The sequence below is a fragment of the Heteronotia binoei genome, chromosome 21, assembly GCF_032191835.1.
Source record: "Heteronotia binoei isolate CCM8104 ecotype False Entrance Well chromosome 21, APGP_CSIRO_Hbin_v1, whole genome shotgun sequence".
Taxonomy (NCBI): domain Eukaryota; kingdom Metazoa; phylum Chordata; class Lepidosauria; order Squamata; family Gekkonidae; genus Heteronotia; species Heteronotia binoei.
In genome coordinates, this window is record NC_083243.1 from 114,572,996 (window position 1) to 114,717,174 (window position 144,179).

General features: G+C 45.3%; 2 protein-coding genes and 1 non-coding gene across 3 annotated transcripts; all 3 read left to right on the forward strand.

The window, feature by feature from the left end:
* Nucleotides 1–28,755: 28,755 nt before the first annotated feature.
* Nucleotides 28,756–60,550, forward strand: LOC132589635 (uncharacterized protein K02A2.6-like; the record flags this gene model as incomplete). Its single annotated transcript, XM_060262378.1, has 3 exons — nucleotides 28,756–28,973; nucleotides 30,064–30,289; nucleotides 59,960–60,550. Coding segments are annotated over exons 1-3 (1,035 nt in total), but the record flags the coding sequence as incomplete, so codon positions are not given.
* A 3,922-nt stretch (nucleotides 60,551–64,472) lies between these two features.
* ELF5 (E74 like ETS transcription factor 5) lies at nucleotides 64,473–112,200 on the forward strand. Its single transcript, XM_060261980.1, has 7 exons — nucleotides 64,473–64,623; nucleotides 75,164–75,291; nucleotides 103,887–104,120; nucleotides 106,576–106,626; nucleotides 108,872–108,940; nucleotides 110,923–111,118; nucleotides 111,584–112,200. Exons 2-7 carry the CDS (start codon nucleotides 75,165–75,167, stop codon nucleotides 111,678–111,680), a joined length of 774 nt encoding a protein of 257 aa, XP_060117963.1. The 5' UTR covers nucleotides 64,473–64,623; nucleotide 75,164; the 3' UTR covers nucleotides 111,681–112,200.
* Nucleotides 65,651–65,717, forward strand: TRNAP-AGG (transfer RNA proline (anticodon AGG)). Its single transcript has one exon. It is a non-coding gene; the product is annotated as a tRNA-Pro (tRNA).
* Nucleotides 112,201–144,179: the final 31,979 nt, after the last annotated feature.

A 144,179-nucleotide genomic window follows, 5' to 3' on the forward strand; every position in this document is an offset into this window, starting at 1 on the left:
AAATTCTGAGTTTGTGGTTGCTGGGGAACTGCTGTCTGTTTGGTTTGAGTGGGCTGAAGGTGAAGGTGATTGAAGGTGATTGTTGCTGATTGATTAGGAGTGGCTGTGTTCCCCACCCTCTTTGCATTATTAAGCTGAGCCTTGCCAGAGGCGCGAGTCTTTGGCACGAGCTAAAGGACTCTTGGCCTGTGGCTCTTCGCCTGGGGGCTGTGTAAGGACCAGGAACCCAGATCCCTAATTTCCTTGTGCTCCCAATAAGGTAAGTTGACCCTCCAGAAGGGGAGCCACATAAAAAAAACAGGATTTAAAGGGGACTGAAAATATTTTTTTAAAAGCTATCATGAAGGTAGAATGCCAGCAGGGGGGTGGGGGCTTTCCAGTGTTTTGCACTGAGTGTCACATGTATGACTATCTGCCTACAGGACAGAAGTCTTGGGTGTGTTCTCAATGCAAGGAGCTCCTGGTCCTCAGGAAACGAGTTCGTATCCTTGAGGCCAAGGTGACTGACCTGGAGAAGCAGAGACAGTCAGTTAGGCACTCGGGGAAGACTCTCAGGGATGTATTAGATGAGCCCCGCTCCGAACGTGGCAGCCCCGTTGCTGCCAGGGAGCATGAGGGTCGAGAGGGAACACGGCACCATGCTGAGGATAAGGGGAATGTGCCCTCAGAAGGGACCTCTTCATCAGTTGGTGAGTGGGAATCCTTTCGCGCCAAGGAACCATCCCTGGGCAGGGAGAGGGGGGGGGGTCTTGGTAGTTGGTGATTCGATCCTTAGGCAAGTAGACAGCTGGGTGGCAAAACCGTGTACTGATCGTATGGTGACTTGCCTGCCTGGTGCGAAGGTAGCGGACATTATGCGTGCAGTAGATAAGCTGCTAGACAGTGCTGGGGAGGAGCCAGTGGTTGTGGTGCATGTTGGCACTAACGATGTAGGGAAATGCAGTCGTGAGGTCCTGGAGGAAAAATTTAGGCTGCTAGGCAGGAGACTTAAGGCCAGGACCTCCAAGGTTGCCTTCTCAGAAGTGCTACCTGTTCCACGTGCAGGGCTGGAGAGACAGGCACAAATTAGAAGTCTCAATGTGCGGATGAGACGATGGTGTAAGGAGGAAGACTTTAAGTTTGTTAGGCACTGGGATGCTTTCTGAAACAAGCGGGAGCTGTACAAAAGAGATGGTCTCCACTTGTCCCCAGATGGAACCAGGCTGCTGGCGCTTAAAATCAAAAAGTGACAGAGTAGTTTTTAAACTAAATCTTGGGGGAAAGCCGACAGGAGATTAAATGTCTCTGGTTCGGGAGGACTCATCTCAAAGAGATGAAGGGTTAGCTGTTACTTTTCTACCGGGTAATGGATCAGAGTTGTCCACTGAGATGGTGACAAACAGTATGGACTGTCTGCCAAAGTCTTGAGGCGACAGGAGGCATGCCTGGGAAATTATAGATGTTTGTATACAAATGTTAGAAGTGTTCAAAGTAAAATTGGTGAGTTGGAATGTTTAGTGTTGGGGGAAAACATAGACATTGTGGGAATTTCATAAACTTGGTGGAATAAGGAGAATCAGTGGGACACAGTGATTCCTGGATATAAGCTATATCGGAAGGATAGGGACGGAAGGGTTGGAGGTGGGGTGGCTCTGTATGTCAGAGAGGGTATACAGTCCAGTAAGACTGAGGTCAAAGAATTAGATTCCCTTCTAGAAATGCTTTGGGTTGAAGTAGAGGATCCAAAAGAAAATTTAACTATGGGAATTTGTTATCGCCCACCAAGTCAAAAGATAGAGGATGATTATAATATAATATTGACAGGATCCTCCTATCTGCACAGCCAACAACTTGTAATTCGGACCCGTGCCCCTCCTGGCTTATTAAATCCTGCCAGAGGGAGCTTAGGTATCCTATACGGGATATCATAAATAGATCCCTAATGGAAGGGCAATTCCCAACACCTCTTAAGGAGGCAGTGGTCCGCCCCCTCTTAAAAAAACCAACATTGGACCCGGCCGAATTGGCACACTATTGGCCGGTCTCGAATTTACCCTTTTTGGGTAAACTCATTGAGAGGGCAGTGGCGTTGAAACTACAGAGCTTTCTGGAGGATGCTTCCATCCTTGACTCCCATCAGTCGGGCTTTCGCCCGGGTCATGGGACGGAGACAGTGCTGGTTGCCCTAGTGGATGATCTCCAGCGGCATCTGGATTGAGGCGGCTCAGCGGTACTGATGTTGTTAGACCTATTGGCAGCGTTCGATATGGTCGACCATCGGTTGCTGACTTGCCGTCTTGCCGACGTGGGGATTCAGGGGTTGGCTCTACAATGGCTTACCTCTTTCCTCAAGGGTCGGGGACAAAGAGTGGCGATTGGGGGTGAAGTGTCCCGGAGGTACCCGCTGGATTGCGGGGTCCCTCAGGGAGCAGTTCTCTCCCCGATGTTGTTTAACATCTACATGTGCCCTCTTGCCCAGATTGCCCGGAGATATGGGCTGGGTTGCCGCCAGTATGCTGATGACACCCAGCTCTATCTACTTATGGATGGCCGGCCTGCCTGTGTCCCAGAAAACCTGGACCTGGCATTGCAGGCCATATCTAGATGGCTCAGGCTGAGCGGGCTGAAGCTAAATCCGTCGAAGACAGAGGTCCTTTGCCTGGGTCGCCATGGTCCGGGGAGGGAGATTCCCTTACCGGCCCTCGATGGTGTGCCTCTGTCAGCGGCGCACAGGGTTAGGAGCCTGGGGGTGCTATTGGAGCCTACTTTAACTATGGAGGCCCAGATAGCAGCCACTGCCAAGTCCGCATTTTTTCATCTTAGGCGGGCAAGACAGTTGGCTCCTTTCCTGGAGGACGACGACCTGGCAACAGTGATCCATGCAATGGTCACCTCGAGGTTGGACTACTGCAATGCCCTCTACATGGGGCTGCCCCTGTGCCGAACCCGGAAGTTGCAGCTAGTGCAGAATGCCGCTGCCCGGCTGTTGTTAGGGCTCCCTAGACGGGAGCACATACAGCCGGGGCTTCGGGGACTGCACTGGCTGCCGATAACATACCGAGTTCAGTACAAGGTGCTGGTTATGACCTTTAAAGCCCTTTATGGCCTGGGACCTGCCTACCTTAGGGACCATCTCTCCCCACATGTTCCCCAGAGAGTGCTGAGATCGGGGTGTCAAAACCTTCTTACAATCCCTGGGCCAAAGGAGGCCCGTCTGAAAGTGACCAGAGACAGGGCCTTCTTGATTGCAGCTCCCTGTTGGTGGAATCAGCTCCCGGAGGAGGTGAGGGCCCTGCGGAACCTTAAACAGTTCTGCAGGGCCTGCAAAACAGCCCTCTTCCGGTTGGCATATAATTAATTGTTATCGGAATGCCTGAACATTCAAATCTCGAACATCAAATTATTCAATACTGGAATATTGAAGAATTGATTTAAGGAAGATAGCATAGTACATACTGAAGTGAGTTTTACGTGTTTTTATGTATTTTATAAGTATTTTATCTATTTTATTGTATAATTATAATTATTAATGTATTACTAATGTATTTTAAATTGATTTTGTTAGCTTATTGTGTTGTGAGCTGCCCTGAGCCTGCCTCGGTGGGGTAGGGCGGGATATAAATCGAATAAAATAAATAAAATAAATAAATAAATGATGGAAGGATTAAAGATAGTGGCTAAACATAAAAACTCTGTTGTAATAGGTGATTTTAACTACCCGCAGATTGATTGGGTCAATATGTGTTCAGGTCGAGAGAAAGAGATTGAGTTTCTAGATACTCTCAGTGACTGTGCTATGGAGCAGATGGTAACAGAACCTAGCAGGGGTGGGGCGATCCTGGATTTGGTCCTAAGTAATGCCCAAGATACACACACTGATATACACACTGTGGCTAATAGCCACTGATGGACCTCTGCTCCATATTTTTATCTAACCCCCTCTTGAAGCTGGCTATGCTTGTAGCTGCTACCACCTCCTGTGGCAGTGAATTCCACATGTTAATCACCCTTTGGGTGAAGAAGTAGCTCCTTTTATCCAAGTGATAGCAAATTCTTCTGCCGCATGCCATCCATCTTTCCTGGCGTCTGAACACAGTAGCACACAGTAGCATGCAGGCAAGTCAGATTGGCAGTGTGAACCTACCAATCCACTCTAGGCACTCACCAGTATTATTTTTTTAAAAAACTGCCCTAGGCGAATGGGCGCATGAGCACATGGCCACTAAATAAATGTATGGAACAAAAGAAACTCAAACTACACTAAAGGGTTGGTGTGCAACAACTGTCTAACTGTGCTGAAGTGCCCCTCATACATGATACAGGTGCCTTGCACAGGAACCTCTGTATACTTTTTGTCCGCTCCAGTATGGGGTGGCACAGTTTGGGGTGCCTCTGATGCACCCGAAGCTGCCCGTCTGTACCCAGCCATCAGCACCCTAAATTTGTTTGGGAGCCAGCATAGATAGGCCAAGACTATCTATGTGATAAAGTCCCAATGATCCATGGGCACCATATCACCTGCCAACACCTTTTCTGGCATCTGCCAAGTGTTTTAGAAAGTAGGTGAGGTTAGGTGGACCATCTGTTCAGCAAAGCATTTGATTGGCCATTGGAGATTTGATTGGTTGCACAGATACTTTAAAATGTTGCTTTGGCAGCAGCCATCACAGCACAAGGATCTTCACTGTGTGACTGAAATTAAGCTGTGGCAGCCATTCTGTGACTGGCTCTGCCTTTATCTGGCAGTAGTTTCATGGCTGTGCCCACCACACTGTAGCAAAATTCTACAGGTTCAGAAAGGTTTGGACACCTACTATGATCCATTCCAGGAAACATCCTGACTTCAGTGTTCTGTACCAACTGCAGTTTCCAAACACTTTTCAAAGGTAGCCCCACATAGAGTGCATTTCCACTTTGTCAGGATTAAGCTTCAGTTTATTAGCCCACATCTACTCCAAAATTGTTTGCAAGCACCAGCTTAGGGCTTTTACAGTTTTCCTGGGATCAGTTACAGCATTTTCTGTAGGAATTACAGCATTTTCTGTAGTATAAATATGAGCTCTATGTCTCGCATTTATTGCCTGGTTTGATACAGAGGTTATATTTCATTGTAACCACTTTTCTAATATAATTATTTAAAAACCTCAGCCATGCTTAAAAATTGAACTTAAAATTGATTTTTGTATGTTTTGTCAAATGTTGCCTTTCATAGTATTTCCAAACAAATGTTAAGCACCATAGGTTTGATCCAAAGGTGCCATTCCGCTAGCATAATGGCATTCAGTTGATCAAATAGCATTTGCTGATAGAGGATGAGAGGATGATTTTTGTCATTTTCCTTCTTCCTCTGCACATGATCCACCCTGTGATGTTGTGACACACAGGACAGATTTCTAGGGAGCTCAGTGGCTGCAGCAGGAGCGGGGTGGGGTGGTGGGGGGAGAAGTCCTGATCAGTCAACTTCTCTGTGCCAGCAGTGCTTTGGATCCAACCTCATGTTTTAAGGTGCAGATGGGGATTAGTATCAGACTATTATAGCCATGTCTGTTTCATTGTCAAAATATATGTTTAAGAAAACAACACAGAGGGCTTTTCAATACAAGGGTCCTTATTCAGTGTTTTCTTAGTCATCAATCCAATTGCAATCCAATAGCCTCCACCCAGCAGAACCAGCAAGGAAAAAGCCTTGGTGACGACTGTCCTGACCCAGACCGAGTCAGGATGGTCTGGCTCAGCCCATAGCAAACATGGCATGGTGCACCCAGGTTTGAGCTGCCATAATCTAACCACCCCTGCAACAGTGGTGAGCTGCCTCATGGGGCCCCATGGGGTCAGCCCTGATACCAAGATCCAAGCAGGCAGCTGGAAGCCCCAAGTGATGGGATCAATGGGAGAACCCAAGAACACAATCCCCAAAAACCTGGACCCTGGCCCTTGTTATGCATGTAGACAGTATGGCCATTTCAAAAGAGAATGCCCCCTCATGGAATGTGATGTGGGTTGGGAACCATCTCTCCAAGCTACAGATAAGACCCTGCAAGTCCCTCTCCTACTCTTGGGTGTAAGAATAGGAGGCCGAGAAGCACAAGCCTTACATCACAGCAGCAGTTCCATTTTGATGGTGTGATCTGATTACTTGCCAGAAGGGTTGCCCATCATTCGGAAGGTTGCCATCACCTGTTTCCATGGGCATATCAAGCATTGGCCTGTGGTGAGAGTTCAGATCTCATACCAAGAGACGAAGTATTCTCTGCCTATGGCCTGAGTGCGGGCCTTCCCCTTTCCTGTTTTACTTGGCCAAGATGCTGCCAAGTTCACAATAACACTATCCCAACAAGCAGCTGTCAACAATGACTGGGCAACACCCTCAGATGCCATGGCTGAGAAACTGGAGGAGGACTTACACCCATAGAGCAGGAAGCCAGGGCCAATGCTGAGTCCTGAGACTGGTGGATCACAGACCCAAACTTTGTTAGAGCTCAGATGGAGGATCCTTCCCTAGAAAAACTACATTCCCAAGCGGCTTTGAGTAAGCGAAGGGTAGTGGATGACAGGCACAGCCAATGAGAACACTGGGTGGTCAAGGCAGATGGAATCTGGTACTGGGATGTTCGCAATGGGGTGAGGTCCAGTAGCAGTTGCTAGTCCCACATAAGTACCAAGGTGAGATAGTGCATACAGCACATGAACACCCTTGGATGCAGTACCAAGGTGCCAAAAATACTCTCTGGAGGGTCCTGATGAGGTTCTTCTGGCCCTCTGTTGCCCAAGATATAACATAGTTCTGCTGCTTTTGCAGCATATGCCAATGGACTTCAAATTGCCATGCCTCTGGGGTCATAATTACCCCCATTTGACCATATTGTGATGGATTCCATAGTCCCCTTGCCTAGGACTTCCAGAGGTGCCTGGTAAACCTGAGCCTGCTTCGGCGGGGAGGGCGGGATATAAATGTGAGAAATAAATAAACTACTGGTTGATATGGACCATGCTACACAATACCCAGAAGCAATTCCACTTCCTAATATGAAAAGTCCAACAATTGCACACACTCTTATGCGATTTTTCACTCAAGTGGGACTACCCCAGGAGATCTTAACAGAATGGGGGACATCTACAGACTGATGGCCTAGCCCAGGGATTGGGAACCTCCATCCCGAGGGCCATATGCAGCCCTCAAGGTCACTTGATGTGGCCCTCAGAGATTGATGGGCCAAACCAAACTGTGTGGCAGCCTCTCTGGGGCCTGACTGGCCAGCAAGGATCATGGGGCCCAGTCACGCTGTGCAGCAGCCTCCCAGGGCCAGGCAGGAATCACAGGGCCCAGATGTACTGTGCGGCAGCCTCCCTGGGGCCTGACCAGCCAGCCAGAATTGCTGCAGGGCCTGGAAAAGTTATTGTTACGGTTCAATTTGCACTTGATTATCCTAGATGTTGTGGCCTATGAGTGTGTGACCTAATATGCTACTGAGTTTCTGCTGGGCTTTTTCTATAAAAGAAGCCCTGGACCTATGCATTTGCCAGATGTGGGTGGATGGGTGTGCATGCCCGATTAGGCTCTCCCCACATGACTTCAAATAGAAAAACAATTATTTGCATTAATTTTGCTGGCCTGAATCATTCTCCCTTGGCAGAGCACTGTTTTTTTAAGTTGATTTTTTTATGGCTCACGAATGATGTTATAAATATCCATATGGCCCTTGGTAGAAAAAGGTTCCCCACCCCTAGCCTAGCCAAACACATGAACCAGATTGTCAAGTTGATGGTATGACATCTGGTCTATAGTTACCTCTCTCCTTGGGATTTGTACATAGAACTCTTGTTTGCACTGCAAGAGACCCCTCAGGCATTGCCCCACTTGAGCAGGTCTGTGTACAAATACCCCATGGCATAGTAGGCCTCCTGGTGGAACAGTGGACCCAAGTACTGAAAGAAGTAGGGGGGGGTGAGAGAAGACAAGCTGGGAAGCCCAGCTTTTACCAACATGATTCTCTGATGTGGGAGCAGGATGGTGACAGGAGCACGCAATGCCAACCACTCCCCAGCTGCAGCTGAGCACCAAAGTGCACACAGGGAAAAGAGAGGGCAGGGCCTGGTTCATGAAATGGCCCTTTTCCTTGACCAATGGAAAGGTCAGGGAGAAGGAGAAACTGGGGAAGGAACCACTCTGGGAACAGGAGAGGGGAGGGGAGAGGAGACATGGGAGTATAAGAGGGGTTAAAGACATTGAAGCTGGGGAGGAAGAAAGGTTAGAGACTGCTTACGGTACAGAGAGAGAAAGACAGCTGTCAGTAAGAGTTGGCAGAGGTGAAGTAACCCTGCGGCACTCATTCTGAGGCTTCAGCAGCCCCTCTTTGATTCCTCAGCATGGCAGAAGGCAGGAGTTTAGGAGAGATGAATATCCAGCCCTACACTTCCACACACCTTCCCTCCCTCCACAGTAGGGTTGCCAAGTCCAATTCAAGAAATATCTGGGGGCTTTGGGGGCGGAGCCAGGAGACTTTGGGGGTGGAGCCAGGAGACTTTGGGGGTGGAGCCAGGAGACTTTGGGGGTAGAGCCAGGAACAAGGGTGTGACAAGCATAATTGAACTCCAAGGGAGTTCTGGCCATCATATTTAAAGGGACAGCACACCTTTTAAAATGCCTTTCTTCCATAGGAAATAATGAAGGATAGGGGCACCATCTTTTGGGGCTCATAGAATTGGACCCCCTGGTCCAATCGTTTTGAAACTTGGGGGGTATTTTGGGGAAAGGGGGATCCCCTGCCCCTACCTGGGGATTGGTAACCCTGCGGGAAAGGGTGTATCTTTTTTTCTTCCCACCTTTTCTCCTCCAGCGCTCGCCAAGGGAAGCCAAAGGGGGCGACCCAATGCTCTCCTCCCCTTGCTCTTTTGCAACCCACACACAGCCCCCATCGCCCACCCCCTTCCTCCTCTTCCAAGCCGAAAAGGGCAGCTTGTCCTTTAAATCTGAAACCCCGCCTCGGGCAGGCAGCCATGAGGAAGAGAGAGAGAGCAAAGCGAGAAAGATCATGTCGGGCAAGCAGCTGCTGTTTGCAAAAAAAAACCCCAGGACCGGGTGGAGGAGGAGGGGGGGCAGCCCCACAACAGGCCCAAGCGCGACGCCCCCTCGGGCATTGCACCCCACACACACTGCTGCAATGCCATCTCTGCCTCCCCCCCACCCGTTCCGTGCAAACAGACGAAAAAAACCCACGCCTTCCTTCCTGCTGCATTTGCAAAGCCCCGCCATTGCAAAGGCGTGACCCGCCGAGGAGGGCGCTTCTTCCCCCCCTGCCTCTTTTTTTGCAATGCTCTTTTTTTCTTTCTTGCTGTACCCACCTAGTTCCTCAGTCCCTGGGGAGGGTGGGAAAAGGGGGTTGCAAAGCTCGGCCCTGTTGCGAGGAGGAGGAGGCGCGTTTGGCTGCCTCTGCTTTGGGTGGGGGATGGGTTGCCCCAGGAGGCTGTCTCCCCCCACCCCCAGGTCAAGTCGAGGCGCTGGCAGCGTCGGCCATCTTCCCTCCCACCCCCACTCCCACCCCTGGCCTGGAGCCGGGGAAAGAGGCGGTGGCAACGGAAGTGCCACCTGAATGCCTCCACCCTTCCCTTCTCTAATTTTACCTCAGAGGGGAGGGGAGCGGAGCTGGCGACCCACTGCACTGCTGCCGCCTCTTCTCGCCTTCACCTTAGCTGCTGCTCCTCTGAGATGGGCTCAGCAGCCTCCGAAGGACCCGGACTCGGCTCGCCATGCTCCTTGCCGCCGTTCCCCCCTCCCCTCCCCCCGCTTCCGTTTTTTTGGAGAGTGGGGGAAGAGGCTGCAAATTCGGGGGTCCCCTGCCAGGGCGGGAGGTTTGGGAAGCCTACTCCACAGTATTCCTGCTGCCAGATTGATTTATTTTCTTACAGATATGCCTCAATTCAGTCTGTTTTTCTGAGGGCCCTGCCATCACCAGTGGAGGCACAGCACTCCCCCCCCCCATTTTCCTCTTTTTTTAAAAGCATGTGCACTGAATTGGTATATTAACCTACCACTAAAAGAGGAGCTAGGCCCTGCCTTCCTCCCCTGTGGGCATGTGAGAGAATCACCATATTGTCCCTGAGGAGAAATGCTTTCCAATCTGGACATTTGGGGCTGCAAACTGGTTATTCTTTTAAAAAAAGCTTTCCAGTCTGCAAATGGCAGGAGAAGAGTCAGTTGCTTTCAAGCAGCTGGTACTTAACATTAAGTCATGTAAACATCTCCGGTAGGCTTAGAACAATGAAACAAGTCAGCAGGGCTGCTCTGTAACAGTCTCCACTACAATCAAAAGTCATAACAAATACCTCCCAATAGCCGCCCCCCAGGAATATCAGATTCCCATAAAAGAAACATAGCAAAGCGATGGAGAGGGACAGGTGCATCTTATAGCAATATCAGGAAGTATTTTTTTTTTAAAAAAATGAAAACCGAAAGGCTTGCCTATGCAAGAGGGTAATTTGCAGGGGGGAGGGGTTGTGGGGGGGGGAGGAAAGGTAAGTGGGACATATCAGGCAAGCCAAGCACCAATGAATATAAGGCAAATAGACCTTGGTCAAAATTACTAAGAAATTATATAATTCTATTATTGAAACTTTCAATGTCATAATTCATATGAAAGGTAAGTCCAATCAATATATAATACTGTTAATTTCAAATGCTGTGATACGATAATCCAATAAAGTGCTTGTGCAAAGTCTCTGGTCTTCTTCAAAGAATTAAAGATAAATGCCAAAAAAGGAATCTTGTACTGGATGTCTCAAACTACCTCCAAACTGATAAGAACAAATACTGCAGCAAAATAACAATAATAAACTAAAAATTGGAGGATGGATAGAGAAAGAAAAAGAAACCAATTGCTGCAAGCAGGCAGGAAGACCCGTGATCACTTCTGTGCCTTCTCATTGGGATATATTGCTATTAAAGTGTTATTTAAAAAAAAAAGTATTATTATTATTAATATTATTATTATTATTATTATTATTATTATTATTATTATTATTATTATTATTATTATTATTATTATTATTATTATTGAAAAATTGCTGACTCAAGGGATAAAAGTTCCTTAGAACTGGAGATGAGAGAGCACAGATTCAGGTTGTGCTATAGTTACAGCATAGTCAACAGAAACTGGGTGGAAAGTGGGAGGAACCAACAAAAGCACAAGAAATAGACTCTATTAATAGAAGAAATAGACTCAAAAGAAAAGCACAGGAAATAGAAATAGACTCAAAAGAAATAGACTCAATAGAAATAGACTTAAAAGAAAAGCACAAGAAATAGACTCAAAAGCACAAGACTCTAGAACAAATGTGGTACAATATCAGTTGTTAGAACCAGGAAAAAATAAGAACCAGGAGAAAAAAACAGGAAAAAGTGAGATGAAAACTAATGACTGATGAAAATGTGCAGAAGTCAGAGGATACACTGAAGCATTAGGGAAGGGACGGTGGCTCAGTGGTAGAGCATCTGCTTGGTAAGCAGAAGGTCCCAGGTTCAATCCCTGGCATCTCCAAAAAAGGGTCCAGGCAAATAGGTATGAAAAACCTCAGCTTGAGACCCCGGAGAGCCACTGCCAGTCTGAGTAGACAATACTGACTTTGATGGACCAAGGGTCTGATTCAGTATAAGGCAGCTTCATATGTTCATATATTCATATGTTCATTTGAGGGGCCAGAACTGACATGAAAAGGCTGTGTAGAAATGCTCAGAATTCATGCTTTAGCTATCATACAAATTTGTGAATACTGCTTTTTAAAAAACGGTATTATGCTTTATTTTCTTTTATTTTTTAGCAACAGAGAGCCCAGAAATTGGTTGCTGAAGATTGGCCAGGTGGTCATTCCCAAGTTGGCCCTTGACCAGCAGACCAACAGTTTTTAGCTGTTCCGTTTATTTTAATTTGTGATTTTAATTAGTACCTATTTGATAAGGAACAGATAAGAAATGGTTTTCCTTCTGTCTTGATCTGCTGCTGGGTTTTGCTTATCTTTTTTCTGTTTGGATATCTGTTTGGATATCTTTTTTCTGTTTGAATATTTTTTTGTGTGGATATCTTTTTAGTAATTGTAATGCTAATCTACTTTGAACTAGTCAGGCGATAATATTGAGTGAGAGATACTCCCCCGCATTACTAACTGCTGTGTCAAGGCTTTTTCTTATTTATTTATTTGGTTTATACCCCACCCTCCCCACAGAGGCAGGCTCAGGGCAGCTTACATATTCATTAAATATCACATGAAAACCAGTTAACCAATATGCTCCTAGTACATTAAAACATATTAAAAACATAAAACAGTTTCAAGTGCTATGATAATCTTAAAATTATGGTATATTTGATGATGGCGGATAGCTGCCTATCCATTCTATAACTAATTTTGCCATCAAATTTTCTTGAATTTCTGCCTGTTCAAGAGCTCTAGAACAAGCAGAAGTCTTGAACTGCATCCAGCTTCTAGTCTGGACATGAATTTGTCATACAGATTAAGATTTCCTCATAATTTTATAGTGCCACTTCTTCATTATAGAATCTGTTCATTTTTTATTATACTATTTTATGGAATAGGAGTGGAATGGTATGGTATAGCATGATCTTGTCAGAACTTGGAAGCTAATCAGGGTTTGTTCTTGAATGGGGGACCACTAAGGAAGATTCTGAAGCAAAAGACAATGGCAAACCACCTCTGCTTCTCACTTGCTTTGTGGGATCACCATAAATCAGTTGCAACTTGATGGCACATACATACATAGGATGATTCAGATACTTCTGTTAATTTAAATTTTATTCATATAGTAATATCTCTCCTCAAAGTACATCCATACAGGGCTGTTTTTGAGCAGGAATGCTGTTCTGACTGACTTGGTGTCAGGGAGTGTGGCCCAATACGCAAATGAGTTCCTGCTGGACTTTTTCTACAAAAAGCCCTGTGCGAAACAATGGTGACATCAGGGGGTGTGGCCTAATGAGTTCCTGCTGGGCTCTTTCGACAACCCCCCCCACTCTAAAACATTGCATAACATATAAGAATGAAAAACACCCAAAGTTGCTGCGGAAGCAATCTATCACACATAGCCTGGGGGCCAATCTGATGTCAGTTAGGCATTCTCTATCATTTGGGTTACAAAATAGATTCATTGCCACTAACATATGAGAACTCTCTTTGGCATTCAGCCATACGCAAACTCTGGGGACAACTGCTCACAAGCATATGGCTTCAGAGTGACAGATCTCCCAAAGTTCCATGCTGTACAAGCATTATGGAGATGTTTTAACTATCCTTCAATCTTGCCACCCAATTAAATGCAGTGAGTTAAATGATATATTATTCATAGGTCGATGCTGATGTAACCAAGTGTCCTATGTTCACATCCAAATTAACTTATTCTAAAGAACATTCAATTTAAAAAGATTTAGCCCTTATGGCTGCAAAGATATCTTCCTGTTATTTATTTAGCCAAAATTGTTTTATTGTATAGGCTTTATTGTATTGATGATTCGGATAATGTAGAAAAGGGAACTAAAACTTGAAACTAACCAAAAAAGCAGAAAAACAAAAAAGAAGTATATTAGATCATTTGATGTTTTCCCCTTCAGCTTCTTTTATTTGTTTCTCTACACAGATCAGAATAAACAACTGGAATATAATCCAGAAAGAGAGGATGGGGGGTAGGGATGTGCAAAAAAAAAAAAATCGGAATTACACGGATTCGGAAGTATACGGGGGAAAAAAATTCGGATTCCCCATATACTACTGAATACCGTATTCGGAATAGCCGCATATACGGTAATGCGCGGCTATTTCCAAATATACGGCCCTATTATACCCTATGGGCCATTGAAATCAATGGCAACATAGGGCATAATTAGAGGCTACTGGGGGGCAGGGGGTTTGAGGGAGAGCCCCCAAATTTTCAGGGGAACTGCAGGGGACTCTCCCCTCCAACCCCCCCAAGTCCCAAAAATATTGGGCCAGGGGGTCCCTGTCTTTGAGCTCCCCAAAAGGCCCATTGCTAACAATGATGGGGAAAGCCCAATTAGCCACTTCCTCACTGTAATTGTCGTGGGAAAAGTGGCTTTGGGGAGCAGGGGGTTTTGAGGAGAGCCCCCCAAACTGCTGTGCAGCTTCAGGGCACTGTCCCACACAAAACCCACAAGGCCAAAAAAAATTGGACCAAGGGGTCCAATTCCTGGGGCACCCAAAGCCAAACCTAACCACATCAGAGAATCTCTATAGGACCCAAATGCACTACATCCCTCTATCTACTCTATGAACCCTGCAGGCCTGGAAGCAATATAAACCCAGTTGCCAATGTCACTGCCACACAAAACACAATCTGCTCAAGGTCTGCTCTGCAGACCTGGCTGCAGCAAACCCAGATGCCAGCTCTCCAGCCCTGCCCCAAACAACATGGGGAGAGCTGGCCAACCACAACAAACCTGCTGGTTCTGGGTCTCTCACCCAGGTACCAGCTTCCCTGCCACAGAACACACAATCTACAGATGCCAGCTCTCCAGCCCTGCCCCAAACAACACGGGGAGAGCTGGCCAACCACAACAAACCTGCTGGTTCTGGGTCTCTCAGCCAGGTGCCAGCTTCCCTGCCACAGAACACACAATGTACTCTATAAAAACAAGAAAGTGACCCAGCCCACACACACCCTCGCCAACCCCCACACCAACCAGAGGTAATTTAAAAAAACCAAAACAAAACCAGCAGAATCACAAAAGGCCAAGTGTTAAAAAAGTGGCCTTTTCACCAACAACAAAGCTCAGGCCAAATCAGTCAACAACACCCCCCCCCCCAATAACCTGAAGAGAAAAGTAACACAGCAGCAACACAACACAGCAGTGTTAACAATACAGGAACTTTTCCCGCCCCCCCCCCCAAAAAAAAAACCCTTCACCCTAACCCCAAGAAATCCAAGCCACCCAAATCAGGAGAAGTAAAAGGACACTGCACTTTTACAAGTCCTCTCACTAAATTAAGATATGGGCAAATTAGCAAAAAAAAACCCACCCCAGGCCCCCACCCCCAGCAGAACCTAACCCCAACCCCAAATAGGCTACCCTACCCACCCAGTACTCACCCACCCAAATCTGGACAAGTAAAGGGACTCTAGTCCTTTTACCAACAAAAACTAAAACAAGAACCCCCAAACTGTCTTACCTTGTCTTCTCTGAGTCCAGGGAAGTAAGGCTGAGTGAGAGAGCAGCAGGCAGCAGCAGGCTGAAGCCAAGGGCCAGCCACCAGCAGCAGCACAATCTCTCTCACACACACCAAGCCACACACCAACACAGCAATGGAGGAGTCCAGCAGGAAGACTCCTTAAGCAAGAGATCAAAATAACAACAATGTAGCTGATGGCTGGGCCATCAGCTACACAAAAGCCCTGCAAAGCATGCATTTGCAATGCATTTTGCAAATGCATGCTTTGGATTGGCTGCTGGGGCTCCTCTTCCCCCTCCCCCCCTCCCTAATGACAGGGAGGCTATGGAAGAGGCGGGAAGAGGCCACTAAAGGCGGGAAAGCAGCTCCTTTGAGGCTGCAGAAGCCATTCCCGCCTTTTGCTTTGACAGCTTTGACAGCCGTATACTTCCGAATAGCTATTCGGAAGCATACGGCGAGCCGTATTCGGCTGCCGCATAATAGGCGGCAATGGGAATCGGCTGCAGCATTGATTCGGCTGTATATTCGGCCGAACCGAATGCACATCCCTAATGGGGGGCAGCAAGAAGAACTGAGAACAACTATTGCCTAACTAGCCAAAGCAATGGCAGACCCCTGCTGAATGGGAACAGTCAACCTCAGGAGGCAGAACATGTCACAAGATGGGCATGTGAACCACAGAGCATGTGTGGACATGCTAGGTTATTTAAAGCCAAATAGTCAAAGATTTAATGGCATTTCTTATTGCTCTTTTTATGATCTTATTTATAAATTTCAAGAATGATTCCATTGCTGACCACTGTAGAACAAAACAAAATATGGTTGCTACATTGTGGCAGATTTATCCAAATAATTTCTTAACAGAAGACTGCTATGGGGGATGCAATTTAAAGGGGAGAAGAGCTATTTAACTCATTCCCCATGCACTAAAAATTGCCATCTTCAAGCTGTCTTTGCCTTTGCTGAAGGAAAACATACCAGTACCCAAAAACAGGGCCTTTTTTGAGCAGGAACACAGTTCCTGCTGGCTTGGTGTCAGGGAGTGTGGCCTAATATGCAAATAAATTCCCGCTGGGCTTTTTCTACAAAAATGCACTGTGTGGAACAATGATGATGTGTAAGCCAAAATGCCCTCAAAACGAGGTGGGGAATTGTCAGGTGGGCACCTGGCTTAATCAGGATCTTTTACCTGTGTATACAGGATGCCACATCCAGAAATTAATGCTTAAAAATATTAGGGACTCTAATTAAGTAAAACAATTAAAATTTATTCCAGAAAATATAGGCTTACATACAAGATAAAATACTCATAAAATCATACATACAGTCCTAAGAAAAATAGAGAAAGAGATAGAGACAACATATGGGTAGACAAACAGGGTGATGATTACCAATCGTGGTCTTCAAGAAGGCTCCAATGGCGATGATAGAGGACGGGGGAAACGGACCCAAAACTGATCAGAAATTGGGGATGGATCTAGACAGCGGAACTGGGGTACTGCTAGATGCACATCTGAGTGGAGTTGGGTCAGAGGTTAAATAGACTACCTTAGACCCTCAGGGGATGGGAGGTACGTGGGAGGAGAAGGGGGAGGCTCTGCAGTGACCATAAGGGCTGGACTTCTGCAGTAGCCAATAGCAAGTTAATTGGTGGCACCTAATTGGGTGCCCATGACTGACCAATGAACAAGCTTGGTCCAGGGGTACCTGGTTGAACTTTCAGGTTGCAATGGACCAGGGTGAGGCTCCAAAATGACAGTTGGGGAGAAGAATGGGAGAGATTACTGGGTGGGGAGATGCTTAAGACTATTAAACTTATCTAAAAGGGTGACAATAGAGAGCCAAATCATTGCCTAGGTAACACCCGGTTTACACAAAGGAACTTGGCTCTGGCTGAAGATGGTCTTCCTCTTCTTTAGTCTTCTTCTTGGCACCAGTCTTTGTTCTGGGTTTTGTTAGACAAAGGCTTGGGTGGTCTGGCAGGATCCATGCCTGGATAAGCTTGATGGTTCCATGGGTGGCTCACATCTGTTGCGTACGTGTGCCTCCCGCTGTCCTGAAATGGAGTTTTGGTACTGCTGGAAAATAGCTGATGTTAGCCTTCCAAAGTGGATTCTATGGTCAAGGCTGAAAACCACTTGGTCTGGATAGCTCCTAACAGCGCGCTTTTCTTCCGCTCCAAGATAGAGATAGCGTTGCTGGCACTCTTCCAGGAACATGGGGCGCTGCTTTGGTGTTGTGGCTGTTAGTAGTCATAAGTCCTTTCCATTTTGGTAGGCAAACCCACGTCCTTCTGTCAGATGTGTGAGAGCTCTGTCTCCAGGCACTCTGGCATTCAGACAGGTGACAACAATGTTCGTGTGTATGAAAAGTAGGGGGCTTTTTCCTTACAGATGTCAGGGTGTGTGACTTAATATGAAAATGAGTTTCTGCTGGGCTTTTCCTACAAAAAATGCCCTGTGTTAAACAATGGTGATGTCAGGGTGTGTGGACTAATATTCAAATGAGCTCCTGCTGGGTTTTTTCTACAAAGAAGGCCCTGCCCATAAACATCTCCAAGTGATATTACAATCAGTTTCTTTGGTAGGAAAACGGTGCCAGGGGAAAGAGTTAAATAACTTTATCTTCCTAACTTGTTTCCTCCTGTAAATTGCACCTGCTGCAATATCTTTTTTTAATTATATGAAAAACACTCATGGAACTACATATAAGAATGTTGGTAGTTGTGGCTATAAATTTCTGGTCACTAATAGCCTTTGGACATTTCTTATGTATCTTCTTTTTGAGACAAACTTCAGCCCTATTGGATTGCATAGTTCATTTGGAAACTCAAAATCAGCTCACACCGGAGAACCCTTAAACTGATTTTGTAATTAGTGGATTTTCCAGAGAAAATTTTTCCAAAGAATGGCCTTTTGGGATGACTGAAACCACAAAAGAAACCAGTTTTTGCATAAGATCTCTGCTGTTGGATCAGTCCACACCTGGTTGATTGTGACATAAATGTCCACTGGCAACAGATTACTTTTGATGCATGAAGTGGAAAAATATGAATATATATTGTAATGTGATGACAATTATAATTAAACACTGGGCTCTCAGTCCTACAGGTGTCTTAGAAACCCTGATGCCATTTTTGGTTTTACTATTGTTAAACCACTTCACTTAACAGCCCATAGAATATATATCTTTGGAGCCACTTAGATGACTTACAGAGATAAAAACTAACAGGGAGTCATAAAATGAGAAACTAACGCATGAGCCTAATTCTCAACACTTGGGAATGTCAGTTGAAATTTAAGGTGCATTGTAATCAGGATAGAAAACTGCAGAGTATTAATATTTTCCCTTGTTTATAACACACCACACCTTTTAAGTAATGTATAAGTGATAACGGGCATGATAGAGGCAGAGATTGTTTTTTTAAAAACAATTTTTAATTAAATAATTAGTCAAGATACAATGTACCATAGATTAAGTTCTTATATACCTTAATATACAATACTTATTACTGTAATAATATTACATTCCCCCTTACTATTTATATAATATGTAATAAAATATAATTGCTCTATATTAAGAATAAAATACAATACTCTAAAGTGGAGTTTAATTACTAAAAAGTTATCCATGTTACATTTCAGTGCTATAGTTATAACCTGTGTAAAACTATTCCAAATTGTCATTATCAACTTGGTCAATGAACATTTCTAGCTATACAGTCTAATTTAGATAATATGAATACCTAACAATGTAAGTAATCAGTGATATAGGTGTAAATCAAGTGGGTGAATTAAAGATACTTTGTTCACACTATTGTCTTGCTCTGTGAACATTTTTACCAATAACAACCATTTATCAGTAATACTTGTAGAGATGTTCCAAACCAGAGTTAAGCACCATCAAATCCCAATGATAAGAGAATAAAACCAAAGTTGGTACTTAAAAGTACTTAAATTCTGGCTGGATTATGTCTTATACTAGGAATAAAGCCTGTTGTGGAGAAAAAAATACAACAGGCTCTAGAAAGAGGCTCTGAGTGAGAGCCCCACCCCACCTTCTTACCCACCCAAATGAAAGAATTCACTCCTCCCCCACCTCAAAGGGAGCTGATCTCTGCCATTCGGAGAGCAGTTGTAATTCTGAGTGATCTCTAGTCCTTACCTGGAGATTGGAAACAGTGGTTCCTCAGGAAGAAATGGCATTGTACCTGTCTGAGGTCCCATTCCTCCTCAAGCCCCACCCTCTCGAGGCTCCACCCCTCAAATCCCAGGAATTTCCCAACCTGGAGTTGGCAGCCCTATCTCCTTCTCAGCCAATCATCCTAGGGCAAGGCTGAGGGGGAGGAGGGAGAGAGGGAATGACAGGAAAGGCGGGACAGACATTTCTTTTGAGGAAACGCTCCTGGCAGTGCCAGGCTCCCTGGCTGTTTTTGCGACCTTTGGAGTCTGTGCATTCTGGGAGGCTGTGTGGGCCATTGATAGGGTGGCCAGCACCAGCCCAAGGGCATGTGGCATCCTAGGCAGGCGCCCCCCCACAGCTGCCCCCCACTGTCAACTCCCTCACAGCACTGCAACGCAGTGCCACGCTCCATCGCACCCCCTGAGTGCGCTTATCCTTCCCTTCCCATCACCTCCCTCCCACACAATCAGAGCGCGCCATGCCTGGGCCATATCTTTCAAAAATGGGCTGGAGACTTCTCCCCCACCCTTTCCAGAATCGGAAGGGAGGGGAGCCAAGCTTCCAGCACATTCTTTGAAAAGATAAGATGTATGCTGCATCACGGCTGGCAGGGCCCAGGTGCAGCACACTCTGATCACATGGGGGTGGGGGAGGCAAAGGGACAGGAAGGGAAAAGAGGGGTGAGGGATGGCAGCAGCGGGCAGAGAAGGGAGGCAAACAAGATGCTTGCATGGGGCACCGGGGGGGGGAGAGCCCAATTCAGCACCCCTACCCTCCCGGCGCCCTAGGCAACCACCTAGCTTGCCTAGTGGGCGAGCCAAGTCGAAGGGTGGCAGAGGTCTGTTGCTAGTGGCAGCCATGATGCCTTTTGTAAGACCACAGTAGAGCGGCAAGCCTTTCTGAGGTCAGTCGATAGAAAAGACAGAGAGAAGAACTGGAGATGTGTCTGTCTCTGAGGTAAGTCTGTTCTGGTGGTTTGTTCAACATTCCTGGGCCCGCAGTAGGTGGGGGCAGGGGAGTCAGCCAATTGGAGGCCAGAGACAGTGACAAACACTTCATTAGCCAATAGATACACCACATCCAACCAATGAGGGAGCTGGGATTTGCCACCATGAAAGGGGAATTATATATAAAAGATACCTAAAGTCAACATATAAAGTCAGTAAATTGGTTTAAAAATATTTTTTTTAAAAAGAAATACTATGAAACTCACAAAATGTGCTGAGAGCCAGTTTGGTGTAGTGGTTAAGTGTGCAGACTCTTATCTGGGAGAACTGGGCTTGATTCCCCACTCCTCCACTTACAGCTGCTGGAATGGCCTTGGTCAACCACAGCTCTGGCAGTGGTTGTCCTTGAAAGGACAACTGCTGTGAGAGTCCTCTCAGCCCCACCCACCTCACAGGGTGTCTTGTGGGGGAGGAAGATAAAGGAGATCTTGTGAGCCACTCTGAGACTCTGAGATTCGAAGTGGAGGGCAGGATATAAATCCAATATCTTCTTCTTCTTCTAATACTGCAATTTTCCCCTACTCATAACCATTTTAAAAAATGACACACACACCATACTCTGAAAGTACTGATCTATTTGCAATTTAAAATAATACACATTTAAAGGTTATGAGTAGTTTTTGAATCTTTGCAGTAAGTGACATTTATTGTTCATCACTGTATGCCGTTATCCAATCATGCGCAGGGCATACTTGATTGCTTAGCCTGTTGTTGTATGGAAAAACATCCTGAGTGATTCCTCAGTCTTTATTTCTGTAAATGACTTGAGCTTTTGGTAAATATTAATGTAAGTTGCAGAACAATAGTATCCAATAGTCCTCATCAGAATTGGGTGTGTCTGTGATTTTTAGACATGAGTTGCCACAGGGGCTTGCAGCTGCTGTATAACTGTCAGTCCCTGTTGTGAACTCATGAAAAAAACTAAAATTTATTTTGGCTCTTAGTTGGGAGTGGATGGCAATGTAGCCTACCAGTACTGAGAACTTCCTCAAGCAATGGAATAGACTAGACAGAGCTACTATCTCAAAGATCATATCAAGTAGAAATTGACTAAGATTCAATAAACTATACCAAAACAATACTGAACAAGTGAGGTGCAGAAATAATGGCCAGTTGACTGAGATTAGAATAAATAGAGGTGTCCAACAGAGCTGCCTCTTAGCTCCCTAACTTTTCAACCTCTATATAAACTATAATAATCTTTCTCGTGAATACTTCCACTCACTTCGCCTGGCTCAAAGACCTATTTAAAACCTGTTTTATGCTGATGATGGCTGTTTTGTTATCTTGGTCTTGTATTGGGCTAGCAAGGGTTGGCCAAACTTGCTTAATGTAAGAGCCACACAGAATAAATGTCAGATGTTTGAGAGCAGCAAGACACGAACAAATGTTATGCATATGTCTTTATTAAAACTCTTAATACTTTCTTTGCACAGAAAGATAAAATACATATGCATGCACTTTACAACATGACCATGCTAGAAGGAGACTTATTTAAAAACAAAAGCTGGGAATAATAGTCCCTATAAAACCAGCATAGGAAAAGGTAGGAAATTATTTTTTGGCACCAGTGGAAGAAGGAAACACACATGTACCATATAAATCACTGACCACCATACACCATTTGCATCATTCTGTACCCTTGCCTTGACACCAAGGTTAGTAAATACAGCTCCTACACGAACTATGAAACTAAGGGAGGATCCTGCGCAGCCCTCTTTAATTCTATTCCTCCTTCCAGTGGCTCTCTCAGCTTTTGTGCTCTCTTTCCATGCTCTAGGAGTCTAGGTCTTCAGACAACCTCTGTGGTGGAGAAGAGCCTACAAGTCTGCCTATTTTCCCCTCCTTCCCCACTTCACACACAGTGGAAATAGTAGCCTACCTAGGGTCAGCACTTAGAAGCTGACTGAGGTCCCAATGCTAAGCATGCTTACTTCAGAGTAAGCCTGCATTGTTCCTTCTCAACCTCCAGGAACCACACAGTTTGGCCACCTCTGGACTAAGCTATCTATTGAATGCTTTCGCTTCTTATTGTCTCCAGGAGTTTTTGGATATAAACTATCAAAAGACAAAAGTGATTTTTTTTATGTGAAGATGTACCTTCATGCCATCTATTCTGGTCATCCCACTGTTCAGGTGAACACCTTTTGCTATTTAGGTATCTTGCTTTCTTATAATTTGTCCTGGACAAGCCAGATTAATACTGCTAAGAAGCTAGCATTAATACATTTGTCAACCATTCTAATATTTTTTTGGACTACAGGAGGAAATTACATACCAACTGCCATTCATGCCTTTAAGGTGAAGGTAGTACCTATATTATTATATGATGTGCCATTGGCCATAGCCAAGGTCAATGACAAGCAATGTTCCCTCTAAGCTGCAAAGTCTTGTGAGCAGAAATTCTACTTTGTGAAATACTGGTATTAAAGCTGTGAGCTACTGACATTAAAATTGTGAGCTACTGCATAAACTATTGTGCTCTAGGGTCATCCTTCCTGAGCTAAAACAAAAATGTGTGAGCTAAGCTAACTCAGCTTAGAGGGATCACTGGTGACAAGTATGACTTCCACTTGACTTCTTTCCTGCGGTCATTGTCAAATCTTTCTAGGTGTATCTCTGGTCCGGTTATCTGTTTAGAATTTGCTAAACCATCCTCGGAAACTAAAGCTTGGATAGTAACTTTCCTCTTTAGACTAAAGATTCTTCATTCCTCAGAGGAGTGCTACCTATACCACCTAGATAAAGATATTTCAAAATTCTTGGTTAAAATTGGTTGATGACAAGCTACAGAGAATTGTTTTTTCCCTTGAGCTGTTCAGAAAATCCCGCTATGGGCATGAGTGGAGTCCGGAAGCATGTTGGATTTTAAGCGGTTGTCCAAACGTCAGCATCTGCGAATGGTGGTTAGCTCGTTCGAGTCCCGCGTTGAGACAACTGGGGCGTGGACTAATTTGATGCTGCTTTAAATCTGGAACAAAATTCTTCTGACGGTTCCTGAGCGGAATTTCTCTGTTTGAACTCTCCATCATTGGCGACTAGTCGGAAGCGCACCACCGCTTCCCTCCCAAAGCCCCCTGCAAGTGATATCACTGCGCCAGTGAATGAGCGAGCGAATGTTGGCTTGATAAATCGTTTACCTGCCCCTATGTCCAGAAACAAAACTCACTTTTGAAACTAGATGTGAACTAGATGTGAACTGATTTGAATTCCTGTGGTTTTTTCTGCACGCATAGTGCTCGTGCTGGAAAAGTAGTGCCAATGAACTAGCAAAACTGTTAGTGATCTGACCCATCTAAAAGCGACGCGCATCCCCGCCCTCGAGAACGAGGTCATGGTGGGTGTGCGAGGTCTCTTGTGGAGAAAGGAGGAGATGCTGGATCTGCTCGATAGTGCAGATAGCGGGCATCACTGCGCCTGCGCTAATGCAGATTGACGTCTCATGAAACGAGGTCTGGTAGAGCACTCTGATCGACCAGCAATGAGACCCACATGAGATAGAATGGGAGCCTGGCTGTTGTCTGATCGGAAAATTGGTTGTGCAGATTATAATAGAGGCGCGTTGCAGATGGATTTAATGGTGAGTGTGACCGCACCCCAAGTGGACTATTCTTCTTCATGCAATTTTATCAGCTCTAATTGTATTTATTGTTCTTGCTCCTTTTCCTCTGATCCACCCTAAGCCCACTATGTGGGAAGGAATATAAATCCAAGGATAAATAAATAAATAAAATATAAATCTAGTATCTTACATTTTGATAAATGGAGTGCTGGCTGCAGAGCTTGAAGGGTATGCTCCCTATATTATATAGGTCTTTCAATCGCAAAGTGTCTGCCTGCTTATTGTAAATATTTAATTGTTCCTAATTATAAAACACTTTTTCCAAGGCTAGATTAAATGCCTTGCCATTAGGAGAATTAGCAGGCAGATTCCTAGGAATTCCTTTCTCTGAGTTGTCATGTGACTGTAAATCTGGTGACTTGGACACTATTTGGCACTTCTTTATAGATCGTAATAAGTATGATTTGGCTCACAATAAATGGATTACAATCAATATCCCAAAATGGAGTTCTGCTGCAAAACAAGAGGTTATACCAAAGATTATTAGCAGACATTGATCCAAGTGTGACTCTGGCAGTTGCAAAATTTTTGTCTATGGCACTTAATGGTATCAGTTCTTAAAGTAAAATTTTATGTCTATGTTTTCCATATTGCATATCTATGTTCTCTATATTGTCTGTATATTAATATAATCCTTTTGTATACTTACAACTGGCTGGTCTTCAAGCATTAATAAATGACAGACTGACAAAGATTCAATGTTATCTCTTTGTTCTGCACTTCTTTTTCATTTGGAGTCAATCATGCCAAGTCCATATGGAAATGACCTAAAATAAACATGCATAGAACTCTGTGAATGAGGCAGTTAGTAATGTGTATCTTGAATGAAAGGTAGTATTTCAGCCTGAAGCAATCATTTACATAATGTCTGAGGGCTGTTTTCTCTACCACTCCTCTCACAGCGTCCCTCCAATACAAGGAGCCTTCAGCTGGAGGAAGGGTCTCTTTCACTAGAAGAAAGCTTCTTGCCTGGAGGAATGCTTCACACATAACTGAATGAACTGGTAATATACAACTTACTGATTATAAGTGGAGAGTGTGAAAAAAGAACTGTTTGCCACAGTAGCATCTATAAGTGTGTCCAACAAACATATGGGTTATGATTATTATGACAATGTTATATTTAAAATCATCATCCATATGTCCAATAGCGAAGGAGAGCCCATCTGCAGATTCTTAAATCCATTGATCAGACCCATTCACACAGAAAAAAGATTCCCTCCCCCAAGAAACTTGAAGCAATACCTCTCCCCCCAGGTTTTCAGAAAAATCTGAGAATTTCAAACAAAAATGGAGGGGGGTTAAATTCACCAAAAAACACAGTAAGGCTGTCTGTATTTGTGCATGGAACATGATTCTGTCAGCGGACCTCATCCCCCTCCTTGCAGTGGAGGCAGTAATTGGAGAGGGAGTTGGAGTAGTGGCTGTTACCACTGCTTGAGTTAGGCAGGTGAAGGCTATTATGTGGAAAAAGAGAGAAAGGGAAGAAGAGTCATGGGGCTGAGGCAGCAGCTGTACTCCTGGTGAGCAGGCAGGTGGGTAAGGAAGGAGGAATGGAAACTGCTGCCCCCTTTCCCTCTTGTGCTGCAAAAGCAGAAACAGTGGGAGCCAGTGGATGGGGGGAGAAAAAGAGAAGGTAACAAGACAGTGAGCGTGTGTGAGATGGAAAGGACACAAAAAAAAACAAAGAGTGTGTGTGTGTGAGAGAGAGAGAGAGAGAGAGAGACTGGAGGGCCTGAGAAAGAAAGAGAAATTAACAAGGGACTAGATGACCCTGGAGGTTTTTTCCAACTCTATTATTCTAATTTGTGGCCCTGTTCAGACGCACAGTATAATCAGATGCCACTGCTGTTTCCTTCCAAATTTAAAGTGGCTGATCAGACAGCAACATTTGCCTCCCAGTATTAACTCGTGGTACCCCTCCCCCCCCAATCCTTCATGAAACCGGATTATTTTGTTACCTGCTCCTTTGTGGTGTTTTTTGAGTTCTCCGGTTTCACCTCCTAGTTTTCTCTGTCTGGATAGTTCTGCTGGGACATTAACCAACTTCCAAATGTCTGAAGGCTGCCCCAGAGCAAAAAAAAAAAAAGCCTCAGACATCCAGTTTACGATTGCCATTTTTTTTTTTACTACTTAGCGATATGCACATAACCACATAGTATTTTAACCAATGCGCATATGCGCATAATGTACACATGTGGATAATAGTGGAAGAAAAAAAGAACTGCATGGTGCCATTGTGTGGATGGCAGAAGACGGTTACACCGCAGAGTGATTCGAATTGCAGTATGGCAGTCTGATCGATAATATCCGGAACAAAGATATTCAGAACAGAACTGGGTCAGTTTAACACTGTGTGAATAGGGCCTGTATGTGTGTGCATTGGAGAAAGAAATTAAGGCTCTGTGTATGTGAGAGGGGGGCATTGGGGGACAAGACAGTAAGCATGTGTGTATTTCGGAAGGCATTAGGGACACAGAAAGAGAGAGAAAGAGACAGCAGGGGTTAGGGGGACAGTTAATAAAAGACAGATATTAGAGGAGAAGAATGAAAGACAGAGGAAGAGGAAGAGAGAGAAAAGACAAAAAATAAAAGAAGTAAAGAAGAGGAGCAGAAAATTGCATGCAATGGGCACTCCCACATTTTTCTTTGCAAGTTCTTGCTTGTACATTCTAATAGCAAACTTGGCCAGATCTGAGGATACTTAAATGTGAAGACTGGGCTCACATGAAGAGCCAAGATGGATCTTTAAAAAAAAAAAAGCACCCTGGAAAGGTCCCCAAGTTTGCAGGAAAAAAATCTGACATGATGATAGATAGATAGATAGATAGATAGATAGATAGATAGATAGATAGATAGATAGATAGATAGATAGATAGATAGATAGATAGATAGATAGATAGATAGATAGATAGATAGATAGATAGATAGATAGATGGATAGATGGATGGATGGATGGATGGATGGATGGATGGATGGATGGATGGATGGATGGATGGATGGATGGATGGATGGATGGATGGATGGATGGATGGATGGATGGATGGATGGATGGATGTAAGGTCCCCAAATAATAAAACGACTGCCTATAGCTTCTATAAAGAGTCAGTTTGGCATAGTGGTTAAGCACACAGATTCTTATCTGGGAGAACCGGGTTTGATTCCCCACTCCTCCACTTGCAGCTGCTGGAATGGCCTTGGGTCAGCCTAGTTTGCCTAGTGAGAAAGTCGACCCAGGGTATAAATCCAATATCATCTTCTTTAAAAATAGTATACCCTCCGTGGTGACCACAACAGGCTTCATTTCTGTCAATAAAAGGCAGGAGGAGGGGGACAGGGCTGTTTTGACCTTTGAGGAAGGACTCATTGAGTGACTTGATACCACATGATTTGGATGACTCACCAAGGTCTGGCTGCTTGCTAATGATCACAGCAGCCATCCCTCAAAAGCCAGCATGGTGCAGTGCTCAGAGTTTCAGACTAGAACCTAGAATCCCCATTTTGCCCAGAAAACTTGGTGGGTAACCTTGGCCCAGTTAGATATTCTCAGCCTAATTTACCATAAAGGCAGGGCCAATATTGATTAGTAAGAACACCTGGTGCTACTGCACTAATGGGCTCCTCCCACAACTGGAACAGCCATATTTCTGACAGAAGAGCTGAACTTGACCCACCTAAGCCCTGCACAAGGTGAGAAAGGTGGCATCCAGCCAGCAAGGGGAGACAGAGCCTGGCTCAACAGAGACAAAACAGGGCAGGTGATGGCCTAGCACTATGTGAAGAGAGGCAGCCAGAGGCACCTGGCTGGCTGAGCCCTGCAAATGGCATGTAGGCAGGGCACCTGATGCAGCAAAGTCCCGCATGAAGCAAGGTGAGGGAGATGGTGGCTGCCAGCCCAGCTGAGTTCTACACAAGGCAAGGCAGATGGTGGATCTCTCACCCAAGCTCCACATGAGGCAAGGTGAAGCAGAGAGTGGTGCCCATCTGAGCCCTGCACAAGGCAATGCAAGGCAGAAAACTGCACCCGGCTGAGCCCCATCCAAGCCAAGGCAGAGGGTAGTGAGGCAAGGCAATGGGCAGTGCCCAGCTGACTGTATGTGAAGCAGGTGGTAATTCTTGGCTCAACCCAGCTGAGCCCTGTCTGAGATGAATGAGCCTAGTCCAAGTGATGGAGGCAGTGCCTGATTTGCACAAGACACCTGGCCAAGACTTGCCTGAGGTGAGGAAAACAGCAAGCAACTGGCCAATTGGGTAAACAGACTCCTTCTTTTCCTCCTCTTCCCTTCAGTTCCCTTATTTGGGAGGAAGAGTCAGATCAGACAAATTTCTTCTTCCTCTCCATTCTCTCTTTTGGTGCAGAGCCAGGGAGTGCTAAAGGCGAGACCCTTTCTGTTGTGTCTTGCTATGCAATCCGGAAGAACTGCACAGCGAACGCTACAGAGGTGACCAGAGGAAGTCCCTGGTCACTGGATGTAGCGTGCGAAACTACTCCACCAATTAAGATCTGTGGCGGGAAGTTTAACTGGCCAGGATTGGACCTGGCCAATCCGAGGGTTGTTCTGGGCTTTGTATATAAAGTGGGACCCAGCCCACGTTTTGCCCTCTTGTGATATACCAGCTAATAAAGTATGTTGCCTTCAACACGTTTCGTCACTGAGTACATTACACTGGCAACGAGGATGGGATCTAGCTAGGTAACTCCCCAAGCGGGAAGTCGATGAACTGGCTGGAGACGAGGAAGGCACAGAGCCGCAAGAGACAGAAGCACCCGCTGCTGCCATGGCGAACCCGAGTGTAATGACGGGCCATCTTGCTGAGTTCAACCCTGCCAACCCCGAGAGGTCAGAGACCTACACGGAGTGGGTCGAATGCTACCTACGTGCAAACCTGATTACAGATGACAGCCGCATGAGAGACATACTCCTGAGCGTCTGTGGGGAGGCCACCTTCGAGATCACCAAAGGTCTCTCTGCCCCCACAAAACTCACCGAGAGAACGTATGGGGAGATCGTCAGACTCCTCACCGGGTATTTCTTGCCCCAGCCTTCCATCATCACCCGCTGATTTCTCTTCCACAAGAGAGATCAAGGGCCAGTAGAAATGGCTGCCGTATACCTGGCCGCTCTCCGCCAGATTGCAGGGAACTGTGGTTTCGACAAGCGGGAGGAAGCCTTGAGAGACCGATTCGTCTGGGGCCTCTGAGACGAAAGGCTGCAGCAAAAGCTCTTCGCAAAGGAGGAGCTCACCCTTCAACAAGCTTTCAATGAAGCAACCGTGTTCGAGAGAGCCACCAAAGTGTACAACAACCCGAGAGGAGAAGCAGTCCACCAGGAAGAGATGGCGCCTGGCGACCAAGAGGACGAAGAGGCATTCCAGCTTCGCCGCCAACAAGGAATCGGCCTGAGGGCCCCCACGCGGCATCGAGCAACAGAGAGACCAGCAAACAGTGCCAGCTGTGGCGACCCCCCACGAGAGACGGGACTGCCCCTATCGCAACATGGACTGCAGGAACTGTGGGAAGGGGGGCCACACAGCCCGGGCTTGCTGGGCTAAGGCCAATCACAGACAACAGATGACTCACCATGATTCAACCAATGCTCACACAACAGCATCGACCAGCCTGCAGGTAATGAACTTGCCCCTCGCCACCCCCGACAAGGTCAGACTGTCAGTCATAATTGAGGGCGCTCCATGCCAAATGGAGGTGGACTCGGGCTCCTCCATCTCCATAATTTCGGAGGACACCCTAAGAAAATTGTGCCCCCGTCGCCGGCTCCAATTGAGACCGGCTGATTTTATACTGCGGGACTTTCAGAAAAACCCCGTACACATTTTGGGTTGGGCCACAGTACTGGTAGAGAGACAGAGCTTCAGGGGACCACTGGACATTCTAGTGGTAAAGCGCCAGCTGACCACATTACTGGGACTGGCCTGGTTTCAACCGCTAGGTATTCAATTAGTGGGGGTGCAGCAGATACAAATGACCAACTTCGAGAACGTGTGCCGGGAATTCCCCGAAGTTTTTGATGGGTCCCTGGGGAGTTACAAGGGGGTGCCCATCACCTTACCCCTCGATCCCCTCGTTAGACGAATCAGACTGAAGGCCAGGCGAGTTCCATTCGCTCTAAAACCCAAAATAGAAGCAGAGCTGGACCGACTCACGGCCCAGGGAGTTCTAGAACCAGTGTCTTATGCGGCCTGGGAAACACCCATAGTCACGCCAGTGAAGCCAAACGGGGATGTGCAAATGTGCGCTGACTACAAGTGCACTATAAATAAGGCGCTCCAGGACAATCCCTACCCCGTTCCAGTGGTCAGCCATGTCCTGGCGGCCTTAGCAGGCTCTAAGATTTTTGGGAAACTGGACCTGGCCCAAGCGTACCAGCAACTTCCGGTAGACGCCAAGACAGCAGAAGCTCAGACCATTGTGACCCACAGGGGAGCTTTTAGGGTACGGCGGCTGCAATTTGGGGTTAGTGTAGCTCCGGGGATCTATCAGAGCATAATGGACTCTCTCCTCAAAGGGATCCCTGGAGTGCAACCGTTTTTCGATGACGTTCTGATCGCAGCCCCAGACGCGGAGGAGTTCAGCAGCCGCCTGAGAGAGGTACTCCGCTGCTTCCAGGTGGCGGGTCTAAAAGTAAAGAAGGAAAAATGTTCACTAGGGGTGCCGAGGGTGGAGTTCTTGGATTTTGCAGTAGATGCCGTGGGAATTCACCCAACGGAGGACAAGACCAGGGCGATAGTCCACGCCCCGCCCCCCACGTGCAAGGTGGAGCTACAAAGTTTCTTGGGGTTATTAAATTTTTATCATTCGTTCTTGCCCCACAAAGCGGCCATCATGAACCCCTCCACAGGCTGCTCGATAAACAAGCCCCGTGGGTTTGGGGAAAGCAGCAGACCGCTGCCTTTCAAGCAGTCAAAGACCTCCTTGTTTCCAATGCGGTGCTCCACCATTTCGACGAGGCTCTGCCACTGATTTTGGTTTGCGATGCTTCCCCATATGGAGTGGGAGCTGTTCTGGGGCACCAACTCCCGGATGAGAGGGTGGTTCCTGTGGCCTACTCTTCGAGAACCCTGACCCCCACAGAGCGCAACTACGCTCAGATGGACAAGGAGGCTTTGGCAATCGTGGTGGGCATTCACAAATTCAACGACTACCTGTATGGTAGGTGTTTCACGATTGCCACAGACCATAAGTCGCTCCTGGGCCTTCTCGCCCCAGACCGTCAGACCCCACAAATTTTGTCACAGTGTGTCCTGAGGTGGAACCAGTTTCTGTACACATACACCCTGGTGCACCGCCCGGGCAAAGCCATGGGGCACGCTGACGCCCTTAGCCGCCTGCCGCTTCCCTGCACAGGCCCAGATCTCGCCTCTGCCCACCACGTGATGCTTCTGGAGTCTTTGCCCGAGTGGCCCCTCCACGCCGCTGAGGTGGCTCGGGCCACAGGCAAGGACTGTATACTCGCACGAGTTTTGGACTGGGTGGGAAGGAAGTGGCCTACGGGCAAACTGGACACTGAATTCAGGGCATTCACATCGCGTGTCATGGGTGCTGGGGACCCTGCAGAGGAAGTTGAGTCTGACGAGGAAACTGTGCCCCTGCCACCTGCACCAGTGCCCCTGCCTCCTGCTGGAGAAGATCCCAGCCCCCCTGCCTCGCCCTCTCGGGTGGCTCGTGTGCGTGACCGCCTCCGGCAGGACCTCAGGGATCGGAGGAGGGCGGCACGCTCACAAGCAAGACGCTCCCTGAGCCCTGAGTTCTGAGAGGATTCTGGCCCTCCTAAGAGCAAGGATGCTTGAGTTATGACAGGATCCTGGCTGCCTCCCTGAGCCAGCAATTAGCCCAAACGGGCAACAGCCAGCAGAGGGCTATATAGCTGTGGGCTTTGGGAGGAGGCTTTGTGGAAGCAACTAGTCATCTCCCTGACATCCTAGCATCCACTCCGGCTTGACTTTGGTTCCTGACTCCCTGACTTTGGCTTTTGACTTCTGGACTCCCTGACCTCGGCTTCTGGACCTCGGACCTGCGATACTTGTACACTGATTTGGATTTGGCGCCTCAGACCCTCCTGCTTACTGGCTACAGACCTCGGACTGCCTCTGGACTTTGCCTGACCCGGCCCCAGCCGTGACAGATTGCTTCCACCAGACAAACACCCACTCCACAGGATGGATGCTGAAGCAAGTGAAACCACAGAACTACTGGCTGCGCTCCAAGCCCAGGTACAGCAGCTAACACAGGCAGTAGTGCACTTGCAGCAACAACCTGCGGCCAGTGCTCCAGCCAAGTGCCCAGTTTCCCCACCTGACAGATTTGGGGGTGCCGTGGAAGAATTTCCTGCCTTCCTAGCACAGTGTCGGCTGTACTTTGAACTGAGAGCACGGGACTTCCTCAATGACAAGACAAAGGTGTGTTTCATCATCAGTCTGTTAAAGGGGCAGGCGGCCAAATGGGCCACACCCTTGCTGGTCGCATCCTCTCCCCTACTAACTAATTACCAAGGGTTTGAGGCCCACCTGTCTGCTGCTTTCTCTAGCCCAGTCCAAGCAGCCACAGCCAACCGGAAGATCAGGGCACTGAAACAAGGCAAATCCTCGGTGGCTCAGTATGCCACCGAATTCAAGCTCCTGGCCCAAGACTTGGCGTGGAATGAGGCTGCCCAGATGGACCAGTTTACCGAGGGGTTGGCAGAGGAGGTCCTGGATGAACTGGCCAGGGTGGAGCCACCACCCACGCTTCAACAACTTATCACCCTCTGCCTCCGCATCGATGGCCGCCTGGAAAGTCGCCGCCAAGCCAAGACAAGAGGGCGCCAGCTCCCTGCGCCGTGCCACTTGGCTCCTCGCCCATCCTCAGCTCGTACCAGCACCGAGGACGAGCCTATGCGGCTTGGAGCTGCTCGACCCTGCCTGACCCCAGAGGAAAAGGCCAGACGCCGCACACAGAATCTGTGCCTCTACTGCGGCACGGCAGGCCACTATGCCTCTGGCTGCCCTGCTAAGCATCAGATACCCGGGCCTTCACCGCCACCGCCGCCAAAAGGGCAGCCCCAGGCGTAAGTGGACCCCCCAGCCTGGGGCGACTAGCTGGGTCCTCCGAACAGCGGGCTGATACCCCGGGCCCGTTCCTGCTACCAGTCAAACTCCGTCTGCCTGACGAACGCTGGCTGTTCGTGTATGCCATGCTGGACTCGGGAGCAGCCCACTGTTTTATAGATGCCGCCTTTGTAAAACAGCACCAGATCCCGGTGCAGACAAAAGAGACTCCGTCGCTGGTGGAGGCTATTGACGGGCGCCTCCTCCGTTCTGGGCCTGTCACCCAGGAGACCTGTCCCATCACCTTCCACGTCCAGCAGCACCAAGAACAGCTGCAGTTTAATGTCGCCCGCATGCCTCGCTTCCCACTGATTCTGGGCCTTTCCTGGCTGAAGCTGCACAACCCCATCGTGGACTGGGCCCAGCAGGAACTACGTTTCCAAGACCCATGCCCCCATCTGACTCCTCCCACCACTCTGGCAGCTGGCATCCCGAGTGGTGGTCCTCAGCTCCCTCAGAAGTATGCGGATTTCGCCGATGTCTTCGAAGAGACGGGAGCGGATCAGCTTCCTCCTCACCGGCCCTATGACTGTGCCATTGACTTGGTACCTGGGGCACCACTCCCGGTGGGGCGTCTGTACCCAATGTCGGAGCCTGAGTTGGCCGCTCTGCGAGACTTCCTAGATAAGAACCTGAAACGCGGCTTCATCCGACCCTCAACCTCTCCCCTGTCTGCTCCAGTCCTCTTCGTGAAGAAGAAAAGTGGGGAGCTCCGGCTGTGCAATGATTACCGGGCCCTGAACAAGATCACCATCCGCGACCGGTACCCTCTATCACTGATCCCTGAACTCTTGGATCGCTTAAAGGGGGCCCAAATCTATACCAAGCTGGACCTCCGTGGAGCGTACAATTTGGTGCGCATACGACCTGGAGACGAATGGAAGACCGCATTTGGGACCCGGTACGGGCAGTACGAGCACCTGGTGATGCCCTTCGGATTGACCAACGCCCCCGCTGTCTTCCAGAGGTTCATGAACGACATATTCCGGAACCTGCTCGACCGCTTCGCAATCATATATCTAGATGACATCCTAATTTACTCCCGCAATCCTGCCCAGCACGCCGAGCACGTCCGCCAGGTCCTGCAGCGCCTACGAACCCATGGCCTCTACGCCAAGCTGGAGAAGTGCGACTTCGACCTGCGCTCTGTCGAGTTCCTCAGTCACATTGTGTCCCCGCAAGGGATCCTCATGGACCCGAAAAAAGTAGAAGCGGTCCTGACCTGGCAGGCTCCTCAGAATTGCAAAGACCTGCAGCGATTCCTTGGTTTTGCCAACTACTATCGGCAATTCATCCCGGCCTATGCCTCCCTGACAACACCCCTGACTCAACTACTCCGCCCCAAAGAACCCTTCGGCTGGTCCCCAGAGGCCGATAACGCCTTCTCCACCCTGAAGACCCGTTTTGCCACCGGGCCACTCCTGAGATACCCTGACCCCCAGCTTCCCTTTACGGTGGAAGCTGATGCCTCCAACGTGGCCCTGGGAGCAGTGCTGTCCCAGCGCGAGGAGCCGTCTCAGCCACTCCAGCCCTGCGCCTATTACTCGCGCCAGCTCACGGCTGCGGAAAGGAACTATACCATCTGGGAGAGGGAGTTGCTCGCGATCAAGGCGGCTTTTGAGGTTTGGAGGCACTACCTCGAAGGGGCTCGCCACCCTGTTCAAGTGCTCACTGACCACCGGAACCTAGAGCACCTCCAGACCACCCGCCGTCTCAACCAGCGCCAGATCCGGTGGTCCCTATTCTTCTCTCGCTTTGACTTCCGGATCTCCTACATCCCCCATACCCAGAACCGGAAAGCAGACGTGCTGTCCCGGAAACCGGAATACGCCCCTGCTTCAACTGAGGCCGCGCCTGCTGCTCCCATCCTGCTGCCCTCAGTATTTGCAGCCACCTCCACTTCACCCACACTCGCGGAGGACATTCGTGCTAGCCAGGCCAACGATCCCTGGGTCCAGCAACACCTCCAGGCACTCCAAGACGACTCAGCAGGCGAGTTCACGACTCGAGGCGGTCTCTTGCTACACCGCGAACGCCTCTATGTGCCGCCCGGGCCCTTGCGGGCAGAAGTGCTACGCCTGACTCATGACTCGTTACCCGCCGGGCACTTTGGACAGCATAAGACCACCCACTTGCTGACGCGAGAATTCTGGTGGCCACGAGTGCGCTCCGATGTTGCCCGCTATGTCAGCTCCTGTGATGTCTGTCGGCGGGCCAAAGACGTCCCGGCCAAACCCTCGGGGTTGTTACAGCCCTTGCCCGCACCCTCAGGACCCTGGGACACCATCTCGATGGACTTCATTACAGAACTCCCACGATCCAAAGGTCAGACTTGCATCTTGGTGGTCGTCGACCTATTTACCAAGATGGCCCACTTCATTTCGTGTCCGAAACTTCCCACAGCTCAGGAGACAGCCCAGCTCTACCTGCAACACATCTTTCGTCTGCACGGACTCCCAGCCCACCTGATCTCAGACCGGGGCCCCCAGTTCTCCTCTCGGTTCTGGCAAGCCCTCCATTCCAGCCTGGGTACTCGAGTGCACCTGTCCTCAGCCTACCACCCACAGACTGATGGTCAGACAGAGCGCACCAATGCCACGCTAGAGCAATATCTCCGCTGTTACACCTGCTACCAGCAGGACGACTGGACCAGTCTGTTGCCTCTAGCGGAGTTTGCATACAACAACGCGGTCCACTCGTCCACCCAAATGACCCCGTTTGCTGCAACCTACGGGTACCACCCTCGGTTCTTCCCGGCGATCCTGCCACCCACGAATGTCCCCGCCGTCGAGGCCTACCTGCAAGAACTCCGTGCCAGCCAAGACTTGCTCCGGGAGCAGCTACAGCGGGCCAAGGAAGCCTATAAACTGGCTGCGGACCGGAAGAGGCAGGAAGGCCCCCCAATCCAGCCAGGGGATCAGGTGTGGCTCTCAACTCGCTACCTGCGCCGGCCTGGTCGGTCTCACAAGCTGGATGCGTGGTTCATTGGACCCTACCCCGTCACGGACCAAATAAACCCCGTCGCCTTCAGGCTCCAGTTGCCACCCCACCTCCGCATTCACCCTGTGTTCCATCGCTCCCTCCTTGTTCCAGCTGCACCCCCTGACCCAGCTCGGCCTCCTTGCCCACCGCCGCCACCACCGGCGTTGGTGGATGACGAGGAAGAATATGAGGTGCGCCAGATCCTGGACTCCCGGTACCATCGTGGAGGCCTCCAATACCTGGTGGACTGGGAGGGATATGGCCCAGAAGACCGGTCTTGGGAGCCCGAGGACAATCTTCATGCCCCGGACTTGGTGCACCGGTTCCACAACGACCACCCCGACCTTCCAGGTCCCTCGACGGAGGGGGGCCCTGGGGGGGGGATAGTGTCATGGGTGCTGGGGACCCTGCAGAGGAAGTTGAGTCTGACGAGGAAACTGTGCCCCTGCCACCTGCACCAGTGCCCCTGCCTCCTGCTGGAGAAGATCCCAGCCCCCCTGCCTCGCCCTCTCGGGTGGCTCGTGTGCGTGACCGCCTCCAGCAGGACCTCAGGGATCGGAGGAGGGCGGCACGCTCACAAGCAAGACGCTCCCTGAGCCCTGAGTTCTGAGAGGATTCTGGCCCTCCTAAGAGCAAGGATGCTTGAGTTATGACAGGATCCTGGCTGCCTCCCTGAGCCAGCAATTAGCCCAAACGGGCAACAGCCAGCAGAGGGCTATATAGCTGTGGGCTTTGGGAGGAGGCTTTGTGGAAGCAACTAGTCATCTCCCTGACATCCTAGCATCCACTCCGGCTTGACTTTGGTTCCTGACTCCCTGACTTTGGCTTTTGACTTCTGGACTCCCTGACCTCGGCTTCTGGACCTCGGACCTGCGATACTTGTACACTGATTTGGATTTGGCACCTCAGACCCTCCTGCTTACTGGCTACAGACCTCGGACTGCCTCTGGACTTTGCCTGACCCGGCCCCAGCCGTGACATCGCGCAGAGATGAGTTGTCCACATACAAGGGGTGCATACTCTGGGGTAGCAGGGTGGTGGTCCCCCCCCCCCAATGCGGAAGCAAGTGTTAGAAGCTTTACACGAAACACACCCGGGGATAGTGAGGATGAAAGCCCTGGCACGCAGTTACGTATGGTGGCTGGGTATGGACGACGAGATAGAGGGGTGGGTGAGAAGGTGCCAACCCTGCCAGGAACCCCGGCCCGATCCGCCGAGCTCCCCCGTCCACCGCTGGGAGTCCAACCGGAGGCTGTGGTCCCGGCTCCACTTAGATTTTGCAGGGCCATACCAGGGCCAAATATTCTTTATCCTGGTCGATGCATATACTAAGTGGTTAGAGGTGATCCACGTAGCTTCAACCTCCACAGCAGCAGCAGTCAGAGACTTGCGAAGGGCCTTTTGCACGCACGGAATCCCCGATACCCTGGTCACGGACAATGGGACCACTTTCACCTCCTGGGAATTCCGGGAGTTTGTTAATAGGTACCTCATCCAGCACATTCAGTCCGCCCCCTTCCATCCACCCACCAACGGCCAGGCAGAGCGCATGGTGCGCACCACCAAAGAGGCCCTGGGTTGCATTGTACAGGGGGACTGGGACCACCGCCTGGCAGCCTTCTTATTTCATAACAGAATTACCCCCAACCCCGTCACCAAGTCAAGCCCCGCCGAACTACTAATGGGGAGGAAATTGATCACGAGGTCTCGTCCGAGGGGGGTCAGATCCTAAGGAGGCACATAGACCAGCTGCGCCGCCGCACCTTGCCGGAAGAACCAACAGCGAGTGGGGAAGCATTGAGCGGGGGAGAGCTAGCAACAAACCCCCCCGGAAACGGCCCCGCAGGCGCCAATCCTACTGATGACGCGAGCGGAAGAGCAAACCAGCGGGAGGCACAACCCACCCAGACTGGCGGTTCCAGAACCGCGACTAGAGTCGGACAGCCATCCGCCAGTGTCAAGTCCCCGAGAAGAAACCCCCTACGGTGGCCGCTCCAACGCCCCAAATAACCCCGAGGAGGTCAACCTGGGAACGCAGGGCGCCGGCCTACTTGAAGGACTATGTGTCTTGAACTAGGGGGGCAGGAATGTTATGTCTTGCTATGCAATCTGGAAGTACTGCACAGCGAACGCTACAGAGGTGACCAGAGGAAGTCCCTGGTCACTGGATGTAGCGTGCAAAACTACCCCGCCAATTAAGATCTGTGGTGGGAAGTTTAACTGGCCAAGATTGGACCTGGCCAATCTAAGGGTTGTTCCGGGCTTTGTATATAAAGCGGGACCCAGCCCACATTTCGCCCTCTTGTGATGTACCAGCTAATAAACTATGTTGCCTTCAACACGTCTTGTCACTGAGTACATTACACTTTCCAAGGGTTTTCACTTCCAGTCCACCCATACTCATTGAGTTGTTTTGAGGATAAACTGAATGACAGGGGAATGAAGCAAACAGCTTTGAGTCTCCATTGTGGAGATAAGTGGGCTATAAATGAAATAAATAAACAATAAATATCATTGAAGAAGGGACAGCTAAAAATGTGTGGTTATGTGGGAAGGATAGAAGGAAGCAGAGAAGGGTGAGGATGTGGGAGTTGTCAGGTGGAGGGTGAGATAAAACAGTGTGGAGAAGTTGAGACAGGAGGAAATGGGTGCCCTATGCAAGTTTTTGCAGGTTCCCCACTGTGCAACTGGGTCCCCACCAGCAACCGGTACCACAAAACTGGGCCATAGTTTTCCTAAGTACAGGGTATCATGGTAGGGTAGGGTAGGGTAAAAAACTGAAGACAGGGAGAAGATAATGGTCAGTTAGCTCATGGTTGAGTAGGAGAGGAGGCAGGAAATGAGGAGAGGGTATGAGAGCTTTCAAGGTAGGGAAAGAAGAAAATAGAAGGGGAGAGGGAAATTCACCTCACATGTCCTTGCAGGTTCTCACTTGTATCCACTAAAAATGATTGGCTGGTGAAATGAGAAAAAAATACAGTAATGATTTTGTCTCTTTCCAGTACTCATGAGAACCCTCTGTATCAATTGGCTATAATTTGTTCTTTTGCCAAATAACTGTTTCTGAGTTTACAATCCCTCTCTCCATTAAAGACACCAAAACTGTAATCCTAAACAAAGTTACGCCATTCTAAGTCAATTGCACTCTAAGGCCCTCAGTTGTTGAAATGTGAATTTTGCCAAGGAGAGCACAGAGGGAAAGATCCACAGCAAGCAGGGTTCAGAAACAGAGTACAGCAAGCAAAATGTGACACCCCATCCATTTCTATGTGCCAATTCAGCGCTTGAATTTTTGGGAATACTCTTGGAGGTTTGCATGGCATGTCCAAACACAGGAAAGATCAGAAACTAGTAGGAAGTGGCAAGAGAAATTTGGGGAACTATATGTGTAACTGTCTTTGTCAATATCCTCAAGACAAAATTACCTAAGCATTTGTTCCAAAAATGACAGTAATGTTTTCCTCAGAAATGCTAATATATGTATCTATTATATGTCTCAAAGGATGCCAAACAATTTAAATACTATGAGTTTATCAGCAATCTGCTTTATAGTTAATCTGTTATATCAAAAAGAAATAAATGTGCATGTTACCCAAACCTCATTTACAGGCACTTTGGAGGTATCAAGGCCAAATATGAGAACTTGCCATTTTATAAACAAAAGTACAATGTTAGAAAGAAAAGCCATCTTTCAAATTTTCCATTTCATACCCTATTTCACGATGAACTAAAGTAAAGGTAAACTGTGCTGCCAAGATACACTCAATTGATGACAGCCCCATAACATTCCACATTACTGGGTTTTCCAGGCAAAAGGTGAGCAGAAGTGGTTTGCCATTGCTTCCTCTGCCCCAGTCTTTCTTGGTGTCCCATCCAAGTACTGGCCCTGCTTAGCTTCTGAGCTCTGACAAGATCAGGCAAGCCTGGATATTAAGCCAGCTATATGGTTCTCTGTGAACCAAAGAGCCTCAAAAACTGAACAACTGTGTACTTAAGCATCAGACAGAATGGTTAAAATTGGTAAAAATGATGAATCATCTAAAACTTTCATTGATTAAAAATCTACTAAATAGATAATAATATTAATAAACTTGATAGATAATATGATCTGTTTCTGATCTCTTATAAATATTTCTGCAAAGTCATGTAGAATTGCATTTCTTGGGGAAAAAAGAATTGGTTGGGATCAGGACCATGGTATTGGAGGAAGAAAGGAGTTTAACGCTTTCCTGCATGCTGTTTCCCAAACAGAACACTACCACCATCTGATAGGTGCTATAGAAATGATATGGAAGCAAGGTATGACAGGGAAACAAAACCTATTTTTCTTCCAGGTCTCTTTTCCTTATAATAGCAGCTTAGGATGCATTGATTTCCATCTCAAAATGACACAAGAAAGGTTTAATCCCCTCTGTCCCAGGGTTCTTGCCTGAATCTAAATTTGGCTGCCTGGTTTCTAATGTTGAGGAAAATATTGGGAGATCATATCAAAGATTTTCCAGACATGTGTCTTTTTGCCCTTAAATAACCACCCATGTCAAATTCATTATGTTATCTGGAAAACTATCTGCCACTTATTATGTATAAGAATATTTAAATCTGCAACCATAATAAATTTTCCTATTAGAATAATCTCTTCCTAAGGCTATGTGACTTTATTAATGTGAAATTGGTATTATAGTCACCCAGACTGTTGAGGTACAGGAAGAGCCTGTTGTATCATATAATATGTAATTCACTTGTGGACAAGTTTGGAATTATTCTTCTGAATGTGTGTAGATTGCAGGTCTCCTGAAAGGGCCTCATCAAAGCCTATGTAGAATTTCTAGTTCCAGGAGAAATGACTATGTTAATTTTGTGGGCTGATTTCTTTTTGTTTTTTTCTGAAAAAGAAACAACTTTGGACAATATAAGCGGAAAATATTTTGCCTTTGTGAGTTTTAAAAGCAGGATTTTAATTTGTCTCACATCTTGTAGCTGAGCTTCTCAGCTTTTTTTAAAAAAAACATGTCTTTATAACCTGCAAGGGTGTGCACCAAGAATGAATTCTAAAGGTTAATAAACACACATTAAACAATTATTTTAAAAACTATTAAACAATGTTTTCATAAAATTTAGGATCATATACACAGCCAGCACATGGGAGTAGGCGAACTAGGCAATGGCCTGGGGTGCCGGTTCCCAGGGGCCAGGGGCGGGGATAGGTGCCCCCTCCCAATCCCTGCTCACACCATCCCTGAGCCTTTCTTGGCTCTGAGGAGGTCAGAGAAGCTCCCTCAATCCCTCAGAGCCGAAAAAGAACATGGCTCCCCCTGCCCAGTGTCCTTTCACATACCCGAAGAGCGTGCGTGCAGCGATGACGTCACCTGGAAGTGACGTCATTGCGATGGTGCATGTGTGCCCCCTGCCCAGCAACCCTGTCTTGCCTCCCCCTGAACCTGATCATATAGTAATGGATATCAGCTCAGTTAGCAATTGTAAATAGCCCTTCGTATCAGTCTGATTTTATGGAAAAATTGTTCCCTTTTTTTTACTATATCAGCAATTTTGAATCAGAAGATGACACTTTCCCCAAGAAATATACCCACTTCTCTTTTTATTAATATAAAAAATCCAATACAAACTTCATTGCTTTTTCTATTCATTAATGTTATGTTTATACTATTTCTGTATGAACTATGTAATCAATATGTAAAATCTCTGAATCTTTTAGGTTATAGTTGAAAAAGTTATAAATAATTATAAAAAATAAACATGCAAAATACTTACAATACAACTTGGATTTCCTAACACATTCTCAGTAATCTTCTATGGCACTTATTGATGTTTTGTTCCTCAGAGCCTACCATTTTGAATACATGTACTGGATGCTGGGGATTTGGGCCAGAATAGGGGTTTTGTTGGTGTATCACCCCACCCCTTTGCACAGTGGTCTCCCTGCCTTAGCTGATGGAATCAGTCTTTAATATGCAATTGAGAACTTATAGTTCTTGGGGATTTCAGAGTATATGCTGCACTGCCCTGTTGTGAGCAGTTCAGAACTTCATGAATGCCAAAACTTTCTGGTCTCTGCAAATGTAGTTAGACATACATTCACTTGGTTTTCTCTTGGGACAACATGCATGGTTTGGTAATGGGGAGCTTTTCCACTGTGCCCATGTCATGGGCTGACACTTACCTGGTGAGGTGTAGACTTAGAGTTACTAGGAACCCCACAAAGGTGATGGATAATTAGAATGGTTGGTCCCAGGAGGGTGCTAGATCTGAAGGGTGGAGATTTTTCAGCCAGCAAGGTTGATGCTTCTGTCACAGCCCAATACAATTCTAATATGACCAGGGCAGTGGATAATAATTGTTCCTGAGCACCCTATTTGCTCCTGCAGAGCCCCTTAGTTTATCAAGGTGCTTAGGGCAATGAAATACAATGAAGCAGTTGGCCTGATAGTTGGAGCGCAAGTAGAGGAAAAGTCTAAGTGAATGTGACTGAACACAAAGGGAGCACATCATCATGCTTACTCTATGGTGATGATGGCAGCAAAGCAAGCTCACTTCTCTACCACCATTGCACCTGCACAATGCCATCCAGGTTACCTTTTCTGAGCTGTAACTGGGCTATTATCCAAGATCCCTGAGGATGTACACCTGGAAAACATGTAGGCCTGCTGATTCTTTTATGATAAAATTGCTTTGGTGGATCAAATCCTTGCTTCTCCTGTAACTTAGAAGCCACAATTGATTGAGTTAAATCTCAGGATTCTGTTGGAGCAGTCTGGTCCTAGTTGCATGAATGCCTTTCATTTGGTGAGGCCTAATGAAGTAGACATGCTGCTTAGAAATGTGCAACCCACCAAATCTAGGCTCAACCCTTGCCTTTTGTATCTACTAAAAGTAGGTGATTTGGTCAAGTGGTCTAGGAAGTAATAAACAGCTCTCTTTGGGACATAATATTTGCTCCCCAAGGACGGAATAAAGAGTCAGACACAGAGTATTGGTATAAAATTGGGCCACTTTATTCAATATTCTAATAAACAGCAAGAGTACGCCACCAGCGGTTTGGCCAGGGCTAGGGTCACCGCGACCGCTCCCCTGCCATTAACGGGCGAGAGACCCAGCCCCCCAGCTGGAGCTGAGTGTTACTCAACTCCCTCCAGGCAGGCCCAGCAGGGAGGCATGCACCAGAGGGCCCAAACCCAGACACACGTCTCGCCAGAAAGGCACCCTCTAGCTGAGCCTCCCGGACAGTCTGCATTCTCCAAACCCGGGTCTTCAAACCCGAAGGCTGATCATGCCAGACCCCAAATTCCCCAAAAGGGGGATGCTTCACAGTCCTCCCCTACCGCATAGTGCCCTAAACCCCAAAAACCTGCCACTAAAGCGACCGCCTATTTAACAGTGCCTCCTGATAGCCAAATCCTCAATCCACTGCATTGCTACGTAGGGTAGGCAAAAAACGCACCCCAGCCACTGCCAATCAGCCAAGGTGTAAAAAATTCCTACACGGCTCCTCCAAAGAGGCAACCAGCGAATTGCCCACATAATATGTGGACGGGAGGGTTGATCGTATGCCAAGACGAAGGAGCCGACGAGGAGCGCAGATCTGACAGTTAGACTGTCACATCCCGCCTTTTTCTCTGCGTGCTGAAACGGGCGCCCCCTGACTCTTCCCATCCAGGGAAGCAAACTTTGCTTATGTAGCCTAGCAGCTACGCTGCAGTCTGCAAGCAGAAGATTGCTCCCCAAAGATGGAATACAGAGTCTGACACAGAGTATTGGTATAAAATTGGGCCACTTTATTCAGTATTCTAATAAACAGCAAGGGTACCCCGCCAGCGGCCTGGCCAGCGATAGGGGTCAACGCAACCGCTCCCCTACCATTTATGGGTGAAAGACCCAGCCCCCCAGCTGGAGCTGAGTGTTACTCAGCTCCCTCCAGGCAGGCCCAGTAGGGAGGCATGCACCAGAGGGCCCAAACCCAGACACACGTCTCGCCAGAAAGGCACCCTCTAGCCGAGCCTCCCGGACAGTCTGCATTCTCCAAACACGGGTCTTCAAACCTGAAGGCTGATCATGCCAGACCCCAAATTTCCCAAAAGGGGGATGCTTCGCAGTCCTCCCCTAGCCGCATACTGCCCTAAACCCAAAAAACCTGCCACTACCAAGGCCAAGTCTCTACTTAGGGCTTAGCGCCCACCGGGAGGCCCAAAGCCACCCGCAACCCTTGCTGCAAATCTCTCAGGAAAAGCATATTACCCTTTTCCGAGAGATGGACCCTATCCCCTCTGTAGAGGTCAGGAAATTTCAACAAAATGTCCGGATGGGGCAAATAGTGGCCCAACACCTTTTCCAGCACCTTCCTGATCTCCTTATCAGCCTTATACCAGGCCCTTTCTATAGCTGCAGGGTCCCAAGCACAATGCCACACCAGGCGGGGCAGCATGGCTGACCAAATTATTGTGGTCCCAGGCCATCACTCCCGAATGTGCTGGAAATCATCCCGAGCCTGCCAAACTAAGGCCTTGCCCTTTAAGAGTCCCAGATCGTTACCTCCCAGGTGAACAATTTAAATCTGAGGAGGAGGACCCACACAATCTTTAAACAACAAAGGCAGCAGGCCCGGCCACTGAAGGCCCCGGCGCCCCCGCCATTCGATACACACATGCTGGCTGAGTTTCAGCTGAGAGCCAACCGCAGTTCTCCGAGCCTGATGAGCGGCCCAAAACACGTGGCTATGGCCGCATACGAGAACTCGGCTCCTCTGGCCAGGAACAACAGCATCTAAAGAGAAAAAACAGTTAAACAAGAACAGAACCAACAATAAACAGACACCAAGTCACTCACGGCCTAATAAAAGGTCGCATGTTAGCCTTATAGGCCGAGGAACGCCATCTGCCCAATCTTTGAATGGAAGTGGAAGGATACCCCATGACAGCTGCTGTTGAGGCTGCCCCAATTCTAAAGGAGTGGGTCCCAAACCACACCCCAGACAACCCCAACTCATCCAAAGCCCGTGATGTTACTGCCCAAAACTGATGCTTCGTCAACGGGCTACCATTCAAATGTATAAACAAAAACCCCTCCATCGGCCCCCTAACTGCCAAATAAGCAGCCAATGCAGTAACTGGACACAGCTCAAGCTCTGAACAACTACCCAACTCGAGCACCGTACCCTTCTGCAACTGATCCATTTTAGAGCGATGGACAGTGATGACTGCCTTACCCACAAATAGCTGCAGATCCCTTAACAGAGCCTTACCAGAAACATCGTTTCTAGACTGTGCCACCAGGTCACTTAATCTAAGAGCCCCCCCAAAAGCTAACAAAGACACAGCGTGAAACAAACATGCTTCAAATGACGAAGCACACACCACGTCCCAAACCCTCGTCAAACCCCGCAGAATCAAAGGAGACACATGATTCCAGAAAATCAACCCTGGGACTGGCCTCTCTGGCCCACCCCTCCAGCATCTTTCGAATACGGAAGTCAGCTGTTTCTTCCCTATAACCCAGCACCTTACTGAAAAAAGCCAGTGCAGACAGGCTCCCCCTAATGGATCGCACGGCCAACCCCTTACCTCGCAGCAAAACACAGTAAAAGAGCAAATGCTCCACCGGGAGGGGCCAAACCCTGCAATACCCTACCTCAGCCCTAAAGTCTTCAAACTGCCGCACAGCCCGTTCACAAGACTTCCTGGTGCTGGGCGCAATGGCTAGAAGTATCGCTCTGCAGGCCTCGGCTCTCCAATCAGCCAAAGCTCCTGGGGCATCAGCACCGGGTCTCTGTTGGCATCTGTTTATGAGATAGAGCGTCAGCCACCCCGTTACTCACCCCAGGAACATGCTTGGCTAAAAACAAAATGTTAAGCCGCAAACAGCGCAGAGTGAAGGCCCTCACCAATCTCATAACCTGGCCAGATTTGGATGAAAGGGAATTAATGACGTGGACCACCACCATATTATCACACCAAAAATGGACAGTGTGATTGGCCATATTTTTCCCCCACAGCCAAACCACGACTAAAATAGGAAAGAACACGAGAAACGTAAGATCGCAGTTCACACCAACCTTTACTCAGGAGTCAGGCCAACTATCCGTGCACCAATGTCCATGGAAATAGACTCCAAAACGCAAGGAACCAGCAGCATCAGACATGACCTGAAGCTCAGCTTCGAGCCTCATGCCGTCCCTCCAAAAACAGACTCCATTAGAGGACTCCAAAAATTCCTGCCAAACCCTCAAACCATCCCTCATGCTGCAGGTGACCCTAGTTCTATGCTGAGGCAAGCGTAACCCTGCCATAGCATCGCACAGCGTTCTAAGAAAAGCCCTCCCAGGAGCAACCACTTTGCAAGCAAAGTTGAGGTGCCCAACTAGCTGCTGCAACTCCAACAAAGTAACCTTCCTTTTAAGAAGAAAGGTAGAAATCCTGGCCCTCAGCTCCACTATTTTCTGAAGAGGCACCCTAGACAACTGCGCAATAGTGTCAATCTCAATCCCCAAAAAGGTCAACCTCTGGGTCGGACCTTCAGTTTTCTCAGGCGCTATAGGAACCCCAAGCTCCGCCACCAGCTCAACAAAGCCAAATAGCAACTGCCCACAACGCCCAGTCCCCTCAGGACCCACAAAAAGGTAGTCATCCAAATAATGAACGACATCCTGAAAACCCACTTTCTCCCACACAGCCCATTCCAAAAATGTGCTGAAACGCTCGAAAGCCGAACATGACACAGAGCAGCCCATTGGCAATGCTCTATCCATGTAAAATTGTCCCTCAAAAGAAAACCCTAGAAGTTCAAAATCATCGGGATGGACAGGTAAAAGGCGAAACGCAGACTTAATGTCGCATTTTGCCAATTCTGCCCCCACCCCGCAACGCCTCACCACGGCAATAGCCTGGTCAAAGCTGGTGTACCTAACAGAGCATAAGTGCTCCGGGATCCCATCATTCATGGATTTCCCCTTAGGAAAAGACAAATGGTGAATCAAACGAAATTCACCAGGCGCCTTTTTAGGCACCACACCCAAAGGTGAGACTCTAAGAGTACTCACTGGAGGATGTGAAAAAGGACCCAGTATCCTTCCCTCAGCCAGCTCTAATGACCTGCTCCAAGCCCTGAAATGACTTAAGGTTTCCTGACATAAACGGAACTCGAGGACCCTGAAAAGGGATCCTAAACCCAACTTTAAAACCTTCTAACAAATACAAACTATCAACCCTTCGAGGGTACCTCGACAGCCACTGCTCAAGAGGTCCCACCCTTATCGGGCTGGGCCCCTTTCTTAGCTGGAAAGGCACCTCCGCTCCCACTAGGCTTCTTTGTATTTTTATGCCCACGGGCTCTAGGGCAGTTGTCAAATGAGTGGGAACCACCACACATGGAGCACTCGTTCTTGAACTGGCACGCCTTCCTATTACATACCCCAAGGGATCCAAATTTCCAGCAGAGCATGCTGGGTTGAACCGCCTGCCCCGCTGCACCACGGGGAGAGCCTGATGAACCAGCAGCGGATGTGGTTGACCTACTCACCAAGTGACCACTATCAGAGCGATCACCCAGATTAGGCCTAGCCGGGAACATAACCTGCAGCCAAAGCTGCTGATGCATCTGATCCCACTGAAGGGATGGATACAGGGAAGCCCTCATCCTAAATTCCTGGTCATATTGTAACCAGGCTGGTCCACTAAAGGCTGTATAGCCTTTCTAAATTATGTCCAAATACTGGAACAGGGATGCTGCCCACCAGGGCTGCGCCCTCGCAATCACCCTGGCATAAATACAGAATTTAGGACGCCAATTAGCCCAGGTCCTGTCCACCTTCCATTTTTTCAATTTTTCCTTCTCTTTCTCATCCAATTCTTCCTTGTCTTTTTTCTCAACTCCCGAAAGAGAAGAGAAAAAATATCCACATACTCCCCTTTTAATATTTTTTCCCTAGTAGCGGGAAGCAAGTGGTCCCCCAGCGGCAAGGCAACCTCCCCAAACAGCAAAGCAGCAAAAGGCACCATCCCATATGTTGAGGGTGCCCCCATAAAGGAACCAGCCATGCCAGGATGCCCTGCGCCTGGGTACACACTAGGGACGCCTTGCCCACATGGCCAAGCCCAATTCTGAAACGCGCCCAATTCTGAAACGGCCCAACGCAGAGGAGGCAGGCGCCCCTGCGCTTGACATGGAAGCGCCCTGCCCAGCCGCCAAAGCAGGCCCCCATGCTCCCCATGGCCAAACCTGCCCAGGCCCTGCCTGTAAATTATCACCCGACCTACCTCCATATCCAGCAGGAACCAATGGCAAACCGACCCCCGATGCCCCAGCCGCCGCCATCAAACCCACATCTGGACCGCAAAGGCCAGCGTCCCTGCCAGGCATGACTCCACCAGACCTGCCCTCAAGAATAGACAGCCTGGTGAGAATACTCGCCTGCTTACCCTTCTTAGATTGCCTCACACCATCCTCCCCACCTGGAGAAAGGATGCCCACTGCCTGTTCCAATGCTCTCAATCTACAAGCAATATTGGAATCAACCACCATATCACCCTCCTCATCAGAAGAGGATAACGGTGGTGGTGGCCTTTTTGCAGGAGTCTTGGGCGCCTTGGGCACTGGCTTTTTTCCTTTGGGCTTGCCCGACGCTTTTCCACCAGCCATCTAAATAGCAAGAACAAGACCACAAAATGGCCTCCTGCAGCTCCACTCTAAAATGGCTTCCCCCTGGAAGAAGAAAGGGAACTCAAAATGGCCACAAAATGGCCTCTGATGCACACCAATGTCTCCAGTAGGAGAAAAATGAGGGGGAGGGGAAGGCTCTCCAAAATGGTCACCTGCCAACCTCAAGGGCAATAATAAAAAAAAAAACCCAGGTTGCCCCACAGGCCCACCTCTCAAAAATTAAAAGGGGAAACACCAACCCCTGGGCTCCACAACCCCTGCCCCAGCAGACCCCAAACCCTAGGCAGACTCAGCCAACAAGAAGGACAACGCCACGTCCTCCACCGCCTCCGATGCCACCTCCAGCCCGCAGCACTGCAGCCGACACTCCAGCTGATGCTCCAGCCGACGCTTCACCCGCCGCTGCCCAGTCAACTGCCCCAACAAACCCCGACATCCAACCAAAAACAAAAGAAAAGCCTCAGCCAATCGCCTGCCAAGACGAAGGAGCCAACGAGGAGTGCAGATCTGACAGTTAGCCTTTTTTCTGACAGTTAGACCTTTTTCTCTGCGCGCCGAAACAGGCGCCCCCTGACTCTTCCCATCCAGGGAAACAAACTCTGTTCATGCAGCCTAGCAGCTACGCTGCAGTCTGCAAGCATAAGATTCCAACTGGTTTTTTGGAGGGAGAAACAGTTCGGAAACCCCTCCTGAAGAGGGATTTTCCTGTATTCAAATCACTTAAATACTTCAGAGGCAACATTTCATCATTAGTTATGGTCTTGAGTGTATAGTGGCTATGCAGCTCCAGGGAATCCTGGAGAAGACAGATTATCTACATCCATTTCAATCTGGACTCAGGCTTCATTTGGGGATGGAAATGGCCTTGCTTTCTCTGACAGATTGTCTTTGTTGGGGGAGTGACAGGAGATGTACATCCCTGTTGATTCTCCTGGAATTTTCAGTAGATTATTTATTTCCTTTATTGAATCATAGAATCACAGAGTTGGAAGGGATCTCCAGGGTCATCTAGTCCAACCCCCTGCACAACCCCTGTTTCCCATTTTTCTTCCCAATGGTGATCCAAATTGGCTTGCATCGTTTTCTATGCCTTCATTTAAGCCTCATAACAATCTTGTAAAGTAGCCTGGACTGGATGTCTATGACTGGCCCTAACTTCCATGTCAGAGAGGGAATTTAAACCTGGCCTTCCAGTGTCAGTAGCTTTTAGTGGCTGGGTTAGGAGTGAGGGCATTATGTTCCAGTGCTTCTGCTCTTACTTGACCACCTAATTCCAGAAGGTAGTGCTGGAAGACTGCTGTTCAGCCCTGTTGCATGTATGCTATGGGTCCCATGCAGATCTGTCTTCTTCCCCATACATTTAACGATTGAGTGAGAATGTCCAGAAGTTTGGAGTAAACTCTTTTTTTTCACAGCCAAGCCATGTAGACCTGTGGAAGTCCTGAACAGATGCCTGGAGAAGGTAGTGAGAAGTATGAGAGCCAAAGAAGTTGAAGCTCAGTAGAAACAAAAATGAATAGGAAAAATTAGGGGACCAGGACAGGCTTGCCAGCAATACACTGATGTACAATGTCACTTTGGTCACAAAAATGGAAGTGACTTAATCAAATGGCACAACATTCTAGGATTCACTCTATGACATTTTATTTATTTGTATCCCACCTCTTGGTACAAGTGAATACTTAAGACAGCTAATAAATATGAAAACAGTATTGTAATATAAACAAAAAATAAGCTATTAATTAAAAGACACTATTAGATTACAAGTTTATTTGTTCATTTTATAGGCAGACAGTTGGGTGGTACTGAGAAAATAGGAAAACTCAATCTAGATGTCTCCCCTGGCAAAAGTAGCATCTCCAGGTTGCAGCACCATCCTTTTAAAAGCTTTCATGGGGTGGGGCTGAGCAGGTAAAATAGCTCAGCCTACATAAAGGGTACTGGGGCTTAGATCTTGTGGTGACTTATCAGGCTCTCCTAGCATTTTCTTAGCAGAGGGGAGTTTCTATTGGTCAATAGCAAGACTGAGGACTGAGGAGTCAGTCCACCTTGGGTTGCATTTCCCTGAATGAAGCAGTTCATGGCTTGGTGGTGGTGCTGCTGGTCTATGGTGGATGCTCAAATCTTCTACATGGTATGTAGCACCTTTTGTCGGCTTCAGTTGATATACCAGCTATGACTCTTCCTTGAAAAGCCTGATTTAACCACAGCTGGGCTACATATTGCCCAACCTGACAGTTGAAATTCTCTTTGCAAATTCTGCTCTCAGTATCCTGTTAGAATAATCTCTTCCTATGACTATGTGACTTTATGAAATTGTGCAATTGATATTATAGTCACCCAGACAGTTGAGGAACAGGAAGAGACTATAGAGGGGTTTTTTCAGTGGTGGCACCTCACCTTTAGAATGACCTGTCCCTTGGGGTTTACTTGGCACCTCCATTACTGTTTTAGGTGCCTAGCCAGAACATTTCTCTTGACCCAAAGTTTTATCAAATGGGCTCTGTGTTTTGTGTGTTTGGTTTTCGTTTTTAACTATTTTATGGTTGGCTCCTGGGCTGCTAATTGTTTTATCAACATTACTTTAGACTGCTCTTCTGTTTTAAATGCTTTTATGCCTTGGCTAGTTTTTATTTATAGATTCTTATTGACAGAGTTGGTGTGTGGGAGTCGGTGAACTAGGTGATTGCCTAGGGCATCAGCTCCCAGCAGAGCACCCCCTCCCCGCTTGCCCTGTCCTTGAGCCTCCATCACTCTTTCGGCTCTGAGGGATCCAATTATATTATATATTCCTCAAAAATGAATAGGAAAAATTAGGGGGCCGGGACAGGCTTGCCAGCATTACACTGATGTACAATGTCACTTTGGTCACAAAAGTGGAAATGATTTCATCAAATGGCACAACACTCAGAGCTGAAAGAGCCACGTTTCCCTCCACTGGCGTCCTCCAAGGGTGCCAGGGAAGGGAAAGACCAAGTATTTTTTTGGCTTTGAGGGATTGGAGGCATTTTCCCCAATCCCTCAGAGCCGAAAGAGCCGTGTTTCCCTCCCCCAGCATCCTTCAAGGGCACCAGGAAAGGGAAAGGCTGAGCATTTTTTCAGCTCTGAGTGATCAGAGGAGCTCTCCAATCCCTCAGAGCCTAAAGAGTGGCGCTGAGTGCCCAGTGTGATGATGCCACTATGATGTTATCACGCCCACCACACGCTTTGCGTGCACGAAAGTTTTTACTTGGGGGGGGGGCGCGCGATGGGGTTCTGTCTTGGGTGGCAGAACCCCATGCACCGGGCCTGCTTATTGATAGTGATATTATTGATTTTGTGTTTATTTGTTCTCATTGTGAGCTATCTTTAGCAGGTCTAAGTAACAGACATATCCTCTAATTAACCAAACAACTAATCATATAAATATTCTTCTACATGAATAAAAACATAAGATTTGTCTAGCTGGATCAGGCCAGAATTCTTTTTGAACAATGGCTACTGCCAGCAAAATGCTTCTAGAACTGTGGTGTTGAACTCATCTGTTACGTGGGCCAGATCTGACATAAATTGGCTTTGTGGGGCCGGCCCATGTGTGTCATAAAATGTAATGCCAGGTAGCCATGGTATAAACTTTATAAAGGACATAAACACAATTAAAGATAGTTTTTTAAACCTAAAATGCAAACATGCTTAAAACTCTTCTGATGTTTTGTTTAAAATGAAAAGGTAGAGGAATAGTGGGTTTGGCAATGCAATTTTAAAATAAAATATCAAGAAAAAGCACAAGGATCACAGCAGAAATGAAAAATATAAAATGCTCTGAGCCTAGGAAAACACTGAAATGGCTTAGCATTGTAAGCGCCTCTTCAGATTGGCAATGGCTCTCCAGTGTAATATTCTCCTTTAGCTGTGAGTTCCCAGGTTAGTATTTGCAGTAGGCACCAGTTTTCAGGTCCATTCAGCAGAGAAAAGGTGGTTCAGAATCAACCCTTTATTTGCAAGGAGACCACTCCAGCAAGCAATAGCTTCAGCTAGCCATACAAACACTGGAAAGTGAAATGAACTCCACTCCATTGAAATACATTGCACCACAGACAAAGCTACAAGGAAAATGTGGAATGGATTTTCCATTATGGTCTCTAGGCCCAGATAGACTACTCTATCTGGGCACAGAGGCCTTAATGGAAAATCCATTCTGCATTTTCTTTGCAGCTTTGCAAGCCCAGAAGAGCTTCCTCCTGCAGCCAGCAAAGATAATTACAAGAAACAAACAGCAAACTGTGATGTAAATAGACTACCATGCTTTTTTATATATCTAATTACTTAAGGATTTACATATTTTTAAAAAATATAAAACTACTTTTGAACTTCTTTGATACAAAAATCCACAGTAACAACCATAAGAGACAATTAAACCAATTTCAACAGAGCCCATAGTAATTTTAGTGGTATGGCATACAAGTAATGTTACTGAGAGGCGTTGCCTGATAAAAATGGAGTACCCCAGTGTAAATAAAGAGGGTCTCCTACTTCTGTTAAACAAAATGGAGTCCGACCAGAAAACAGGCCAAGAAAATGCTCCATCTAAACAGGTGGAGTGGACCCAGTAGAGAGCTTGTTTTGGTTGGCGCCTGCAGTCTGTCTCTCAGCGTATTCTCACCCAGTCCCCCTCCAGTGCCTCCGCCCAAACGGGATGCATAATAACATGGGAACTGTGGGAAAGTACTACTCTCACTCTGATCTTCTGCTACTTGCCAATTGTCTCTTCCTTCAGCCTATCACCTCTACCTTGCTAACTCCAATCAAATGCATAATTTGATTGATTTTACCCTTAAAGGTCTTTGATCCCTTTCCGAGTGTCAGCCAAAAACCGGTAACAAATTATTCAATTGCTCCGAGCTCATAATTCTAGCAAGATGTGCAAAGTTTCCCAAAGTAGCGATTCAAGATAGCCATCAATGGAACATCAAAGCCCCTTGGTAACTAACGACCCCCATCCTTCGAACCCCTATATAGTGTGGGTCAAAAACCCACCTCGGTGTGCATTCTGTAGGGTGCCATTTGCAGTTTGTACCACCCGTTACTCCTGTAATTGGGTCTATAGGGTGTGTTACACTGGTCGTTCGCATTCCTCTCCATGTACTTTCCATTGAACGGACATCTCCTCTTCTGGATCAGGTGAATATTATCCGCTTCAACAACCCTTGAATTCCTCTATTGATAACCTCTACTTTCTTATTTTCTTGATTGCTTGTACAAAGATGCGTAATCATCTTGCTACATATCCTAAGTAAACACTATAAAAGTACAATTGCTTGGACTATTCTTGGCTGAAAACCCGAACTCTGTGTTATTGAAAGAAAAGATCCTTGCTCCTAAATTCCCTCTACTTAATCTCTTAGTTAATTTCCCCATTAAAAATAAGAGACTTAAAAGCATTGCCTGTAACAATAACTAGTTACAATAGACGCTTTTCGTGTTGCCACTTCATCAGTATTATAAATGTCCTTGTCTTGTTAAGCTGTATACGATGGAGTAAGCCAGTTTCTCCTACTCAAAGCAGGTGCAAAGCCTTCCAATTCATTGCTGGCCAAACACTTCTCATACAAGCACTGAGGCTTCCTGAAGGCACCTTAAAAATACGAATAACAAAGTTATTTGATGTTCCATTGTTGATTATTGCCAGCAAAGACAAGGCAGAAGAAGCTGAGAATTTCAGCAGCCTCGGAGCTTCAAAGGGTGAGGATAGGAGCGGGGAATGGGGGAAGAAAAGAACCACAGGCTGCACTTTTGACACCCCTTTTTTAGAAGCTCACAAGAATGTCATGAAAGTAATGTTCATCTCCCCTAAAAGTTGTTTGTACCCAGTTTATGGTATTCCACTGAATACAGAAATTCCATTTAGTGATCATGGCTAATGGCGATTGATAGACATGTACGTATTTATCGATTTAAAGCATTTCTATTCTGCCTTTTCACTCAAGGCAGCGAACATCAAACATTTAAACATTTAAACATTTCAGCACAAAAAAACTACTTTGAAATTATATGTATCTAATTCAGTAAAAACCTATAAATACTCATAGCCCCAAATATCAAGGAAGAAGGAGGCCAATAACAGTTACAGGGGATATGCCAAACAAAAAAGTCTTCACCCATTCTCAGGGTGGGGGGGGGGAGATCTCCCTGGGGAGAAAGCCATATAGGTCTTTAAAGCTTAATGCCATCACTTTGAATTGACAGAGAAACAGGTGGGGACCCAGTGTAGATGAAACAAGATTGGAGTGATATGATTCCAGTCAACATTCTGGCTAGGGTTTCCAGCTCCCAGGTCCCAGTGGGGGTTTCCCCACTTTTGGGGGCTTTGAAACTCCACCCCAAACAAAGTCATCACTGTGCGATTTTCCGACACAATGACGTTACTTCTGAGTGATGTCATCACACTGGGGACATTGCATAGTGATGTCAAACTCTATGGTTTTGAGTAAACTCTATGGTTATGAAGGCAAAAAAACATAGAGCAGGGGTGGCCAATGGTAGCTCTCCAGATGTTTTTTGCCTACAACTCCCATCAGCCCCAGCCAGCATGACCAATGGCTGGGGCTGATGGCAGTTGTAGGCAAAAAACATCTGGAGAGCTACCGTTGGCCACCCCGACATAGAGTTTTGCTCCCAAACCAGAACAATGCACATGATGTTGCTGATGCAATAACAGCACTACTTGGTGACATCATCATGTCAGGAATGTTGCACACAACATCACACCCACCCCTGGAATGCCACCCTAATTCTGGCCACAGCATTATGTACCAATTGTATCTTCCTGAGAATCTTCAAGGGAAACCCCATACATAGAGTTCACTGCAGTCATCAGCTAGGGATCCCATTCACCAGGTCCTCGAAGGGGCTTCCTCAGTTTTGGGGGCTTCAAGCTGCTGGCAGCCAGCTGACTGGCAGGGGGAAAGCCCTGCCCCCAAACATCACTGCTGGGGGCCATCCCTCTCCTTCACCACCTGCAAGATTTAAAGGGCCCTTCAGCTGATTGGCAGGAAGAATGTGGTCCACTGATCAGTTGGGATGGCCCTTTAAATCTTGCATGAGGGCTGGAGAAGGGTGTGATTCTTCCTTCAGGCCTGGGAAGCATTCTGGGCCTGGCCAGAAAGAGGAGGAGAGAATAATGGTGCTGTGAGTAGGCATGACCCATTTGAGATGGGCTTCAGGATCCAGGTTTGCAGGAAAAACGTGAAATTGTTTTAAAAAAACACTGTTTTTTTAAAAAAACAAAACAAAACAAAAATGATAAAGGGAACTCTTGTAGCCTTAAGCAGTGGATTCCCTCAGTGGTTGTTGCCAGGCAAACACAGTATTCCAGGCTGCTGTGGGTAAAAAGGCAGGGAGAGAGGAGTTCAACTGTAATTCTGGGAAATCTCCAGATTCCACCTGGAAGTTGGCAAGCCTAGGTCTGGAAGCAACCTTTAATACCACCTGACTTGTATGACCTTTGATACACCTGACTTGCATGACTCAACTAGGCCTGGCTGCTTGCTGCTATTCAACAATAGCCACCCTGTGAAAGCCAATGTAGTGGAACAGTTAGACCAAATAGAGCTTCAGAGTAGGGCCTGGGAGATCTAGGTTGGTTTCACACTATGAAATTGACATGATTCCATCCTGTTGCCAAAAAACCCACTTGAATTTGGTCTATTTCCAGGCTATCAGAAAGATACCCTTGAAGTGGCAGGATCCCAGCAGTGGTTAGTGTTTGCCCATTCACACTGCTAGCACGGCTCAACCATGGACCCGCTGTGGAAAGGGTTGTTTTTTTAAAAGTCCCCTGTGTGTGCACTCAAGCAGAGAAGTGCACAAGTGCTCCTTGGAGAGAGGTTGGGGTGGGGGAAAACCCAACCATGCCGGAAACAACTTGACATGATCACACAGCTATTCTGCTTATGAGTTGCTCCCAGCCATTCAAACAGCCACGGATTATGCAACCTAGATGGCTTTTTAATCTGGATAGGAGATATCTGGAGACGAGCTGAGAACGGGTGCAGCTCAGAGGGCAGATATGCTTGTGATCGTGTATCCAAATGGGAGGTGGGGCTAGGTCAGGCCAAATCTCTTGTGTGAAACCACCCCTAGGTTCTAATCCCCATTTTGCTATGGAAGGATGTTAAATGCTACCCCACAAATCCTTGAGAGTTCCCTACTGTAGTGTCTTGGGATTAACTAGAGTACCGCGCGGTCATGCAGCAGAGGCGACCAGGGGAAGTCCCTTGGTCGCCCTGCGCAGCGCAGGAAAAGACTCCGCCAATCAAGATCAGTGGCAGGAAGTTTGACTGGCCAGGATTGGACTGGCCAGCTGGAGGGCTGTTCTGGGTTGAATGTATATAAAGCGGGTCCCGGCCCACGTTGCCCTGTTCTGTGATGTACCATCTAATAAAGTATGTTGCCTTCTACACGTCCTGTCTCTGAGTACATTACACTGGCGACGAGGATGGGATCTGGCTAGGAAGGCTTGCTCAAGGGAAAACAGCTGACCTGGCTGGAGACGAGGAAGGCGCAGAACTGCAAGAAACTGTGACGCCTGCCGCCGCGATGGCGAACTCTAGTGTAATGACGGGCCATCTTGCTGAGTTCAACCCAGACCACCCCGAGAGGTGGGAGACCTATACCGAACGGGTCGAATGCTACCTGCGGGCCAACATGATCACGGACGACAACCGAATGAGAGATGTCCTGTTGAGCGTCTGCGGAGAGGCAACCTTCAAGATAGCACGAGGTCTCTCTGCCCCAGCGAAGCTCACCAAGAGGACATACGGGGAGGTCGTCAGACTCCTCACAGGGCATTTCTCGCCCCAACCGTCCATCATTGCCCGCTGATTCCTCTTCCACAAGAGGGATCAGAAGCCCGGGGAAACAGCTGCAGTCTACCTGGCCGCTCTTCGCCAGATCGCAGGAAACTGCAGTTACGATAAGCGGGAGGAGGCCCTGAGGGACCGAGTCGTATGGGGCCTCAGAGACGAAAGGCCGCAACAGAAGCTTTTCGCCAAGGAAGAGCTCACTCTCCAACAAGCCTTTAACAAGGCGACGGCCTTCGAGAGGGACACAAAAGCATACAGCCACCCACGTGGAGAGGCAGTCCACCATGAAGAAACGGCGCCGGGTGACCAGGAGGAGGAAGAGGCTTTCCAGATGCGGCGGCCACAAGGAACAGACCCAAGAGCCCCTACGAGGCAACGAGCAACGGAGAGACCCTCCACCATCAAGTGCGCCAGCTGTGGCGACCCCCACGAGAGGAGGGACTGTCCATACCGCAACATGGACTGCCGCAGTTGTGGGAAGATAGGCCACATCGCTCGGGCTTGCCGGGCCAAGAACAGCCGTCGGAGACCGACAGCGCATCACGACTCCACCGAGGCTCACACGACGGGGTCAACCAGCCTGCAGGTATTGAACTTGCCCCTCTCCACCCCCGACAAGGTCAAACTGATGGTCCTCATCGAGGGCAACCCATGCCTCATGGAAGTGGACTCGGGTTCCTCCATTTCCTGGAACACATTGTGGGCTGGGCCCGGGTACAGGTGGAGAGAGGGAAATTCAAGGGTCCTCTGGACATTCTGGTGGTTAAGTGCCAGCTCACCACCTTACTGGGGCTGGCCTGGTTCCAACCACTGGGGATCCAGTTAATGGGGGTAGAGCAAGTGCAGGCGGGTAACTTTGAGGACGTCTGCCGGGAATTCCCAGCTGTTTTTGATGGGTCCCTGGGGAGTTACAAGGGGCCGCCCATCACCCTGCCACTCGATCCCCTGGTCAGACCGATCCGGCTCAAGGCAAGGCGGGTCCCGTTCACCTTAAAACCAAAGATTGAGGTAGAGCTGGACCACCTCACAGCTCAGGGAGTCTTAGAGCCAGTGTCCTATGCGGCCTGGGAAACCCCCATTGTCACACTGGTAAAGCCTAATGGGGACGTGAGGATCTGTGCAGATTACAGGTGCACAATCAACAAAGCACTCCAAGGCAACCCCTACCCCGTTCCAGTGGTCAGCCACATACTGGCAGCCTTAGTGGGGTCCAAAATTTTTGGAAAGCTGGATTTGGCACAAGCGTATCAGCAACTACCGGTTGATGCCAAAACCGCCGAGGCTCAGACCATCGTGACCCACCGGGGGGCTTTCAGGGTGCGGAGGCTGCAGTTTGGGGTTAGCGTGGCACCGGGGATCTTTCAGAGCATAATGGACTCTCTCCTTAAAGGGATCTCCTTAAAGTGAAGCCATTTTTCGATGACGTTCTAATCGCCGCCCCAGACGCAGGAGAGTTCAGCAGCCGCCTGAGAGAGGTACTCCGCCGCTTCCAAGCGGCGGGGCTGAAAGTCAAAAAGGAAAAATGCTTGCTAGGGGTGCCGCGGGTGGAGTTCCTGGCATTCGGCGTGGATGCGGCAGGAATCCACCCGACGGAGGACAAGACCAGGGCTATTGTCCAGGCCCCAGCCCCCACGTGCAAGGCGGAGCTACAGAGTTTCTTGGGGTTGTTGAACTTTTATCATTCGTTCTTGCCCCACAAAGCTGCCATAGCGGAATGGCTTCACCAGCTGCTGGACAAACAAGCCCCGTGGGTTTGGGGGAAGCGCCAAGCCGCTGCGTTCCAAGCGGTGAAAGACCTCCTAGTCTTGAACGCCATGCTTCACCACTTCGATGAGAGCCTGCCGCTGATTCTGGCTTGCGATGCTTCCCCGTACGGAGTGGGCGCTGTCCTGGATCACCAACTCCCGGACGGGAGGGAAATCCCGGTGGCGTACTACTCAAGGACCCTGACCCCTGTGGAGCGCAACTACGCTCAAATCGATAAGGAGGCCTTGGCAATCATGGCGGGGGTGCACAAATTTAATGACTACCTGTATGGTAGGCGTTTCACCATCGCCACGGACCACAAGCCGCTCCTGGGTCTCCTCGCCCCTGACCGTCAGACCCCACAAATATTATCACAGCGAGTCCTGAGGTGGAACCAATTCCTGAACTCATACACTTACACCTTGGTGCACCGCCCGGGCAAAGCCATGGGGCACGCTGATGCCCTTAGCCGCCTGCTGCTGCCCTCGACAGACCCAGATCCCGCCCCGGCCCACGGGGTGATGCTCATCGAGTCCCTGCCTGAGTGCCCCCTCCACACCACGGAAGTGGCTCGAGCAACAGGCAGGGACCATATCCTCGCTCGGGTTTTGGACTGGGTGGGAAGGGGGTGGCCCACGGGTAAGGTGGACAGTGAGTTCAGGCCGTTCGCATCCCGTAGAGACAAACTATCCTCCCACAAGGGGTGCATACTTTGGGGCAGCAGGGTGGTGGTTCCCCCCCCCCACATGCGCAAACAAGTACTTGAAGCCCTGCACGAAACCCACCCGGGGATCGTGAGGATGAAAGCCCTGGCCCGTAGCTATGTGTGGTGGCCAGGTATGGATGAGGAAATAGAGGGGTGGGTGAGAAGGTGCCAACCATGTCAAGAGTCCAGGCCCGATCCGCCCTCCGCACCAGTCCACCGATGGGAGTCCAACAGGCGGCCGTGGTCTCGTCTACACTTAGATTTCGCCGGGCCGTACCAGGGTCAAATATTCTTCATCCTGGTCGATGCCTACACAAAATGGCTAGAGGTGATCCCGGTAGCATCTACCTCCACGGCAGCAGCCGTCAGAGCCTTGCGGAGGGTTTTTTGCACACACGGGATCCCCGATACCCTGGTCACGGACAATGGCACCTCATTCACCTCCCGGGAATTCCGGGAGTTCATCGGGAGATACCTCATATCACACATTAGGTCCGCCCCCTTCCATCCAGCCACCAACGGCCAGGCAGAACGCATGGTACGAACCACCAAAGAGGCCCTGGGTTGCATTGTTCAAGGGGACTGGGACCACCGCCTCGCAGCCTTCCTGTTCCATAACAGGATTACCCCCAACCCAACAACAGGGTCCAGCCCCGCGGAGCTACTCATGGGGAGGAAATTAACAACCAGGCTAGACAGGCTCCACCCGGACCGAGCCACTGACGTCCGCAGTTCCCCAGAAGTCAGGGAAGCGGTGCAGGGGTTCTTCCCGGGTGAACCCGTGTATGCGAAGAACTTCACAAGTGGTCCAGAATGGGTAGCCGGCCGGGTCCTTAGGGTGATGGGGTCCCGATCATACGAGGTAGCGACCGAGGGGGGCCAGGTTCTGAGGAGGCACATCGATCAGCTGCACCCTCGCACCTTGCCAGAGGAACCACCAGAGGCAGGAGAAGCGGTGAGCAGGGGAGAGCCCGCAACGGTAACCCCAGAAGCGGCCCCGCCAGTACCGAGCCTGCCTACATACGATCCCCCGAGGCCGGCCGATCCGGAACCACAACCGGAGCCGGCCCGCCAGCCACCAGAGGCGAATCCACATGAGGAGACCACCTCCTCGGGGCCCGTTTCCGCGCCACTGGCAACCCCGAGGAGATCTACACGGGAACGCAGGGCACCAGCATATTTGCAGGATTATGTACATTATACTAGGGGGGGAGGAGTGTAGTGTCTTGGGATTAACTAGAGCACCACGCGGCCATGCAGCAGAGGCGACCAGGGGAAGTCCCTTGGTCGCCCTGCGCAGCGCGGGAAAAGACTCCGCCAATCAAGATCAGTGGCGGGAAGTTTGACTGGCCAGGATTGGACTGGCCAGCTGGAGGGCTGTTCTGGGTTGAATGTATATAAAGCGGGTCCCGGCCTGCGTTGCCCTGTTCTGTGATGTACCATCTAATAAAGTATGTTGCCTTCTACACGTCTTGTCTCTGAGTACATTACACCTACCATGAAAGTGGGTGGCACTACAGCTGAACCACAGTTTTTCTAGGAAGAGTCTGGGGGGAGCTTAAGACAGAGGGGCAGATAAAGGTAGGTTGGCTGTTAGGTGGGAAGGAGACAGGGTTGCCAACTCCAAGCTAGGAAATTCCTAGGGGTTTTTTTTTTGGGGGGGGGAGGGTTAAAGCCTAGGGACATGGTTTGAGGAGGGCATGGAGCTCAGAGGGGTATAATGCCATAGACTCTACCCTCCAAAGTGGCCACTTCCTCCTGGAGAGCTAGGGTTGACAACCTCCAGTTGGGAGCTGGAGAGCTACTATAATTACAACTGCTCTGCATAGTGCAATGATCAGTTCCCCTGTAGAAAATAGGAGGTGGACTTTGTGACATTATACCCTGCTGAGATGACTTACCCGAACCTTACCCTCCCAAGGCTCCAGGAAATCTCCTGGCCCCACCTGGCAGTTGGCAACTCTACAAGGAGAGAAGAAATTAGGGAAAGGGAGAAACTTTGGGGGCTTTCAAGAAAGGGGAAAAAAGAAATAATGGAGGAGGAAAATTAAATGTCTCCCAAAAGTCTTTGCCAGTTCCCACTTGTAATTCCTAAAATGGAAATTGCCTTATTCGTAGATATAGAGAACTAGGCTGACATTCTTTACTCTGGATAGTCACAGCTAATTTAGGGAACCACAGCAGTATCTATGTGAAATTAGATTGTCTGTATGTGACAGCATGTACATCTATAAGCGAATACTTAATTTGCTGAATCTTCATATGTGCAAATTGAGATCTCAATTAACTGCTGATAAATTTTAAGTGCTGCCAGTTCCAGACTTTTGCTTGAAACAGCAGAAACAAGAGTCACTGAACAAAACAAGTGCAATATGACTAAAATGTTTATGCAAATGCTATTATTTTATTTAGAATGTATTATCCACCTTATCCCGAAGGCTTTTGCTGCAGTGTATCACATTAAAGCAACAATTCAACAGAATTAACAAATTAAAATACCCTTTAAATATTCGGCCAACGTGGAGCACAGTTAAGCATCATTGTTTTCAGTGAGCCAGAATTGCTGTTTAAATGCCTGGAATCAATAGGACAGAAAAACTGCTTAATTTAGACTGGATTGTGTCTATCATATACATGGAGAAAAGTTTAGCTATATTTGCTAAATCCAGCATTTAAAAGTGATCGGTTAGACCTTCCAGGATATGCTCAGGTTCATACTTAAATCATAAAGTGAACAAAAATCCACAATCTCTGCTCAGTATGGGCATGATCCAGCCAAGTGAAGCATGTTCAAATATTGTTAGTGGCAAAGTTAAATAGGTGCTGAACTCTGTCACGTTAAAGTAATTTGAATATAAAGCTGCTTAACTTTGGCTGCATCATGTGGCTTTTGAGGGAGGGGTGGTAGTGGACATTGTAAGTTATCTTGCTGAAAATTCTCCTTTAAAATGGTGACAAATTAAGCCAGTCAAAATCAATTATTCAGAAGTAAGTCCCATGTCACTCAATGCAGCTTACTCCTTCACCTTATTTGTCAAGCACATTAAAATTACTACTCACAGCTGAGGCTTTGAGATGTAAGAACCTAAAAAGGGTCCCCTCTCCCCTTAAAGATCTCCTTCTTAAGTCCTTGTATATTATACTATAATATACTCTCATTGGCTGTGCACTTTCTGTATTTTATGTAAATTAGTTTGTTTTTATCTATGCTGGCCATGGGCCCTAATAATAATAAATTGAAACTGACACTGAACCAAAAAAGGGAGATACAGAAAGAGAAAGGTGCAGCCAAGATTACAGACAACATGGACATAGTGATGGATATGAATAACAGAAAATGGGAAAGAAGGGGTAACTAAGATAAAAAGGTAATAAGCATCAAGAATGAAAGACAGAAACAACCTAATAAGAAGGATTTTCCAAATGTCTGGTAAGGGGCAGACAAAATTATTTTGCTGTACAAAACCACCAGCGAGTTGTATTTGGCTATACCAAACCACCACTCAAAGTTTCCATTACCAACACGAACAAGAATTGCTGCATGAAAGCAGAGATCTGTAGTGACGTGTGTCTTTGGCCATGCCTCTGTGGCATGCTAAGGGAAGAGCTGACAACAATGCATCATTTGCTGTAAAGGCACTGTAGTTGAAGTGTCACTAAGGTTGCACATTTACTTGTCAATAAATTCAAATGATCCCAGTGGAACTTACTTTAATATAATATTGCATAGGATTGTGGTATTAATGTTCTACTTGAGTTCAACCCTTCTCTTTATACATATGTTCCTTCAAAGTTTACAGACTTCTTTTAGCCAGCTGCAACATCATGAAAAGCTTTTGTAATAGTTAGTAATTTACTGCAAAAAGGCACCTCTGCATAGCTAGCACATAGCCTGCCAGAGCTGAGAAGATGTGCTTTGCAATTCAAATGTATCTGTTTCCCTAGTCAGGAGTTTCTACAGCTTTTTACTAAAGCAATGAAGAAATCTTTGTTTTCTTTAAGGGGTGGGGTGGAACTAACTTCTTCTTATCACCTTGCCATGAAAAATATGTACATCTCTTATGTTCCCTGGTGCTCTCAACACCTCATAATTGGAACATAATTATAAGCAACATATTGATAACTCTTAGTTCACAATCCAGAAATAATTTTGTTGTGTGTCTAAAAGTGAATTGCAGTAATTCCTTTTCTTAATTTGAACAGTGAATCAGTATTTTGTCTTCACAAAGCAAATAATAGAAGAAAAGTTCACCCACCTTGTCTGCCTTGTACGGCCCCTTGGATATGAAGAGAATGGATATTTTAAAACCCCAAATGAAGAATAAAAACCAAACATTTCTGAATTTAAGAGCCATTTCCCCCTCCTTCTCCTTTCAGCTGTGTCATGCAGTATATTATCACTGTCATCAAAGGGGGTGTGTGTAGGAACCTGAAAAACCAAACAGACCTGTCTGCAGAGTATTCCATATATCGCAGAACTGCAGGTGGCCCTCCTTCCAATCTTAGAGTTTACCTCTCACAGCTAGAAAGTCTCTTGGATTAGAAGACCTGCACTTGGATTTGACAAACCCTTGGGAAGAGACTGAGCAGTTCCAGCTACAAGTAAGCTTAGTTTGTTTATTTAAATAAAGGGTCATAAAAGGTACCAGTGGCAGTGTTAATGTGGCACCTTTTCTGTCTGTGGTGTTTATGCCCTAACTGCCATGCTCTGGAATTTGATAAAATAAATTGGGGGGAAATATATATGTTATTCCTCAGTTGAACTTCTATTCAATATATATTTTATGAATGAAAACAATTTGTGCTCCTGTTGTATAAGAAATTTGGCATGTAGTTGCTGGTATGACATTCTGAACTAACTTTTACAGATCTTTAGATACTAAAGAACATACAAAGGACATTTATTGTTTTTAAAGGATTGCTCTTACCACTGGCTCCTGAGAATACATTTTGTTACATAATTATGAAAGCAATAGCAGCAAATAATGAAAACTTGTTTAACATAGTCTTTAATGTATGTTATCAAGGTGTAGAGTATCATAAAATAATCAGGCCTCCCACTGAGATTAAAAATAAGTATACAGAGATGTGTGTTTTTGTCCAGGATCAACACTATAAATCAATTATCAGTTTAATTAATGCAGAGTAAAAGTGTTATCTTCTATGTTGCTGAGACCTCTGGTGGTTGCTGCCATTGACAAATTTGTCATGAATACACAGATTCTATCTTGAATATGCAGACTCCAAAGGAAAAAAATGCAAATCAGTATCTGAAAATAGCATTGATTGAATTTTCTGAAGGACATAAAACTGACATATTCAGCTTTTCATTTTCAAACAATTTTATTAGTAACATATGGTAATAAATTTCAATTTCTTACTTCATTAATAATTACTTTTAATCTATCCCATATATTACTTTCTACCCACCCCTCCCCCCGTTACTTGACCCCCGCCGGTGTTATATACTTAAAATCTTAATATTAAAGGTACCCTTCATTAATAAAAACCAAAATTAAGACATATTCAGCTTTTCAAGAGTCCAGATCTGTATTTTAAGCAATGAGTAAGTGATGCTTGCTAACCAAAGCGGTGGAAAAGAACTGCCTTAAGTTTTAAGGGGAGGGACGGTGGCTCAGTGGTAGAGCATCTGCTTAGGAAGCAGAAGGTCCCAGGTTCAATCCCTGGCATCTCCAAAAAAGGGTCCAGGCAAATAGGTGTGAAAAACCTCAGCTTGAGACCCTGGAGAGCCGCTGCCAGTCTGAGAAGACAATACTGACTTTGATGGACCAAAGGTCTGATTCAGTATAAGGCAGCTCCATATGTTCATATGTTCAATATACACATATCAAAGTGTTTGCTGCCAAAATGATTCTGCGGCACTGAGTGGGTGAAATTTTGCTGATTGTGATATTTTTATACTAATCTTGCCAGATTTATGAACCTCTAATTCCATTTGATTTTACTGGACAGACTGGAGCTCATGCTTCATTCACCCATTGAAATTAATGTGACTTAACAGTGCTTATCTGTAGCTGAGTTTTTGCCCTTTATTTTTTACTCAAGTGCAACAATTTTTTCACCAACCAAAGGGATTACTACAAGTTCTAAAGGGGAATGTATCAATCTTGCAAAATTCTATTTTTTCTATAAACTAAATAATTTCAGAAGCAGCCTAGATCACTCAAAATAGTGTTTAAATGTATAGGGCCATTCCAAGCAGAAGTATAGCCTTTTAAATCCAGTGGATTAAAAAACATGCAACTCTGGTTAGGATGTTACTGCTAGTGTAGCAAATTCATTTTCTCTTCTTTTTACTACTGCAACTTTCTTTTTTATGAGTATTTCAAATATCATAATTGTTTGTTTGATTTATTGACTTCTATGGGACTGGCTGTCAAATGCTTCATTTAGATTCAGTGTATAAGAAAATATGGCTGGATAAAGTTTTAGTAGAAATTACACGTCTGGTTATTTTGTGATCAGATTGGAATTGCCTCATAAATAGACTTAATCCTAGATACACCAAAATTATAATTAAAATTACATTTGATTTTTTTTAAAAAAAAAATATAGAAATACAAATAAGGAGTTGGGAATGGAGATTATGCTCTTTTTAGGTTATCAAGCCACTATTTGTGAATTACACAGTCAGGAGTCAGCTTCTTTGGCAGCCTGGACTTTATATTTTCTTTAAGCACATTTAATTGTCAGCAGGTGGCAATAAAATTATGTGCAATAACTAGTAGTTTTAATCTTACAAAATAGGTTACAGTTGTCCACATTTTTAATTGCATAAAAAAACTCAAACACAAGAAGGTGCTAACCCAGGAGTGGCCAAACTTGCTTAATGTAAGAGCCTCTCAGAATAAAAGTTAAATGTTTGAGAGCCACAAGACATGACTATCAGATGTCTGAGAGCCGCAAGATAGAAGGAAGGGAGGGAGGGAGGAAGGAAGGAAGGAAGGAAAATAGATGGAGGGGAGGGAGAAGGAAGGGAAAGTTGGAAAGAGCAACTTCAAATGCATTCTCCAAGCCACCAGCTGGCTTGACTTGGAGAAGTGATTTGAAAACAGAAATGCCTTCTTCAAGCCAGCCAACTAGGGCAGCGGGGGCTTTGAGAGCCACACAATATGTGTGAAAGAGCCACATGTGGCTCCCGAGCCTCAGTTTGGCCACCCCTGTGCTAACCTAATCCTCAGTAGTTTCTTTTAAAGAGAAGAAGAACTGCAGATTTATACCTGCCCTTCTCTCTGAATCAGAGACTCCTATATCTTCTCCCCCCACAACAGACACCCTGTGAGGTGGGTGGGGCTGGAGAGGGCTTTCACAGCAGCTGCCCTTTCAAGGACAACTTCTGCCAGAGCTATGGCTGACCCAAGGCCATTCCAGCAGGTGCAAGTGGAGGAGTGGGGAATCATACCTGGTTCTCCCAGATAAGAGTCCACGCACTTAACCACTACATCAAACTGGCTCTAGAAGATTGCAACATCTATTTTATATATATATTTTTTTTTTATGGGATTTATATTCTGCTCAACCTGCTAAGGCAGAAAGAAATATAGTATTATAAGATTATATTTTGTCCAGATCTCAGATTCCATACACCAATAAAAGACCATTTCACTGGTCTTAAAACAGGTTCTCTTTTTCTCTGCTTTGCCTAAAACATATCAGTTTAATTAGTTGCAAAGTATTCCAATATCCCCCCACCGCAATCAGCATTTGGCCTAAAGATAATTTTACTTTCTGGTTCAGTTTCAGTACTGGTTGCAACCAGCTAGTTTTCTAATATTTCTTTTATAAATTAATGATTTATTTAACAAAGCTCAAAATTATAGCTAAAGGATTCTACGGAAGACCAGCTTGCGTACTCTTTGATCATTCTGATTGTTTTGATTCCTAACCTCCACCCATGAGAGCCATGTGAACTTGAATAATTCTGAACTGACATTTATTTTAACAATACGATAGTGCCTGATAGATTGCCATCAAGAGAAACTTTTTGAAAATTGAGATTAAGAATTTGGACTAGAATTTGGGAGGAGGGTAGGAAGAAACAATTTTCTTAGTCCAGGGCTGGCTTCAGGGTGTCTGGTGCACAAGGTGAGGCCCCACCGCACCTGCCACCTTCAGCCTTCCTCTTCCTATCCTTGCCCCTGGCAAGGGCAAAGCTTCCGGAAGCACAGACCCGGGAGGCTAAGCAATAGCAGCCAGGCAGCGCACATGCTTTGAGGCACAGGAACCAACACCATGCTCACCTATTTCCCTTGCCAAGGAGGTGAAGTGGGGAGGGCCCTAATCAGTATCCCCAGGGCCATGCTCTAGGCAACCTCCTAGGCTGCCTAATATATGGGCCGGTCTTAGTCTAAAATAACAACCAGGAATTATTGGTGGATTTATTTACAAATGTCTAAGTTCCAGATGATGAATCTTGGTTCATCCTGTTCCAGCTTCTGTTTTCTTTACAAAGTTATTTATTTGAGCCAATCCCTGTCCCAATCTGAATGAAAACAAGGATGGGTATTTTTACACATTGCTAACTCCATATGTAGAACTGTATTGGTTGTCAGTAATGGTGTGCCATAAACACTAGGTGGAGCACAGTTCTCCCTGCAAATCTCCATAAGAAATGTCTCCAGCAGCACCTTCATACTGTCTGATTTAAGTCACCTCATTTTGGTGATTATACAAGGTTTGAAAATGGGCTTATAATTATTTTATTTGAGATGATGCATTTGGCTCTGTAGCTTTGCTACAATGGGTAAGGCTTCCCCACCTTCCTCCCCAAGGGAGGAGCCTCAGTCAATGGAGAATGGAGAAAATAGAGGCTTTGCTCTGTAGCTCCTGTGTGATTAAGCAAGCCTTGAAAAGCAAGCTGTTATGCAGAAAGAAGCAAGAGAGAGAGAGAAGGAAGCAGATGACAGCCAGTTGCTCAGGGACCTGATAGGAGCCCTCCAGGGGCCTGATTCAGCCACTGGGCCACATATTTGATACTCCTGATCAATGTTCCTTCTAAGATGCAGAGTCTTGTGAACAAAAAATCTACTTTGTGAGCTACTAGTATTAAAGTTGTGAGCTACTGACATTAAAGTTGTAAGCTGCTAGATAAATTGTGCTTTGGGGCCATTTTCCTGAGCTCAGACAAAAATGTGTGAGCTGGAGGTTAAAAATCTATGAGCTAGCTCACACTAACACAGCTTAGAGGGAACAGTGCTCCTGATATAGATATTTGTACTGCCATCCCACAATTGCCATGGTGAAATTGTTAACACGCAGGTGTCTCCACATTGCAGTCCTCAGCAGGATGCTCTGCAGAAAAATTATTGTTTCCAGTAATACAATAACCTCTGCTAAAGATGCAGCATTAAAATCGTCATTGTCTGCCCAACCATTAGCTCACTGTGACATTGGTATGTAAGTAACCAATTAATATTTGACATTGCTACATAAGTAAATAATTCTTTTATGTCTTATTGTTATGTCAAAGTCGACTAGCCTTTATGACATAACATAAAATGTAGTATAAATGTCTCATTAAAATAATAACATGGTAAAGAGATCATTTTTCTTGTTCAGAGATATTCTATCATGAGGGTCCACTAACTTTCATAAAAGTAGCTCCATCTTGAGGACAGAACTACACAGTACAAGTTGTTCCAGTATTCTTTCTGACATTTGTAACACAATTCAGCCATGAGAACAATGATTTGAAGCAGCTGTTCTGTCTACGAGAGAATAACTTTCCCCCTTTGCAGCATTTTCTTATTGAAAACCAGCAAAGCACTTTTATCTACTCTAGGAAAAGATTAAAGGAACTTCTCAGTTTTCATCAGTTTGAGTGGTTGAATTTTTGGTGGGAAAATGGCACAAGAGATCATTAAATAGCAAGTGTATTAATTAAATTTACAATTTGCGCTTTCATCTGAGATGGCTGAACCTTCAGACATTCATCACTTCATTTTTGTACACAGAGTCATTTGGTGCTCCCGTGTGAGAAGAAGTTAGCATTCAGGGTGGGTGGAGACCCACAGTTTCAATTGCTTTGACTTGTTAATTTTGTTTTTTTTTTATTAGCTTCATTATGCAATGGGTAAGGCTCTTCCAAGAACAATGTTCTTTCGTGTATTCCCCCCCCCCCCCCTCTGAGGCATAGATAATATGGTTGGAAAATTGATAGAGGTACCAAAAGCCAAAATAATATTTCCTATGAAGCACATTGTACAGGTTTTCCTTTCAGACAGGATATATGAAGTGATCTTCATGCTTTGCTTTCAACTCAAATAGTTGTTCATTGTTTCCCACAGCCTGTATACATTTGCTCACATATATGTATATTTATTCATTGGCATACACTTATTGGAATTACTTGGTTCTGTTCACATTGTCAAATAATTGGCACTTCATTTTCTCTTGCCTTCCACTCATCTGATACCCTCATACAAGGATGGGATAACCATGTATGGTGCTCTAGGTTCATTGGAGGAAACATGGATAAAACAAGATAGGAAGAATATCTGTATGAAATAGGGGAGTTGTCAAAGTTGGGTCCTACTGCTATGTATAGATTTTGAATTTCTGTCCTTCAGATATCTATTAGGGATGGGCATGAACAAGAAAAATGTGGTTTGGTTTGCTTTGGTTCGTGGTTCATGGCATGCCCAGTTTGTGAACCATGAACTGTCACAAATGTCTAGCAGCCAAGTGAACTGGTTTGTTTTGCGATGTTTGTGACCAGGTAGAATAGATCCTGTGCAAGCTAGAGCAGGGGTGTCAAACATGCAGCCCGGGGGATGGACCAGGCCCTTGGAGGGCTCCTATCAGGCCCCCAAGCAACTGGCTGTCATCTGCTTCCTTCTCCCTCTCTCTTGCCTCTTTCTGCATCACAGCTTGCTTTGCGAGGTTGGCTCAATAGCACAGGAGCTATAGAGCAAAGTCTCTATTTTGTCCATTGGCTGAGGTCCTCCCTTAGGGAGGAAGGGAGAAAGGAGAGCTTGCTTTGCTGGGCTCTCTCAATTTCACAGCAGAACTACTGATCCAAGCCTCTCTTCCTTCTATTGGCTGAGGCTCCTCCCCCTCCTGGCCCTCTGGGGAAGGAAGGAAAGAGCCAGAGCTTCCTTTGTCCACTTCCCTGGATCCCATGGGAGAGATACAAAGAAAGCATCTTTAAGAGCAACGAGTGCTAATGTTTTAAGCATATTTTATTTTTAAGTTTTTTTATAAAAAAACAACAACAAAATCTTTAATTGTGTTTGTTTGTGTCCTTTATAAAGTTTATATCTTTGCAACCTAAATAGGTACACACACAGCCTGGCCCAACATGACTCAGCCCAACAAGGTCTCATTTATGTCAGATCTGGTCCTCATAACAAATGAGTTTGACACCCATGAGCTAGAGACTCCAATTTCTTAGGGAATCTCTGGCTTACTCTCTTCTAACTGTCTTCCAAATTTGGTAAGGATTGGATTTATGGATCTGAGTTACAGCTCCCCCCCCCCTCCCAAGAAGGTTTCTCCAGGAAAGTGGTTTCTGAGGAAATGACAGGCAGTCATATCCCCAGAAAGCACTTTCCTGGGGGCATCTTCTTTGGGGGGGGGGGCATAACTTGGACCTCATAAAGCCAATCCTCACCAAACTTGGAGGGCAGTTAGACAAGAGTCAGTTGGAGACTCACTGCAACTTTGGTGTCTCTAGCTTGCAAAGGACCCACACTCCTTAACCTGTGCTTGTCAAAGTAACATTGACAGAGGGTCATTTTAACAGGCGCAGATTCAGAAGGTTCAGGAGTGTATAGAACAGATGCTTTGCAAGCTAAATATCAGAGTCACAGGGGACCTCCTCCATTTGCTCCTCCACATGCCCTCCAAGTTATATTGCTTTGAAATTAGGTAAACATTTAGACTGAGCAGAGACAGTCTGTCTGGAAATGTATCCATTCAGGAACCCGCATGAACCTCCACAAAGAGCTTTGACATTCATGGAAAGTTTGTGCTAGTTGACCTGTCATAAACTTCACTTTGCAAACCATGAACTGGCCAAAATTTATCAGGAACTTTAGTTCATGAGTCAGCTCATGCACATCCCTAGTCTCTAACATCCTGTGAAAATTTAAATCAATTGGGCATTATATAAGTGGTTTCACATACTAGCAATGGAATGGGGAAAGAAAATACGTATATGTGGCATGTTTTGCATTGTGTTTATCTCCTTCTTTCACCCTGGTATTTGCAATAGTCTTTACTTGCTGAAAAAGAGGAAATGAGGCTCATCCTACCAGATCTCTGTATTTTATGACTGGAAAGCCATGCCTGCATCCTAAACATGATAATTTATTACCAGAGTTGAGCCAAGATGGGATTCGCCTTTTGAAAATATTTTCAGCATCAACAAAAATGTCTCCTCCTTTCAATTATTTTTGAGATCCTTGCAAAAATATGTGTTAATTTGCCTTCACTTGCCCTCCCTTTCAGTTGTATCCACTTGTTGTTAGGGGCAAACTGAAGAAGATATAGAACCAATAATGAACAAACTCTCCTGGCATTTCTAAAGGACCATATTTAGCCACCCAGGGACTCAGCTGGATGAGAGCAATGGTGTGTGTATGGCTGAGTGGGTGTGTGTATGGCTGAGTGGGTGTTTAATCCTCTACTTTTTCCTTTTTAAAAACCTGGGGTGATAAATTCACAGAATTCTCAACATCTCATCTGTTTTGGGCCCTAGTATAGGCAAACCTGACTAGCCATGTGATACCATCAGTGTTTCCTCTAAGCTGAGTTAGTGTGAGCTAGCTCACAGTATTTATCCTCTGGCTCGTTTTTTGTCTTAGCTCAGGAAGGAAGGCCCCCAGATAGGGTTGCCAAGTCCCCTGTGGCCTCCAGTGGGCAAGTTTTTTTCATTTGCGCATTGCGCGCATGGCACAATGACTTCACCCGGAAGTGACATCATCACACCAGTGACACCATGCGCTGGCTGCTCTAGGTGTTTCCGGGATGCCCTAGTGATTTGGGAGGGGAAAATTCTATGGTACCTATTGTACCATAGAGTTTTCCCTCCCAAATCACTAGAGTGTCCAGGAAAACCATAGAGTTTCCCTGGAAGCACCTAGAGCAGCCGGCACACAGTGTTGCTGGCACAATGATGTCACTTCCAGATGATGTCAGCATGTTGATGACATCGGGGGGGGTCCCCCCGCCAGCCCAATATGGGCTGGCAGGTTGGGAACCTCCAGGGTGGGAGAACCCCCCACCAAGCCTAAGGGCTTGGCAATCCTAACCCTAGAGCAAACTAATGTATGCAGCAGCTCACAGCTTTAATGCCAGTAGCTCACAAAGTAGAATTTTTGCTCATAAAACTCCACAACTTAGAGGGAGTACTGGATACCATCACTACAAGTGTTCTAACCAAGTGAAATGATCTATTTGACTAAATCATAATGAAGCAATAAGTAATAACTGCCAGACGGAAAGAATGACATCATAAAAGCAGCTTCAGATAAACTGTAGTGCCAAAAATTAGGAAGAGCAATGGCTACTGATTCCAATACAGGCCCTTATGACTCATCACAGACTGTTTCTGAGGCCTGAACCCATATACCACAGGAAGAAAGGAGCAGCCACAAGGTTCAGTCTGAAAGGAACGTGCTGTACATATTTCTCTGAATAGTTGTACAATCTAATTACTTTTCAAAATATGTTTGTATTCCACAATAATTAGTAATTTTGACCCATAAAATGAAAGTGGAGGAAATTTTGCACAATCCTAGATAACAATCTCGTTAGACCTCAGAACCTAAGCAGTACCACCTCTCTGTGTGTGTGTGTGTATATATATACACACAAACACACAATTTTTATGCAAACATTGAAAAAGATAGGATAAAATAGAAACACCACTGTGTTTCATTTATGCATAAGCAGTCAAAAGCACAGAAATCAATAAGTTATAAAACGCCATCATTTATAACTATCAATAATGTTTAATAAATTGTGATAACATTTTTCTATCTATAAAATTATTAAACAGATCTTATGTTGTTAAATATAAATTACTTATATACTTTTGTTTTGGTCTGGTCTGCATAAAATTGTGTTTTCATTAACATTTCTAACATTTCTAACCTTAAGTCACTGAACATCTTTTGTCTTGAAAGCCCTGTGTGGTCACCATAAGTTGGCTGCCACTAGGCAATTTCCTAGGGTGCTGGCCTTCTAGGGACATCAAATTGGGCACCCCGCATGTGACTCAGTGATGTTATCGGTGTGGGGGGGAGAAGTTTATTTATTTGGTTGATTTATATTCTGCCCTTTCTCATAAGGACCCAGGGCGGATCACACTTAGCCTTGCCTAAGGTGCCAGACAGTCTAGGGCTGGCCCTGATTGGCTGTGACTTGATGGCAAAAACAAAACAAAACAAACAATATTTTGGAAGTATCAGGGTTGTCCTTGAATTTAAAAGAGTGATACAGCTAAAAATCCAAAGAGTAAGAGGGACCTAAATTTGTTAAAGACGTGTGGAATGAACTTTCTGAAGCCTGCTACCTTTTATTACAAGGTTTCTGAGGTCAAAGCTATATTTTCAGTTGCTTTATGTATGTAGAAATACTACTCTTGGTCACAAACCAATAAAGGCTACAACAGATCCTTTCATCCTTATGATTATAATGGCTCCAGATACACACTAAAAGAAATAGGCTTGAATCCACTTTCTATAAGGTATAACTAAAGCAAATGTGTTTATGGAGAAAAGATCCATCTAGGCAAAGAAATGGGGGGAGGGATACACAATCCCTTTTCTAGCAGGTTTCCAGACATGTTTGTGAGGGAAATGCAGATGAAATAGCAAAGAGTTACCTCCTTTTCTTCATAGTGTTTCTTTGCTCCAAATCACCTCTTCCCTAAGTAGATTTAGTCAGAGCTTTTTTTGTAGCAGGAACTCCTTTGCATATTAGGCCACACACCCCTGTAGCCAATCCTCCAAGAGCTGCAAGAAGAGCCCTGTAAGCAATAGTTATCTACTATTGATGACCATTGCAGCTACTAGGAAACATTTTTAAAAAGGTATTTGTAGTGTTTCCTTACATAGAATGCTAGTGTGGTGCATAATAGATGCCAATAATAATATATTATTATTTCATATTTTAGGATGATGCTGGACTCAGTAAGCCACAATACTTTCCTGCCAAATCCGATGCTATGTGAATCCCTGACTTCTTGGTCAGAACTATTTGGACCCACTGAGGAAAACTATCTCTCATTTGATCACCAAACAGGTGGGTAGATATGTTGTTTGTTAACTGTGTCTTAAGCAAATGGGTTCACACAGTAAATGTTGTCTGCAGTTTCCCATTCCACCATGTTTCTGATTTACATGCTATATCTAAATTGGCACTGGCTTGGAGACCTCTAGCACTGGCATAGAGACACCTATAATGTGTTACCTTCTCCAGTAACCCTTGCCTCCCTCAGCCCCTTAGTCACTGCACAAAGCCCTTAGTCACCATCATGTCCTTACTCCCAAGTTCTATTATGCCGCTATCAATACTACCTTGAGTGTTTACATAATCATTTCTTTGGGCTGATTTGTCCCAAACAAGAGGTTCCTCAGCTTCTGTCAGCTTTTCCTCTGAGATTAGCTTAAAAGCTGCTCTGATACCTTTTTGATAATAGTTGCCAGCATCCTGGTTTCCTTTTCGTTCAAGTGATGCCCATCTTTCTTGTACAGATTTGGCTTGTCCCAGAAACCTCCTCAGTGCCTAAACCCTTCCTCCTGGCACTGCTTTCTCATCCACGCATTCAGTCCCCTGATTTGTGCCTATCTAGCTGGCCCATGACAAAAATAACTGTGTAAGTAATCCAAATTACAATAAAATTATGAAAATACAAAAAACTGGAGTGTTTAATGATTTACAAATACATTCATAAGAGTTGTGCAAAAAAAAACCCCATGTGCACAGAATATAACAAACTTAAAGCACCAATATTTTGTTTTAAATTGTAAATTATTATGTCCTATCGTTCTATATCGGAAACTGAGATGTTGGTTTATTTTGATTGTTAGCTGCCCTGAGTCCATTTGGAATGGGTGGGATATAAATGGAAAGTAGATAGACAGACAGATAGATGATAGATAGATAGATAGATAGATAGATAGATAGATAGATAGATAGATAGATAGATAGATAGATAGATAAAGTCGGGCAAAGTTTTTATGAGTTCCAATCCACAGCAATAAAATGCTTTTTGCCAATTTCACAGTCTTACTAGTATCAGGACCACAGAGGGAAAAAAGCTGCTAATATATATCAACTCTCCGCTTGCAAAATATCCCCCCCAAATATCACCAAATTTCATACTTTATAACAAAAATCATTATAATGTACAATGACAACAAGAATACAGTAGGTAAGCCATATCCATAGTTCGTTGCAACAACTGTCCATAAGAAAATAAGAGAAGCCATGTTAGATCAGGCCAATGGCCCATCCAGTCCAACACTCGGTGTCACACAGTGGCAAAAAAAATTATATATATATATACACACACTGTGGCTAATAGCCACTGATGGATCTCTGCTCCATATTTTTATCTAAACCCCTCTTGAAGGTGCCTATGCTTGTGGCTGCCACCACCTCCTGTGGCAGTGAATTCCACAGGTTAATCACCCATTGGGTGAACAAATACTTCCTTTTATCCATTTTAACCTGTCTGCTCAGCAATTTCATCGAATGCCCACGAGTTCTTGTATTGTGAGAAAGGGAGAAAAGTACTTCTTTCTCTACTTTCTCCATCCCATGCATTATCTTGTAAACCTCTATCATGTCACCCCTCAGTCGACGTTTCTTCAAGCTAAAGAGCCCCAAGCGTTTCAACCTTTCTTCATAGGGAAAGTGTTCCAGCCCTTTAATCATTCTAGTTGCCCTTTTCTGGACTTTCTCCAATGCTATAATATCCTTTTTGAGGTGCGGTGACCAGAACTGCACACAGTACTCCAAATGAGACCGCACCATCGATTTATACAGGGGCATTATGATACTGGCTGATTTGTTTTCAATTCCCTTCCTAATAATTCCCAGCATGGCATTGGCCTTTTTTATTGCAAACGCACACTGTCTTGACATTTTCAGTGAGTTATCTACCACGACCCCAAGATCTCTCTCTTGGTCAGTTTCTGCCAATTCACACCCCATCAACTTGTATTTGTAGCTGGGATTCTTGGCCCCAATGTGCATTACTTTGCACTTGGCCACATTGAACCGCATCTGCCACGTTGACGTCCAGTCACCCAGCCTCAACAGATCCCTTTGGAGTTCCTCACAATCCTCTCTGGTTCTCACCACCCTGAACAATTTAGTGTCATCCGCAAACTTGGTCACTTCACTGCTCACTCCCAACTCTAAATCATTTATGAACAAGTTAAAGAGCATGGGACTCAGTACCGAGCCCTGCGGCACCCCACTGCTTACCGTCCTCCACTGCGAAGACTGCCCATTTATACTCACTCTCTGCTTCCTATTACTCAGCCAGTTTTGATCCACAAGAGGACCTGTCCTTTTACTCCATGACTCTCAAGCTTTCTAAGGAGCCTTTGATGAGGAACTTTATCAAAAGCTTTCTGGAAGTCAAGGTAAACAACATCTATCCAAATAAGGCAGAAGATCCAGAATGATGCATATTTTGAAATCAGTCCAACAGAAGTACTGGTCCAATTATAGAAACTGTTTTGGATGAAAATCCTTCTTCTAGGGACTACTTATGTTCCTTTATAGAGCTCGACTGGTCCAGTAGTGCCAGAATTCATAATACCATTCCTCTGTGTTAATCTTTTTAAAAAGTGCACAAAATATCTTACACAGACCGGATATGCTTAAACAATTAAATTACAGAATTCCTTCTAGGCTGATCATTCACCCAGGCTTCCTCTAATATCTATACATGATCTGCGGGACACTGCTGTTAATTACTTTCCATATCAGCATTGAAAGCATCCACCCCTTGCTCATTGCTCTGTAACCTTAAGCCATGCAGTAAATAGTATACACCTGTGATTGCCATTAGTGTACTGCTTTTAATGTTATACTCCTTTTTAAATCTACTATATAACTAATATTAGTATGCAACCTAAAGCATTTATAAAATACCTATTTAACATTATATACCATCTTATCGTTTTAAAAATTAAGCATACAAAATGCTATGAACACAATTATAAAAACAGTGCAATAGTTTACATCTGATGCATAATCCACTATTTTACCACTTGCTGAAAGTGTTTTTATAATGGAACAATTTTTTTTTTTAAAAAAATCATTTTTAACATGAATTTTAATGTATTGCAATGGCTCTCATAAATTTAATCAATTATTCACAAAAAGCATGACAGATCAAATTCTTGATTTAGTTCATTAGGTTCCAAAGTTTGAAATCTGTATATCAATTTTGCTTCCTGTTGCAATAAAATTCTTTGAACTTCTTGTTTATTGTAAGGGTGTGGATTGAATTTGTACACAACATTGCATCTTAAATCTTCAGCATCATGTGCTTTCTGTCTGAAATGATTTGCAAGTGGGGCCTCTCTGATGGCATGACCTATGCACAATTTGTGTTCAAAGATATGCACTTTAATAGGTCTGACAGATTATTCAAAATATACTGAATTGCAAGGGCAATTTGTGTTCCTTGTTTCACAATTTGTGAAGAAATGTAGTGCTTTGTGAGAGGATAGAATTTGAGGCTGAGTGGGTGCTTGTGGCCTTCTGGAGAGTCGTGTTTTTGTCTCAAATTCTGTCCTCTCACAAAGCAACCTCAGTTAATGCTCCCTGGTAATTTAGCAGTTTAGGAAAGACAAAAAACTACTCATCTTCCTGGTTGCTCTCTTCTGGGTTCTGTCTCCCAGCCCAGCTCATGTGGGTTTTTCTACACTGACTTCCTCTATTGTTCAGGGCTTCTTTCCCTGAAGCTTTCCCTTTATTTCCTTTCTTGCTCCCTCAAGTCAACAACAACAACAACAAATTTTATTTGTATCCCGCCCTCCCCACCGGAGCAGGCTCAGGGAGCCTGTCCCCCATCCAACACCAGTCTTACTAAGTTTCCACTCCCTCATGCTAATTCCATGACTTCCATAGAATCATAAGAGTTGGAAGGGATCTCCAGGGTCATCTAGTCAAACCTCTGCACAATGCAGCAAATTCACAAACACCTATGATCATATGATCATATGAAGCTGCCTTATACCGAATCAGACCCTCGGTCCATCAAGGTCAGTATTGTCTTCTCAGACTGGCAGCGGCTCTCCAGGGTCTCAAGCTGAGGTTTTTCACACCTATTTGCCTGGACCCTTTTTTGGAGATGCCGGGGATTGAACCTGGGACCTTCTGCTTCCCAAGCAGATGCTCTACCACTGCGCCACCGTCCCTCCCTCTTTCCCTAAAATCACAGGATCATCATTGCTGTCAGATGGCCATCTAGCCTTTGTTTAAAAAACTCCAAGGAAGGAGAGCCCACCACCTCCCAAGAAAGCCTGTTCCATGTATGTATTTCTCTTCTTGCATAATGTATCCAAAACTGTTATTAAAACCCATCTTTTCCCATCTTGATTTTGATTCATTTATTTTTAAATTTCGTTATCTTCAGGTTAGCATTGCAACTAGATAGAGGGCCTTTTCTTCCAAAGGTTTAAGGAGATATGATAACTAGATCTGTGAATAGATCATCTACTGTTTGGGCTTTTTTATACGGCACATAATACCTGGGGGTGGGGGGGTGTTATTCTGATTAGGGCTATGGAACCCCTCCTGTGCCATTTCACAATTTCACCCCCACCTGCATCCCTGCAGCTATTTGCCCTACAGGAAAAATATTCAGGCACCTCATGGCACACATATATTTCCCCCCCTGGGGGAAAACACTGAGACCACAAAATTGGCACAGGGAAAACCATTACACAGACATCGTAGTACATTGTAGCCCTGGTCTGAATCCAGGTTTCCCACAGCTTCTACAGAGAGCATGGGTCTCATTGTGGCATCCTAAGCAAAGTTACACTAACTCTCTTTAAGGACTAAGTCAGGTGTAACTCTGCTTAGGCATCGTCACACACAGATCTTGCATTGTCTTGTCTAATTCTGTCTTAATTATTTTGAATCCTCCTTTTATTTTCATCTAGCAAGCACAATGTCATCTTTTCCCAAAAAGCATGCCCTTCTTCATCTCTTTTAAATATGTTTTTATTTGAATTCTGAGCCTGAGCATGTGCACCCCTATGAACAGTGCCTAGTATAGTTTAGGGCAGGTATGTCCAACAGGTAGATCACAATCTACCAGTAGATCATGGAGGGGTCAGAGGTAGATCACCAGCCCCACTTGTTCTCCTGGTTTGCTGGTTTAGGGTTTTTTTTATGATTGTTTGGTGTGGTGGTATTTGATTATTGGTGCCAGTATGATAACTTAGCACCCCAGCCACCCCAGTATAATGAAGATGATTGTTCCAAAGAAGAGCAAAACCTACCACTTTCATGATGAATGGGAAATGGACTACTTCTTCATCATGGTGAAAGACAAGTGTTGTTGTCTACTTTGTAACGCCATTGTATCCTTGCCCAAAAAGGGTAATCTGGAGTGCCATTATAAGGCTCTGCATAGCAATAAGTTTGATGCTGATTTTCCACCCAAAAGTGAAATTTGTAAACTAAAGCTCAAAGAAATCTAAATTGGCTGCACAGCAACAGTTGATGGTGAAGCCAAGGTCACATTCGGTCAATGCAACCATGGCATCCTTCAAGGTCAGCAACCTGATCTCAAAGAAATGCAAACCTTTCAATGAAGGAGAATTTGTAAAAGATTGTTTTCTTGAAGCAGCAGACAATTTTTTTGAAGGATTTAAGAATAGGAAAGAGATCATAGCTGCTGTTCAAGATGTACAATTGTTAATAAACATCATTGTGCGGTGAATAGAAAAGATGTGTGGAGACACAACTGAACAATTGTTGGAGGATGTTTCAGTTTGTGTTGCTTTCTCACTCCAACTGGATGAATCTACAGACGTAAGAGACATAGCCCAGTTACTAGTCTTTATCCGGATGGTTGTTGAAGACTTCAGTGTTAAAGAAGAACTACTTGGAATGATTCCTTTAAAAGGGAGAACTACCAGTCAGGAAATATTCAGCTCTTTCCATTCTTTTGTGCAAAGTGTAATCTTCCATTGCATAAACTTGTTTCCATCACTACTGATGGAGCAAGAGCAATGACAGGTGAGGTTAACGGTTTCATAGGCCTCTGTAGACAGCATGATGACTTTCCAGATTTCCTTTCTTACCACTGCATCATTCACCAGCAAGTTTTGGCAAACAAGAGACTCAATACAAAGACTGTCATGGACATCACTTTCAAAATTGTAAATTCAGTTTGTGGAAGATCACTTCAAAGACAGCTTTTCAATCTTACTCTTGATGAAGGGGCAGCGGAAATCATTTTGCACACAGATGTGAAGTGGCTAAATAGGCACAAATTTCTGCAAAGATTTCGTGATTTGCTGAATGAAATAAGGTTTTTGAAGGCGAGGGGAGATGACAAAGCAGAGTTGGAAGATGAGGAGTGGTTATGTGATCTGGCATTTCTCGCTGAGTTTACAGGTGAACTAAGTGATATTAACATTGAACTACAAGGTAAAAACAAATGCATTGGTGAGATGATGAGTACAGTTTTATCCTACAAGAGCATATTTGAGCTAATGATGACTGACCTTGCAAACAACACTTTTGATCATTTTCCTAATATGCAGGACCATCTGAGACAATATCCAAATTATGTTTTTCAGAATGAGAAGTATGTGACAGAAATCTGCTCTGTTATCCAGGAATTCAAAAAAAGATTATGTGACTTCCAAAGAATTGAAAAAATTGTGGAGTACTTGTCATACCCATTCAAAGTAGATATGGACATCAAGGAAACTGCAGCTGCCATCAGTAAAAATTACTAATTGAACAAGGCATCTCTTGAAAAAGAAATAGTAACCCTTAAAAATGACATTTTTCTCAAGACCCTTGCTGAGCAAGAATCGTTTTGGAAGCTAATGCCTAGAAACAAATTTTCCAACTTGAGAAGATGTAGTGAAGCTGTACACTCCTGTTTCGGTTCAACTTATTTGTGTGAATCTGTGTTTTCCCATCTGAAAATGACAAAAAGTACACAGCGTTCCAACATGACAGATGAACATCTCCAGGATTCCCTGAGACTGGCCCTCACGCAATATTTACCCAACTTCAAAAAGCTGGTGGATGAAATGCAGGCTCAGACGTCTCACTAATTAGCAAGAGCAAAGTTTTAAAGATTGCGCAAGATCAGCCTGGATCAATACTTGACCTACATTTAACACAAATTACTAAATAAAAGTTAAAGAACGTTATTAAGAAGTTAAAGAAAGTTATATCAATAAAAATTTAAGAAAAACTGTTCGCAGTTCTTTCTGGATCTTCGTCTCTCTGTTTTGTTTTTGCTTATTTTGCTTACCAGTAAATGACAGAAGGTGCATGGTAAATGGGGGGAGGGGGCGGTGGAACCCAACTTTGGTGGGTTAAAATCTAATTCAAAACTAATTTGAAACTTAATTTTCATGGTGGTAGATCACCAGCACTTTTTTCCGGGAAAAATAGATCACAACCTGTTTGAATTTGGACATGCCTGGTTTAGGGTTATCTACAAACAGAAAAGAGTACTGATGAGGACAGAGATCCATTTTGACAGGAAGATGAGACTAGCTGCAGCTGCCACAGTAGTTTGCTACTACATAACACAGGGAGGAGCTTACAGTGGACCAGCTAGGGGTAGTGGTTACACTAGGATGGGTTCAAAACTCTATTCAGTGCTTTGGGTGATAGTGAGTCAGTCTACCTTTTGGCCTAGCCTTCTTGAAAGGGTTGATGTGTTGCCAAAAATGAAGGATGAACCATGCATACTGCTCTGAACTCTTTGGAGCAGAGTCAAGCAAAGTAAGATAGTAAGATAAGATAAGTAAGATAAATATAGTAGGAACTAAGGAGCAGGAGGCCTCCCACCATGGATCCCCTGTCTCCCCTCACCACTCAACAGGGTGGGGGCAGATGATGGGCAATTTGGTGCCACAATGATGCACAACACACTTCCTCATTGGAAGTGACATCATGCATTGTCACAGAACTAAATCACATGTCCCCAGATGCAGGACCATCTGAGACATTGCAAACCCTAATAGGGACAGCTGAAGTAGAAAAGTACTAAACTTATCTAAACAAGAAACTATGTTAATGCTACATGTAATCTTAGATGTAGCTGCCACATATGATCAAAAGCAAGCTACAAGTTTAGTGAAACACAAATATGTCCAATTTAATTTTCTCCCTGCAATGTGTAACATTTATTTATTTAATTTATATCCTGCTCTCCCTGCCAAAGGCAGGCTCAGGGCGGCTCACAAACAAAGGGTCGACACAAACACATTAGTGTGACATGATAAAGCAAACCAATTTATTCTTCTCTGGAGCACAATTATGAACTAATACAAACTAATTTCTAAGAACAGCAAGAAATCAGTATCAGACACACTCCTTTTAAGTGTAATACAGTTCAGCTGATTCATGGTATGCCAGTCGATCAACATGTAGTAGCATGAGCTTGGCTGCTTGCATGCATAAATCATGCCACAAAGATGTATGTAAATCAGCACATTCTGAGATAAGCTAGATCACTTCCCCATACACCAGTGAGCTCAAAATAGCATTATGCAACACACTGCTGAAAATGACTACACCCCTGCATGACTTCTGTGTATGCTACAGAATTCCTCTTGGTAAGCAGATGGAAATGGTGGCAGGGTTGCTGACCACTGGGCATCTTATAGACCAATGTACTTCACCAGGTATAGGCCTAAATTCCTTCTTCTGTACAGCAATTAAAGGGATCAGCGTACTGTCCTCTATTATTATTTATAACGCATTTATAATTTTACTAAATGCCATAGAAATAATAAAATCAGACTTTCTATCAAGCTAATATAAAGTATATATAACATTGCGTATAGTATGCCACAAAAGGAAGAAAAATGAGAGGGAGGACAGGAAAACAAAACAGGAATATTAAAGTTACATCATGGCCAGATGGAATGACCATTTTTGGAGAGACTTTATCAACTGTGTATTGTTATGTAGCTATTATTCTTTTTTTGTAAAGGTCCTAGATTCAATCCCTGGCATATCTATTTTAAAAATCTCAGGTAGCGGGGGTTGCTTTCTAAACCTGGAAATCCAGTGCTAGTCAGAGTACACAGTACTGATGTAGACGGGCCAAAAACCTGATTGATAGAAGAGGGTCAACATATGTTCACACATTGGTAATCTCTAGGGTTAACTAACAGGCTGTATGTGGGGCTGCCGCTGAAGATGATTTCAGTAGTGCTGAATGCTGATATCTGCCTCATAATGCAAGAGGTGAGCTGGGATTTACTACTCAGCCTAAGCTGAGCCAGCTGTCCTGATTGTTAGCTTTTCAACTCTTAGCTTTTCAGTTCTTATCGTTAATACCCTACAAGGCCTGGGCTATATGTATCAGAGACAGTCTCTTCTAGGCTTGCCAGTCCCCAGGTCCTTGGAGACTGCAACTTAATTCTTGTGCAAAAATGTTGGAATCTTGCCATGATCTGATATATTGTTTGAAAGCTGATAAAAGCTTCTAGTGAAATGAGGGAATATGAAGTACTACCTCGTCGCTGTGTTCAAGACTGCTGTGTACAAGACATATTGGACCATTTAGGAATTGAACTACTATGTGGTTTCCTCAGGAACTGCAGAACCGAGGATTCCTTTGAAGCTGAGGAACTATTGGATTAAGACTATATCTTTAAATGGTTTCATTTATGTCCTTCCATTGCATCTTATATGGGTGTTCTGTGCATCAGGGTGTGTTAATGTAGTATTTTCATATGAGAGTGTATAGAATAATAACAATTTTTTCATTCATTTATTTTTTCACCGGTTTCCTTTACTAAGGCTGGTTGTCACAGAACCTTAGGGTTTTCTCCTGTCACTCTCTTCCGTAATTCTCTTGTAGTTTTGCACAGTCCCCAGGTCCCAGCAGGGGATCCTTGGTTTTGCAGGCTCCATCCTGCCCCCAGCCAGCTGGCTGGTGGGGAAAGCCCCGCCCCAACAGCAACTATGTGCCTTTAGATCTGTGCAGGTTTAGAAGCCTGCAAACTCCTTGTGTTTTAAAATATGTGTGTGCCTTTAAATTTGAGCCAGAAGTGAAAGCTGCATTGGGAGAGACCAGCAGCAGATCCACTTGTGTGTGAGTGAGAGAGAGAGAGAGAGCACAGTCCCTTTGTTTTGCTTTCCTTTCAGACATCTTTGTATAGGAGCCAGAGCCAATAAGTGTGTGTGTGTGTGAGAGAGAGAGAGAGAGCATAGTCTCTGTGCTTGTTTTGCATTTGTTTCAGAAGTCTTTGTATAGGAACCTGTTTATGGGATGGAACAAACTCCACCTCTCTCTCTTTTCATTTGCCTGTGTTAGTCTGAAGAAGTTGGTAGAAATACAGCCACTCCTGTGAGTAAAGCCCCAGTGAGATCACAGAAGTGCGTGCTTGCAAACTCTGTTTATTTTGTCTGGTTTGTGAGTGTGTGGTCACTTTCATTTACTGAAATTGCAGCTGCGGGGGAATGAGGAAATGAAGACTGTTCAGGGGAACTGCACTACTGTATTTTTACTTATTTTAGGGAATGGAAAACTCTCCTGGCTCCACCCCCAAAGTCCCCAGGTATTTTCTTGGTTGGACCTGGTAACCTTAACATCTTCACATATGAGCCAGCCACAATTTGCTTTCCACAGTCCAGTCTGTCCACTGTATGTCCTCATCAGTTATGAATGAGGATATCTGTGGCAAGGAGCAAAGCCATCAATTATTACAAGGCTGGGGAATTCCTGCCCAATTAAGGTTCATAGATTCCCTGTTCCTTTAGTGTTTTAGAGTATGCAAAAGCTACATCTTCCAACAGGTCAATGACTGTCAAGTGAGAACATAAGAGAACCCATGTTGGATCAGGCCAATGGCCCATCCAGTCCAACACTCTGTGTCACACAGTGGCCAATACACACACATACTCTGGCTAATAGCCACCTCTGCTCCATATTTTTATCCAATCCCCTCTTGAAGCTGGCTATGCTTGTAGCCACCACCACCTCCAGTGGCAGTGAATTCCACATGTTAATCACCCATTGGGTGAACAAGTACATCCTTGTAACCATTTTAACCTGACTGCTCAGCAATTTCATCGAATGCCCACGAGTTCTTGTATTGTGAGAAAGGGAGAAAAGGACTTCTTTCTCTACTATCTCCATCCCATGTATAATCTTGTAAACCTCTATCATGTCACCCTGCAGTCAATGTTTCTCCAAGCTAAAGAGCCCCAAGCATTTTAACCTTTCTTCATAGGGAAAGTGTTCCAAACCTTTAATCATTCTAGTTGCCCTTTTCTGGACTTTTCCCAATGCTATAATATCCTTTTTGAGGTGCGGTGACCAGAATTGCACACAGTACTCCAAATGAGACCACACCATCGATTTATACAGGGGCATTATGATACTGGCTGATTTGTTTTCAATTCCATTCCTAATAATTCCCAGCATGGTGTTGGCCTTTTTTATTGCAATCACACACTGTCTTGACATTTTCAGTGAGTTATCTACCATGACCCCAAAATCTCTCTCTTGGTCAGTCTCTGCCAGTTCACAACCCATCAACTTGTATTTGTAGCTGGGATTCTTGGCCCCAATGTACATTACTTTGAACTTGGCCACATTGAACCTCATCTGCCATGTTGACGCCCACTCACCCAGCCTCAACAGATCCTTTTGGAGTGCCTCTCTGGTTCTCACCACCCTGAACAATTTAGTGTCATCTGCAAACTTGGCCACTTCACTGCTTACTCCCAAATCCAGATCATTAATGAACAAGTTAAAGAGCATGGGACCCAGTACTGAGCCCTGCGGCACCCCACTGCTTACCATCTTCCACTGCTAAGACTGCCCATTTATACTCACTCTCTGCTTCCTATTAATGACTCTCGAGCTTACTAAGGAGCCTTTGATGAGGAACTTTATCAAAAGCTTTCTTGAAGTCAAGGTAAACAACATCTATTGGGTCCCCTTTGTCCACATGCTTGTTCACCCCCTCAAAGAACTGTAACAGCTTAGTGAGACAAGATCTTCCCTTACAGAAACCATGCTGCGTATTCCTCAATAACTTGTGTTCATCAATGTGCCTACTCATTGCTCCCCAAGGATGGAATAAAGAATCAGACACAGAGTATTGGTATAAAATTGTGCCACTTTATTCAATATTCTAATAAACAGCAAGGGTACTCCACCAGCGGCCTGGCCAGTGACAGGGGTCACCGCGACCGCTCCCCTGCCATTAACGGGCAAGAGTCCCAGCCCCCCAGCTGGAGCTGAGTGTTACTCAGCTCCCTCCAGGCAGGCCCAGCAGGGAGGCACGCACCAGAGGGCCCAAACCCAGACGCACGTCTCACCAGAAAGGCACCCTCTAGCCGAGCCTCCCGGACAGTCTGCATTCTCCAAACCCGAGTCTTCAAACCCGAAGGCTGATCATGCCAGACCCCAAATTCCCCAAAAGGGGGATGCTTCACAGTCCTCCCCTAGCCGCATAATGCCCTAAACCCAAAAAACCTGCCACTACTAAGGCCAAGTCTCTACTTAGGGCTTAGCGCCCACCGGGAGGCCCAAAGCCACCCACAACCCTTGCTGCAAATCTCTCAGGAAAAGCATATTACCCTTTTCCGAGAGATGGACCCCATCTCCTCTGTAGAGGTCAGGAAATTTCAACAAAATGTCCGGATGGGGCAAATAGTGGCCCAACCCCTTTTCTAGCACCTTCCTGATCTCCTTATTAGCTTTATACCGGGCCCTTTCTATAGCTGCAGGGTCCCAAGCACAATGCCACACCAGGCAGGGCAGCATGGCTGACCAAATTATGGTGGTCCCAGGCCATTGCTCCCGAATGTGCTGGAAATCATCCCGGGCCTGCCAAACTAAGGCCTTGCCCTTTAAGAGTCCCAGATCGTTACCTCCCAGGTGAACAATTACCGTATTTTTCGGACCATAAGACGCACTCCCCCCCCAAAAAAAAGTGTGTGGGGGGAAGTGTGTGCATCTTATGGAGCGAAGGTACCTTCCTCCAGGGGAGGGGGGTAATCTGTTGCCTCCGCCTCTGATCCCGGCGCTTCCCCCGCACCTGCCTGCCTAGCTCCAGCTTCTTCCAGCAAGCGCTGGGATTGCTCCACGCTGCCCCCACCGCAAACCTTGTGCTTCGCAAGCGCCGGCTGTGGAGAGGGCAGTGTGCTTCCTCCGTGCCTGTCTGCCTGGCTCCAGCACCCGCCCCCTCTGCAAACCCAGCGCTTCGCGAGAGCCGGCTGTGGAAGGAGCAGCGTGCTTTCTCCGTTCCTGTCTGCCTGGCTCCAGCTCTGATGCTTAAAGCAAGCGCTGGGATCGGAGGGCAGAGGGAGCAATCCTAGCACTTGCTGTAAGCGTCAGAGCTGGAGCCAGGCAGACAGGCACGGAGGAAGCACGCTGCCCTCTCCGCAGCCGGCGCTCGCAAAGCGCTGGGTTTGTGGTGGGGGCAGTGTGGAGCGATCCCAGCGCTTGCTGGAAGAAGCTGGAGCCAGGCAGGCAGGCGCGGGGAAAGCGCCGGGATCGGAGGCGGATCGCCCCCCAGGAGGAAGGTGTGTCCTATGGTCCGGAGCGCCTTATGGTCCGAAAAATACAGTAAAACCTGAGGAGGAGGACCCACACAATCTTTAAACAACAAAGGCAGCAGGCCCCGGCACCCCCGCCATTCGATACACACATGCTGGCTGAGTCCCAGCTGAGAGCCAACCGCAGTTCTCTGAGCCTGATGAGCGGCCCAAAACACTTGACTGTGGCTGCATATGAGAACTCGGCTCCTCTGGCCAGGAACAACAGCATGTAAAGAGAAAAAACAGTTAAACAAGAACAGAACCAACAATAAACAGACACCAAGTCACTCACGGCCTAATAAAAAGTCACATATAAGCCTTATACGCCGAGGAACGCCACCTGTCCAATCTCTGAATGGAAGTGGAAGGATACCCCATGACAGCCGCTGTTGAGGCTGCCCCAATTCTAAAGGAGTGGGTCCCAAACCGCACCCCAGACAACCCCAACTCACCCAAGGCCCGTGATGTTACTGCCCAAAACTGATGCTTCATCAACGGTCTACCATTCAAATGTATAAACAAAAACCCCTCCATGGGCCCCCTAACTGCCAAATAAGCAGCCAATGCAGTAACTGGACACAGGTCAAGCTCTGAACAACTACCCAACTCGAGCACCGTACCCTTCTGCAACCGATCCGTCTTAGAGCGACGGACAGTGATGACTGCCTTACCCGCAAATAGCTGCAGATCCTTTAACAACAGAGCCTTACCAGAAACATCATTTCTAGGCTGTGCCACCAGCTCACTTACTCTAAGAGCCCCCAAGAAAGCTAACAAAGATGCAGCATGAAACAAACATGCTTCAAATGACGAAGCACACACCACATCCCAAACCTTTTCATACCCCGCAGAATCAAAGGAGACACAGGATTCTGCGTATCAACCCTGGGACGAGCCTCTCTGGTCCACCCCTCCAGCATCTTTCGAATACGAAAGTCAGCTGTTAAGTGCCACCTCAACTGACAGGAGACTTTTATTCCTGATCCAGGCATTATATACCAACACGTCTATTAGGGTCAGGTGCAATAAGCAAGGTCTCCTTACTGACCCTATTCCAACTTTAAAAGGAGTCAAGCAAGGCTGCGTGCTGGCCTCTTCCCTTTTTGCCATCTTTATAAATGCTATGATCAGCAACCTCCATCTAGTCGATACTCATCCCCCCTCCTGGCAGATAGGCAACTGGTAGCCTTACTCTTTGCAGATGACACAATCTTGCTGTCTAGAACACCAGTAGGCCTTAGAAGGACATTAGCTCAATTTGATCTTTATTGTGATCATAACCTCTTAGAGATTAATTATCAGAAAACAAAAGTAATGGCTTTTGGCCCAAAACCCAGGCTAAGGAGATGGAATATAAATGGCCATAGTCTACAACAGGTAACAATTTACAAATATTTGGGGGTCATGATTCAGTCCTCAGGGTCAAAGAAGGCTCACCACGAATATGCTGCCAATTCTGGTCGCAAATCGACCCAGGCCACCATTAGGTTTTTTCTCACAAAAGGGGGGCATTTTATACCAGTTGCATTAAAATTCTACTTGGCCAAAACAATACCCCAACTCACTTATGGAACTATGTTGGGTCCATCCTTATCAAGTTTTGATCCCCTTGAGAAAATTCAGTCCAAATTCTTGAGAGTCATTTTCCACTTTCCAACCTGCGTTTCCAATGCAGTACTATGCTTGGAAACTGGCTTGCTAAGGATAGAGGCTAGGGTGAGCCTACTTTCAGTCACCACTTGGCTTAATCTCAGCCATTGCCCCACGAATATCACATCGTTGATTTTAAAGGATAGTTATTGTTCCTCTTGGGTTAGAGCCATCCATCAAAAATTGTCTACGCTTGGCTTTTCACTTGAATCTCTCCAGATAATGGTCTTGGATCAAGCCAGGGCCATAGTCAAACAGAGACTACAAGACATTGAGAGACAGAATGATATTGCCAAGGTCCCGGATTTTCTAGCTCCCCCTCAAAGGAGATATGTGTTAGCTCCAGCCCCCTATCTCTCAACTCTAATACCATCCCACAGAAGGGCCTTTTCTATGGCCCGTTGTAATATCTTTCCTTCAGCAGTTGTTGAGGGCCGCTTTAGAAAGGTGCCTATGGCTGAGCGGGTTTGTCCTTGTGGTGCAGATAAAGTTGAAACGATTGACCATGTTTTGTTTGGGTGTGGCCTATACCCTGGCATACGAGCCAGGTACATTTATTCTTTGTTGGAGGGATGTCTCGGGTTTTCTGATTTCAAAATCAGAAAGACGCTGTTATCAGATTTTAACCCCCAATTCACAATTAATTGTGCCAAATTTATGGCGGCAGCTAGGAGAATTCGTGAGGATTATGTAAAGAAGGGGTCCTGAACTGACTGTTTTTTGAATATTTCCAAGCTTGTATTTTATCTTTTCTTAAATGGCTGAGTACTCTGTATACCATCACAAATGCTACTGAAACTTATATAAATACAGAGACCATGCATAAAGTTGCCAATTTTTGTTCCCACGCAATCAAATTGCATTTTATGGTTCTTACAAGTTAATGTCGAGGTAACAGATTGTAATTTTAACCAGTGTAATCTAGTTAATATTTTTTTCTGGAGCTGTATAATTTTTAAATTTTTTATTATACGTACTATATTTATTAAGCTAGAAGATGTTTGACCACTACTGTATTATTTGTCATGTCTCATTATTTATACTAATGTCCTATATTTTATTTTCACATTTATTTTTTAAATATCTTACGTTTTACCTATTTAGGTCCATCTTGATTTTTGCAATTTTTATGTGCTTGTTGTTGGCCTGCATTGTGCTGTGTATTTGGTCATGGACTGTAATAAAGCAAACTGAAACTGAAACAGTAATGGAGCAAATGCTCCACCGGGAGGAGCTAAACCCTGCAATACCCTACCTCAGCCCTAAAGTCTTCAAACTGCCGCACAGCCCGTTCATAAGACTTCCTGGTGCTGGGCTCAATGGCTATTGCTCTGCAGGCCTTGGCTCTCCAATCAGCCATAGCTCCTGGGGCATTGGCACCGGCTCTCTGTCGGCATCTGGGGCCAGCTGAAAAAACCTCTCCATCTGTTTACAAGATAGAGCATCAGGCACCCCATTACTCACCCCAGGAACATGCTTGGCTAAAAACAAAATGTTAAGCTGCATACAGCGCAGAGTGAAGGCCCTCACCAATCTCATAACCCGGCCAGATTTGGATGAAATGGAATTAATGACGTGGACCACTGCCATATTATCACACCAAAAATGGACAGTGTGATTGGCGATATCCTTCCCCCACAGCCAAACAGCAACTAAAATGGGAAAGAACTCGAGAAACGTAAGATCCCGGTTCACACCAACCTTTACCCAGGAGTCAGGTCAACTATCCTCACACCAATGTCCACGGAAATAGACTCCAAAGCCCAAGGAACCAGCAGCATCAGACATGACCTGAAGCTCAGCTTTGAGCCTCATGTCGTCCCTCCAAAAAGAGACTCCATTAAAGGACTCCAAAAATTCCTACCAAACCCTCAAATCATCCCTCATGCTGCAGGTGACCCTAGTTCAACTGCTCAATAGTGTCCCAAATCTCAATCCCAAAAAAGGTCAACCTCTGGGTCGGACCTTCAGTTTTCTCAGGCACTAAAGGAACCCCAAGCTCCGCCACCAGCTCAACAAAGCCAGACAGCAACTGTCCACAACGCCCAGTCCCCTCGGGACCCACAAAAAGGTAGTCATCCAAATAATGAACGACATCCTGCAAACCCACTTTCGCCCACGCAGCCCATTCCAAAAATGTGCTGAAACGCTCGAAAGCCAAACATGACACAGAGCAGCCCATTGGCAATGCTCTATCCATGTAACATTGACCCTCAAAAGAAAACCCTAGAAGTTCAAAATCATCGGGATGGACAGGTAAAAGGCGAAACGCAGACTTAATGTCGCATTTTGCCAATTCTGCCCCCACCCCGCAACGCCTCACCACGGCAATAGCCTGGTCAAAGCTGGTGTACCTAACAGAGCATAAGTGCTCCGGGATCCCATCATTCATGGATTTCCCCTTAGGAAAAGACAAATGGTGAATCAAACGAAATTCACCAGGCGCCTTTTTAGGCACCACACCCAAAGGTGAGACTCTAAGAGTACTCACTGGAGGATGTGAAAAAGGACCCAGTATCCTTCCCTCAGCCAGCTCTAATGACCTGCTCCAAGCCCTGAACTGACTTAAGGTTTTCTGACATAAACGGAACTTGAGGACCCTGAAAAGGGATCCTAAACCCAACTTTAAAACCTTCTAACAAATACAAACTATCAACCCTTCGAGGGTACCTCGACAGCCACTGCTCAAGAGGTCCCACCCTTATCGGGCTGGGCCCCTTTCTTAGCTGGAAAGGCACCTCCGCTCCCGCTAGACTTCTTCGTATTTTTACACCCACGGGCTCTAGGGCAGTTGTCAAATGAGTGGGAACCACCACACATGGGGCACTCGTGCTTGAACTGGCATGCCTTCCTATTACATACCCCAAGGGATCCAAATTCCCAGCAGAGCATGCGGGGTTGAACCGCCTGCCCCGCTGCACCACGGGGAGAGCCTGATGAACCAGCAGTGGATGTGGATGACCTACTCACCAAGTGACCACTATCAGAGCGATCACCCAGATTAGGCCTAGCCGGGAACATAACCTGCAGCCAAAGCTGCTGATGGATCCGATCCCACTGAAAGGACAGATACAGGGCAGCCCTCATCCTAGATTCCCAGTCATATTGTAACCTGGCTGGTCCACTAAAGGCCGTATAGCCTTTATAAATTATGTCCAAATACTGGAACAGGGATGCCACCCACCACAGCTGTGCCCTCGCAATCACCCTGGCATAAATACAGAATTTAGGACGCCAATTAGCCCAGGTCCTGTCCACCTTCCATTTTTTCAATTTTTCCTTCTCTTTCTCATCCAATTCTTCCTTGTCTTTTTTCTCAACCTCCCGAAAGAAAAGAGAAAAATATCCGCGTACTCCCCTTTTAATATTTTTTCCCTAGTAGCGGGAAGCAATTGGTCCCCCAGCGGCAAGGCAACCTCCCCAAACGGCAAAGCAGCAAAAGGCACCATCCCATATGTTGAGGGTGCCCCCATAAAGGAACCAGCCATGCCAGGATGCCCTGCGCCCAGGTACACACTAGGAACGCCTTGCCCACATGGCCAAGCCCAATACTGAAATGCACCCAATGCAGAGGAGGCAGGCGCTCCCGCGCTTGACATGGAAGCGCCCTGCCCAGCCGCCAAGGTAGGCCCCCATGCTCCTCATGGCCAAACCTGCCCAGGCCCCGCCTGTAAATTATCACCCGATCTACCTCCGAATCCAGCAGGAACCAATGGCAAACCGACCCACGATGCTCCAGCCGCCGCCATTAAACCCACATCCGGACTGCAAAGGCCAGCATCCCTGCCAGGCATGACTCCACCAGACCTGCCCTCAAGAATAGACAGCCTGGTGAGAATACTCGCCTGCTTACCCTTCTTAGATTGCCTCACACCATTCTCCCCACCTGGAGAAAGGATGCCCGCTGCCTGTTCCAATGCTCTCAATCTACAAGCAGTATAGGAATCAACCACATCACCCTTCTCATCAGAAGAGGATAATGGTGGTGGTGGCCTTTTTGCAGGGGCCTTGGGCGCCTTAGGTACTGGCTTTTTTCTTTTGGGCTTGCCCGACCCTTTTCCACCAGCCATCTAAATAGCAAGCACAAGACCACAAAATGGCCTCCTGCAGCTCCACTCTAAAATGGCTTCCCCCTGGAAGAAGAAAGGGAACTCAAAATGGCCTCTGGTGCACACCAATGTCTCCAGTAGGAGAAAAATGGGGGGGAGGGGGAGGCTCTCCAAAATGGTCACCTGCCAACTGTCAAGCATGAGATTTCAAAATAACAAGTCCTTGTTTTTTGAAACAAAGTTAGGTTTATTGATAATCCATGTGGCTCATTCGAACTGAAGATTGGAACTGATACTTTGTAACACTAGAGTAGATGCTTTAAAATGGCACATCAAAGGTCCTATAAACAATTCTACATTCACGTGTGAAATTCACACTCTGGGTTCCTTATCTATATTGCAGCTAGCGCATCCTGGGTTCAGGCCTGGCTGGGCCTGGGAACAAGTCCCAGGAGGTCTTATCTTCATAGAGGACATTCCTGCATTTGTTAGTAAAAGCGAAAGAAGAAAGGTGGGGGCTGCTACTTTGATGTGCTCACATTTTTAACTTTGGGTTAGTAACAACTCTACAATCTTAATTCTATAATATAAAGGTAACAATTCTAAGATCTGGCTTCTTTAATATATGTTGAATACACAATGCTTGACATACTTCCCCCCCTAAGCTCTTGCTCAGGGTTTGTCTGGGTGTAATAGGTAAAATCTTTTAAGGAAGAGTGGGGCTCAGAGGTTAGATGCTTTCACCCATTCATCACAACTAGGGGGGAAATACTTCCAGTGCACTTAGAAGTTTAACACCCCTCTTTTCTCTCTCGCATCCAATATCTTTTGCACCTCATGATGACTTTGACCCTTCACTTGAATAGGTTTGGGCTCCAGTGGGCGGGGATGCCAACTCATAGCCCTTGGATCTCGCCAAAAAAGGCTGCAATGGAAAACAGGGTGAATTTTACTAAACAGTTTTGGTAATTCTAGTTCCACTGTCATTTTGTTTATCACCCTCTTTATTTTAAAGGGCCCCAGATATTTGTAAGCAAGTTTCCTGGAGGTTTGTGGCAATGGCAAATTCTTCGTAGATAGAAACACAGTCTCTCCTACTTTAAAGTCCCATTCTGGGGTGTGCTTTTTGTCATAATGTGCTTTATAATCCCATTTGGCTGCATCCATGTTTTCTTGAATTACAGTCCACCCCTTTCCCAGCGTCTCCCACCACTGCTGACAAGAGGAGGGGATTTTGGTCCCATTGTCCTTGGGAAACAGGGGGAATGGTTTCCCCTTGTAGCCATTCACAATTTTAAACGGAGATGCTTTGGTTGAGCTATGGAGGCTATTATTGTATCCATATTCTGCAAACGGCAGCAGCTCCACCCAATTGGTCTGTTGATAGTTCACATAGCACCGTAAATACTGTTCTAGAAGCGCGTTCACGCATTCCGTCTGCCCGTCCGTCTGTGGGTGATAGGTGGAGCTCAACCCCTGTTCCATGCCCATTAGTTTGCAGAACTCCCGCCAAAAGTTGGCAATGAACTGCGGGCCACGGTCACTAATGACCTTATCGGGGAAGGAGTGGACTCTAACAATGTGTTGGAAAAATAGGTACTCCAGCTTCTTTGCAGTGGGCAGCCTTTTGCACGGAATGAAATGCGCTTGCTTTGAAAACGTGTCCACTATTACTAGTATTACGGTCCTGCCCTGAGAAGCCAGTAACTCCACTATAAAGTCCATAGACACTACAGACCATGGCCGCTCTGCAGTCTGAGTGGGTTGAAGGAGCCTGGGGGGTTTCCCACCTCGCTTTTTTGCCATTATACACACGGGGCAAGTAGTTACAAATTTTGAAATATCTTTCTTCATTTGAGGCCAACAGAATTGCCTATTGACCAGATGCAGTGTCTTTATGTAACCAAACTGATACAAAGTATCAGTTCCAAAATGTCAAGCATGAGATTTCAAAATAACCAGTCCTCGGTTTTTGAAACAAAGTTAGGTTTATTGATAATCCATTTGGCTCATTCGAGCTGAAGATTGGAACTGATACTTTGTAACACTAGAGTAGATGCTTTAAAATGGCACATCAAAGGTTCTATAAACAATTCTACATTCACGTGTGAATTTCAAGGGCAATAATAAAAAACCCAGGTTGCCCCACAGGCCCACACCCTCAAAAATTAAAAGGGGAAAGACCAACCCCTGGGCTCCACAACCCCTGTCCCAGCAGACCCCAAACCCTAGGCAGACTCAGCCAACAAGAAGGACAACCCCACGTCCTCCACTGCTGCCACCAGCCCGCAGCACTGCAGCCAACACTCTAGCCAACGCTTCACCCACCGCTGCCCAGTCGACTGCCCCAACAAACCCCGACATCCAACCAAAAACAAAAGAAAAGCCTCAGCCGATCGCCTGCCAAGACGAAGGAGCCAACGAGGAGCGCAGATCTGACAGTCTAACAGTTAGACTGTCAGATTCCGCCTTTTTCTCTGTGCGCCGAAATGGGCGCCTCCTGACTCTTCCCATCCAGGGAAACAAACTCTGCTCATGCAGCCTAGCAGCTACACTGCAGTCTGCAAGCATAAGATTCTGTCCTTGATAATGGTTTCTACCAACTTTCCTGGTATTGAAGTCAGACTTACTGGCCTGTAATTTCCTGGATCTCCTCTGGAACCATTTTTAAAGATGGGGGTGACATTTGCTACCTTCCAGTCCTCAGTCCTCATAGTGAGCACTATGGCTTTGTGTTGCTTCTTCTATGACTGTACTGAATTGTACTGGCTATTGCTTTTTATGTGTCTTTATTGCTATTTGTACTTGGTCATTGTTAATTTCTTAATATGTGCCATTGGAAATAGAAAGGTCCAGTTTTGGCAAGTTGCATGTTAGAACTTAAACCTGAATAACAAAAGGCATTGAAATTGTTCTAAGATGAGGAAGATTTACACCAGCAGAATTCATTCACATACCACAATTGCTTCTTGTTCTCCTTCACAGAGAAGTATCTGCCATTAATTAATAAACTGAAGCTCAGTCTAGATGAAATGAAGATGCTTTGTCCAGTAAAGGTGCTAATCCAAGAACAAGATTTTAGCTTATTCCACATGGAGATCACATTTCCTTTGAAGAAGCAAATCCACAGTTTGTTGATGGTGTTAAAGCTAGATTTCCAGATGGATCTGAAGATGTTAGTTTAGATTAACTGATTTTCTTCCTTTGCCTTCTGTATCTTGGATTTTATTTTAGTTCACAATTTTTATCACTGCTGCTCTTTTAAGATTGTCCTGCTGTTTTCATCTACATTTTATTCTTGTCTGTCTAGTGCTTTTTAATGCAATGGCTCTTCTAGTATAGTGATTTTAGTTGTTTTTAATTGTGCTTTTAGTTACCAGAGAAAGCAGTTTTTGATTGAGAATCAAGGTATAAATCTTTAAGTAAATGGCATGTAATTTGGATAGCTTTAAATTAAAACACTTTAATTTTAACTCTGTTCTTGTTTGTGATTTCACAATGGCAGAAATTTGGTTGTGAATGAAAATTCAGAGAAGCTGGACACTTGAAGGCAATCATAGTTGTGCTCACTGCGATTACACAAATGTTTTCTATATAATAGTGTAAATAGCAAATGGATCTCCTTGTGATGATGTGGGACAACACTGGGGTGTTTCAGCACAATAAGATGTTTGGACCAATCACAAGTATTTAAGGATGTAGATTTGTAATTCATATTTATAGTTTTGCTATGAGAGAGATCAGTGTATCCAGACAAACACAATTGGTACACAGAGGAGCTCATCACTATTTCCTTTGCAATGGAAGTGGACAAGTGGGGCATCCACAAAGACTTGAGGTGGGCTTCTCATTTATTCCTCACACACTATTTTCTCTTTCTCTTTCTCTTTTCCAAAAGCCCCCATAGCCTCTCTCCTTCTCACCCACCAGCCAACTTACCTTTATCCGCCTTCCATCTTCAGCTATATTTATTATTTCATTTATGTCCTGCCTTTTTCCACAAAGTACACCCAGAGCAGCTTACATCTTTCTCTTCTCCTCCATGTTATGTTCACAACCAGGGCTTTTTTTGTAGAAAAAGACAAGCAGGAATTCATTTGTATGTTATGCCACACCCCTGAGATCACCCTTGTTTCACACAGGGCTTTTTGGTCGGAAAAGCCCAGCAGGAGCTCATTTGCATATCAGGCCACACACCCTGATGCCAAGCCATCAGGAACTGTTCCTGCTAAAAAAAAAAAAAAGCCCTGCTCACAACAATACAGTGAAATAGGGTAGGATGAAAGTACATGACTAGCTCAAGGTCACCCAGGTGTGACAGAGTGAAAATTTAAACCTGGCTCTCCCACATCTTAGCATGAAACACCACACTGGTTTCCATGGTCTGGCAGCTAATAGCAAACATTCAGGCCGGGGCAAGTCATGCAGGTTGCCATGATATCAAGTTATCTGGTGGTTGCTGCCAGGGTCCTCAAAGGCCTCCCTCAAAAGCCAAAAGAAAGGGTCCTGCTCTGTTCCCCTGCCTTTTATTGCCTAGCCATGGCCAGTTTCTTAAAGCTACAGTTGCTGCTGCTATTATTTTGGGGAGTTTCAGTCCCTCCACATGTGCCTTTAATAGATTTCAGATTTTTCTGAAAACCTGGGGCTTTTCTCAGGTTTGTAGAGATGTCTGTCTTGTCTGTTCATAACTCCAGTCTTTGGATTTAAGTATCCACAGACTTAGCCATGTTGTGAATTAGATATATTGATGATGTAGACTAATTTAAGCCCCTGACTTGGATGGCCCAGGTCAGCTTAATCTCATCAGATCACAGAAGCTAAACAAGTTAGCCCTGATTAGTATTCGGATGGGTGACCACAAAGGAGTTCCAGGGTCGCTATGCAGAGGAAGCCAGTTTGGTTTAGTGGTTAAGTGTGCGGACTCTTATCTGGGAGAACCGGGTTTGATTCCCCACTCCTCCACTTGCACCTGCTAGCATGGCCTTGGGTCAGCCATAGCTCTGGCAGAGGTTGTCCTTGAAAGGGCAGCTGCTGTGAGAGCCCTCTCCAGCCCCACGCACCTCACAAGGTGTCTGTTGTGGGGGAGGAAGGTAAAGGAGATTGTGAGCCGCTCTGAGACTCTTCGGAGTGGAGGGCAGGATATAAATCCAATATCTTCTTCTATCTTCTTCTCTATTAGTCTCTTGCGTTGAAACCCTTATGAGGTTGCCATAAGTCAGATGTGATTTGAGAATACTTTACAAACACAAACAATTTAAGCATGTTCCACTTTTTAAGTGGATAGGTGGTAGCATCAGCAAAAGACTCCAAGTCACAAGTTTTTCTTTCCTGTGCTACAGACAGCTGCAAGAGCCTATTTCAGCCTGAATGGGAGTTGTTGTCTGCCAGGACCAATGTGTTCATTTGTATATTTCAAAATAGCTGATGCTTATGAGGTAGCTTATGACCACTATTATAAAGTCAATACAATTAAAATCACAAATTTTCTCTGCATATTGGTGTTTAAAAATATTTATATTTCCAGATATTGCACAAGATGGCTTGGACTCATATAATCTCCATTAATCAATGAAACTAATTAAAATACTATTACAAGAAAAGTAGCTGATGCAGACTGGTGCTGTATGGAAGGAGCTGGCCTAAGGCTGCCCTGCCCAATGAGCAACATGTTAAAGTTCTTATTAATCTTATTGATCAGCCTTTCTTTTAGAGAAGTCTTCCTTTGCCCTTTGTTGCCCTTTGCCCTGCCAAGTCCTGGGAATAGAGACAAATATATTTCTATGTTGTTTTTAATATTCAGTTCTACTTTCCATACCAACACATGTAACTAGCCTTTTTATTTACATTTCTACCATGAAAAAAGGAGGTGAATTCCCAGAACTTTCAGCAGGTTTTCTGATACTCGGTAATTAGTGGTGATTGTTCATGAAGCCTTGCCTCCCCACTCCAGTTCTTAATGTTTTGCTTGTAATTCATCTCTATCTATTCTTGCCAACCTTGCTCAATTAATGCAATAAAACTCTCTCTCAGTTTCTACTTTCTCACAAATGACAATCTAAAGCTGCTTCTGGGAATCTATGTATATCGATACACACACACAAACATGTGCACACACACAAAGAATACTCAAAGGTATTTTCCCCCCTCTTCAAAACAGTGAGCTCTCAGATTACTGAAAGTTCTAAGTAAAATGAAAATGCCATGAAATAAAAGCCATCATGTTACTCAGAGGTGGTTTCCCCCCCTAATATTTGAGGGAACATTAGCTTTAAAAGGAGACCTTAGGCTTAGTGAGAGGGGGTAAAAGCAAGATTCTCCACCAAAGTTTATGGGGATTTTCCCCTAGAGAACTCTCAAAATTAACCAGACTGTTGGTTAACCAAGATAGGTTGTTTTATTATTTTAGTTTCTAAAATAATGTACACATACAGAGAATAAATGCACACTGACAAACATGCTCACACAAGTTGCCAAAATACAGGGATGAGAGAGATTTTAGAAGGGGTTTTAGAAAGGGTGATATTTTAGCTATCCAGGAGAGCAGATTCCATGGAGAAAGGCTGTGAAATGAACATTGCCTCACAGAAGGACCAAAACAAATTTGGGGATGTGATGCCAGTGGGCGTCTGAGACAAGACATACCCACAATAGAGAAGTGCTTGTCCAGATATAGGCAAAAATGTTAACTGGGGGTATGCTGATATACCTGACATTAAAACAATGCAATTATGAGATTAAGTGGGAGTAAAACAATGGTACTAAGAAATGCTGGATGAGGTTCAGTATTTTTAAACACCCAGGAAAAGATAGGGACCATTTCCTCAGTAGCCTTGTTCCAGTCTCATTGCTCCTTTTCCTGTGGCGTTTCTGCTGGATTTCACACAAGCTGTCCCAGAGTGGCAAATTGCCCCACCTCTTTTCAAGTTCCCTCCAGCACAGGCAGAAACCAGTTTTCAGAGGATCCTGCCTGCTGTGGAGGGAACTTGAAAAGAGACGGGGCAACTCATGCAAAATCCAGCAGAAGCACCGATGGGAAAAGGAGCAACGAGACCCGAACAAAGCTAGTGGGGAATCGGTCAGAGATGTCATATTTTTATCTGTGTAAATGGATGGGTTTCTGTGTGTAACCAGGAATTGTTAATGTCTCTTGACATAATGTTAGCCAAGAAGGTAGGTTTGGTAATGTGTTGCTAATGACCCTTGATGGCTAGAAAGAAAAGGCTGCTCAGTTGGATGAATAGCCCATCAATTAGGGTTAAGGATGGGCATGAACTGAACCACAAATCATGATTTGTGCTAAAAATGGCTGATTCGTGGTTCATTCCAAACTGGTTTGGCTGATCCCATAGCACCAGAACATGAACACAAACAAGCACTTTTTTCTTGACATGTTGTTGGGTTTGTGTTTGCTTCATTTTTCTCAATAACCTGGCATTGGCATGTGGAATTCTAGTCAGTTTCCAGTGAAACTGACTGGACACCACAGCAATGCTCTCCCTGACAACCTGCACTTCTAGTCAGTTTACAATTAAACTTACTAGATGCCACAGCTCAGCTCTCCCCGGCCCCTGTGCTTCTCATCAGTTTTCAGTGAAACTGGTGAGAAGTGCAGGGGCCAGGAGAGTGGAGCTGTGACATCTAGTCAGTTTCCAGTCTTCCTTCAGGATGAAACCAACCAGAAGCTGTAGGGTGGCTTCCCTTTCTTTCCTCAGCTGCTAGGTGAGCAGTTTCCTGGGGAACCTGCTTTGGGGGACTGTAACTCAGCCCCCAAAAATCCAATTTGTGCCAAACTTGAAGAACAGATAGTGGAGAGTCCCCTGAAGAGTTTGCCCCAAGTTCAGCATCTAGCCCACATGGGGGGCTGTTCTATGCCTTCCTGAAATGAACAAAGCAATGAACCGTAATCATTTGGGAAATTGAAAAAACACGAAATGAACTGAACCACCAAATTGGGCAACCGAATGAAACAAAACAAACCATAATTTTCACATTCTGTGGTCAGGAAGGGAGGAACCAGGTGTTTGGTTTTGTGATGAGGAAAAATCTCTTCTTTCCTGTGGACTCCATAATAGAGAGAATGCTTATTTTGTCTTAGATCAGGGAAAAACCATTAGTCTGACAGACACCCTACAGCCACTTCCCAAAAGCAAGTTAGACTTGTCCTTTTGCTGCCAGAATCATTTTGTTTGGTTCTACTCCATGTTGGTTGTAGTGTACACTTCCAGGCCATACTCTGGTTTACTTCTAACCCAGGCATGACTGACACTTGTACTCTGAGAGAATTGGGGCTGAAGGATGATAAGGGATACCTTTTACCCAGTATGCCCTTGGCAGGGGCCCATAGAATGCCTCACAATCATGTTAAAAATTATACAAACCAGTTATGTACATGATTGCATCTAGCAGTGCTTTCTTCTGACTTTCAAAATGATCTGATCTTTATTCTTTTTAAGAGCAAAACTAAAGGAGACTGAATTAGGCCTCACTGGAATTTTTCTGTGCAGTGAGGGAACATGCATCAGAATTTTTATTGCCAGCAAAGCTGATATCTATCTTCTTTTAGTGAATGTTAAAGCATGTCAAGGTTACTTACTGTACATTACTAACTAGAACATTAGAAAAGCAGTTAATTTTATCTCATGGTACAAGTTAAGACAGAAATATAGATGATACAAAGGAACAAGACCACTTCATTCATCCTACAGTGAAGCAGAAACTATATTCGGAAATCAGAGTTCAAAAGAAAGAAAGTAGGTCTAAATTGCCCACTAAAATGTCCATTTTGATAAAGGGGGACATAAAGAACAAGGCACAGAACTTCCTAGTCAAAGATTGCATTGCCGACACAGACCAGCTACAACTGTATTTAGATAACATGAAAAGTGTGAATAAATCAACACAGAGAGTGGGAATCAGGATCTTCTGCACAACTCAATGCAAAAGCTTATTACCCTGCCACACATTCATTATCCACACATCCCAATTTGTCAAATGCAGCTTGGGTGTCCCAGGGAAGTTCACAGAAGGGCATGCTATTGTCGTTCACTTTTGATTATTTTGTACAGTCAGACCAACACAGCCATTCATTATCACAATGAATATCCATGGCTAGATCTGGGCTAACTTTCAGATGTGGACCCAGTACAACAGCTCGCTATTAGCAAATGTCATGGTTGCTAAAGTATCTTAAGGCTCTTGTCCAAATTTCACGCATTTTCTGTCTCAGTCATCCTCCACTCTCTGCCTGCTTTGCCAGTCCATTTTGTGCCCATTTGTTTGCGCATTAGTTGAATAGGCTGTAAATTAGAAGATTTTATTGTTGAGAAAGTTAAACTATTTGTATGATGAGCCATTCAGAGTTCAACTCCATCTTTTTTCCTCATTACATTTTGGCAGGCTGCAATTCTTCCTGGACATCCATCCACCCAGAGTACTGGACAAGGCACAATGTCTGTGAATGGCTGCAGTTCTGCTGTGATCAATACAAACTGGATGCCAACTGCGTTTCCTTTTCCCACTTTAACATAAATGGCCAGCAGCTATGCAGTATGACTCAAGAGGAGTTTTTAAACGCAGCGGGCATTTGTGGCGAATATCTGTATTTTATCCTACAGAACATCAAATCTCATGGTCAGTGTGCCATAGATCTAATCAGCCTCAAACTGTTTTATTCCTTGTACGGTTGATATATTTGTGCCCAATGCTGACCTGATAGCCCCAGAGACTTAAATCTGGCACTGAGCACAATTCAGGTAGACTGCGGGAAGAAGGATCACAATGGACATCTAACATGCATGTGACCAGCAAAGCTACTTAATATCTCACTTCTAGAAGAAATAGAACATGTTTCTGTGTTAAGGTTGTTCTCATGGTTATCATTAATATTGGCAGGGGTGGACTTCTAACAGGAGCTCCTTTGCATATTAGGCCACACACCCCTGATGTAGACAATCCTCCAAGAGCATACAAGGCTCTTTTTTGTAAGCTCCAGAAGGATTGGCTACATCAGGGATGTGTGGCCTAATATGCAAAGGAGCTCCTGCTAGAATTCCACCCCTGAATATTGGTATTATTTTCAGGCAAGTCCCACTGTCTTCCACTTTAGAAACTGGAAGCATGAGACTTACAAGATATTGGTAGGGACTGGCAGGTAGGGAACAGCTCTGGGCATAAGCTCAGGTTGATCCATAGATGGCAAGATAAAAACAGAGTTAACAATAAAGTGGAAATGCAGTCACACAAGTCCAAATACAAAATCAAACATTGTATACCAAATTGGTGTACAAGACTAAAAAGTGATGTGGAAAAGGAAAGACAGGAAATTGGGATCAGGAACACAGGACAGACAGACTGGAAAGGGTTTCAGAGTAGGCATGTCAATGAATAAGGAGGATGCAGGACAAAGAGAAGGTAAATATGAAGCTAGCAATAGAAGCTCCAGACCACTACTGGCAAAATGGTCCACATATTCTATGTGAAGCCTTCCAGGAGCTTGTGAATTATCTGGTGAATTAGGACCAAACTAAATATTACGGCATCCATGACTCAGACTTGTGGCTGCCAACACCATTTTAGAGAAGAATTTGGCCATTTAAAAATGCAGTGAGTACCAGATCTTTATAGGGTATGGTGGGACCAGGTGTTCTTGTTCCCCCTCCTAGGTAGGGTTGCCAGGTCTGACTCAAGAAATATCTGGGGATTTTGGGGGTGGAACCAGGAGCAAGGGTGAGACAAGCACACTTGAACTCTGAAGGGAGTTCTGGCCATCACATTTAAAGGGACCATGTGCCTTTTAAATGCCTTCCCTCCGTTTGGAAACAACATTTGGAAATAATGAAGGCTAGGGGCATCTTCTTTGGGGGTTCATAAAATTGGACCCCTAGTCCTATCTTTTGAAACTTGGGGATGTTTTTAGGAGAGGCACCAGATGCTATGCTGAAAATTTGGTGCCTCTACCAACAGCCCCCTAGAGTCCCAGATAACCACAGATTGATTCTCCATTAAACCCTATGGCAACTGGTCTCCAGAGAGCAGGCCTCATTTTGGGCAGGAACTCACAGGAGCAGAACTCCAGAACCTCTAATTTTATTGTGCTCTTTCTTTCATTAGCTCCACCCCCCTCCAATACTTGCTTCTGGGCTCCATTGTTTAAACCTTCTGTGAGAATTCTGCTGAACTCTTAAGATTTGACAAACTTTCTAATATGTTTTTCTGCACAAAAAAGGGGAAATAACCAAAACATATAAAACAGACAGATGGAAATCTTTATCATGGGAGTAAGGTTTTATTATGACAATTATAATTCAAGAAATATTTTAAGGTAGATGCTGAGCTGATATAATTTAGTATACCTTATAGTGATGTCAGGGGTGTGTGGCATATGCAAATGAGTTGTGCTAATGAGCTCTGGCACCTCTTTTTCTATTAAATGACCCCTGCCAGAGGGTATAATCAAAACCAGGTGATCCCATGCCCCCAACTGGGGATTAGCAACCCTGCTCCAGGTGTGCCTTTGTAAGCTCCAAAACAGCCTCCCACCACAGGATTTTTGAATGGCTGATTTCCTCTCTAAAATGGTGTTGACAGGGCTTTTCTTTAGCAGGAATGCAGAGGACTGCAGTTCCAGCTGGCTTGGCATCAGGGGGTGTGGCCTAATTTGCAAATGAGTTTCTGTTGTTTTTTTCTGCAAAAAAGCCCTGTGTGAAACAATGGTGACATCAGGGGGTGTGACATAATATGCAAATAAGTTCCTGCTGGGCTTTCCCCACAAAAATAGCCCTGGGTGTTGGCATCTACAGGTCAGACCCATGGATTCTGTAACGTTTGGTTTGGCAGTTAGAGAGCAATGAAGGCAAAATGGGACACGCGGGAAAGACTCATTTAAAACTGTTAGATCATGAAGGCAAGTAGAATGAGAGAAGTTTACATGTCCAGAAAAGTAGGTTAGAAAGGCTGTGTTAAGAGTCCTTTTTAGAGCAGGGACTCAGTTTTATATCTTTAGGGCAGTACTTTTAAGGCTGTACAGAAAAGCTAAACACACACACAAAAAGAGTATTAATGCTGAATTTTATGATTTCCCCCTCAGGTGTCTCCTTCTTTCATGATAACGAAGAAACAAAGTCATCTGACAAACTTTGTAAGTAAACAAGGAAAAAGCAATCAGCAGTACTTCATTATACAGCAGTTCATGTATATTCTTAATTTCTTATAGAGGTACAGTGATAAGCAAGATTTCTAGAATTATTGCCAGCTCTTTTTTAAACAGTTCATATTTTCATTTGTTCTGCCTGTATTTAGGTAGTATTAAACAGAGGCCTTGGGCTCTATGCCTTGTTTGTTGGTCACTGTGTGAAACAGGATGCTGAACTAGATGAATGACTGGTTTAATCCAGCAGGGCTGTTCTTGTGTTCTCAGCAGAAAAATGGAAGTATCAACTGGGCCACCCAAACATCAGAGGCAATGTTATTCCTTTGTTTTCATTTAGGGAACTTGTACTAGGTATTATCCAAATTTCTGCAAAACTCTCTACTAAGGGTTGCCAATCCCCTGGTTCTGAAGACCTTCTCCTACTTCAGGATTGTCAGAAAGTGTGTGGGGGGGGGAGTTGAATGTCTTCTGGGCACTCCAAAATACCATCTGGAGACTGGTCCCCATAGGGTATAATGGAGAATCGGTCTGTGGCTATCTGGGGCTCTGGGGGACATGTTTTTTGAGGTAGAGGCACCACATTTTCTGCATAGCATCTGGTGCCTCTCCTCAAAAACACTGTCAAGTTTCAAAAAGATTGGACTAGGGGGTCCAATTCTATTAGCCTCCAAAAAATGTGCCCCCAGCCTCCATTATTTCCAATAAAGGGAAGGCATTTAGAGGGAGCACACTCCCTTTAAATGTGATAGCCAGAACTCCCTTCAGAGTTCAATTGTGCTTGTCGCAACCTTGCTCCTGGCTCCACCCCCAAAGTCCCCAAATATTTCCTGAATTGGACCTGGCAACCCAAACTATGCCCCCAAGACTATAACTAAGCTTCTCTAGCTGTATCCAAGCAGGGGTGGTGCTGGGGGTTTTGCTGCCTCCAACCACTACCCCACTGCATGCCCCCCATCCCTGCCCCCATAGGGCGATCTTTAAAAGGGGGAGTGGTGGGGCTGCTTCTGCTGATCTGCCTCCCCCCTCCTATTTAAAGACACCCCCCCCCCCGATCAGTGGGAGTATTTAAATGGTGGGGAGGCAGCCCACGGTCCAGGGCAGGTGAAAGAGGCAGCACCTCTACCTCGCTCCGAGGCTGCTTTTTCTCTCAGGGCAGGCAGCCTCGAGCGAGGCCACACCACCTTTTTTTCATCTGCCCAGCTTCCAGGCATGCAAAAGAGGTGGCATAGCACCTTTGCCTCATTTTGAGGCTGCCTTCCCTCACTGGGGAGGCAGCCTCGGTGTGAGGCCATGCCACCTCTTTCATCTGCCCAGGTTTCAGGTGGGCAAAAGATGTGGCACAGCACCTCTGCCTCGCTCTAAGGCTGCCTTTCCTTGCAGGGAGGCAGCCTTGGAGCAAGGCTGCACCACCTCTTCCATCCACCCGCATCTTAGGGCAGAAGGGGCAGCAAGGCACAGGCAGCATGTGGGGTGGGGGTGCCTAATGGCATCCCATAGGCCAGGAGGTGGCCCAGGCAGCTGCCTACATTGCCTACTCCCATGCACTGGCCGTGTGTCCAAGGGTTTGTCTTCTGTGCTATACTGCAAAGACCTTTGGAAGATTTCCTCTGTTTGATACAGTTTTGCCATGAATCATAGAGTGCTCCTTCTCAAGAGAAAAAAATAAGGGTTTGAGATCTAGGAGACCCAGGTTTGAATCTCCACTGTGCCATGGAAGCTAGCTGGGTGTCCTTGGGACACCCAGTCAGACACCCTCAGCCAACTTACCTCTCAGAGTTGTTGTGGATAAAATAGTGGAGAGAAGAACAGTGTAAGCTGTTTTGGGTCCCCATTGAGGAGGAGGTAGGGCTATAAATGAGCTGGATAAATAAATAACAAATAGGAGACACTGTGCATGTGGTTCTTTGGCAAGGTTGTCAGGTCTGCATTGGGAAATATTTGGAAACTTAGGGGGTGGATTCCGAGCACTTTTAAAGGATAATTTAAGTATGGTTACTGGATTATTCTTTATGTTAATTTATTTTGCTACTGGTGCTACTAAACAGTCCAACTGCTGGTTAATCATTCACTGTGGATTTTTAGCCTAAGATAAATCACAGACCTACCTTTAATTTAGTTGTTCCAAGGAACTTCATTAGGTGAACATTTCAACCTTGTTAAATCATATTATCATCATATCCTGAAATTGATCCATATTAATTTGTGTCAAAAAAATTAAAATGTTCTTTTTCAGATGATGATAAGGCATGTTTGAGAACAGGTGTTTTCAAGAGTCAAGAATTTCAGAATCACAGTAGAACAAGTAGGTATACCTCTGCCAACTAAATACAATGCTTAGAAATGTCATAGAAGATGCTGCCTTGGTTGGTATGCATGACCTTTGTTAGCTTTTAATTTTTTAATTAAGTTTCTACAACCCTCATTATTTTATTATGAGACATAACTCCAGACAGCAATCACTGCAGTAACACATGGCCACCAGGTGGCACTCCTGGTATCCAAGACAAACACCAGCTCCAATTTCTATTGTAAAAGAAACTTAAATAACAGGCATTGTGATTATTCCTCAGGAACATAGCATTATTAGCAAATTCACAGGTTCTGCATGCTAGATGACTATTGTTAAGAACAATTAAATAGACCTGTGCAGGGTTTTTTTTTTTTTTTTGTAACAGAAACTCCTTTGCATATTAGGCCACACACCCCTGATGCAGCCAATCCTCCTGGAGCTTACAGTAGGCCCTGTGCTAAGAGCCCTGTAAGCTCTTGAAGGATTGGCTACATCAGGGCTGTATGGCCTAATATGCAAAGGAGTTCCTGTTACAAAAAAGCCCTGGACCTGTGCACCAGATCAGAGGCTACCAACCTTTTTGGCACCAGGGACCAGTTTCATGGAAGACAATTGTTCCACGGACTGGTGTGTGTGGGGGTGCTGGGGGTTTTGCTGCTCCAGGCTGCCCCCCTCCCCATTCCTGCCCCCCATTGGGATCTTTAAATGAGAGGTAGATGAAGGTCACTGCTGCACTTCCCCTTCCACCTGCCTGGGATTCAGGCAGATGAAAGAGGTGGTGCTTCGAAGCAAGGCTGTGCTGCCTCTTTCATCCACATGGGTCCCAGGTAGGCAAAAGGAGTGGTGCGATACCTGTGCCTTGCTCCACAGCCCAGTTGCTAACAGGCTACAGACCGGTACCAGTCCACGGCCCTGGGGGTTGGAGACCTCTACACTAGATAGACAAGCCGATGCCCCAAATTGTTTTTTTTTTAAGGAAAATATGAAGCACCTGTATTGGTAAAATAGCTATTGCAGTTAATTTTTAAAGGGTCCTCTTAATATTTAACATATATGTATGTGCCATCAAGTCACAAAATATTTATGGCAACCCTACAAGGGGCTTTCAAGGCACGCAATTAAGCAGAGGTGTTTTGCCATTGCCTTCTTCTGCAGAGTCTTCCTTGGTGGTCTCCCATCCAAGTCGTGACCCTGCTTAACTTTCAGGATCTTACAAGATCAGGCTATAGCATACCATCCCAGGTTCAGTAATATTGCATGCACTGAAATTAAACTTCACTGAGTATCTTGTTTCCTCCACATATAAAAATCTTAACACAATGTGATTATATTTTCCTGTATGATATAAGTTGTAAGCGAAGGGAAAGATTGGTCAGAAGGGAAATCAAGGCACTATTTCAGACTACATTATTATGTTAAGATTTCATTTCTGAATCTATATTGATGTAGTATGATATGGCATCTGATGATCCAAAGTTTTTTCCCTATGTCAATAGAGCAGAAGGAGGAATCTCACCAGAGAGAAAGCCAGACATTTGCTTTGCTGCTGCTTTCTCTTTAAAATCTTATTTTTCACCCAGTGGCTTCTAGTAGCTGTATAGGAACAATTTTAGTGAACTTTGATCCCATTGCATCTACTTTGCATATGTTTTGTTTTAAAAAAAAAGTAGTAGTAATGGGCTCTAAAATTATAGGAGGAAAACATCCACCAAATGCCAAGAAATATTTGCCTTTAAAACAAACAAACTTCACACTAAACTCAGGTTGATGAATATGTGAGATTGTAAGCCCAGTACTAGGTGGAGTGTGCACAAAATTTTGAAAACAGTTTGTTTTCAAGCTTATTCTCTCACCCGTTAAAATCAATGAAATGTGAACAATTTAAGACTGACTAGATGATGTCCATTCTGGAATGGACAAGGATCTTGAACCCTGGTAACATGATTTTCTGTCACTAGTTAAGTCTATTAACATGCTCCCTTTTGTTCATGAAGGCCTACAGAGCTCTCACTTATGGGAATTTGTAAGAGACCTCCTCCTGTCTCCTGAGGAGAACTGTGGCATCCTTGAATGGGAAGACAGGGGCAAAGGCATCTTTCGAGTCGTTAAATCAGATGCTCTGGCAAAGATGTGGGGACAGAGAAAGAAAAATGATAGAATGACATATGAAAAACTAAGCAGAGCACTTAGGTAAGCTTATATCTTAAGCAGTGTTACATAAGGTAGCTAATTTTATACACTCTTACTGATTGGTTACAAATGGTTGTGCTACATAATGCAAAAGTCATAGTGAAACTTAGTCATGGCTGCTTTGATTAGAGACAACATCATGGAGGGGATCAGGGGATGGAGTAAATGCCAGCTCCATTAATATAACACTTGATACAATAACCGTTCGCTTTGCCTCCTAGACTTACTCTGAACTGTTGTCTTCAAAAGAGAATTATATGCTTAGTGTTTAAGAAGGGGGAGGGAGCCAGATTTTAAGATATCTGGAAAAGTCTTAAACTCTGAAAAGCAATTTGAATTGTAAGTGTACAAGCACCTCATTTGCCAGAAAGAATAGCATATGCCTTGTAGATGTTTTCCTTTTTCTTTGCTTGTTACATAGAATACATTAAAGTTTAAGTTCAATTTCAATGCTTTTTGTTGAAGGTACTATTATAAAACCGGAATTTTGGAACGAGTGGACAGGAGGTTAGTGTACAAATTTGGAAAGAATGCACACGGCTGGCAAGAGAGCAAGTTGTGAAAGACCTGTTTCAGACTGACTATCTCATAAGCAACGTGAAGTCTTCATAGTAAAGGACGTTCACTGCAGCTCTTCCACAGAATAAGATGAGGCCACCTGTTCTGAACAACAGGTTAAAGTAACAATGATGGACTTCCTGAACTGGGAGGGTTCACTCACATCCATGGTTTTGGACTAGCATCATCACCTGCATAGCACTTAAGAAAATAATTCCTCTAACCCACTCCATAGACTTTTTCAAGTTTTGTATTATATCTGTAGCAGTCCTCTCAATGGCAAGAAGTGACAGTTTTCCATTTGGAAAAGCAAGTTCTTGATCACCAGAGCCATGCACATTGCGCCCTTTGGAATGAATGTATATCACCTGTGTTATATTGCAGGTATATCACAGCATTGTCCTGCAGACAATACTGGAAGGATCATGGAGTATCTTTAGTGTCCTTTGTCACATTTCCAAATGTTTGCTTATCTCCTCTATCATGGCAGATTTAAAATTGTTTCACACTTTGTGTAGCAACTGTGTTTGCCTACAGTTATGTTGATGATATACCAGTGTTTTGCATAGTGCATATGGGCAAAGAACAGATATAGCAGTGCAGAAAGTAGACATGCTCCAAAAGCACACAGCCAGTTGGGGCTGTCAAGCACATATCCCCAACTATTTAGGTTTCCCAGCTGCCCTTCTCACTTTATACATTTGATGGTGGAGAAAATAAAATAATACTAATATAGCTGCAGAAACCACAACTGGCTCATGAGCAGTCCTGTTAATCAGTGAATGTCTTCATCTTTTAATGCAACTCAACAAAGAAGTAAACAAATCTTTGCTGTAATTATATTCCCTCTCTTAGTCCCCATTTCCAAGTACATTCATTTTTTTTAAAAAAACACATTAAGTTTCAGAGGTGCATATGAATGGACTCATGTTTCAAATCAGGCCCTTCATTTAAAAAAAAAGTTTTACAATCAGCTTTTGTTTCTTTCAAGGGAATGTTTTTTCACTAGATGCACTTTAGTGCAAGTCTTTGTTACTTGTTTGTACTCTGAGGGTTAGTTACAGCAAGTCAGATGGCATTAATTCTGTCCTGCATTCAGTGTACAGGAGGGAGTATATAACTTCTTTCCTCGAGCTTTGGAAAGGCGGTACAGAAATATTTTAAATAAATTAAATGAACAATAATGAAAGGGTTTATTTTACATATACACATAAGCAAGTTTGGATTGAACACTCTGAATGTTTTTTTTTTTTTGGGGGGGGGGGGTTGGAAGGAGCATGATTTTCACATAGGAAAATAGTTTCTGTGGTTTCCCTGCTGCTGGTGCAGCTGTGGGTGAAGTGCAGTCACAATGTGGCTTCTGCATGAAAGTTTCCCTGAGGCTTTCTGACTCCGGTCCCCCAGCAGTGGCCATCCCCCCTCCTCTGAGGTGCTGGTGCTTTCCCTAATGTTCCACATCAACAATTGAATATCATTATTTCAGTGCACTGTTATAAAAATGTGTGTAACATATTCTCTGAATTCCCAGCCTTCATTTTTAAATAGTAGGCTTCTATTCCTTTCTGTTGTGAACATATGCCTTTTCCCTTTATAACTCTGCAAGGGAAAGGGCTGGAGACTCACTTTTAAAAATGGAAGTTGGGAATTCAGAAAACCTGTTACACATTTTGTTACTATTGTTACCCTACAGTGCTGATTGTTTTAAAAGGATCCCTAGCAGCAAGGAAAGGAAATTGCTGCTGTGGGAACAGGATTGGGGGAAATGACTGCTTATAATGTGGCCAGAAAACTTAAATTTTCCCACTCATTCAACAGCCATCCAGGCTTCATTACAATCTTTCCCAAAACTTAGGAGCAAAGAAGGTTTGAGAAAGTTTGGAGTAAAGCTGGGGGGGGGGGAACTAGGAGATACACAGCTGGACCACAAAGCTGTAGGAAAACAGGGAAAAACACCCTCTTCCCAACATCATTGAAGCTGGGATACATAACCTATGCAGTCATATACTACAGTATTGTGGATTAAGCTGCCTATCTGCCATTAAATCCATTTATAACTGTCTTTCTCACCACTAGCTTCTATGAGGCTAGCAACTTAAGGGCACATCCGTACCACATAATTAAAACTCTCATGTCTTCTCCCCAAGTGCCTTGAAAAGTTATGTGAAGATGCTGACACATGGCTATTTCCACGCCTTTCACAAAAGTACAAAAATTAATTGTTTAGCAAAGAGCACAGTTAAATCTGTTAGAAACTGATTTAATGATTTAGTGTTGACATGGCCTCAAACTACTCAGGTAGGAGAATTTAGCCTTTGTAAATTCTTCCATGACTCTTTAATAATGAAGTTGAAGATCTGTGAGCAGGAGATTGATTATTTTTAAGTAATATATTTGTGCCATATCTCAACAGCAATTATGCATTTTTCATCCTACCTCAGATGCAACTTGGCAGGTTTGATGGTGGCTTTCAGGTTATCAAAGCAAGAGGACATCTGTGATGTTTGCTTGACCCTGTTTTAGAATTCCAGTAATATGATTGTGTTTCATATTGACTGTCTCCCCAATGTTATGCATTTTACATGGCAATGCCAGGATGCTTGAATCCATTTCATAGAAGAAGATGTTAGATCCTGGCAAGATAATAGTCTGCAAGATATGAACATGAGTCCACAGAAACCTTCAGCCAGTGGAATGCTTATCACCAGGGCTTTTTTTCTATAAAAACAGATGCTGGAACTCTCAAGAGGAAAATGAAGGAGAAGCACACTGGTGCCCCTCATGAACTTTTAAACATTTTTGAGAATTTTGTTTCCACAAAGAGGTTTTAGAACTCTGTTCTGCCACATTCCCCCAGAAAAAAGCCCTGCTTGTCACCAGGCCCTGTCCAAAGAAGGAAATGCAAGGATATCAGTCAAATCGGCAAAAAAGCACAATAGGTCAAAGTGGATCAAATGAAACTTCTGCAGTGCTCTGGGACAATTTTGGTCACTGGACTGAACAATTCAGGGATTCTTTTCCTGCTGCTAACCACAAACTGCTTGTTGCCTTTTTGGCCTTCTGGCCTTTTCTTCCTTGGAAGGAGGTATTTTTGAGTTCCCTGCATTGTGCAAGGGGTTGGACTAGATCACTCTAGAAGTCCTTTTCAATTCTATGATTCTGTGACTCTTTCACATGAAGGGGGGCATCTTGGTGGTACCACACACACTTTGCATTCAGAAACTCTCAGGGTGAATTTCCAGTTAAAACATGTTGAAGAGTGAAAGACCTTTCTCAGAGAGCTACTCTCAGTCACAGTATATAATACCAATCAATGGTCTGATATGATAAATGGTATCTCTAATTGTACACTTCTGCATCATCATTTGACTACAGCTAGCTCTGATGTTGCTGTGATGCAGTATCTAGCTTGGTGGACTGTGTTCAGTATGCTCCTCAGCAATGAGAATTCTCTCTTGGGGTGAGCAAGATATATACTTTTGTCTTATTTACATAGATAAATCTGCAGAATATATAATGTGGAAAGCTGGATTAGATTTAGATGAAAGTAAAGTGGAAATTGGTGGGAAGAACATCAGTAATTTGATATATGCTGATGACACCACATTACTGGCAGAAATAGTGAAGACTTGAAATGACTACTGAGAAAAGTTAAAGCAGAAACTGCCAAAGCAGGATCACAGCTGAACATCAAGAAGACAAAAGTAATGACTATTGGAGAATTATACAACTTTAAGGTTGACAACAAAGAAACTGAAATTATTAATGATTTTCTATTCCTTGTCTCCATCATCAATCCAAAGGGAGAATGCAAATAAGAAAGTAGAAGGAGTTTGAGACTGGGAAGGGCAACCATGAACTAGAAAAGATCCTTAAATGTAAGGATTCATCAGAGGACCAAGATAATTAAAGTATTCCAATTACTACATATGCATGTGAAAGTTAGACAATGAAGAAAGTTTATTCATTTGAAATGTGGGGTTGGAGGAATGTTTTATGGATACCAAAAAGACAAGTATGTTCTAGATCAAATCAAGTCTGAACTCTCCCAGGAAGCTAAAATGACCAAACTGAGGGTATTGTACTTTGGCCACATTAAGGGATGACAAGACTGACTGGAAAAGTCAATAATGCTATGAAAAGCTGAAGGCAACAGGAAAAGAGGAAGACTCAATGTTGAGATGGATTGATTCAATCAAGGAAGCCATGGCCTGTAGTTTGCAAGACCTGAGCAAGGCTGATAACAACAGGACATTTCAGAAGTTGTTAATTCATAGGTCTGCCATAAGTCAAAAGTGACTTGATAACACTTCACATACACACACACAAATAGCCTTGACCTCATATATCAAACCTGCCCATTGATCATTCTTATGTCTACCCACTGGCCACATTTTCAACAAGTCTCAATGGAATATATCTGATAAGCGCACTCTATGGAAACACGTTCTCAAATTATTCAATGCACAACAGCAAGATCAATCCACAAAAGGCACGTACCTCTGTTTCTGAAAGCATGTGTATTTCTGTAAATCTTTCTTTTAGAGTTCACTAACATAGATTTGGTTTTATTTCAAGAACATGCAATTTTGGAGTCAGCTGAGAGAGTCACAAGAAAACTGCTCAGGAAGCTTTTCTGGAATGTGGCTTACCACATCTGAAACCTGTGAGATGCCAGTTCTCAGTCTTGTACTGCTTTTGTATGATTATGAATGTTTCAGTTTATTGCCAAATTACAACTGGACTGTGTCTATGCAATAGTTACCCAGTGCCAAAAGTGCTATACAGCTTTAGTCTACCTGAGCATTTCCCACACCCTCTTAGCAGGTGTTTGTGGCTTTGCCTCTTAGAGCTTCATTATCTTCCATTTTATTTTGCTTCACACTCAAAGAAACTGAGCATTCCAGCTCCCAGCTGAAGTAATTGTGTGCATATGTTGCAGTGGAAAAGAACCAGCTTTTGGCCTCCAAAAGCTTTTTGTTGTCAGATGAGAATAGCAGAATATAATGTGGAGATGCATACACATAATTGGGAAAGTCAGCCTGGTGTTGTGTGCATATACTGAATTTCCAAGCACTTTCTTCATAGATACTTACTGGTCATGTGAATAGGCTAATCCCAGTGCCTGCCCAAAAGCACGTGGCGCCCCTGGGAGGTGCCCCCTGCTGCCCTGCCCCCTTCTTCCCTTCCCATTGCCTCCCCTCCACTGCCGCCTGCCCCTCCTTTCCCTTCCCGTCCCTTCGCCTCCCCCCACCCCTGCGATCATAGCGCGCCACACCTGGGCCGTGCCAGCTGTGCAGTGGCATGTATGTTACCTTTCAGAGAATGCACTGGAGGCTTCTCCCCCTTCCTTTCTGGAACCAGAAGGGAGGGGGAGCCAAGCCTCCTCCAGCACGTTCTCCAAAAGATAAGATGCATGTCGTGGGGCGGGGGGGGAGGCAAAGGGACAGAAAGGGAAGGGAAAGGAAGGGCAGGCGGTGGCAGGCGGGCAGAGGAGGCAGGCAAACTTAGGAGTTTGCCTGGGGGAACCCAATTCAGCGACCCCACCCTCCCGGCACCCTAGACAAGAGCCTAGTTTGCCTAGTGGGTGAGCCGGCCCTGGCTAACCCTCTCTGCTAACTAAGCAAGGGTTCAAAGTTTGTTTTAAAGCAGTGCGCTTTCTTGCACAGCAACAGCTATTTCAAAAATAGCCTGCTGCAGGATTCGGTGGTTGGGCCACAAAATAGGGTTCTCAACCCTAGGTTGGGAAATTCCTGGAGCTTTGGGGGTGGGTCTTGGGGAAAACAGGCTTGCAGAAGGGAGATTGCTCATCAGGGTATAATACCATACTGCCCACCCTCCATAGCAGCCATTTTTTCCCTAAGGGAACTGATCTTTGCAGCGAGATCAGTTGTAATTGTAATTCTGGGAAATCTCCAGGTCCTATGTGGAGGTTGGCAACCCTACAAATAGAAATCTTGCATTTCTGGCCCTGTTGATTTTATCTGGACTTACAAGCCATATGAGCAGTGCCGCTGTACTGCACTCAAGACTTCTGCTTAGTACTTTAAATAAAGAACCTTTCACCCATTAGAGACAACAGAAACTGCATGACTATTTTTGTAAAAGCATGCTGAACAGAATCCAGTCTTTTGTGCTATATGACATTTGTTTTCTTCAAAGTAGCAGTAAAAGTAAAGTTACACATGTTATATGATGAAGCACTGGTATGAAGTTTTATTTTTTAATATTAATTCCTGTAAAATATTTGTTGAATTTGTATGTTTTTCATCCCACTGTGGTTTGTAAAAAGTTTTTAAAAAGTTTGTAAAAAGTATAAAATATTTAATGCATTAACATGTATAGTTTGAGTGTTACATTCTTAATTCTTGCCAACTATAGCTAGACAGCCATTACATTTTTGTAGGCTTGATTAAGTGTTTACTAAAGCTAACTAAGCATACTCTTGCAGCATACTACTTTCCATGCAGAGCCTGTATCTGGAATACAAATCTACTTTTTGTAACAAAACATGCTGTGTGAGAGAAGCCTTAATCAGCCATGTTGTTTACATGCAACTGTGGACATGTTTTTTTTTCCCCTAAACATGATTTAAATAACTAAAATTATACACAAATGTTACTGAATGTGGGCAGAGGTGTTAATGAAGTAGATCTTTCCTTTCCCCAAGGAGCCAGCTGTTTGTCCCACAACTCCTCTCTGAGGATCAGGAGAACCTCACAACCAAAATGTGCTATAGGACATGCTGCTGCAGTGATCAGGTAAAATGACCATTCTTCTCCGTTAATGCAAGGTCAAAAGCGAAAAAAGAAGAAAGAGGTGATTTTTACCTGATTCCCCATCATTTCTGCAGCACCCTCTGGCATATTTTGTTCTAGAGCAAAAATTGCAAGCTGCATAGGGAAGGATAAGATTGGCAAAGATCTGGTCTATCGACACCTTCTATAAATTCTTCTGCTGGGATCCTATCCTGTATCTTGATAAAGTAAAATTTTAAAAAGATGTTTATAAAGGACTAATACAAGCAGATAGATCAAAATGGGTAGCTGTGTTAGTCTGTCTGTAGCAGCAGCAATAGAACATGGCTACCCATCTTGATCTTGTAGCAGTAGAAAAGAGCAAGAATCCAGTATCATCTAATACTTTCTTCTGCTTCCAAACATTTCAACAAAGTGGCATGATCTACTGCATCAAAGGCAACAGATAAATCCAGTAGGAGCAACAAAGAGGCATGGCTTTTGTCTACATTCAGATGGAGGTCACAAACTAAAGCCACCAGAGCCATTGCTGTCCCATAGACTGGCTTTTAACCAGACTGAAAAGAGTCCAGAATACATGAGCTGTCCAAGAAGAAGAGTAGGAATTGGTCCACCATTGCTCTCTCCATTATCTTGCTTAGGAAGATATAGGGCAATAATTGGCCTCATCAAGTTTTTGCAGTGTTTTCTTTTTTTTAAAAGTAGGGAACAGAGGACCACCTTTCTTAGTGGTCGGGAAAGTACCCAAGGGAAAAGAGCAGAGATATGTGCATCAGGATGAGTTCATGAATTAAAATTACTTGGAGTCATATAGAATATACTTGAGTTAACTGGTATCTATGATTGGTTGAAAGTGGGGGGAAATTCCTGAGTTCTGGAGAAACTTGCAAATGAGGAGTGGTTGGAGGCAGTCTTGCTTACTTCATTGTAGTGGGTTTAGCTGGGAGTTTTAGCTCTTACCATTTTTGCACACAACTTACCTCGCAGTCACAATCCTGTTCCCTCCGCAGCATCCAGTCAGATTTTCCACCATCTGCGCCGGAGTTACAGAAAGTGCTGCGGCTTTTGCGTAGCAAACGTAAACTGTTAAAACCCAGTTTATGTTTGCTACGCAGAAGCTGCAGCACTTCCTGTAACTCCGGCGCAGATGGTGGGAAATCCGACCGGACGCTGCGGAGGGAACAGGATTGTGACTGCGAGGTAAGCTGTGTGCAAAAACGGTATCTGTGTAAATTAATTACTCTGGAAAGAGAACCTCTGCATGGGAGAAGCTAATGTTCTTTCCAAGGTTTGAGTGCTAAAACAGCCACGTTCTGTATACTAATATACTCTTAATTACTAAAAGGTGTTGGTTGATACCCGAACTTGAGCCCAAAAGATTCTACAAACCCTAATGTTGGTTGATAGTCTGAGACTTAAGTGAAGTTTCCCTTTGGAGCTGCTATTGTTCCAATGAGTTTGAAGAGTTTAGCCAGGATTACACCTGATTCTGCTTTCTCTCTGCTAGCTTTTATTCTTGCTCTTGGAGGTGAATTGTGCACTTGGCTTAGAGGAGCTGAGCTTGGTTACCAAGATGGCAGAGGAGAGAAATAGGCCAAAAGAATGGAAGGTGAAAGCAGCAACTCATAAAGTTCAGCAAGGCTGCTGTGTCATGAACCCTTCAACCCACCTTAAGATCCAGAGCTTGTACCTTTATTGTTTCAGGTATGAGCAAGAATCATGATGCCTCATTGGCAGCACGGGCAAATTCTGTAGTATCTAAAACATAATGGACTTCATGACAGAAAGTTAATGCTTTGAACAAGATGTACCAAGCAATAAAAAGTAGTGAACTACCATTGGAGTGCTATTATACCAGTGTTGCTGGCAGGTGTGCCAATATACAGTATGGTTTCTTCCGCAGATGAAAAATGGTGCACACTGTCCAATTACATGATTAAAGACACATTCCAGTTTCACAAATTGTGCATGTGCAATGGGAAACTATAAACTATACACCCTTTTTCCTTTATGAAGGTGATATTCACTTAGATCAACCCAGGGCTTTGTTTGTAGGAAAAAAAACCAGCAGGAACTCATTTGCATATTAGGCCACATCCCGAATCACCATTGTTTCACACAGGGCTTTTAAATAGAAAAAACCCTACAGGAATTCATTTGCATATTAGGCCACATCCCCTGACTCCAAGCCAGCCAGAACTGCGTTCCTGTGTGTTCCTGCTCAAAAAAAGCCCTGGATCAACCACTATGTGTACAATGTTCCTCAGAGTCAGAGTTCAAGTTTTAGGTGAAACAAAGAACCTGCCTAGCTCACAAGATGGCCAATGTGCAGACGTTTGTTCATCTCTTTGTGTGAAACAGTGCTGCAATACACAGTGCTTTTTATTTTGGACAGTTCCCTGGTGGTTGCTGCTCTGCACCTAGTTAGTGGTTTATTGTAGTGCTATGGAATAAACATGTTAGTTCTGTGAAGCCCCATCACGACCAAAGAAATGCTGCAGCACTTTTATGCCAGTACACGTGCCTCAGTCAGATTCTCTAGAGAGGAAACGTGGACATTTTCCAAATACGTTCATAAATATCTCCCAGATACTCATTTACAGATTGAAGGATAAAATGGCTTGATTGAAGGATAAAATCAGGCCAAATTGTGTATAATTTAAAATATTAATGTGTATTTTCTGCACATATTCGTCAATCAAGTGTTTTTTGCTCTTTTTCTTTTCAAATGCTGTCTCCTTTGTGTATTTATTACTTTGTCCTTACCCCACTAATCTCCCCAATAGAGACCAACAGCAGCTAACACATTCTATCCTCTTGCATTTTATGCTCATAACAACCCTTGGCCAAGGTCATCCAGGAAGTTTTCAATGATTTCAGTTTTTAAACAGGCATATATGTTATCTGAAGCATAAAAATATCCAATGAATTTAATATATTTATTTTACTTTAAGCAAACAATCACTCAATGCTGCTGCTTTAGACATGCATTCATTTCACAAAGATAATCTGCTAATAAAGAATATGTTGCAGTTAACTTCAGGAAAGAGATGCCAGTTTCACACACAAAATCAACATGCTCTGAAATCTGACAGAAAGCTTGAGAGAAAGTATTGTGTTCTTACTTTTTTATAATGTCTTAAAGAGCCATGACAGTCATACAGGAATTCAAATGATAGGGTCAAACATTACAAACTTTATTGATATATCAGTGCATAACTATTCATTTAAAATATAGATCAAAGCAGTAGACTAGTTAAAATAGCTTCTTGCCATTCCAAAGAAATTCAGAAAGAGCAATTATAAGGAAAAAAGCCCAAAGAAAAACCCCACGGACATAAATGCTCACAGGAAAAAAGCCCCCATGGAAAAATGCTCACTTGGAAATAAACCTACATGGAAAAAAGCCCACACGGGAAAAAGCCCATACTGAAAGAAGCCCACATAGGAAAAAGCCCCCATGGAAAAAAGCCCCCATGAGAAAATATGTAAAGCACCATAGATGTTTATAATTGTGGATAACCATTAATAATATTTTGTTGTTATTTTAGGATTAAAATAAGTCTTATTCACATGCAACAAAAACTGACCATTTTGTTATTTTTATATTGTCATTTTAGGATTAAAATATGTCATATTCACATGCAACAAGAACTGGACATTTTGTTATCAATGAACTTTATTAAGAAGGAAAAACAATAATAACATAAATTAAACTCTACATAGAAATATATATTTAAATAAAATTAAATACTTTAACTTTATTAATTTACAATTTGTCAAACTTTTTAATGTTAACACATTGCGGTACACCCAGTGACCACAACAAAAGACTATCTAACCCTAATAGTAAAAGCAACAATTATTTAACAACAATAATAACGTAGATATAATTCTTCATTGCAAATTAGCCAATCTCTTTAAGCAACTAAGTTTATCTTCCACCTGTTCATATTGTTGCACAGAAGTGGCAACCATGTAATGTAGTGCCTCATATTTCCTCGTTTCTACCTCTAAGCGACCTGCCTGTGCCTATGTTAGTTTGTGATAAGCCAGGTCCCTCTGCAGTCCATCAAACAGAGACCACACATTGGATGACTGAAATGGAACAAGGAATTAAGAGCATTGTGCCCCCACAACAGTTTATTTGGAATCAATAGCTTCATTATTTCAAACATTCTATTATAGGTGTCCATGTTCTTTTTTTGAAGTAAAATGTAAATACATGGTGGATATGAATTACCCACCTTGGCATGCCATGTGTACAGTTGGTAAAACATATTTGGCACTTTATTAAAGGTGCCATCTCCATAGATGGTATCTTTGTTTAATTCAAGCATAAGATCTCTATCACCTAAAACCAGAATTCTGTCTGGATTTTTCCACACCAGAATCATGAAGTATCAGTTGCCTATACTTTTCAGGAATGTCAAAATGTATGGTTTTTGGGTTAGGCAAATTACTGCCTGCTCTGTGACAGCTTCTCTTTCTTAAACAACAGAAGTAGTTAAGGCCTCATAGATCTAAGAAGCTAATCAGGACTGACTCTGACAAGTATCTGGAAGGAAGAAATCAATAAACATAGTTGGAATTAATTTAAAAAATGGTATAATGGAGAATTAATCCACTGGTATCCGAGGATCTGGGAGGCTGTTTTTTAAGGTAGATGCCCCAAATTTGCAGCATAGCATCCAGTGCCTCTCCCCAAAATACTCTCCAAGGTTCAAAAGGATTGGACTGGGGAGTCCAATTCTATGGGCCCCAAAAGAAGGTGCCCCTATCCTTCATTATTTCCTAAGGAGGGAAGGCGTTTAAAAGGAGTGTGGTCCCTTTAGATGTGAACTCCCTTTGGAGTTCAACTGTGCTTGTCACAACCTTGCTTCTTATGGTTGCCAATCCCCAGGTGGGGGCAGGGGATCCCCCGGTTTGGAGACCCTCCCCCCGCTTCAGGGTCGTCAGAAAGTGGGGGGGAGGGGAGGGAAATGTCTGCTGGGAACTCTATTATTTCCTATGGAGATTTATTCTCATAGAAAATCATGGAGAATTGATCTGCAGGTATCTGGGGCTCTGGGAGGGGGCTGTTTTTGGGGTAGAGGCACCAAATTTTCAGTATAGCATCTAGTGCCTTTCCCCAAAATACCCCCAAGTTTCAAAAAGATTGGACCAGGGGGTCCAATTCTATGAGCCCCAAAAGAAGGTGCCCCTATCCTTCATTATTTCCTATGGAAGGAAGGCATTGAAAAGGTATGCTGTCCCTTTAAATGTGATGGCCAGAACTCCCTTTGGAGTTCAATTATGCTTGTCACAGCCTTGATCTTGGCTCCACCCCTAATGTCTCCTGGCTCCACCCCCAAAGTTCCCAGATATTTCTTGAATTGGACTTGGCAACCCTATTGCTTCTGGGCTCCATCCCAAAAGTTTCCAGATATTTCTTGAATTGGACTTGTCAACCCTATTCTATAGCAACCCTATTCCACAATTATAAACATCTATGGTGCTTTACATATTTTTCCATGGGGGCTTTTTTCCATGGGGGCTTCTTTCAGTATGGGCCTTTTTCCATGTATGCTTCTTTCCATGTGGGTTTATTTCCATGGGGGCATGTTTCCATGGGGGCTTTTTTCCTGTGAGCAATTATGTCCATGGGTTTTTTTCTTTGGGCTTTTTTCCTAGAACTGTCCCCAACCCACCTGTCTACTGCTGGTTATCAGGCCTGTGATTTGGAGGCCTCCAGGCCCCACCAGAAGGTTGGCATCCTTAATTACAAGCTTATATCTAAAAGATATTTTCCTCAAGGTGTTCGCGTGTGTGCAGTAGTGTTGCCCTGAGTGCTTCTAATGTGCAATGTTAAATATTTTGGATTGCACTTGCTGTAACGACAAGATACTTGCATTCATTTTTAAAGTTCTCATTTTTAAATGCCGAAAGGCTCATTAAATACATACATGTGCCTTTTGCTCCCCAAGTCAGAATAAAGAGTCAGACACAGAGTATTGCTATAAAATTGGGCCGCTTTATTCAATAGTCTAATAAACAACAAGGGTACCCCACAAGTGGCCTGGCCAGGGCTAGGGGTCACCGCGACCGCTCCCCTGCCATTAACGGGCAAGAGACCCAGCCCCCCAGCCGGAGCTGAGTGTTACACAGCTCCCTCCAGGCAGGCCCAGCAGGGAGGCACGCACCAGAGGGCCCAAACCCAGATGCACGTCTCGCCAGAAAGGCACCCTCTAGCCGAGCCTCCCAGACAGTCTGCATTCTCCAAACCCGGGTCTTCAAACCCGAAGGCTGATCATGCCAGACCCCAAATTCCCCAAAAGGGGGATGCTTCACAGTCCTCCCCTAGCCACATAGTGCCCTAAACCCAAAAAAACCTGCCACTACTAAGGCCAAGTCTCTACTTAGGGTTTAGCACCCACCAAGAGGCACAAAGCCACCCGCAACCCTTGCTGCAAATCTCTCAGGAAAAGCATATTACCCTTTTCTGAGAGATAGACCCCATCCCCTCTGTAGAGGTCAGGAAATTTCAACAAAATGTCCAGATGGGGCAAATAGTGACACAACCCCTTTTCCAGCACCTTCCTGATCTCATTAGCCTTATACCGGGCCCTTTCTATAGCTGCAGGGTCCCAAGCAAAACGCCACACCAGGCGGGGCAGCATGGCTGACCAAATTATGGTGGTCCCAGGCCATCGCTCCCGAATTTGCTGGAAATAATCCCGGGCCTGCCAAAATAAGGCCTTGCCCTTTAAGAGTTCCAGATCATTACCTCCCAGGTGAACAATTAAAACCTGAGGAGGAGGACCCACACAATCGTTAAACAACAAAGGCAGCAGGCCTGGCCACTGAAGGCCCCGGCGCCCCCGCCATTCGATACACACATGCTGCTGAGTCCCAGCTGAGAGCCAACTGCATTTCTCCGAGCCTGATGAGTGGCCCAAAACACGTGGCTATGCCCGCATACGAGAACTCAGCTCCTCTGGCCAGGAACAACAGCATCTAAGAAGAAAAAACAGTTAAACAAGAACAGAACCAACAATAAACAGACACCAAGTCACTCATGGCCTAATAAAAGGTTGCATGTAAGCCTTATAAGCCGAAGAACGCCACCTGCCCAATCTCTGAATGGAAGTGGAAAAATACCCCATGACAGCCGCTGTTGACGCTGCCCCAATTCTAAAGGAGTGGGTCCCAAACCGCACCCCAGACAACCCCAACTTACCCAAAGCGAAACACAGCAATGGTGCAAATGCTCCACCAGGAGAGGCCAAACCCTGCAGTACCCTACCTCAGCCCAAAAGTCTTCAAACTGCCGCACAGCCCGTTCGTAACACTTCCTGGTGCTGGGCGCAATGGCTAGACCTATCGCTCTGAAGGCCTTGGCTCTCCAATCAGCCATAGCTCCTGGGGCATTGGCACCGGCTCTCTGTCGGCATCTGGGGCCAGCTGAAAAAACCTCTCCATCTGTTTACGAGATAGAGCATCAGACACCCCATTACTCACCCCAGGAACATGCTTGGCTAAAAACAAAATGTTAAGCCGCAAACAGCGCAGAGTGAAGGCCCTCACCAATCTCATAACCCGGCCAGATTTGGATGAAATGGAATTAATGACGTGGACCACCACCATATTATCACACCAAAAGTGGACAGTGTGATTGGCCATATCCTTCCCCCACAGCAAAACCATGACTAAAATAGGAAAGAACTTGAGAAACGTAAGATCTCGGTTCACACCAACCTTTACCGAGGAGTCAGGCCAACTATCCGCCCACCAATGTCCACGGAAATAGACTCCAAAACGCAAGGAACCAGCAGCATCAGACATGACCTGAAGCTCAGCTTTGAGCCTCATGTTGTCCCTCCAATAAGAGACTCCATTAAAGGACTCCAGAAATTCCTGCCAAACCCTCAAATCATCCCTCATGCTGCAGGTGACCCTAGTTCAACTGCTCAATAGTGTCAATCTCAATCCCAAAAAAGGTCAACCTCTGGGTTGGACCTTCAGTTTTCTCAGGCGCTAAAGGAACCCCAAGCTCCGCCGCCAGCTCAACAAAGCCAGACAGCAACTGCCTACAACGCCCAGTCCCCTCGGGACCCACAAAAAGGTAGTCATCCAAATAATGAACGACATCCTGCAAACCCACTTTCTCCCACACAGCCCATTCCAAAAATGTGCTGAAACACTCGAAAGCCCATTGGCAATGCTTTATCCATGTAAAATTGACCCTCAAAAGAAAACCCTAGAAGTTCAAAATCATCAGGATGGAAAGGTAAAAGGCGAAACGCAGACTTAATGTTGCATTTTGCCCCACAACGCCTCACCACGGCAATAGCCTGGTCAAAGCTGGTGTACCTAACAGAGCATAAGTGCTCCGGGATCCCAGCATTCACGGACTTCCCCTTAGGAAAAAACAAATGGTGAATCAAATGAAATTCACCAGACGCCTTTTTAGGCACCACACCCAAAGGTGAGACTCTAAGAGTACTCACTGGAGGATGTGAATAAGGACCCAGTATCCTTCCCTCAGCCAGCTCTAATGACCTGCTCCAAGCCCTGAACTGACTTAAGGTTTCCTCACATAAACGGAACTTGAGGACCCTGAAAAGGGATCCTAAACCCAACTTTAAAACCGTCTAACAAATACAAACTATCAACCCTTCGAGGGTACCTCGACAGCCACTGTTCAAGAGGTCCCACCCTTATCAGGCTGGGCCCCTTTCTTAGCTGGAAAGGCACCTCCGCTCCCGCCAGGCTTCTTCGTATTTTTACGCCCACGGGCTCTAGGTCAGTTGTCAAATGAGTGGGAACCACCACACATGGGGCACTTGTGCTTGAAATGGCACGCCTTCCTATTACATACCCCAAGGGATCGAATTCCCAACAGAGCATGCGGGGTTGAACTGCCTGCCCCGCTGCACCACGGGGAGATCCTGATGAACCAGCAGTGGATGTGGATGACCTACTCACCAAGTGACCACTATCAGAGCAATCACCCAGATTAGGCCTAGCCAGGAACATAACCTGCAGCCAAAGCTGCTGATGGATCCGATCCCACTGAAGGGACGGATACAGGGCAGCCCTCATCCTAAATTCCTGGTCATATTGTAACCAGGCTGGTCCACTAAAGGCCGTATAGCCTTTATAAATTATGTCCAAATACTGGAACAGAGATGCTGCCCACCATGGCTGCGCGCTCGCAATCACCCCGGGATAAATACAGAACCCAGGGCGCCAATTAGCCCAGGTCCTGTCCACCTTCCATTTTTTCAATTTTTCCTTCTCTTTCTCATCCAATTCTTCCTTGTCTTTTTTCTCAACCTCCCGAAAGAAAAGAGAAAAAATATCCACGTACTCCCCTTTTAATATTTTTTCCCTAGTAGTGTGAAGCAAGTGGTCCCCCAACGGCAAGGCAACCTCCCCAAATGGCAAAGCAGCAAAAGGCACCATCCCATATGTTGAGGGTGCCTCCATAAAGGAACCAGCCATGGCAGGATGCCCTGCACCCGGGTACACACTAGGAACGCCTTGCCCATATGGCCAAGCCCAAGTCTGAAACGCGTCCAACACAGAAGAGGCAGGCGCCCTCGCGCTTGACATGGAAACGCCCTGCCCGGCTGCCGAAGCAGGCCCCCATGCTTCCCATGGCCAAACCTGCCCAGGCCCTGCCTGTAAATTATCACCCAACCTACCTCCGAATCCAGCAGGAACCAATGGCAAACCGACCCCCGATGCTCCAGCCCCCATCAAACCCACAACTCCCGCAAAGGCCAGCGTCCCTGCCAGGCACAACTTCACCAGACCTGCCCTCAAGAATAGACAGCCTGGTGAGAATACTCGCCTGCTTAACCTTTTTAGATAGCCTCACACCATCCTCCCCACCTGGAGAAAGGATGCCCGCTGCCTGTTCCAATGCTCTCAATCTACAAGCAATATTGGAATCAACCACGTCACCCTTCTCATCAGAAGAGGATAATGGCGGTGGTGGCCTTTTCTCAGGAGCCTTGGGCACCTTAGGTGCTGGCTTTTTTCCTTTGGGCTTGCCTGACCCTTTTCCACCAGCCATCTAAATAGCAAGCACAAGACCACAAAATGGCCTCCTGCAGCTCCACTCTAAAATGGCTTCCCCCTGGAAGAAAAAAGGGAACTCAAAATGGCCACAAAAGCCTCTGCTGCACACCAATATCTCCAGTAGGAGAAAAATGGGGGAGGGAGGGGGAGGCTCTCTAAAATGGTCACCTGCCAACCTCAAGGGCAATAATAAAAAACCCAGGTTGCCCCACAGGCCCACACCCTCAAAAATTAAAAGGGGAAAGACCAACCGCTGGGCTCCACAACCCCTGCCCCAGCAGACCCCAAACCCTAGGCAGACTCAGCCAACAAGAAGGACAACGCCACATCCTCCACCGCCTCCGATGCCACCACCAGCCCACAGCAAGGCAGCCGATGCTCTAGCCAACGCTTCACCCACCGCTGCCCAGTCGACTGCCCCAACAAACCCCGAAATCCAACCAAAAACAAAAGAAAAGCCTCAGCCTCAGCCGATCATCTGCCAAGACGAAGGAGCCGACGAGGAGCGCAGATCTGACAGTTAGACTGTCAGATTTTGCCTTTTTCTCTGCGCACCGAAATGGGCGCCCCCTGACTCTTCCCATCCAGGGAAGCAAACTCTGCTCATGCAGCCTAGCAGCTACGCTGCAGTCTGCAAGCATAAGATTCCCTTTAGCAATCTTTCATGCATGAATATACTAATATCCAGGGCTTTTTATGAGCAGGAACGCAGTTCTGGCTGGCTTGGTGCCAGGGGGTGTGGCCTAATATTCAAATGAGGTCCTGCTGAGCTTTTTGTAGAAACAATGGTGATGTGAAACAATGGTGATGTCAGGGGTGTGGCCTAATATGTAAATGAGTTCCTGCTGGGGTTTTTCTACAAAGAAAGCCCGGCTAGTATCTTTTTCTCCCCCAGTGCACATTTCTGCGGCTGCCTGCCATTCTTCTATTCCACCATCAAAAGTGAACAGGGTAATTTAAGACAATAAGATTTGAGACAGCCTTTTAAATAGATAATAGTCAAAATAATATTCATGAATATTACAAGGAAGCCATTTCAGGACTGAGTGGATACAATTAAGTGTTTTACCATGAAGTTTAGGGTTGTTGTTTCTCTGCTGCCAAAAATTATTCCCTCCACAGCCTTGTCACCTGCCCTACTCCTTCCTTTGCTCTGCAGCACACCTGAAGACTGGTTTGCCAGGAAGGAAAGGAAGGATGACAGAATTGGTACAGGGAACTGGCAGGAGGAGCCACAGCTATCTGGATCCAGGCAGTCTTTCAAACTGATAAGTTTATGATACATGCTTTTGTCATGGACATTTTAAGACTTCATTTTGTTATGGCCCACTCCTCCTTTTCCTGTATGGCTATTTTAAAAATGTTCTTTGGGATCTGCATGCTGAGACATTTCCATTCTCTGAAGTTAAAAATAGCACAACCTCACAATGACTGTTTTGTCTTGCACCATAAAGGACATGAAGAGCTTGCCCTTCTGTTTTTAAAAGATCTGTTAGGGCATGCAGAGGGAAGAAGTGTTTGCTGCTGTGGCTCCTGGGCATCAGTGACAATGCTGAGAGGCAGAGGTGGTGGGACAGCAAAGGCTTGTGGGGGTAGCAGGAGGAAGAGAGCAGTTTATCTGCCCTGAGTTCAATGCTGTCGAAAAGCAGGGGTTTCTCCCTGCTGCTTCCCCACAGCATTGTGGTGCATTTGTGTATGTCCTGGGATTTCTCTAACTTTTCCTCCCAACGATCTCAAACCTGTTTTGCTGCAAAATTTTGGGAAAGATCACAGTAGAACCTAGATGTCTGCCAAGTGGGTGCAAAAGTTCAGATTTTTCCTTCCATGTGGCAGACATTTTTCCATGCCTCTGTCCAGATGGTGGACATTTCCTTCCAAGGGATTTTTAAAAATCAGCAATTAAATTTTGCTGCAATGTTTACAACAGGCACTCTGAATTCCAAGTAGGGTTGCCAATCACCAGTTGAGGACAGGAGGCCCTCCCCGCTTTTCAGGGTTATTAGAAAGCAGGGGGGGGGAGGAAATGTCTGTTTCCATTATACCCTATGGAGACAGGTTTCCATAGGGTATAATGGAGAATCGTTCTGAGGTGGCTATTTTTTTGAGGTAGAGGCACTAAATTTTCAGCATAGCATCTGGTGCCCCTCCTCAAACCCTGCCCCCAAGTTTCAAAAAGACTGGACCCAGAGGCTTCAATTCTATGAGCCCCAAAAGAAATTACCTCCATTCTCCATTATTTCCAGTGGAAGGAAGGCATTTAAAAGGAACACAGTCCCTTTGTGATGGCTAGAACTCCCTTTGGAGTTCAATCATACTTGTCACAACCTTGCTCCTGGCTCCACCCCCCAAAGTCCCCAGATATTTCCTGATTTGGCCCTGGTGACCCTAATTTCCAGTTTTCATTTTTTAAACAAAGTAACTCTCTTTCGACCCCATAAGGGAAAAGGCATACCACATCAATGGAAGAGGCTAGAGCAGGGGTTCCCAACGTGATGCTCAAGGGTGACATGGCAGCTGCCAGCTGAACCAGGTGGAGCTTTTGCCCAGCAGAGCCCCTAATTAGCTACTAGAGATCTGACCAGCTTTGCAAATTTTAAAAAAACATTTAGGAGCTGCCTAAATTCAGGAGCTGCCACCACAGCACTGCATGACTGAAGTTAAGCTGCGTGTAAGCAAGAAAATGTTGGTAAACAAAACATTCATTTTAAAAAGAATCCTGGCAAGCCAAGCTTTTGCCCCAAATGTTGAAGATTTGCTTGTTGGAATTATATATAACCTCACACTCCCTGGCATTTTGTGGTTGGTTTTGCCTCTTGCAGCAGCCAAGTTGAAGTTGCACTCATCACTCTGTCAGAATTCCAAAGGTACCCACAGGTTCAAGAAGATCGGGGACCCTGATATAAAATGGAAGCTGGGAATTCAGACAAACTGTGGCACATAGTTTTATACTGGTATAGTGATATAATGATATGCAATTGCTGGTTTTAAAACATTTGGAAAAGCTACAGCAGCCTAGAGGAGGGAGGTGGCCAGTGCTGAGGGACTGGGGCAAGGGAAAACCTTGTTGGCCCTCTGCTTTATCAGCAATGGGGAAACCACCCAAACCTATCCCAGTGTGGAAGTGTCTTTTTTAAAGCTGCTCCTGAAGATGCCACCTGCACAGTCATGAATTCCTGCTAACAATACTGCTTTAAAGCCTCCTCCCTGCCCATCTAAAATTATCCACTCTGCAAACAGAAATGCAAGGTACAACGTCACTTTCCCCTTCCCAGTTTTACCAGCTGATTCAACAGCTACAGCTACAGTGCATGGCAGGGGCGTAGCTAGGGCTTTGGGGGCCCGGGGCCCAAGATTAATGTGGGCCCCCCTACGTGTGTGCACGCCGCCAGAAACAGGATATGATGTCACTTCCGGTGATGTCACTTCCGCAAGATGGCCACCACTTGGGAGGGAGCCCTGCTGGAAACAGGAGGTGATGTAACTTCCCCCAAATGGCCACCACTTTTGGGGGGGGAAACAGGAAGTGGTGTCACTTTGGGGGTGGCACACACCCCCCAAGATGGCACTGCTGGTGCGATCTAGGTCATGTGATTGATAACCTGATTACCCCGCCACACCATGTGACAGGGAGAAATGCCACAAGCAGCCTACTGGCCCAGGTGTTCCCCTTGTGCCCTGAACTTGTGGGACTTCTATATTAAGCAAGCTGACAAGAAAAACAAGGAAAACAAAAACAGGCATACTGATGTGGTTTTCAACATGCTCCTTCCTCTCCGCCCATGCAGTGTTAACAGCTCCTCATTGGGAAGGACCTGGAGAGAGATTTCTATGGCCATGGCAGGGGTGGCTTAACTGCGGCTCAGGAGCCACGTGTCTCATTCACACATATTGTGTGGCTCTCAAAGCCCCCACTGACCTATTGGCTGGCTTGGAGAAGGCATTTGTCTCTTTAAATCACATCTCCAAGCCAAGCCAGCAGGCAGCTTGGACTTGGGAGAATTCATCCAAAGTGAAAGTTGCTTTCTTTCCACTTCTCCCTCCCTCTCTCCATCGATTTGCCTTCCTTCCTTCCTTCCTGTCTTGTGGCTCCTCAAACATCTGATGTATGTCTTGTGGCTCTCAGACATCTGTTTATTCTGTGTGGCTCTTACATGAAGTAAGTTTGGCCACTCCTGGTATATGATCCCCTATATTGAAATATTGCTGTCTCTCTGTTGTTTGGTTTGGTCTCTTGAAAAAAAAACTGTAATAATAATATTTATGCCTTCATTAAAATATCAGTTTAAAAATGGTGCTTGCACAGGGGACTACCTTTACCTTTTTTTAAAAAAAGAGCTCTCCCTCTAGTTGCAGCCCATTTTGCTTTTTAGTATAATAAGAAGCAGCATCAAAAAAATAGTGCAGATGAAGGCCAGAGTACAAGTAAAAAAAGGTTCAGGACAGATTTGGATTCTATAGTCTGCTCCATGGAGTGATGATAAATAATTGTGTTTTCTACCACCATTTCATCTGCTTAGTGCTGTCACATCCAATCCAGATAAAATCTTTATCTGAGATGCCCTCAAAATTGTCTTAACACTTTTGTTATGGCACATTTCATTTGCTGTTGCCTGGGAATCTAAATAAGTCCTTCGAGAAGTGTGACTAGCTCTTCCTGCCTGAGCTGGGAGAAACTGGTTGAGGTCTCTTTGAGCAAAGAAGTAGTTACTGAGCCTCTGAAATAGGCCATGGTCAACATGCTGCAAAAAATAAAAAACAACCCCCCCTTAACTCTCTGTACCTAGAAAACTGCCAGCTTTTGAATATATAACTTCTTGGATAAAGTACTAGTGCCAGTGGGGAGTGGGATAGCTCCAGGTTCTTTTGGAAAAGGCTGATTTTCTGGACTCATTCCAATCCAGTGTTTAGTCTTGAGGGGGGGTACTGTACTAGTTGCACTGATCTATACAAAAAGACAGCCTATGTATGCTCAAGTTTTGTTTTTCCTGGCCCCTCGAATGTTTTCAAAACTATCAACCCAGCATTGTATCCTTTTGGGTCACTTGACACAGCTGGCAACAGGCTTTGCAGTGGCTCCAGAGAAAGATCCCGCCCCTAAAAAAAATGATGCTCCAGAACAGCCATTCTGGTATGTCACATCATCTCATCTGACTGGAGTCTCGGTTTCATTATAGAAGCAGAAGCTTCAAAGTTAAAAACAAAGTTCCTCTTAAAAACACACACACGCACCCCTTGACAGCTGTTCATCTCTATCGCTCCTGCTATGCGTGTATTTATCATTATGTCAAAATGTAACCCGCCAGAGGCGCATCAGGCGATGTCAAAGCCGTGCCTGCCTAGCGCTTCCACAGCAAAGATCTCGCAAATAAGAAACCCGGGCACTTCAGCTTCTTCCTGACGGAAGCGACGTTTTCTTCACCCTGAAAGCAGATCTCTCTCCCCGCCAACTGGCACGGGAGGGCAGCCGCACACACCAACACGACCGAAAACGCTTTTACCTCGGCCAATCCTTGCGGCTCACGCCCCCCTCCTATCAGCCAGCGCAGCATTGCAAGAGGCGGAGTCCACACGACCGAGACCGGGAGTCCTGGGCTCGCACTGAAAGACACTTCCGACAGTAGGGACGCTGCCTCATTCTCTCTTTCAAGCTAGACAGAACGGCACGAGTGCCAAGTAGATCGATCAGTCTCCTTGCAAAGGTTCACTCTACGTTATGATCGCCAGCGTGAGTGGCGGCGGCGGGGACGCCAGGCAGCTGGCTTCTGAAGGGCCCCTTGGCATTGCCAAGGGGCCCCCCAGACCCCCCAGACCTGGGGCGACCCGCCCCCCTCCCTACGCCACTGGTGCATGGAAATGCTATATCTTGCACAACATCAGACCTTATCAAGTTAGCATTTAACTGGAGCAAAATAGAAGTTTTATTGGTTTGTCTGATAATCTGAGAGTTGCCACATCTTATTTGGCAAATACAGAGCTGTACAAAGGTCAACTTGAAATTCAAAGGAGCCTGAGATCATTGTGCAATGATTCTGTAATATTTTATCCAAACAATGGCTGAGCAGAGCCCAAAGCTTTTCATAAGGAAAAATCTTTAATCTTGTGTGTTTCCACAAAGGATGTCTTGCTCCTAGTATTAATTAAACCACATTACTTGCCCTGAGACCCAGAGCACTGCGCTATCAAAAAAAAAAAAAAGCTGGATTCTCCAAGCTTTTCCACTCATTTTTTTAATTCATTTATCTGCTAACATCTTTCAGCAGTTGCTAAACCTAATGCTTCAAGATCCCTTCCCAGTATTGCTTCTTTTAGCAAACTGCATTAAATTAAGCAAGGTTGATATGGTGCAATTGCACAAGCTCAGCAGTTTTTAAGTGGGAAAACAAAATTAAAAATCAAGTGCACTCACCCAGCAGGAAGGAGTAAAAATACACAGATATTACTATTCTATCAACAGGGGAATTGCAGGCCTGAACACTGGTGATAAGATAATGGATTTAGATAACAGCCAACTAATTAGTTTAAGCCAAGGGGTGCGACCACACCTCACATTAAAAGCGGGTGTGTAGCGCTCAAATTTGAACCGCTGAATATTGATTCAATGCAGGGCTGTTCAGATGAGCATCCAAGTATGCAACTCATTCTGTTGTTGAGCGATCACGCATCCAAAACTATCACGCTCTTTTCTTGAAGCATGCGTGATCAGATGTTGATTTCTGGGAGGGGGGGTCCATTGAACATGCGCCCAAATGTTTGGAGGTGGAAAATCAAACAATGTTTCAGAGGCAGGGGGAAGGGGGGAAATTTCCAGAATTAACACTGCAGTTTCAAACCAGGGAACTGCCAGGAATTAATTTCCTAGAAATTGGCAGTGACAATGATATCTGGAAATCCTCCACAATGAAAAAAAAGATTTTTTTTTCCTGTTCTGAAGAGTGGGGTAATGTTTCCCCCCCCCCTCCGATCCTGTGTTGATTGGAGAAGCAGAAGCGTCACCTCAGATTCCCGGATAATCTGGCAGTGCGCATGTCTGCTGCGGCTTTTTTTAAAAAAAAAAGATGGGAGGGGCGGTAAACATTCCAAGGGGCAGTATCGCACATGAGCTGTCCAAACAGGAAAAATCCGATTTTGTGCCGCTGTTTTGAAAAAGGACCGGACTTTCTGCGCTGTCAAATTAATGTGGCACTGATCCGCAGCAAGTCGGAATGACCCTGGATGACGCTCGATTGCCAAATGTGGATGTCTGAACGAAAACATTTAATCCGTCAGCGAGATGGAGCTGTGTCGCCACTAATGGTACGTCTGGCTGCACCCAGGGATTTTTTTCTGGAAAAAAGAGGTGCCAGAACTCTCAAGAGGAAAATGGGTGTCCCTCATGAACTTTTAAACTCCATTTTACCATGTTCCCCCAGGGGGGGAAAGCCCTGGTTTAAGCTATCGTACATTGATCTCCTTTCAATGTCAGCTTGGAAGCTCCAACTGGTCCAGAATGCCATCTTTTGGCTATTGATGAGAGCTAGAAGGAACATACATATTACTCCCATTCTACAGACACTCCATTGGCTACCTATCTCTTCTTGGGCTCAATTTTAAAGTATTGGCTATGACATACAAAATCCTTCATGGTCTTGATCCCTCTTCTTTGTGGGAATGCTTCTCCCCTTATGCTCCGCCATGACACCTTTGTTCATGTCAGCATAGGTTTCTGCAGGTGCTAACCTACAAATAGACAAAATCCACAACTGCCTGCACACATGCTTTCTCCACTGTGGCTTCTGCCTTGTCAAATGGCCTGCTCAAGGTCAGGAAAGCGCCTACTGTCCTAGCTTTCCAAAAACTATGCAAAACTGAATTATTCCAGAGGACTTTTCTGTCCAGTTACACTATTCAAAATGATTCTCAAACTTATTTGGATACATTATTAGGGGCTGTGGTCTATACCACTGTGTACAGCTTATTGTAAGCAGGATCCTATAATGTAATTTCTGTACCGTTTAGCACGTCATGTAAACACTTAAACTATGCTTCAGTATTTTCCTGTGGTCCCATCCTGTTGTTTGTACTGACTCACTATCAGGGATCATTTTGTAGAAAAATAGGTGGTGGAACTCATCCAGGGATTGTTATGCAGCTGCAATACCATTCAATGGACAAGGAGGTGGAACTCTCAGAAGGAGGAGGTGGAACTCTCAGAAAGGTTCAGGAGCTGTGTTTCTGTGAGCTCCCACTGAATCTGAGGCCTGCTCACTATGTATAATTCGCCTTGAGTCCCTGTGAGAAAGGTGAACTATAAATAATGTCAATTAAAAAAAAAACTAGATCACAGAAGCATGGCCAAATCTTTTGACACATAGCTCCAACAACATATTCCATGGGTGAAAATATTTCCACCTATAGTGTGTGACTTTCTCCCCTCTCCCTTCCCTTTAGCTACCCTCCAAAATGCCGTTCCTGGAGGACAGGGGCTATTAGAGATGCAGTGGGAGGGGAGGGGAGAAACTCATGTTCCGTGAGCATAAACGCTGCTGGAGCCAACCCATTACAATTTTTTCAATGCCTAAAATGTCCGTCGATTAGGTGAAACTCACTTGTAACACTATTATCAGTACTAGCTTCAATGCTTAGGCGTATGTTGCTTGGTTCCAAGGCCAGAAATTCCACCTCTTCAACAACTGAAAGAGTTTAAGATTATTTTTCCCACAAGAATTAAAGGACACTTTGTGAAGTCAAACATTTCAAAAAGATTTATTGAGGGAAGTCTTCCAACTATGAATTAGAGACCTTTCCTGCTGTATTCAAAATTATATTTCAGAAACAGTTGGCTGAAAGGTCAGCTACATATGCATCACTGATAATTAGTTTAAGCAATTTGTTCTTTTATGGAGGAAGGGCTGAACATCAAGGCAAAAGTGAGCAATGGGTTGGATCCAGTGATTCCCCTGAGGAATGTGCTGGCAGAGCTGTATTGATAGATGAGGGAGAATGGCACTTGCCCTTCTTGACTATGGGTTCATGTGGGTCCTGTGACCTCAAGAATTAACTGTCCCAGGGCTGAAAACAACTGCCCAGGAAAAGGAGAAAGCAGCCAAAATCAGCATCTGTCAGTGACTCCTGCTGATGGATCTCTGGATCTATTCCCATTGCTAGCAAAGATCCATGCTGCTTGTACTGGATTCATCCTAATGAGTAGTAAATAGCCCGCCATGCATTTTTAATGAAGGGGGCATGACCAGTGACATCACTTCTGGTGACATCACCGGAAGCTGTGTTAACCCTTGCATAATTAATGAAGAGGTGTGGCCAGTGACATCACTTCTGCTGACATCACTGAAAACTGCGTCATCAGGGTCATGACCCCAATGACGTCACCCAGGTCATGACCCCACCCCCACGTGACCTAGCCCCCGCCAATCACCATCTATGCCCCACCATGACGTAACTACCCCGCATATTTAATTAATTAAGCACCTCCTCCAGGAAATGACCTTACTGACTCATACCACGTGGCGTAGCCAGGCAAATCAGCATCTACGTCCACCCCGCTATGACCTAGCAACCCTGCATATTTAATTAATTAAGCACCTCCTCCAGGAAATGACCTTACTGACTCACACCACGTAACGTAGCCAGGCCAATCAGCATCTACGTCCACCCCACTGTGACATAGCAACCCTGCATATTAATTGAGCATGCCGAAAATCACATGTGTAGCCCCCTCCCCTGCCCCCTTCTCCAATGCCACCCACTGCATCATCTTTGAACTTCCGCCTGTGGCACCCCACCCCAGAAATTGGGGGCCATGACTGAGAAGGCCTGAGTAGGTCCGTGTGACCCCTCTAACAACACGCCCAGTCACCCCTGGCCAATAGCAAATGGGGCTGGGCCCACCCCCACCCAGCCCACCCTCACCAGGTTATTTTAGTAAAGAAGCCATTTGTGCTTGAACACATGTGCGCAGGCTCTTGCTGAGAACATGGAAACTCCGGCCAGGTCCAAGGTATTCACCACACCACTGCCATTGGGAAGGTCTAGCTTCAACAACATTGGCGCTCCTGACAGGCAGCTGGTATTTGGCATCCCTTCTGCATCTACTATGTACTTTGGCAGCATTGTCCCTATGCGCTGTACTTACCGGGTCTCCAATGAGGCTGCGGAGATGCCCGAGCACTATGACATCAATTTCTTTGCTCTCTACTTGGATGGAGAACAGGTACCCACAAAACCACTGCAGCCGGACTTTGAAGGTGGAAACTGCGTGAGGTTCAGCTGGTTCAGGCAGCTGGAAAGCATATGAAAGACAGATCTTTGTTAGTAAACCACGAGGAGTTTGCACAGGGCTACACGTTATTTGCATTTGATCTTTCCCCAGATCAGGAATGTGTAGACCACTATTCCTTGATTAAAACTGGGAACCTGTGGGCTGAAGTGCGGTTTGCTAGAGCATTGCCTCACGCTGTCAACATGATAGTCTATGGAGTTTTTGACAACGTTATAGAGATAAACCACAGGCAAAATGTTTTGTTTGACTATATGTAACATGGACACCCTTCAGCTAACAACTGTGTTATCTACTAACCCTTACACCAAAAAGACTTTCTTGGAAGTGTATCCAAGCAACTGGCTCCCCAAACAGAGAGTGGATCAAAGACCAGCAGGGTTAGTTGTAAATACCCACCTACATGACCTCCCTGGAGAACATTGGCTTGCCATATACTTGACAGAGGATGGGTGCAGCGAGTTCTTTGATTCATACGGACATGCGCCTAGCAGTGTTTTATTTCCTAAATCCATCGATTTTTAAGAAAAAATGCCAATGAGACTGCATTCCAACCAAGGCAATTACAGGCATCTGACTCTGTGGTCTGTGGATATCACTGCATATTTTTTCTACAATTGCGCAGTAAAGGCCTTTCTTTTGAGCAGATTCAAGAGCTGTACTCTGATGATTTAGCACAGAATGACCGAATGGTGGAGCAATTTGTGAAAAAGAAGGGCATGCCCAGACATGTTCTAAACTTCTTTGTGCAACCCCAGGCATGTATATCTTGCAGTGAGTTCCACAACAACATTGTATTTCAATAAAGCGTCCCCTTGTGAACTTAAAAACTGCCCATTTGTCTGCTCATTTTTTAAAAAACTAACCAAACAAAATTTCTTTTAATTAAAAACATTTATTTACATGATTACAAGGTTATCCAGCCAGGGGGTGTGACAGCTTTGTGTTTTTTAGATACTCTGCAAGACAGCTGTGGCGTCTCTGGAATGGAGGAGGGGTTCTTTAGGTATTCCAAAGCATGGCGATTAGCCGTGTTGCCCACAACAGAAGATTGAACGTTTAGTTCAGCCATAGCCTTCATGAAAACATCCCAACCTTTAGGCTGGCGACAGCTAGGCAGATCATGTGTTTGAGTGACGGCCTTCACCAAATCCATAAGATGAGACCCCTTTATATTTTCACCTCAATATACGAAGGTTCCATTGACATCCCAAGAAGAAATAATTTTGTTGTGTTTCATTTTGTTTAACAGTATCTTTGCACGGTTCTTAAACCTGTCAGGCAAACTGTCTATTATTTCTTGGAAGACCACGTCAGAACTTGTACTGGTTTCTCCAGAGGCTGTCTCTGGCTGAGGCAGAAACAGGTTCAGTTTAGATTTTTCAGTTTCCCCCTGCTCCACATGAGCTAAAAATTTTTGCAGCAGAATATCAAATAGGCTTACTTTTTGAATCTCTGTTAAATGTTGCCTTCAAAGAACACCCTTCATTTCAGTATCTAGGGAATGCATTGCATTAGCTCTGATGTTCTCCTCCTTAAAGGGAGGGGGGTTCCTTAATTGTTCCAGCTGATGGCTAGGAACCAAGTACATTTTTTCTGCATATTCCATCACCTGCTTGTTAAAAGGCCAGTTAAGAGAGGAATAGCAAAGCTTAACAGAGGCCCTATAAAGCCGTCAGATTGTTTCACCAGATGTTTCTTCTTTTTCAGTGGTACTCTCTTGTTACTCAGTTTTTTAATGAAATGTCGCCTTTTCCTCAAGACGCACACCTGACTTGGTGAAAGAGGAATGTTCCCTTTTAAAGTATTGAGCGCAATTTCTGATATAGCCGCAGCCAGATCATCTGAAGCTGAGCATAGAATGGCTTTCTTTTGTTGTGGGGTAGTCTTGATAAGTAGTTTTAGGAGGGGCAGATTCCTCTTTATACGGCTGGACATGTTGACCCTTTGGAGGATTCAGAGGTGACAGACTGTTTAGTGTGCTGTCTGTTTCCTTTTGTGCCCACTGGGGGCTTGTTTTGTTTTAAGACATACGTAGCAGGCCACTGGGGTGGGAAAAGCCCCGTTCTTAACCTCAATGAATCTGGCGTGCATGCATTTAAATCCACCAGCAGATACCCATAAGGTTTTTGTGTTGCATCCTCAAAGGCCTCCAGAAAGAATTGGTACATTTGGCGGGCCAGAGTGGCAATCTGTAATTTGTCCCTGGGGTTTTTAAACAGAACCATGTATTTTGTATTTAAACTTATGGTTCTGGTGCTTTTTCCACGAAAGAAAATATTCTGAGTAATAAATATAATGCTCAGATTCCGATGATGCACGTATTTGGTAAAATCTCTCAATTTCAGGGTTTTGACATGCAGAGTCCGTCAAATCATCCTCTATAATCAGACTTTCTTTATTACCAGGGAACAGTTGATCATCATTTAGGGTTTCAGGCAGCCCTTCAACAAACTTTACAGATGTCAATTTACAGAGGATTTCATCATACAGATTCTGCCAACAGCTGTAAAACCACACGACATTATCAGGTGATACAGAAAGCACATGTTGAGCATTGTCCAAAATATTTTTTACAAAGACGCTCTTGCCACAATTGCTAGGCCCTGCCAGTACTACAGAAAATGGATGTTTCCACCGTACATCCATTTTAAAAGCCGTATGGCAAAGTTCTGTAGTTGTCCACAAGGACCCTCTTATCATAAACTACTTTGAGGGTTTTCTTAAGTGGCCCTGTCTCAATAAGCCACTGATTCTTTTTTCTTATGATGGAGGGTTGCTGGACTCTGATCTCTTTAGATGTCTGCACGGCAGTGTAATCTAAGACCAGGTCCTTCAATATATTAAAGTTAATTTTTTCACAGTTAGAAATATTGAGGGTGATGCCTTTGGCTTTCATGCACACCTTTCCACCCGACAATTTGTAACCATAGGTTTTAGGACCTGCTGGCGTGAACTCTGTGATATGTTCAGATGGTGGGAGTTCTGACGTCAGATCTCCTAAAAAATCTCCGGAATAAAATCCCCCTCCCTACTGACAAAAATGACTGAATTGGTGTCATGGTAAATGACACGGTCCTGCAGCCTGTCTAAAATTTAATACAATTCTAGCCTTGCATAGGATGTTGTAAAGCATGCAATCAGAACGTTTGTGTTGCCAGCTAAGGTAACTATCTTTTGCGTGTTTCCAGGACGCGCTTGCTGTTTCATCGTCAATTATGTCAAACCCTGACACATCATATGCAGGATTGACAGCTATGTGTTCAGGGCGCAGCTGAACACCCTCTTTCTCTAGGTAATCCTGTATGTATTTGGCCCGTTCCCCCTCATCTGTACACCAGCTAAGATAGCCAGAAGACTCCTGTTTTTGGCGGAGGTGCACTTTAATGTATTCCGAAAACAGGTCTTCAGAGCTTTCCTCAAAATACCAAACCTTGCTAATAGACATGATCTGGTACCCCTTCTCGAGGGCCTTCATCAGTTCCACTGTGCACCACACGCCTTCTAACACTCTTTCCAGTGAAGAAAGAGGCCGCTGGACATCTGGGCGGAGCGAAGGTACCTGATTGGACTGGCCAGCTCCACTGGTGGATCTGTGGAGCCCTATTGCGTGACTGGGAGGCAAAGGGGGGGGCGGTTTGCCTCCCTGGGCCTGCTGGGTTGCGCCAGGGGTGTTGGCCGAGGACTCATCATCTCTCGACATGTATTATCTTACACCCAGATGTGTGACTGCTGCCCCAGTATTGCACACAACGTGATATGATTTTGACACCTGCACCTGACTCTGCATTTTGTCTATCCAGCACTTTACTTCGTACTTTATCCAACTTTAGAAGACCTTGCACAGACTAGCACGACAGCACTTTCCTTTACAACATTCTACCTCCATCCACTTACATTCTACCATTTTCTACTACAAGTTTTAGTCAATTAACTTGTTTGATCAGTGATTGTTATATTGATTGGATCTGATTTATAAAAAAAAATTGGCAAATTAATTGAGGGGGTTATCAGGGTGGGATTATGTTTATTTATTGCCATTAGACTTAAAATACGTGTTTTTTACCAATTAATATAAAGGAGACTATGGGGCGGGTTTAATCGGGTTGATTTGGAAATTGGGATTGGTGGGGCGGAGTGGACTGGGGAGTATTCTAGGGTAGTGCTAGTAGGCACTAGTGGTGGTGGCTGTGACAATAACTATCACCACTAACGGGGGATGACTGGCCTAGGGATTTCAGTGCTCCTGGGGAGGGGGAGGTATGGCGGTGGGAACAGAAATGATATAAGGGGAGGGAACCGAGACCACTTAGGGCTCGATCACCTTCCAATCTGCGTCCCATCCCAAGGGTGACAAGTAGTAGGGTCAGGTCAAATGACCCGCCTCCGTCATTGGTGTTATGCAATTCCAGGTCCATTAATAATAAGACTTCTGTCCTTCGAGAGTTTTTACTCGAGCAGGACATGGACCTGCCTTGCGTGATAGAGACCTGGGTATGAGAGGGAGATTCGGTGGCCCTCTCTCAGCTTCCCCAGGTTACTTGGTCTTTCACCATTCGCGGACCAGCGGGCGGGGGGGAGGAGTAGTGTTGTTCATACGTGAGGCTTACTCCTTCAGGGCGCTCCCGGCTCCAGAGATTGAGGGCATTGAATGTGCGGGACTGGCGTGGGAGGTTGGAGAGGGGTTGGCGATTTGGCTGGTGTACCGTTCGCCTAGCACACCAGCCAATGCCTTACCATCCCTGCTCGAGGCCATGGCAGGCTGGGCGCTGGAGCACCCAAGGCTGGTGATCCTGGGTGACTTCAACATCCATGCTGATGACCTGGCCTCTAATCGGGCGACGGACCTAGTGTCATCCATGGTGACACTGAGACTCTCAATTTGTTGCAACCCCCACTCACCAGGGTGGGCACCTGTTAGACTTGATCTTTGCGGCCGGAGTTATGGTGGACGATGTAACCACAGAAGTAGTGCCATGGTCGGACCACCTTGCTCTTAGGGCTCGTATGGATGTTCCACTCCAAACCTGCTTAGGCAACGAGCATATTATGGCTTGCCCGCGGAGCCAAATGGACCTGGTACGGTTCCAGATGGCTCTATGGGATCCTTGGCCCTCTGGCAACTCTCTTGATGGCCTGATTGAGACCTGGAATAGCTGGCTCTCTAGGGCCATCAATGAGATTGCACCTCGACGCCCTCTGCGACCTCAGACTAGGCTGGCTCCGTGGTATAACCCGGAATTACGCCAGCTGAAACAGGGCCTCAGATGGCCAGAGAGGCAATGACAGCGTACTCGCAATGAAGCGACTAGAGCATCTAATAGGGAATTTATGAGGTCCTATGAGATGGCAGTCAAGGCCGCAAAGAAAACGTACTTTGCGGCTAAGATTGCGTCTGCAAATTCGC

Bases quoted from the DNA above. Each gene is read 5' to 3' on its own strand.
- ELF5 (XM_060261980.1), top strand. From the start codon at position 75,165: ATGATGCTGGACTCAGTAAGCCACAATACTTTCCTGCCAAATCCGATG. The intron at 75,292-103,886 runs GTGGGTAGATAT...ACATTTTGGCAG, and splicing joins CTCATTTGATCACCAAACAG to GCTGCAATTCTTCCTGGACA. The intron at 106,627-108,871 runs GTAAGTAAACAA...GTTCTTTTTCAG, and splicing joins AAAGTCATCTGACAAACTTT to ATGATGATAAGGCATGTTTG.